At 40.0% G+C, this 137,658-nt stretch overlaps 3 protein-coding genes across 6 annotated transcripts; 2 read left to right on the top strand and 1 right to left on the bottom strand.

Moving 5' to 3' along the window:
• The first annotated feature begins 26,984 nt into the window (after window positions 1–26,984).
• On the top strand, window positions 26,985–68,479 carry npas2 (neuronal PAS domain protein 2). The gene is made up of 22 exons (XM_047379290.1): window positions 26,985–27,535; window positions 36,335–36,533; window positions 38,462–38,518; window positions 39,397–39,551; window positions 39,654–39,745; window positions 39,932–40,021; window positions 41,835–41,955; window positions 43,901–44,014; window positions 44,112–44,230; window positions 45,974–46,056; window positions 46,146–46,252; window positions 46,389–46,536; window positions 46,647–46,731; window positions 48,263–48,389; window positions 57,754–57,851; window positions 57,999–58,085; window positions 58,731–58,922; window positions 61,139–61,372; window positions 63,971–64,155; window positions 64,258–64,350; window positions 64,429–64,633; window positions 66,924–68,479. Exons 2-22 carry the CDS (start codon window positions 36,478–36,480, stop codon window positions 67,140–67,142), a joined length of 2,667 nt encoding a protein of 888 aa, XP_047235246.1. The 5' UTR covers window positions 26,985–27,535; window positions 36,335–36,477; the 3' UTR covers window positions 67,143–68,479.
• A 4,999-nt stretch (window positions 68,480–73,478) lies between these two features.
• radx (RPA1 related single stranded DNA binding protein) lies at window positions 73,479–81,140 on the bottom strand. 4 transcript variants are annotated; one of them, XM_047378392.1, is made up of 15 exons: window positions 79,510–81,136; window positions 77,125–77,267; window positions 76,794–76,986; window positions 76,440–76,548; window positions 76,242–76,342; window positions 76,004–76,123; window positions 75,805–75,900; window positions 75,548–75,715; window positions 75,313–75,458; window positions 75,088–75,227; window positions 74,960–75,007; window positions 74,777–74,874; window positions 74,466–74,705; window positions 73,865–74,047; window positions 73,479–73,752 (listed from the first exon to the last, which is right to left on the bottom strand). In XM_047378392.1, the coding sequence occupies exons 1-15, from the start codon at window positions 80,108–80,110 to the stop codon at window positions 73,619–73,621; spliced, it is 2,520 nt and encodes an 839-aa protein (XP_047234348.1). In that variant the 5' UTR covers window positions 80,111–81,136; the 3' UTR covers window positions 73,479–73,618. The 4 variants fall into 4 exon arrangements, with proteins under 4 accessions (XP_047234348.1, XP_047234346.1, XP_047234349.1 ...); XM_047378390.1 differs by having other exon boundaries at window positions 74,777–74,877; window positions 79,510–81,129; XM_047378394.1 differs by having other exon boundaries at window positions 73,612–73,752; window positions 73,865–73,905; window positions 74,777–74,877; window positions 79,510–81,138.
• Window positions 81,141–90,569: 9,429 nt separating this feature from the next.
• Window positions 90,570–117,477, top strand: tbc1d8b (TBC1 domain family member 8B). The gene is made up of 21 exons (XM_047379313.1): window positions 90,570–90,832; window positions 96,466–96,576; window positions 96,783–96,901; window positions 98,448–98,673; window positions 102,349–102,589; window positions 102,701–102,908; window positions 102,995–103,162; window positions 103,260–103,421; window positions 104,948–105,098; window positions 105,186–105,400; window positions 106,258–106,375; window positions 106,456–106,741; window positions 106,836–106,965; window positions 107,046–107,144; window positions 107,223–107,291; window positions 107,375–107,615; window positions 107,699–107,764; window positions 112,398–112,490; window positions 112,618–112,665; window positions 114,005–114,102; window positions 114,182–117,477. Exons 1-21 carry the CDS (start codon window positions 90,706–90,708, stop codon window positions 114,611–114,613), a joined length of 3,408 nt encoding a protein of 1,135 aa, XP_047235269.1. The 5' UTR covers window positions 90,570–90,705; the 3' UTR covers window positions 114,614–117,477.
• Window positions 117,478–137,658: the final 20,181 nt, after the last annotated feature.

Raw genomic sequence — 137,658 nt, 5'->3', positions numbered from 1 at the left:
AGCTCAGGATAAGCTTCCTCTTCAAAAACATGAACCACCCTGAGGTTCATCTGAACCTTTGTTATATAATACTGATAGTTTAGTACAATTAGTTAATGTCTTATGTTTTAAAATGTTTCTAAATAGTCAAACTAATTGTTTCAAGATTTTAATAAAAATAAGTCAAACTTTATATTTGTTCAGAGACTTTTAAACATAGTATACATAATAAAAAAACTCTCGTTATAAAAGAACAACCAGTTGTCTGGTGACTAAATAGCTGCCTTAACACACATCAAAACATTTCAGAACACGTGGTTCACCACTAAAATCTGTTTGCTAAATTTTAGTATATAGAAAGTGCTATTTAGTCACTATTTTTAACTTTACATCATGTTTGTGTGGCATATCAACAATCAGAGCCTCTGTTCTTACCAGAAAAATACCAATCAAAATAAAAGGAGAAATGTTTTTCTCTCTTATGGTCCAAGTTGTTAAAGCTTTGTCTTGTTCAAACTCTTCAATAAAAAAACTCATATTTCCCCCTCAACACAACAGAATGCATGCATTGTGGTTAGTCAGATATTTTCTGAACTGATATACAGTACAGACCAAAAGTTTGGACACACCTTCTCATTCAAAGAGTTGTCTTTATTTTCATGACTATGAATATTGTAGCTTCGCACTGAAGGCATCAAAACTATGAATTAACACATGTGGAATTATATACTGAACAAGAAAGTGTGAAATAACTGAAAATATGTTCTTCAAAGTAGCCACATTTTGCTTTGATTACTGCTCCGCACTCTCTAGGCATTCTGTTGATGAGCTTCAAGAGGTAGTCACCTGAAATGGTTTTCACTTCACAGGTGTCCCCTGTCAGGTTTAATAAGTGGGATTTCAAGCCTTATAAATGGGGTTGGGACCATCAGTTGTGTTGTGCAGGAGGTGGATACAGTACACAGCTGAGACTGTTAGAATTTGTATTATGGCAAGAAAAAAGCAGCTAAGTAAAGAAAAACAAGTGGCCATCATTACTTTAAGAAATGAAGGTCAGTCAGTCCGAACAATTGGGAAAACTTTGAAAGTGTCCCCAAGTGCAGTTGCAAAAACCATCAAGCGCTACAAAGAAACTGGCTCACATGAGGACCGCCCCAGGAAAGGAAGACCAAAAGTCACCTCTGCTGCGGACGATAAGTTTATCTGAGTCACCAGCCTCAGAAATTGCAGGTTAACAGCAGCTCAGATTAGAGAACAGGTCAATGCCACACAGAGTTCTAGCAGCAGACTAATCTCTACAACAACTGTTAAGAGGAGACTGTGTGAATCAAGCCTTCATGGTAAAATAGCTGCTAGGAAACCACTGCTGAGGACAGGCAACAAGCAGAAGAGACTTGTTTGGGCTAAAGAACACAAGGAATGGACATTAGACCAGTGGAAATCTGTGCTTTGGTCTGATGAGTCCAACTTTGAGATCTTTGGTTCCAACCACCGTGTCTTTGTGTGGCACAGAAGAGGTGAACGGATGGACTCCACATGCCTGGTTCCCACCGTGAAGCATGGAGGAGGAAGTGTGATGGTGTGGGGGTGCTTTGATGGTGACACAGTTGGGGATTTATTCAAAATTGAAGACATACTGAACCAGCATGGCTACCACAGCATCTTGCAGCGGCATGCTATTCCATCCGGTTTGCGTTTAGTTGGACCATCATTTATTTTTCAACAGGACAATGACCCCAAACACACCTCCAGGCTGTGTAAGGGCTATTTGACCAAGAAGGAGAGTGATGGGGTGCTGCGACAGATGACCTGGCCTCCACAGTCACCGGACCTGAACCCAATCGAGATGGTTTGGGGTGAGCTGGACCGCAGAGTGAAGGCAAAAGGGCCAACAAGTGCTAAGCATCTCTGGGAACTCCTTCAAGACTGTTGGAAAACCATTTCAGGTGACTACCTCCTGAAGCTCATCAACAGAATGCCAAGAGTGTGCGGAGCAGTAATCAGAGCAAAAGGTGACTACTTTGAAGAACCTAGAATATAAGATATATTTTCAGTTGTTTCACACTTTTTTGTTCAGTATATAATTCCACATGTGTTAATTCATAGTTTTGATGCCTTCAGTGTGAAGCTACAATATTCATAGTCATGAAAATAAAGAAAACTCTTTGAATGAGAAGGTGTGTCCAAACTTTTGGTCTGTACTGTATTTAAGCACCATAATTAATATGGTGCTACAAACTGTCATGGAGTCTTGCAAGTTCTGGAAGGGATTTCTGTTGACACAGTTCTTCAAATCTTTTCATAGTTTTTCAATTAGATAAAGGTCTTCTGATTGACTGGGACATTCCAGCAGTTTTCCCTCCTCTGAAACCAATTAAGAGTTTCCTTGACTTTGTGTTTTGGTCTATTGTCTTGGAAATCTACAGTGATTGTCATGATTCACCTGTATTAGGTGTTTGAGTTTAAATTCCTGCTTGTTTGTTTCTCTGTACTTCCCACTTCATGTTCTCTAGTTGCTGTTATATCTGTTCATTCATGGTAGATTAGGGTCATGATTCATCCTTTTGTTTAGATATTTCTGTTAGCTTCCTTGGACTTCTCTGTGTTTCCACTCATCTGTGTTAATTAGCCTCCCTCCTCAGTTGCCCTGCATTCTCCATGCCACCAGCTGCTCCCCGTATCGCCTGATTAGCCCTTCTAGTTCACTGGTAGTTTTCAGCATATCTGTATTTATACTCTCTAGTTTTCATTGCTCCATCTTGATCCTGCCGTTGGTTACCTTCTCCAACTCTTTTGTCTCAGTGACACTGTTGACTACCTGCTCCATGTCACTGTTTGCCTGCCTGCTCCATGACTGTAACTCTGCCCATGTGTAAATCTACCAGTTCAGTTTTTGTGTCATTAAGCATTTCTACTAACCATGCTGCTCCAATGCCACTGCTTGCATATTGGCCCCATTATATGACACTCATTTCATCTTTAGATTTTCAACAAGAATGTTCCAGCATATTTCTTCATTTATCCTTTGTATCTTTCAAATATATGAAATTCAGAACCATATGCCGTAAGACAGCTAAAATCATAGTGTTCCCACCTGCAAACGTCTCTTTTGGGATTGTGTTTTGGTGTGATATGCAGAACCATTCTTCCTCCAAACATGGTGTGTGTGTTCAATGACATCTAATGACTTAATCTTTGGCCTCATTTGACCAGATTATATTATCCCAGTATTTCACTGGGTTGTCCAAATCTTCTTCAGCAAACTTCAAACAATCCTCAACATGCTTTATCTTCAGCAATGGAGTCTTGTGCAGTGTGTTTGCACCGATGCCATTGTGGTGGAGGACGTTACTTATTGTTTTCATAGGCAACCTATACAGGCTATTTCCAGGACAACATTTTTGATTATTCTTTTGACCCGTCTGTTATAAATCTTAATGGGCCCACCTGGAAATGGCTGGTTTATGGTAAAATAATGTTTCATTCCACTTCCACTTGGCCCCAACAGAGCTCACTTGTACATTCAGAAGTTTAGAAATGCAGTTCTAACCACTGCCATAAGCATGTTTTACAAGACTTTTTGTGAAGGCCTCTTTGGTTTAACACAAGGGTCTGCAACTGGCGGCTTCTGAAACACAAGTGGCTCTTAAGGCCTTTCACATTGGATAAAAATGTTGAAGACCTGAGAAATGTTTTTTTTTTTTTTTACATTAAAGTAAAAATAAGAAAATTTGCTTTTTCTGTTTTTTCATAGTATATTTGCATACATTTTACACAACAGAATGACAAATTCTTTTTGTTCAGTTCTTTTGGGTTGTTTGGCTGCAACCTACATGTTTTTTTATTCATATTCTATACATTTTGAATGTTTCATTCAAGAAAATTGTTTTCTTGTCTGTTTGACATTTTTCTTTGCTCAAAAACCTCAAATTAGATCTAATTTGTTTGTTTAGTTTAAATTTAAATCTAAAACATAAACAGTTTATACAGTAGGTGTCTTCATATTTTTTAAATATACTTATCTTTTAATGAATTTTTAATATACAATGCTGTATTTGCCCCATACAGATTTCTTTTTTTTTTGGTCACATGTTAACGTTTAAGATTATAAACAATTTAGATATCTGATCAACATAACTTGAATCTTGAATCTTGAAATATAGTTGTCAAATGATGATTTAATCAACTAAAGGGGAAATAACACTATCAACTGATTTTTGTTTTTGTTTTTGAGATCTTATGACCTACTTCATGTTGTCAGATATGTTCTATTTAAGTGACTTGTTGATTTTACAGGTCTGGCAGTAATCTGACTTGGGTGTAGCAAGTAAAACTGAACTCAGCTTTCCCAAAACGAGGTTAATCACAGTTAATTCATGATTTACACACCGACCTGGGTGGTTTGGATAGCTTTATTTTTTCTGTATGTAATCTTTCAATGTTACCAGGAAAATATTTATTGGAACTATATATGAAATAAACAGATTACTTGCTGCTCGTTACAAAAACCTTGACAGTAACTCGTCTGATGTAAGGTGCTGGGATTGTTTGTCATTTGTATATTTCATCATCAGCATACAACGACTGTTGACCAGTGGAAATGTACTTTAATTTCCAATGTAGTAAAAAGCAATGAATTACTTTTGGCTTAACGGTGAAAAAAAACGGAACCTTATTAAAAAAAAAAAAAATCAACTTGCCAAATATAACTGGTTTCAAATTTGACGTTTTTCTTTTAATATAAAATTTTACATGGTACTCTATGAATACAGTTAATTGAGTAAATGTAAAACATAATGTTAAAAATCCATTTCATGAAAAGTATTACTATTGTTATTATGCAATTCATTTTATTTCTTCCATATATATTTTTTCAGCAGTTTAATGAAGTTTGTATGAAGTTTAATTTCAGCATTGCCCTTAGGGTGGCGCTGCAGCGTATTTTGGTCTAATAAACTGAGTGAACACAAAATCTGACCCGCTCAAGTTCAGATCAACATAATGAATAGTAATGGTCCTGACTCATATGGAAAATGCATCATAATAAATTAGTAAATGGTTGATTTGCTGTATTGAGAAGCTACAGCCGGCCTTAGGATGACCTGAATTTTTTCAGATCATGTGTCTACATCATGTTTGTAGATATATTGTTTATTTACTGCTGCTCTAAGGTAGAACTTATTGGAAAAGTGTTATCCTCATATACTCCCCCTTCATTCACTGACTCAGTAACTTTATTTAGTATGTAGTCCAGTGGGCGGGACTGTGAGTGTGAACGCACACTGGCAGCTGCTCATTCAGCCCCTCTCTCTGTCTCTGCCAGGCTGACTCTGGACAGAACCCCGGTGTTGGTCAGGCTCTTCAACCAGGTCATGTGTGCGGATCGGGTCGCAGAGGGCTCTGTCTCAGATATAAGAAGAATACCCCATGTTTGGCCGAACAACCCGGCTCTGCAGGTTTATCTCTGAAGCAAGTTTTTTTTGGATTGTAGGAAGTCGGTTTCTTGTTTCGACGGTCGAGGCAGACTTTTCTCTGTCTTCTGGATTCATTCGTCGCGCAGAATAAGGTAGGTGTCTTCCATCCTTATGTCACGGAGTGGACCTGTTGGTTACTCGTAACGCTGCGTTGTTACAGTTTAACTAACGTCTGGAAAAGTACAAACTCATTCAAGGCATCGGGAATGTTTTTCTTCGCATGAGTTAGCAGTGGTGGAAAATGACTGACGTCGTGGATAAATACATTTTACAGATTTATTGAATGGAGTAAAATTGCGCTGCCCGCCGTCGTAGAGGTAAGATTAAATCAGCTACGGTTGCTGGCTACGTAACATTTCGGGCATTTGTTTGGCTATTTTTGCCCCAATTTACGTAAGGCAAACGTTGTTATTGGTTAACTCTTATTTTATTCCGTCGCTGTCGTTATTTACATTTACGAAACGGGGTGTTTTTCAATTATAGTAGTGTTTGAGGCTGACCCCGTTAAAGAAGTGTTGTGGCTGCTTTATAATGAAGCTTAGTAGGCTGTGGGTTGCCACAGCCACCTGGAAACCTGCTGTTACTTTTGGCCACACTTAGGCTTATTACTGCCTCAGGTACTTAAGTCTTTAAAAAAATAAAATTAAAATAAAGCATGACTGTAACATATCCTTAATTTGTACAACGTGAAATTCAGATTGAGCTTAAAATCACTAAATAAATAAATAAAATGAAATAATACCTAAAGCGAAGAGCAATGACTACAGCTAATATTCAGGATAGGCTTAAACTTTACTAATCTAGCCAGTGTGCATAATTTCAGGTCCTTTTGTACATCAATCCAGGAAGCAGTCTAACCAATTAAAGGCCTTCAGGTATATTTTATGGGAATGGGTAATTTTGGTTGATTTCTACTTTAATGCACCCAGATTGCCTCAGCAGACATGAATAGTGATGAGGATGTATGCTGACCGCTGAGTCGGGCAGGATGGCTTGCTCCATGAGTGACTGAATTGAGGTGTTCATGGCACCATATGTTCCTGTTTACATCATACCGCTTAACATTTGGGGCAGCCTCATGACTCATGCAATCTCTTTCACTCCTTAGCAAATTTTTTTTTAGTCCTGTTATTAAATAGGACAATCTGAATTTACATGGGTTGGGTAAAATGGGTGCATTGCTAGTGAGTGGATAGAGTCTACCCATAGGGAAACAGATGTAGTACTGCCTGCCACTGTCTATTCTTTAAGTGTGTTCCTAAATTAAGGAATATCTCATCTGATCAATCCATAATTAGCTTTTTTTTCTTCTCTATTATTATGATGCCCATACCTTCCATGCATTTTGGAAACTTGATCACAGAAACTATAGAAGGTGTGTGTATCAAGCGCAGTGAAAGTCCATCTGGGTGGCTATATTGACAAACGTAGAGTTAATGAATAGGATTGCTGTATTGCACACACTAATATGGGGCTGATGATTTTGATTCAATGTGTTGTGCAGGTCTACACTACTGCAAGGATTTAGTATAAAGTGCTACTAAATTTACAAGTAGTTTTTACACAAACTTGCTTATTTTTCAGAATAATATATATTTTTTACTGTTCTGCTCTTTATAGAGTTAGCTTAATAAAAGTGATGCGTGGATTTGTTTTGTTTTCCATGCCATTGATTGTTCATATTTTTTTTGATTTTGTTTACAAGAAATTTTCCAAACAGCCTGATTTGACTTTACTTTCAAGCAAGGAAAAATTCTTCTGTCAGCCAGGTGACCTGCAGTGTGCAGCAACAAGTATTGAAGAGGATGCACTCCTCTACTGCATGTAACCAGGGAACACTTTAAACTGTGTTTCTGCATGTTTGTAATACCATTGTGTACCTTGATCCTGGTAACCAGCCCATACAAAGTGCAGGGTTATGTTAGCTGCAAACATGCAGTATGTTAGCCTCGTTAATTCTCGTGAGGGGTGGTGTTTAAACCCAAAAACACAGTAGGGGTCCCTGTGGGGTGTAGCTTCTCACCTGATGTACTCACTGAGGCAGGATTCAATGCACACAGTTATGCTCTGTTCTGGTTCTGTGCAAAAATCTGTTATACTGAAAGATTTTCGGTCCAGCTCAAGAAAGTCTGTCCATGTTGTCCTTATTTTTAACAAAGAAATATAACTTACATGACCAGTTGAGCTAAGTTTGTCACACATGTCAGAATTTATAACTCTTTAAACCTCCCTCTTTCCTTATGTTAATAGTTACCGTGTGGTTTTCTCTACAGCTGGACTAAACTGTGAAAGAGTTTTAGAGAGAATTTCTTTCTCAGGGACATTGAAGTGATAAATAATGTCATTTTATTTATGCATCAGCAGTGGTGTCTCTAGATTTTTGCTTATTCTTCACTAAAACTCAGAAGTGGTGAAGGTTAGTTAATTGATGACACACAGCCTCATCTCTGATGTTACCGAGCATGTTGTGAGGAAAGTAGGTTACTGGGCCATGTCCTGCAAGCTTAAACTGAATGCTAGTCTGAATATTGCTAGAGCTGCTTAGTGTGACCAGGCATGCACAAATGGTGCAGGTCTACGCAGCAGCAAATGGGATCATTTCCCTTGCTCTGTCTCTTTAAGAAAACAGAGTGACGCTTCCACATAGAATGAATGTTGAATGTTCAGCCTTACATTGATTGATCTGAACGCCGAAAACAGAGTGAAATCTGACAACAGGTTGAAAAACGGCACAGGTTGCAATTATTCAGAACTGCTAAAACATCAGTGGCCTCAGAGAAACAATGTGGACTTTTTTAAATGTTTAGCTCTTCAAATGTGTGCAGAAAGATATAAATATGCAATAATGTTGAAGACTATCTCTTTTTCAAAGGAATCTTTACTAGTATTCCCACAATTATAATTGTCTTTATATTTTCAAACTGTGCACAGTTTGGTGTTTTTATGTCCTTTTAAAAACACAATCCACGTCCTTTTAAAAACACAATCCACAGATTTACTACTGAAAAGGAGACATTTTACAGCCATGTTTTTCTAACTTATTGTCTGGTTTCAAACACTATTTACCTGGTTGGTGAAGATGAGGCATTTTTAAATCTTTTTATTCATTGAACGCAAACAAGCGGGACTCAGCTAAAATATTACATCTTTTCAGGTCTTTGCAAGGCAGATTAGAGAACAAGAGTTGTATTTAAGTTTTAAAACACTGACCTAGTTGTCTCAACAGGTCTTTATTTTCGGACAAAGAATATATCCCAAAATAAAGCCTACGTGTATAACTTTGTAGAGCAATGAATAGATTTAACTGCAAAAACAAGTTTCTAGCTTGCTCAGTTACATCAGAATAAACAGTTTTATACTCAATCCAAATATTTAAATGAGGTTAAAATGATTATGACCCAATTTATCTTTCCTAATCTGTAATTAGTCTGGTCCTGAAATGACTAGCTTAAATCAAGTCGTATATAGGCTGAATTCCATCTCACCACTTCCCAGTCATTCTCAGTCCTTACTCTGGCTCTTGTGTTTTCATGCCTGGGAGTGTGGGATCCCAACTGTTGCTTTGATGAAGAAGCAGGGTGGAAGGACTCAACTTTCTAGCCCTTAAAAATAGTTTTCTGCAACACGCTTGGAAATGAAGGTCGCTTAAAAATACACAAATGAAGGAGAATCACCATTGAAATGCTTTTTACTTACAGACAAATCACAGTAATGTTATCTTTGAGGTGTTGTGATGCGTTATGTTTGGTATTGCTGTTAGCTTGACAAAAAATACTGAAATTTCGCAGTCAGGATTTTTAAAAACCATCATAATGTCCAGTCTGATGTGCACAGATGAATTTTGTTGGTAACATTGTTGTGTCTTATCAGCAGGCTTAGAAAGCAGGGAAATGCATTGAAATAGTCTGATAGATTAGGTTTGGTAGTATACCATAGAAATAAAAATAATGTGATCCATTGTCAACTGCAGCCTAGATAGCTGTCTACATGACCTTTATGGCTGTATTGATCTGCTTACATTATGGGTATCTGTGATACATGATAATATATCGACACCTTGAGGAAGTATCTGATTTCAAAGTGGAACATTGCAACTGTTACTTCAATTAAATGATAAGGGTTTCTGGAAATGCTTACAGAAGTGTAGGTATATGAGTAACGTAGGGAAATCAGATGCAAAGGCTAATCCAGCGTTGAAAACGCCTGAATTGTGCGTTGACATCACAAGAGGTTAAAAAAGCATCGGCGTACATTATCAAGCACTATGGTAAATGGACTGAACTCATATAGCGTCTTTCCAGTCATACTGACTACTCAAAGCATTTTAAACTAGAGCCACATTCACCCAGACTCACTCACTGACACGTGACACGCACACATTCATACACCGATACGCAGATCGGTAGGCAATTTGTGGTTAAGTGCCTTGCCCAGGGGCACATCAACATGTGGAAGCTGGAAATGAACCCACAACTCTCGGATCTTGTGGCAGATTTTGAAATGGATACTGAAGTATTTTAGTTACCAAGGGTGAGCTATTTTGACTCCTGTGAATCTCAAGGGGTAACAATGACAAAAACTGTTTATACTGTTTATATTCTGGTTTAAATGTTTCCATCTGATTGGTTTCTATACATATTGGCTACTCGTAAAATAAGTACATGCTGCTTTTTACTTGCATCACCTTAAATAGTTTGCTAGTAATGTGACACTACATGCAGTCTGAACTCGAACTACTTTAGTGTAGCAGAATACAATTTGTTGCCTTATGTGATGTCACCAGAGGTATGTGTGTGTGGAGGCCTGTTTTTGGTAGGGTAGGGTAGATTTTAGCGGAAAATAAACATCCATTAACAGCAGAATAGCAAAACAAATACAAAAACTAATCATGGCCAAGGTGATAAACTATATCAAGTGAGTTGGACTGATTTTACAGTAGGGTTTGGCTAATAGCTTTAACCTTTGATTATGAGAGCCAGGTTCCCTAACGCAGCACTCCTTGTCTTTGCTTCTTGATGAAATGGCCCTTAAGGTAGGGTGGCGTCACCAACATGCTGCAAAACAGAAGAGGCTCTCATCAAGCAGATGGCGTAGCATGTTGCTGCTGAATGCTGTGGCAGCTATGTCGTCTTTAAGTGTTGCCGTGAATTCTGACATAACGGCTCCTCTTCGGTGCTTCACACCCGGAACCACAAATGCGGATACCATCTGTTCACCCGTTTTGGATTTTTCATAGACGCCCTGGCTTGAAGCAGAAAACAGGAGATTCAGACCTGCTGAACTGAAGTTCCTTGAGTTTAACATGCTATCGCTGTGTTTCTAGATTATAACGGTCTCCAGTTGTAATGGCGTCTTTGATTGATACACCCCGTCACAGTTGTCGATGTTGAAAAAAATGTTTTTTCGCTCCTTCTAAGGGATTCTTCAATGCTGCGTTTGACTGGTTTTGCAACAGAATTTATAGAAACTTACAAAGTTAAGAAATGTTTTATACAGACGGACTCTCGCATCCTTAACAAAGATCAGTATTGACTCTTACTTCCTGCCTAATTAAGACAGCATGATATACAGAAATGTGAATGAGTTCAGATAGTTGTACTGCTTGTAGAGAGCCTGTGTGCGCACTTTGCTTTGTTTATTTTGTATCAACAGTAAAACTAAAGAAAAGCCATTGACTTAGTGGGTTTCCTAACTTATGGCAGATACTGCAGTAAAACCTGTCATAAATCAGTGGAGGGTGCAACCATCTTTCAACTGACAGAAGATAAAATTAGACGCTGCTGGTATTAAATTTTCTTTTGACATTTTGATATTTTTATTGAATGACTTGAAAGTTAATAAGATTTATTTTCAAGCAATGTCTATTCTGGCCTGTGCAAAAGTCTTTGAGAAACCCCCATTTCTCTACAGTTCGCTCGAGTCCTAAAGTCATTTGAAATGGCCATTTCCAGACCCATAGATGTCAGTAACTGTGAAGCTAGTTTGAGTAGCTTTTATTCGCTAATAAAGAAATAGTCATTGAAAACATCATTCTGTATTTACTCATGTCATCTTTGTCTCACATCTAAAAATAGTTTGAGGATTGAAAATATGAATTCTCCTTGATGACAGTGCTTTTTTAGGAGCATTAAATTCCAAAGGGAAGGAGACAGATGCTGATTTTTAGCTTCAAATAAGGACATTTCCTCGTGCTCCACACCGCTCTGTGCTGATCCTCCTTTGTGGAACACTCTGTTTCTTTTGGCCAGTGGAACTATGTTGCACATGACTCCAGAGACTATGGCAGGCATTCATATCACTCTCTTTAACCTTGCAGCTGTGACAGACGAAATGTTTAGCCCTGGTTATATAACCACCTCTGCAGACGTCATCATCCTCTGCTGCTGCCGCTGATCTCTTGCTCCGGAGCACACAGTTATTGTCGTCAGCAGCTCCTGGCACAGATGCACTGCAGGATGATTTGGATAATATATATATATATTTTTTAAATGTAATTATTTAAAAAGAGCCAATTCATTCCTGGGTTTAGACCAATCCTATTTGATCAGTTGCTTTCTATTTTTTGCTAATTTGAAGCTTGAAATGAGAGGTTAATAAGAAATACTTTCAAATGACATTGAGGTAATAGACCATAATGGCAATATTAAGCAGTTAAGATAATGAGGAGAAAAAAAAAAACTTTTAATTGCACGCAGAGTTATTCCAATCATGCGTATTTGAACGTTTATTTTATTTTATTTATTTGTGGGCTGTTACAACAGGAAGTTTCTCTTTGGAATGGGGAGTGGCTTATGTGTGTATTAAAATACCTCAACAATATTCTTGGGCCTGGCCCTGTGTGTGTCATGACTGGCCCTGTGTGTGTGTGACCTAGATCTGATTTAGGTCTTCAGTTGAGGGTGTTGGCTGCATGTGTGCATTACAATGCTGTTTGTTTTTGAGGAGTGAGATACACAAAATGACCATTCCAGACTGTATGAAAGGAGCACTCCCACGCAGTTAAGTCATCTGCAATCTGTCATATCAACAGACAAAGGCCTAATGATGGAAAGTAATCCTTTACAGGAGTCACTCATGACTATGAATGTTGTTACACTCATTAAACGTCAGTGGAGAGAGCTGTAATACATTTTGCTGCTAAACGTACCCTCAGAAACTTAGGTTTCACTTCTCAAGGGTGATTTCTGAGATTCAAAATGGCCATCTATATTTCAGTGTCAAATGCCAGAACACGACAGAGTTTACTAATTTATATTTTAAAAGGTTGAGAAGTTCATAATACTGTGCTGAGCTTAAAGCAATTACAGCTGAGTGGATCAATCATCAGTGAAGAATGATTTCTACATTTTCTTTAACCTAAAGCCATTAACCAGCTATGCTCATTTGCTGGGTCAAGCAGGTATTAGCAACATTGATGTGAAAACTGCTGCACTTTGTAGTTATTGTTACCTCTTGTAAATATGTGTGCAGAAGTCTTAAAATATCTTGTTGTTATGGAAACATAGGTCCTCATCAGCTCCTCCAAGTGTCTTGCCGTGGTTCTCAGCCAGAAAAAGGTTGAGCGATCCCTCCTCATGGTGGGAGTCAGTCTCTGCCTCAAGTGGCATCTTGTTCCTGAGTGATGGCAGGATTGAACCGTATAGTCAGATCACAGGGTTCTCTCTTGAGCTCAGAATTTATTAGCCACCGACGCTAACTGTCAGCAAATTAAATTAGACAAATACAAAGTTGATTAGCCACAACCTGATTACAGCCTTGGTTCAAAAATAATCTGTCATAGTTTAAACTGAACTGAAATGCAATTTATCACAAGCTTAGACAAAGAACTTTGAGGATAAATTCTGCAGACTAAAGCAAGCAGTAGTATAGCAGTAGTAGCGTATATACAGACTAAGAAGGTTTTTTAACTATAAATGCAAAATGTATACTTTTTTGTACAATTGTGGTCTAATTACTGCTCTTAGTGGACTGTTCTTTCAGCAAATTGCATGTTTTAGAGTTTGGATACTACACTTAAACATAATTCCGTTACTAAATTAGTTGAAGATTATTTTAATAATCAATCAATCACGATTAATCTGATTGATTGTTTCAGCCCTATACTGGCCCAATCTTTGTCAATTTAAATACAAGTACATGTATCTGATGGTTTAAAGTTTGTATATTTTCTAAAAACCTAGTCACTAAAAAAGTGCAGAAATGAATAAAACATAATTTTCTTTAAACCATGGTTCTGACAACAAACATAAATCAGCATGATGTAGAAGTTGCATTCACATTCTAGAAAACATAGAAACCAAACCTACCACAATGTTTCTATTAGTGTCAGTATTTCCACTTGTAGCATTTTAAATCAGAGCTCCCTGTTTTTGGAGCCAGTACTTTTTATTTCCACACTAAGGACCAGTTGGTTTGTTCTGTAATTGTTAAAGTTGCACCGATTAGGTTTTTTTCATGGTCAGTACCAATTTTCTTTTTTTTTTTATACTTTATTTTTCATTATATTTTTATAGTCTTACAACAGTAATAGAAAAAAAAAATTGTAACAAGCAATAAACAGCACACAGAACAAATAGGTCACCAAGGGAGGGAAACAGTAATGCATTATTGAAAGGAAAAAACTAACCAGAGTTTTGGAAAACAACAAGTTACACTGCTCCATGTTACAGTTGTACTTCAAATTCCAAGAGGTTTGAAATGGAAGGGGCAATGGCCCCGGCGCACCTGTCACAAGCACGAGGACCTCCGGCAAGACCCCCCAGTAGAGATTGAGAATCGGGGAGGAATCCCACCAAGTCATCACCCCAAAATGAATTAATGAATTCATCAAGAAGCAGACAGGTGAGAACTCCCCACCCGGTTCATTACCAGTCCCACCACTCCACCCAACACTAAACCACATCCACCACCTCAAATACAGAATCAATATAGAATCAACCTGCTTTGGAATTCCTATATATAAACCATTTTAACCAGTATTTTTGGACCTTGTTACTCTTGAGTCTTAGGGAGAAGGTAAGGGTTTCCATTTCACATATCTCTTCTACAATGGCTAACCAGTCTCCCTCCATTGGTGGGCTCCCACTAAGCCATTTCCTTGTTTTTGATTTTTTTGCTGCTATCAATAAGATTTTCAAAAGGTTCTTATCCTGAGAGTTGAGTTCATCTGGTAAATTACCTAAGTATACAGTTTGAAAGTTGTGTTCAATCTCAAAACCAAGAATTACTCTTATTTCTTTGACTGCCATTTGCCAATAAGAGTGAATTACTGGACAATCCCAAAAAATATGAAAGTGGTCAGCGTTGTTACACTGTCTCCAACAAAGCCCAGACTCAGCTCCACCCATCTGAGTGTATGTTTTTTTCAGGGTTATAAAGAACCTAACAATGTTCTTCCATGAGAATTCCCTCCAGTACCCTGAGCTCGTGGTGGTAGAGCTGATTCGGCATATGTTCCACCACTCATCCTCTGCCAATGTTATTTTCGCCTCCTTCTCCCACGTATTTTTAATATATAATGTTGATGTTTTTTTGTAGGCTTCTAAACACACATATTCTGGAAAGTGTCTTCTTATTGGATTTACCTTTATAGGCATCAATAAAGATATTAATAAAGTCCAGATTGTTTTTTCCCAAAATGTTTACATTTTTGTTAAAATAATGCCTGAGTTGTAAATATCTGAAAAAGTCTCGTTTGTTAAGGTCAAATTTTTCCAGTAATTGTTGGAAGCTCTCCATGTCAGTTCCAGATTAGATCACACAGTATGAAGTAATGCCTCTTCTGGTCAGTTCTCTAAATCTTAAATCAAGTCGTGCTGGGATAAAATCCCTATCGTGCTCAATCCATCTTAGTAATCGTGTTTTCCTCTCTAAAAGAGGGATACGGAACTCTCTGAACCAGATGTCGAGAGGGACCTTTGCAAAGTCACACAACCAGTACCAATTTTTGTTTTTCTTTGAGGTCTGACCCACTGGTTCCCCGATTTTACAGACTCGAATTATTGAAATCTAAGGACCAAGGGCTGCAGGATATTTGTTAGAGGTAGTTTTTTTTTTAACTCAACTAAAAAGCAAAGGAATTACAAGATTATAACCATTTATGCATCAAAGCATAAGTCCCTAACATTTATCTGATTTTTAATGGCAAAGGTACATGCTATTTGTTGATGCATTTATAGACCAAAAAGTGGCAGGAGTTTTAGAGTTTTGATGCATTTATGAAGAGGAAGAAAATACTTTTAATACTTATTATTTCAGTGTTTCAGTGTTGATGCTATTCACGGTCAATCAGTGGGCATCTGGTTGATCCTGGTCTCTGGGCGATTGATTGTTTTATCTATAGTTATTATTTCTGCAAAATATAGAAGATACATTAATGTGTAGCTGTAAACTTAGAATTTAAAATATATACACCTGTCCTACTCCTTTGCTTTATGTAGATGAAGAAAAATGAAAGGAATGGCTTTGTGGCTGAAAAAAAAATTCAACACTTCTGATTTGTTTACCTTCTTACAATAGAATAAATTATTTTATTTCAAGCTGTTATTCCCGAAGCTTACAGGAGAGAGTTTTTGTGTATTTGGTAGGAAAGGCTTTGGAAAAACAAACGCCGGTGTTTCACAAGGAAAATGAAACAGCAATAGATAGGAATGGAGACATAAGGTCATTTTTTCCATGGTCTCCTTGCTGGAACGCTGTTTGGAGTTTACTGGAGAATCTGAGAACAACCGAGTGACTTGTTATGGTTTCACAAACACTCACAGATGATTCCATAACTTTGACGTTATTCTGGCTGTTAGCTCAAGCTGTTTCTTTTTATTGGAAAAGATGTGCGGTACTCTTCCACAGGCAGGAATTTAATCAAAGATATAATCTGTGATGTTCTTCTTAAGGCAGCAGTGAAAAGAGAAAGAAATGCTGCATTACCCTTTCCACTCATGCCCTAGAATGGTGACCTACATATTTGTTCAAACAGTGCCTTCATTTAACAAGGAAAATGAAAACTCCTGTTATTTTAAATCATTTTACTAACAGCTACACAAGCCCACAGTGCACATTTTCAAAATGACATTAAACACTAAAAGTATCTGAACCAAAAGCTCAAATGATCCATAACAACATTCACTAGAGGTCAGATGGTGCCATGATGGTCAATCATAACAATAACAACCAGCGATATCTGCCTGCAGTGTAGTCATAAAATTTGCTTGAATTTGTTCAATGAGACTGGCCTTTTAAGAATAAGGAGCCAGGTAATTGCTTTTTCCTCCCCACGAAGCAGCAGCAGCGGGCTGGAATATTTTGGGTGATTCATGTAGAATTGTTGAAAGAATATAATTTTGAGAAAATTTAAGAGTACCCTCCACCTGGTGAAAGGATATTTGTTTTATGGGTCTGCTTGAAAGGATGTGGCCACCCGCAGAGTCTCTGTGTGCTGTGTGGTAAATGTGTAATTAAATAGCTTTTCGGGGTAGAGCATCACCAGAAAGTAAACATGAAATCTGCCAAACAAATCTGCACAACTAGATGGACCAAATGCGTTGTGCATGCAGTGCAATCTAACACTGAACAATATAGAAGAATCCAACCTTTGATTTAAGTACTTTTATTCAGTGAGGAAACAAAATCCCATGTTAGGAATTAAAATTTTTAAATAAATCACCTGTGACACAAGATATCCTTCACTGTGACAGCTCCTTTTTGCCATTTCAAAGAGTTCACGATGCCATGTCCTCTTACAAAGTTCTCTAGGCCTATGGCAGAAACACAGGCCCACAGCATCACATATCCTCTATCTTGCATGACAGTGGTCATGGGGTAGTTTTTTACATGTTCTTTTATTTCACCTGGTGTGTGATTTCAAACCACTTTCAAAAAACACTTCAAGCTGGTATTAAGATATCTTTTCTGATCTTCCTGTATATTTTGTGAATGGACCGAGGTGGCAAGGCGGATTGAAGTCCACCGGCTCGCTGACCCTGACTCACTAATCAAGGTGGTCACAGCCCTGTATCGGCTGACTTGTAAGATGTTTGATGTAGCGATTAAAGATGGTCTGTGAGACCAGCTGGCCACACTTAAAGCAAAAACACAGAGATGTATTTATGTAGACTATTTCACACGCATTATTTCTCTTCATTAACATCCATTGGAACAGCCGTGCTGAATGGCATAGATGCAGAATAGATCACTGGACTTCAGACAAGTATACATTTTCAATAGATGTTTTGCTTGAAACTAGAAGAAAACTAAGAAGGCTTCACACAACACCTATGTATTTAACCTTTGAGAAGCTTTTTGACAGTATTTCATGTGTCACTTTCTACATTCACCCTGCTGACTTCTATTTCACACCTCTTTTGATTCTGCAATGCTGGCATTATGTTTGAAAGCTCCCATGTGTGGTATATCGCTGGCTTGATTTGTGATTAATGAAAGTCTGAACATGAGACATCTACAGGTTGACGTTTTAGCCCCTTGCAACACTCCTACACAATGCCGTTGTTGCACTCCAAGACTTGTTAGTCTCTAACAATGAACATCCTAAAAGCTGCTATCAAAAAGTGAATTATACATTTTTAATAAGGTTCAGATAATTTCATTTTAAAGGGATTGTTTGGAGTAATATAGGGTGCCAAAAGTGATTTTGATAAAAGTTTTTTTTCCCCTAAAATGAATAAATGCTCAAATTAGAAGTTGTACATTTTCAGTGTCAGATAGTGCTAGTGCAGTAGAAGGTCCATTTATTTTAAGGCTTTTACATCATTTCCCAGGAAGCCAACAAATATTTGCAATGTGTGTCTTGTACACGCTTAGAAACATCCAACATACAGTGAGTCAGTGTTGGTTTTACTTGACAGTTCCCTCAAATCATAAATTGTTTATTCTGTACTTACACAAAAAGCGTGCCATGGAAATCAGATTTTTCATTTCTTGTTACCAGCAGGTTCTGATCACAACTCCATTCTGTTGTGAATGGAGCACAGATCGTGTATTAGTTCAGCTGTTATCAGTAGAGGATTACGGTGAAGCTGCTACTTATTTAAGACTCGCAATACTTGAGGGATTTCACTCCTGATAATTAGTTGCATTACTGATCAGTGCTTTGTGTTTAGAGGAGAACTCGATGGAAAAAAAAAACACCGGATGGCAGGAGGATGTCCTAAATAATTGTCCTTGTACTACAGCTGAATAAAGTCTCAGCTTCCGTTTATTGGTGCTTCATCTATCCCGAATAAGACAGGTCAGATTGTTTTTGAGTTGTCGTGTAGCTTGAACTGGAAAAAGGAATATTAACATAAAGGCGAGGGTCCCTTTCTCTTGTTTTTAAGTGGATTGCTCTTTGGTTGATACAAGGAGAGCATCAGCTTCTGATGTAATGTTCTTGTTCTCCTGGGAGAAGGTAAAGCTCGGCGGTTTCAAGCATGAAGTGTTTTCAGTTTTTCCATAGTGAGGAAAGTAAAACATCAACATCAGAGTTCGCAAGCTGTTAAAGAGAAAAAACGTCCAGGTTTCAGCTCAATGTGATTAGTTGTTTGTTTCTTCTTTGACTTATTATCATTAAAAAAAAAAAACCTTGTGAAACCTAACCATATATGTGCTTAGAGTAATCCCAGTGAGGTATAAGAACCAGAGCACAGAGCCAGAAAGCTTTTTCTGCCACCTAATAAATGTTCAGCAGAAAGGTAAATGGGTTTCTGAGTTATGGATGAAAAATCTCAACCTGAAGAAAATGAAAACCAGCAGCTTGATGGACATAGCTCGCTTCTGTTAGGAGAAAGTAGACACCTTGTTACCATGGGAACACAGAATGAACAGCCGTGCCAGTCTAATTAATGACAGTCAGTGCTTCAGCTCAGGGGCCGCTGTGACATCATCAATACCAGCGCCGCAGTTGTCGCTTGCGGCATTATGGCTTAATATCCCAGTAATTAAACAAGTAACCCCCCTTTTCATCGCTGTAAATGCAAACAGTCTGGACGAAGGTGCAGGATTGTAAAAGGCACCCACACAATGAACAACAATGAACAATGAACATTTACCATCCAGCGATGCCTACTTATGAGCAGGAAATGTCATCTCATTATCCAATAGCATGACCTACATAAAAGAGCAGAACTAATCTCCATGTAGGCGGATGGTGAATAATGCAGTGAAATATGGGAGATCTTTATGAATCTTGGATGTCTCACACTTGTTGCCTGCTGGCACAGCAGCAACTTTAATTAGGAATAAATCTATATCAACACTCTGCCACTGTTTACTTCCATAATGTTGTTTAGAATCATTCGTGTACTTGCAGAAAGTAGTGACAAAGTACTGTATAAAAAGAATAAAGTGCTTAAAAATCTTCTCGTTGTCTTGCAGATGGTGACCACCACTGTAGTTTATCATGTTAGGAGGTATCTGCATTTAAAGAGTTTAGGAAATTGGACACAGATGGTATAGCTGTGGTGATGCAGTCAGAAAGGGTGGGAGCTTTTTAGGACTGACAACCCTTTACAGAGTCTGTATATAAGTATATTGGTCTAGAAAAGTTCAGAGTTGTGAAACACATTGTGAAATACTATGAACGTCGTTTTCACTTTTGATTGATTATTTAATTATGATTCCTGCCTTTAATGATGCCAATCCAGGTCATCGAAAACGAAGTGTTTGTCGATACTGTTTCCCAATCTGATACTCTGTCAATGCGGTGAAATAAACCAGTATTGATTTTGCTCTTTAAGTAGTTTATTAAAAATATATGACCAAGCCAGGGTTACCCATTGTATTCGGCTAAAAAATTTGAATTTTACATGACTAACATTAGTTTGTTAGGAGTTTCTTGGGTTTAGTGGTGCGTTCCCTTTGTACTTGGAAGACAGATTTGCTAAGTTCACAGTTGAAAAATAAACAAGAACACTCCCTAATGTCAGAACTCTGACTGGGAGAGTTGGACCTTGCCAAGCCGTAACAGCATCTTAACAATAATTTTACATTACAGATTGTCCAGTTAAACAGGTTTGTTTCTTGAAAGTCAAAAAGATAATAATAAATATTTTTCTTTTCTGTTGTTTCTTTTCAAACAGATATTTAGAGATTTTCTACTAAAGAGGATGTATCACAGAACAAAATGCATGAAGGGCATTGGGGAAGTGCTTGCTGCAATGAATGAGGCCAAAAAAATCAACCGTGAAAATCACCGCTGTTCCTTTTTTTAGCAGGTTGACAGAGGTGGATAAAGCTCCTTGGAGACTGCCTTTGTGCTGATATCAAAACCATCTGGATTTGAATACATGTAAACATATTGCTCAGTAGTTGCTATAAATGCATCACAAACTCCTGCCACTCCTTTCTTTTCAGTAAATACTCAAAAAGACCTGATCCTACATTGGCACACTGTATCATGGTCCACAGAATAATTCAATTCAGTTTATTTATATAGCACCAATTCACAACACATGTTGTCTCAAGGCACTTCACAAAAGTCAGGTAGGTACATTTCAATTAATCCTAACTATTGAACAGTGCAGTCAGATTCAGTTATTTATTCAAATTGGATACGTTTTTCTACCAAAGCAAACCCAGCAGATTGCATTGAGTCAGAGATTTGTAGCAGTCACTCCTCCTGGATGAGTATGTAGAGACAGTGGACCGTCACTGGCGTTGACTTTGCAGCAATCCCTCATACTGAGCATGCATGTAGCGACAGTGGAGAGGAAAAACTCCATTTTAACAGGAAGAAACCTCCAGCAGAACCAGGCTCAGTGTGAGCGGCCATCTGCCACGACCGCCTGGGGGTTTGAGAGAACAGAGCAGAGACACAGAAAGAATACAGAAGCACTGATCCAGGAGTACTTTCTATGGGAAGGAAAAGTAAATGGATGCAGCTCCTTTAGTCGTTTCATCTAGAAAGAAAGAACAGATAAACTTTGAGCCAGTTTTCAAGGATAGAGTCTGAAAGAGAACACATATAATTAGTTACAGTAAAAGCTCAGTCAATTGCTATATCTAGGAGAGTGAAAGGGTTAAACACTGAAAGACAGGGCCAAGTGGATCATCTGTAGAGGGTGAGCATTAAGTTGTTGCCAGCAGAAGCTTGGACGATGCCCCTCTCCAGAAAGGTGTCACAGGTAGACACAGAGTTAGGCCAGGTGTAGCTTCTAGGAAGAGAAAATAGAGAGAACATAAAGTTAAAAACTGAAATAACAGCAAATAATGCAAAATTGGAGAGTAGTGTGAGAATGTAGCGAAGAGGGTGAACGTGGTCATTATGTACTCCTGCAGCCTAAGGCTATAGCAGCATAACTACAGAGATAGTTTCAGTTCAGTTTATTTATTTATATAGCACTTATTTACAACAATGTCGTCTCAAGGTACCCCACAAAGGGTCCGGAACGGAGCGGGGCCGCCGGGGAGGCCTGACCAAACCACCGAGTGCCAGAGGCCGGCCACCCCAGAATGGGCCACCTGTAGGGGCACTAAGTAAAATAATAAACTGACATCTAGAGCCCACTGATAGCCATTGTTATACTAAAAACCACAATGATCGGGATGCCTCTCTCTGTCTGACTTATTATAACCATTGGAAAAGAGAAGGGGTCATACAGGTAGCAGAAATGGAGGGTGTTTGCACCTCAACCATAACTGAGCCGGTTTAGGCTAAACCTGACTCCCCCTTACTCCATCCAACAGGGAGGGAGGAAGACGGAGGTAAAAAATAAGCAAGATAGCCTAAGCCACTCTAACTATAAGCTTTATCAAAAAGGAAAGTTTTAAGCCTAGCCTTAAAAGTAGACAGGATGTCTGCCTCACGGACCAAAACCGGGAGCTGGTTCCACAGGAGAGGAGCCTGATAACTAAAGGATCTGTCTCCCATTCTACTTCTAGAGACTCTAGGAACCACCAGTAAACCTGCAGTCTGAGAACGAAGTGCTCTGTTAGGAACATATGGAACAATCAGATCTCTGATGTATGATGGAGCTAGATCATTAAGGGCTTTATATGTGAGGAGGAGAATTTTAAATTCTATTCTGGATTTAACAGGGAGCCAATGAAGGGAAGCTAAAATAGGAGAAATATGATCTCTCTTTTTAATTTTCATCAGAACTCTTGCTGCAGCATTTTCAATCAGCTGAAGGCTTTTAACTGCATTTTGTGGACATCCTGATAGTAAAGAATTACAATAGTCCAGCCTTGAAGTAGCAAATGCATGGACTAGTTTTCAGCGTCACTCCTAGATAGGATATTTCTAATTTTGGCAATGTTCTGGAGGTGAAAGAAGGAAATCCTAGAAACCTGTTTAATATGGGATTTAAATGACATGTCCTGGTAAAAAAAAACACCAAAGTTTTTTACTTTATTACCGGAGGTCAATTTAATGCCATCCAGGTTAAGTGATTGACTAAGCAGTTTCTTTTTTAAAGACTCCGGTCCAAAGACAACAACTTCTGTGTTGTCTGAATTTAGAAGCAAAAAATGTAAAGTCATCCAAGTTTTTATGTCTTCAAGACATGCTTGTAGTCTATCTAACTGGTTGGGCTCATCAGGATTTATGGATAAGTAAAGCTGAGTATCATCAGCGTAACAGTGAAAATTTATCCTATGCTGCCTGATAATTTGACATATTAGAACCATATATATATAGTAAAGAGAATTGGCCCAAGTACTGAACCCTGTAGTACTCCACAATTAACCCTGGAGTTTAAAGATGATTTATCATTTACATGAACAAACTGGAATCTGTCAGACAAAGAAGATTTATAGAATACACTAAGAGGTTTGGTGGCAAAGTTTGGAAGAAATCCAAAGAAAATGCCTCTGATATTTCTGCTCCCACGTAGCCCCCTTCTTTGGAACACTAGAACATTTCAGGACTGTAGTGCATCTATAAAAATGTTTTTAATTTACATTTTACTCTGGTAGAAATAAGTTGAGTCTTCACTGTCCTTTAACAGATGCTGTTTGATACTCTTTAATTTTCTTTGTCTACACGTCCTTCTCAAAATATTAGCATATTGTGATAAAGTTCATTATTTTCCATAATGTAATGATGAAAATTTAACATTCATATATTTTAGATTCATTGCACACTAACTGAAATATTTCAGGTCTTTTATTGTCTTAATACGGATGATTTTGGCATACAGCTCATGAAAACCCAAAATTCCTATCTCACAAAATTAGCATATCATTAAAAGGGTCTCTAAACGAGCTATGAACCTAATCATCTGAATCAACGAGTTAACTCTAAACACCTGCAAAAGATTGCTGAGGCCTTTAAAACTCCCAGCCTGGTTCAGCACTCAAAACCCCAATCATGGGTAAGACTGCCGACCTGACTGCTGTCCAGAAGGCCACTATTGACACCCTCAAGCAAGAGGGTAAGACACAGAAAGAAATTTCTGAACGAATAGGCTGTTCCCAGAGTGCTGTATCAAGGCACCTCAGTGGGAAGTCTGTGGGAAGGAAAAAGTGTGGCAGAAAACGCTGCACAACGAGAAGAGGTGACCGGACCTTGAGGAAGATTGTGGAGAAGGGCCGATTCCAGACCTTGGGGGACCTGCGGAAGCAGTGGACTGAGTCTGGAGTAGAAACATCCAGAGCCACCGTGCACAGGCGTGTGCAGGAAATGGGCTACAGGTGCCGCATTCCCCAGGTCAAGCCACTTTTGAACCAGAAACAGCGGCAGAAGCGCCTGACCTGGGCTACAGAGAAGCAGCACTGGACTGTTGCTCAGTGGTCCAAAGTACTTTTTTCGGATGAAAGCAAATTCTGCATGTCATTCGGAAATCAAGGTGCCAGAGCCTGGAGGAAGACTGGGGAGAAGGAAATGCCGAAATGCCAGAAGTCCAGTGCCAAGTACCCACAGTCAGTGATGGTCTGGGGTGCTGTGTCAGCTGCTGGTGTTGGTCCACTGTGTTTTATCAAGGGCAGGGTCAATGCAGCTAGCTATCAGGAGATTTTGGAGCACTTCATGCTTCTATCTGCTGAAAAGCTTTATGGAGATGAAGATTTCATTTTTCAGCATGACCTGGCACCTGCTCATAGTGCCAAAACCACTGGTAAATGGTTTACTGACCATGGTATCACTGTGCTCAATTGGCCTGCCAACTCTCCTGACCTGAACCCCATAGAGAATCTGTGGGATATTGTGAAGAGAACGTTGAGAGACTCAAGACCCAACACTCTGGATGAGCTAAAGGCCGCTATCGAAGCATCCTGGGCCTCCATAAGACCTCAGCAGTGCCACAGGCTGATTGCCTCCATGCCACGCCGCATTGAAGCAATCATTTTTGCAAAAGGATTCCCGACCAAGTATTGAGTGCATAACTGTACATGATTATTTGAAGGTTGACGTTTTTTGTATTAAAAACACTTTTCTTTTATTGGTCGGATGAAATATGCTAATTTTGTGAGATAAGAATTTTGGGTTTTCATGAGCTGTATGCCAAAATCATCTGTATTAAGACAATAAAAGACCTGAAATATTTCAGTTAGTGTGCAATGAATCTAAAATATATGAATGTTAAATTTTCATCATGACATTATGGAAAATAATGAACTTTATCACAATATGCTAATATTTTGAGAAGGACCTGTATGTGCAAAGGTTTTCCAATACTGTCTTCTTTTGGGAGGGTGCAAAGTAGAATTGTATATTTTACTATTGTGTTTTGTTTGGAAATTGATTGATAACCTACTGACAAAATATTTGAGTACTCGCTTATTATCTGCCAGATTTTCAGGTCTCTCAGATGTGTGAGAAACTAGAACAACTGGCTTGATTATGCCTTTGTTTGTTGGCATTTTATTGAGACTGATGGTAATACCATGTTTATATGTTTATCATTTATCAAGAAAAAAAGTGTTTCTGTGCACCTTTCGTGTTATCATCCTTAAACGTCTCTCATCATCCAATTGTATTTTGTAATTTGAAGTCCAGAACAGTCAATAAATAGATTTAGGAAAATTAGACTGATTACAAATTGATTTTATTAAAAAAAAAAATACATGAATGATGTCCTTAGTGTGAATAATCTGAAGCACAACAAATGTGGGTTTAAAATCTTTCATTTTTACCATTTTAGTCAGCACTAGCTGACTAAAACTAGGTGGAGGTGGCATAATTAGCTAATTGCAACGTACTTTTACCCCAGCATAAGCCCAGCCTGTCATTTGACTAATAAGACATCTGCCGTCTGAATCAGCGAAAGGGAAAATGTGACTTATTGGATGAAGACGGCTATTGAAAGTGAGGGCATGCATATTTAGCCAAAGCCTCAGCTGTGCGTGATGAAATTCTACAACATCTGGAGAGAAACTTTAATCATGAAACATTGAATAATGAGGCCTGGCAGAGCTAGAAACAGCCACTAAAATCACATGTCTGCTATTGTCTATTTCTATAGAAACACATTTTCTGTCTACTTTAGCAATCTTTACAAGAAAGTCAGCTCTACTGGCAGCAGTTTTTAAACAAAATCAGGAGCTACCTGTTTAGTTGAAACACAAGATGATGAGCTTTATGTCCTCTTTGTGTTACTGATTGTACTGGGAGACATTTTTGTTAGTATCTGGATACTAGCATCTGCTAGTATTGATGTTTCAAAGAAGCCTAAATGTTGCTATTTCCTTCATTGCAGACATATTTTTCATAGTATTCTGAAAAGTGGTGAACTAACCAAACAAAGCGCATCGGTTTATTTACAATGCCTTGCAAAAAGTATTCATACTCTTTGAACTTTTCCAATTTTTGTTACGTAGCATACAAATAACCATTTCGTCCCTGATTACATGAAGAAAAGTGAATATTAAAAGTTATTTAATAATATCATGTTAATTGTGCTTAGAGGGAATAAACCATTCCCTTAATGAAGACAAATGCATCCCACACTTTTCAGATTTTTATTTAAAATCATGTTTCATTGTGCCGTTACTTCACAAATTTTGGAAAGCTACAAAAGAAACCATCTGTTTTAACTGCAATAATTTAGCTAGAAATAGTACTTTACAATACTCTATACTAATGAGATTATTATTCCACCATTACAATCATTGTAACAATCAGAGACTTAAAGAGTCTATGTAAGTTTTACCTCATTCGTAAAGTAAATAGATTTTCTACAAGGTGTGCCTTTTAGTCTTTCTGAGAGGCACTCGACCTTTGATTGCTCACTTGTGTAATCATTTCAGAGGCAAAATATTTGAATCCAACAAGTCATGCAGGCTGCTGACCCACATTTTGGATTTCATCAGAGGAAAAAGGCAACCAGGAAGTTGTTAAAGCACACACACTGACACACAGAGGAAGTGCACAGGGAAAACAATAAAAGTCTTTAGCTTCTTGTTTTGCTAAATGGACATATTTTAGTAAATTAATCTTATATAAGTTAAAAATCTTTGATACACTAATAGTCTATTTAAGAAGTCGCTTTGACTGCTTCTAATACACATGTATTAATTTCTTTTTTTTTCTAAATGAAACATGCTCTCTCTCTCATACGCAGTGGGGCTCCCCTTAAGACTGTACCATTCAGGTTCTGAGTACAAACGCGTTTCTCACTCACAGAACATCCATACAGACGCCTTAATGGCATTAGGAATGGTATTATCTATCATGAAGATTGCAATCTGCCCTTCTGATGCCTCCCGCCGCTAGTTTCTTTCTGTCTTTGGTCTGCCTCTGCTTATATACCACTGTCGTCGTTAGCCGAGTATTGAGCTACCAGCTGACCTACTTTCTGCGCTCTCAGCCGCCCGGTCCTGTTTACAAGCCACAGCCAAGCCGAGGATGAGGAGTACTGTACCTGGGAAACAGACGGGTAAAACCCGCTGCTAAGCTTGAGAAAGCACAAAAAGAAGGACTACATTAAAATTAGCCGAGAGTTTTTGGATTATTGAGGAGTGTGACAGCAGCGCAGGAAGGGACACCGGCGCTTAATAACGCGTTAATAACTTGTTATGCAATTGAAGGCTTTGGGTGAATGAGCCGCTGCTAGTTGAGCTCGGCTGCTATGTTGGACTTTGAAGAGGAAAAATGACGGCGCCGGTTAAAGTGACGAATGGCTTTTCATTTCTGCCGGACACTCTTTCTTCAGGTATGTACGCTTTATACCTTCAGTTTGACCCAACTCTGTCATACTTGAGGCTGTCATTTTCTCTGTTTACATTATCACGAGTGGCCTCTTCCTAAATTAGAGGTGGGCGACCGCATGATTAGTCCTTGTTAATCATTTCTCAGGACGCTAAACTGCACCCGACGAGGGCTGTAAAATAGTGTTTAAGGAGGTTCGTTTTTCCTGGCAATTACAGGGCGCTCCTGAACGCTCCTTACGTGTTGTCAGCTCTCCAAGTGCCCTGATTTCAGGGTTGATATAACCATTTTTTTCACGTTGTAACCCGTCTGACATCCTTGGCAAACACTAATGGAGCTCAAGAAAAACGCGAGAAAACTAAATAATTTCTCAAGGGGCTTTGGTGTCATGTTACCCAACCTTACAGCTATAGATCTGCAGGAGTTCACAGTTTATTTTCGTGTTCGTTCACAGCGAGATATTTCTCCACCGTTTGATGGGTCGGTAAAGGGTTTGCACCGCTCTACAATCCTTTGATTTCTTTTGGCTTTTTCTGTTGAATTAATTTAGATATGCCTAACTCTATTTAAGACATCACAACCTACAATCTTGTGATGGACACGAAGTGGCACATAGTTGTGGAGTGGAGGAAGGAGAATACATGATTTTCAAAATTAGAGAGACATTTTTGTCAGTTCATTTTTGGAAAAAAAATTGATTGGATGCAGGCCATCTTTGAACAGTGGTTCACAAGTCTTGCTGTAGATTCTCAAATGTATTTCGGTCTGGACTTTGACTGAGCCATTCCAACATATGAATAGACTTTGATCTAAACCATTCCCTTGTAGCTCTGGCTGTAGTCTGCCTGATTTTAATGTTGCCCGCAACCTGCCACAGGTTATCTTTTGGGATTGCCTTGTATTCAGCTTCATCCATCTTCTCATCAACTCTGACCAGCTTCCCTGTCTGATGGAAAGAATCCCCAGAGCATGATGCTGTCACCACCATGTTGTGCACTGAGTGATTTGCAGTGTTAGTGTTCACACAAAAATCTTCATTTACTGTCTCATGTGACCAGAGCACGTTCTTCCACATTCCCTGTGTCGTCTACATGGTTTATAGAAAACTGGATTTATATCACTTTCTTTCAACTATGGCTTTGTTCTTACCACTCTTCCATAAAGGTCAGATTTGTGGAGTGTGCGACTAATAACTGTCCGGTTGACAGATGCTCTCACCTGAGCTATGGATTTCTGCCGCTCTTATAGAGTTACTATAGGCTTCTTTACTTGCTTCTGTTAGAAAGGCTCTTCTTGGCCATCCAGTCAGTAAACCTTTTGAGGCCTTTGCAGAACAGCTGTATTTATTCTGAGATTAAATGTACATAATTTCGGTGACTTCTGGAGGTAATTGGTTGCACAGAATTTTCTTTTGTGGCACCAGTATAGGGAGCTGAATACAAATGTTCACTACTTTGGATTTTTATTCCTAAAACATTTTGGAAACAATTTTCAATTTGCAGCTTTTATTATTCCCTTTTCTTCGACTAATAAAATATTAAAATGGAAAATCTGCATGATGTTGGCATTGTTATAATGCTGCAATATATTTGTTGTAGTCTGACTTTCCACATTGTGAAACAGATTTCTGATCTGTTTATTGCAATAGCTGTTTTTTTGCATATGCGTGAACTTATGTGACATTAGTGCCTTTCATTGCTTTATTATTAACTTATGCGCTATTGATTGGGGCAAAATTGACTACCTTCCACTCTGCTGCTGTGTTGTTTTAAGGGAATTGTGTATTTTTTATTGCTATTCTCTGGATCGGTCATTTGGGTCATGCACTGTAAACCCACACACACACACACACACAAAAACTATACAAAACATTAACAACAAATGTATTAATTTTCATTATACTGGATGCTAACTCATAAATCGTTAGACAAGTGACATTTTGGCATGTCCAGACTTATAGGAGAACAGCATAGTGTTCTATGGTGGTTATTATTACTTTTAGGTGAATATGAAAATGAAACAATGACTGGAAGGTGATTGTGTTGTTGCCAGCAATTTAAAGGCAATCTTTAACTTTACCATCCATCCGAAAATGTCTGATATACTTTCAGCTATTAACCCTTGGATTTAAAGTAATTTGCAGCATGCATTTTCAGATTTTAATAAAGCACAAAACTGTGGCTTTATTAATCCCCAGAGGGTAAAGATTCAACTAGCACTAAAATTCTTTCTTAAATATCTTCAATTGCCATTGGTAAGAGATGTAACAAAGTCTTTATTTTAATTATAAGAATAAAAGCCTCCCTTGTTCTCAGCTAATCTGATACAACTGAACAAAGTGGATTTTTTTTCCTGTCTTTGGGCTTACAGACTAAAGATAAACTGTACAGTGCTGAATTACTGTGTAAACACCATCTGTGCTGAAGCTTTTCCAGCCAACGAGGTTAGAAAACTTGACATTTCTTCCCCCGTACTGCCTTATTTTCAAACCTCGTTACTTGCGGCTTTGTGCTGAGTTCGACGATGTTGTAGAACAGCTGAAATTTATAGGTCTGAAAATGTAGGAGAAGCGTTGATTAAATCTGAACCTGATCACATGTGGCAGAAAATCCTTGAAGCTCCCATTCTTATTGGCTGGCAGAGATGGACTTACTGGCCATAGCCCAAACATTGATGTTAGACAGTTGTTTTGCCTTTGGCAGCCACAGGAAATATCTATTCTCAACACCTCTCATCTGTGGCTTAATTATGCCAACTACTGAGTAATGTTAAGTTTACAAATGATATCCATTACAGCCTGTTAGTATTACAGCTATGATCTATCATGTTAGAACATAAAAACACTCCAGCAGTTCAGATCTTTAATGTTTGCTTTGAAAAGATGCCAGACGACCAACTGGCAATCTTTTCAAACAGCAGAAGAGGTTTTTTTGCCGATTTATACGTTTCTTTTGTACACACACGTTGAAACTTCACTCCTTTCTCCTTCTATTTCTCTTACTATTGCATATCAGTTTATTTCTTTTGGTGGTTAAGTATTTTCCTGCGTTATCATGTGCTAAAAATGCTTATGTCTGATGTATAATTGAATTTAATTTAATTGTATAATAATTTTTTTCGAAAACTTTGTTTTACCATTTATTTCCACTTATTTTGGTTCTAATCCCACATTAGGTTAGTTGACTGTTAGTAAATATTACAGATTTTAACCCCATATCAAACCAGTGTAATTTTGACAGACATCCTGCTGGTAAATGTAATTTTTTGGAGTCATATAAGCATATTTATTTACCGGAGACTATCATATTATGGAAAATTACTTTAAATCATTAGTTGTCAATGCAGGAACGAAACATCACATGTCAGATGGTTTTACTAAATAGCTACAAAAAAATCAGGTATGAAATGGTGAAAAGGCAAAGCGACCAGCACCTGCAGAAACATCCAGTTGAAGCTTAAAATCCAAAAGGTTTTGAATTGAAACAGCAACCTCTGAACTAGAAAAAATAAGGGCTTCCAAAAACAGAACACGATTATATCTGTTTGCAGTATTTTATACGTAACTGAACATTTCACTTTTTAGGGTTAACACGACATCCTGATTTATGAGAATGAGGAGAGACATTTTATTTGTGGGAAAAATAAGGTTTTACAAATCGCAAACTCTGATTTAAAGAACCTGAAACGAATGCAGGAAATTTCAGGTTTATGGTTGAATAGACCATATTTTGTAGTTTGTATTCTTATGTAATTCTAATATTGCCCTATAACCCCCTAAAATTAAAAACAACTATACTGAAATCCTGCTTTTTTGTGTTTTAACAAATATATATCTTAAAATATACAGATATATGCAAAGGATTTATTTTCAGTGCAGAAGTATCAAGCTCACACTTGATTTGTCAAAGTATTTTACATTTTTATTAACGCTGTCCAGACTAAAATAAACGGTAAGTAAACAGGTTAACTCAAGTATTACTTCCTCTCCTACTTCAAAATAAGAGCCTCAAACATATATACAGGATGTAAAAATGAAAGCAGACACCTTAAGATCTGGAGCCCAAAGTAATAGCTTCACCGGAGAAAGTTGCACTTACAACAACTGGATATTGCTTCTCTTTGATGAGAAACATCATGTCTAATATTGTGTTGGATGACCCAAAAACAGGACAGCACCGGCTTGTAAAATCCAAACACTCAGGTTTATTTTCGGAGCCGGGGTCAAAACCAGGTGTACAGTCTGCATGGCAGGCTGCACAGACAGAGTTTGGTAACAAATTAAGGGTCAGATATTTAAGAGCAATCATCAGTTTTCTGGACAGCAGAAGATGGGAAAAAAAGCAAAAACAAGCTGAGGTACAACCCACCGCAATTATTTAAATGCAAAGGAAAACTGGAAAGAGTCAGGGTGAACATAGAGAAAGCAGATGAATAATGACTGACAGCCAACAGGTGTAAAACACAGCGGTGGACTGACTATTTGAACTGAACAGATGTTAAGAGAAGACAAAGTTTAAAAGTACCAAAAAAAAAACATCTGTAAAATTTTAGGGTTTTATTTTGAAAATGTATTTTAAATTCAAGAGTACAAGTTAGCTGGAAAGTGGCATAATCCCATTTTGTTTGAATTTGGATTGTAACATTTCCCATCAATAATGTTGCAGCAATAAAGTTGAGATTTTGATGTGTTGAGAGAAACAGTGTTTGACTACAAACATCATGGTTTATCATGGTTTCAGATCTGTGTCGAAGTGTAATGGAGGCGTGAATGGTTGCGTATTACATTCCATAACCATCTTGACGGAGAGCTGCCGCGCTCAGCTATGACGATGTAGACTTTTTTCCCAGAAGGAGCTCTAGTTGTTCTAGGAAACCATCATTTCTTGCACTGAGTTTCCTTTTGGGAATGCCATATGCAAACTATAAGTAACGATCCATTCCCATTCCCTGGTACAGTGTGTTAACAAACTGTGTTGATAATAAATTTAAACCTTAGCGGCTTGTGTTATGAGGTGAAGTTCATAGAAATAAGTAAATGTGGAACTTAATCATTTTGAGCTGTTCACCCTGCAAGTTATTGTTTAGCCATCATACAGTAAAAAGAATGTGGTTTCACTTTACACACAGCTTTACAGTGAGAAGTAACATGGATTCAAGCTGCCAACATTAAAAGAAAGCAATACATTCACAAAACATCTGTACTAACAGATTTACATTGTTTTTTTTTAGAAAATGACACTTTTTCTCATTGGAAAATAAATAATTAAAAGTAAGGAATTCTGGAATATATTGTTTTTTTTTTTTTTTTGGATTTACACGGTGAAATGCTTTGACAGTACGATCTCTGCAGTATCTATATGTGTTTTTAAGAGAAAAGATGCAGTTTTTCTCCATTGATTAAGACTTACTCAATTTTCTGCAATGTTTCTGAGCTAAAACCACATCTGTCGAGAGATTTCAGATAACTGCATGATCCAGAATGTTTGCAGAAATCTGGGCAATTGTTATTAATCTAAATGGTTTTACTACAAAGATTTAAAACAAAAATGCTCAATGTACCCACAAATGCTGCTAATATAACATGAATTATTTAATCAACAAAAATGTCTAAACTTTTTTATTGTTATTTAAAACATAATAAAAAAGGCTCTTTGAAGAATCCTGTATAATATGAAACCTGTATAAAGGAACATTTAAATTCCCATTTTGGATTAATAAAATATTTTTGAATTTAATTGAACTGAATTGAATTATATCTAATTTAGAATTTTAGAACTATGGGTGTTTTGAAAAATGAATTACTAAACTACTTCAGCCACAAATAAGGAGAATAAGTTTAGTGTAATTTTATTTAAGTCAATGTCAGCTAAAACAGAGATAATTTTTAACAGATGCGTACAGGGATAAAAAACCTGAAATAAAATACAAAATAAACGCCTGCTGAGTTTGGTAACAGTTTTCATATAGATGCAGTTATAGAGCAGCATCTTATCCCTTTTTGCCTTATTGCTCTTTATAGTAACACTGGAATGACACACTTATATTAGCTGATTTTAGGCTACCTTCTCTGGTAGCAAGCCCGGAGCCTGCTGCTTCACACAAAGTCCACTCTTGACTTCTCTACTGTATTTCAAAAAAAGTGTAACCTTAATGACAGTGATGGGCAGTGCAGCTTTTGCTTTAAAGCGATGACTGTCTCCTGTGTAAGCATAGGAAATATGAGGGAGTGGAGGACAATTTGCAGAATCAGGTGAAGGAGGGGGGTGGAGCATGGAGCAACTTTGATCCATGCAGCTGATTCATGCAGCCGAAGAAAATAAAACTGCTTTTAAAACCTCTGTATACCTTGACACTGGAAACCGCCTCAGGAATTAGTAACTGTTGGTGGTAAACAGAGTTTATGTCTTAGAAAACTGTTTCCTTTTCAACCTCCATACCATTTTAATTAGCTGGTTAACATTAGAGCCTTCATGTTCAAATTAAAGGGCTAATCTAATGTTTTACATGTTATTTAGACGTTTTTTTTTACCTTTACAGATTGAATTGGGGACATTTTGGAATATAGCACTTACTCAAAACTGATAAAACACAATCAGAAGAAGCAAAATACATGGGCAAAGAATTACTGAAAAACATGTCTTGAGTTTCTAAAATTGAGAACATTAGTGCATTGGTTTTAGACTATTTAGTTATCACTTTTGATCTATGGAAAGCATTATTCAGTCTCCTTAAATACTACTGGTTCCTAACATAATCATATACTAAATGACGCCAAGAATGTTAGTAATGTGCGATTTCAAATATGTCTTTATGTTTTTATCATGCACAATTTTAGGAACACCTCCAATTGCAATATTATTGTGAAGATTTTGGTTGCGATTAACCAACATTTTTCCAAGAGCTCCTCTCTCTTTTCCCTAATCATGACATTCCCACTACACTCTGTGATCTTTAGGGTCACTATATTCTGCATCATTATTCTACTGAATAAGTCAGATCCATATAATGGAGATTATTAGGATTTAAACTAAACCTGGATCTGATAAACTTGACTCTTACTCTTGTTGCACAAAAATTGACTATGGCTCAGTTCATTTTGGCTCAAGTTGTCCTCCAAGACCAGTTACGTATAATATTATCCACACGCATGCTGTGGGAGTGTTAAAAAGGTCTAAGATAACATAGAAAGTACTTCGGTAAGAAAAAATGACTGCTGTTTTTAGATATCCTTATCTCTTTGTCAGAATTTATTGCTCTTTCATTGAGAAAAGACATAAAACTTTATCAGCCATTGTAAAGAGGAACACAGTCTTTTTATTAGTTTTTTCATCTTGTGTTTCTGTTAAGTATGTTATTTCTGTGATAGTGGACTTTATTGTATTGTAATGACTCAACTAGCAATTTATGCCACAATCTTGCCTGAGGCAACATCTTATTTACATAGAATAAAACAAGCACTGATGACTGCCTGCATTAAAATAACTCACCACATTTTAATCAAAGTGAAGGCAAGTATGTGTAGTTAGACAATTCAAATTGGTAGCTTACAGTGTTGCCTATTGACCAGTATGAGGAACAAAATGTTCTGAAATTTTGCTCAGTTGTTTTTACCCGGGACCACAATCTTTAAATCAGTTGTTATGTTTCTATTAGAGGTTTATGCTGCTTTTTGTTCAAGCCTACCATAAAGAAAATGTGTGCAGAAGGTTGCTGCACTCTGATTTCTGCTGAGTTATTAAAAGATATGCCTGCCTCCGGCTGATTTCTTGGTCAGGAGAGCTCCTCCTGGTGTAAAACCCTCATTTAGTTGGAAAGTACGTTTCCCAAGTGGACATACTTTATTTACCTTACATTGCATTTTAAATGATTCTACAGGAACACTTTAAATTTAACTCGCAATAATTAGCACATCTTCTATAAAACCACAGTTCAGTGTTTTACAAGACCAGTTTTAATACTTTATTTTCTGAACACCACTACCTCAACCACACCGAAAGTGTGTGGAGTACAGTGGGTTTGGAAATGACTCTTTTTGATGTAGTACTTCAATTTCCAAATGCTTACAAGTAATTCCAAAATTCATGGATGAGCAGCTTCCTGGCCAGGTGTGGCTCAGTTTGAGAGAGCGCTGCGAAGTTAACAACTTGATGCAATCGACGGTCCAGTGTTGTTACATGTTCGTTCAGGAGGATGGTTCCTGCAGACTCAGTGATTGACGCAATCTGCTAAAAAACTGATCTTGTCTGCATCGTTTGATAACTAGAATTAGATTGGAATAGGGCTGCAACTAACGATTATAATCGGTTAATCTGTGGCCTATTTTGTCGATAGTAGGGTTCAATTGAAGGCAGGAAGCAGGCAACTTCCCAAGCAAAACTGGAGTCTGGAGAGTGGAAAGAAGGGTTTGGGAACATATGGCTTCCACATCATCTGCTGATCAGGGTGAAGGAAGAGTTATGGCATGGACATGTAGTGATGCCACTGGAACTGGGTCAGTGTTGGTTTCTGACTAGACAGCTGCCGACCGGATCTATAGAGTGAACTATGAAGTGTAAAGAAGCTTTGCATTCATTCAGTTTCACTTAAAATTAACAAAAACAGTATACATGGACAAGTTTGAACTGTTTTTGGCTTAGCTGGACAGACTTATTTACTTAAGGCAGAGAAACCTAAAACTAAGTGACCACAATAAAGCCCAGGTTGAGGTTCTTTTGTGTGTTTTATGTATTTTTTCTTTATGTATGCCTATGCTAATCTGTCTACAACATGTTTACAATGTTATAATTGTTTTCTCTTTTCACAGGATTCTACAGGACTTCAGGGGAATCAAGGAGGTGGTGGGTAACTGGTCCCCTGTAGGTTTTTCCAATAGAGCGTTCCGACAAGGTCAGAACTGATGGGACTTCCAAGACTTCAGAAAGGGCCTGTTTGGCAGAGGGAGTGAATATGGACAACCTTTCAGACTTCGGCGGCCCGTGTCCGTCCACCCTTAGGAAATGGGAGTGAGTATCAAACCACACTAACATTGGTGTTTAGTCATAAATAGATTTATGCCCCACTTATACAACTGCATGCCTACGGATTAGAGTGTATTGTTTAAATTATTTAGCAATACTTTATTAAGCAAAGTTTACATATATCTCCTTAATGAAAGTTTTATCTGTATAAGGTATTTTTTAAAGACTTAAAAGAAGCTCAACATATTCCATGTTTTTTAAAACGTGGGGTTAATACACACTCCTCTACAGGTTTTGTTATAGGATTTAAGTCTGAGGACTGAAATGTTTGTGATGCAATATTAATTTAATGATTTTATGTCCACTGAACAATTTTGATATGGTTTTGGCCATAGCTTTTGGATCAGTATCTTAATGAAAGAGCCAATGGCAACACATTTTCAGTTTTTAGGCAAAAATCAAAAATTTGTTACTGAAAAATCTCCTGGTATTTTAAAGAGTTCAAGATCCCATGCACTCTGACAAGGTCCACAGATGCCGGTGGTGGAAAAACAGGCCCACAGCATCATAGAACCTCCATCATACTTAACTTAGTACTGTTTGTTGCCAAAAATCTAAATCTTAATCACGTTGCTCTTTCGCATTATACAACTTGATCCCCCGAGATCACAGGCCTCAAGCACTTTCAGATCATGCAGGGGTTGCAGAACCAAAAGGGTGTGTTCTCCAACTGGCCGCTTTCATCTGGATTTTCTCTTCTGGAAAACCCTACACTCTGTGTCTAAACTGTGCACAAGCCTGCTGTCTAAAATACATTCAGTTCTTTAAATATGAGCAAAGCCGTTGTGCATCATCCTCAGCATGTTATTATTTGCATTAGATACTGCTGATCAACATGTTTCTCATGTCCTATGGAGACTGGAGGATGGGATGATGTCTCCGTTCTTTGGTCACCAGCAGACTGTGCTGCTGCACCTGATATCTTTGCTTTGTAGTGCACCACACTGGTTCCAGAGTCCTGTATTACCACTTACATCTTGTATTGGTACACTGCATATTGGTTTTTACCTACTGGAGCAGGGGCATAATAGAGATGGGTCAACTGTAACCCACATATAGTGTCGGGACCTTTCAGTTGATTGTGATGGATAATAAAGATGGAACCACGGAATGAAAGAAATGATCTTAGGAGTCCCACTAGACTAGAAAGCTCCACATGTTTACGTTTGTTAAGGTAGGACCCCTGGTTGCGCGCCTACTGATTTTAGTTTTTGTGTCCTAATTGGTTCCTTTAAAAGAAGAGAAAGACATGAATTACCTCAATTTTAAATAGGAACTATTATGGATGCCAATAAATGTGGCACTGCTGATTTTGTTAAAAATAATTATTTCCTAGCATGAGATTTATCTCCACTGAATAAAAGTATAAAGTAAGTGGATGGATTTTGCTACATTTTTCATTGTGGCATTTTACCACTGCAATGAAAGATGCATTTATTGTAAATCTTTTTATGCAAAAATCTGTAGGGTTGCTGTAGATTTTTTTCATCTACAACAGTTACCTGATTAAAGTTGAGAGTTTCCAGGACCTTGAACTGGGTTACCAGGTTATGCTCACAGAGTAACGGCAGAAACTGTGGAGATTTCACCATTTGTCTCCGACCCTGGTTGGAATTTGTCTGGATGAGCTTTTCCTCTACATGTTCAACTTATTAAGAGACAAGTTAATTATCACCAAGCCTATTGACACATATTTATACATGTCCCTTGGGTGAATGGTAGTATCTAGGTCATTTTATGCTTCTGCTTCATTATCAGCTGGCACACTGTCACACCTTACCTATTGAAAAAGCTGAGTCACTGTTGATGTTCGGCAAAAATGTTACTTGCTGTTGTAGTGTGTTAAAAAGTCAAACATGTCGTGGCGTTAGCCGGAAACAATATATTTGATTTGTCTGTCCTTGTGCTTGCAGTACGAACAGCTGTGTGGAGGACTTAATGGATGAAGATGAGAAGGACAGGGCAAAAAGGTAACTTATCCTGCCTACATGTTTACTGTTTTATGTGTTAGTTTGGGTACATGAACGCTCGGTCATTATCGCCATTTTTATAGTCCAACCCAGATTGTGTTAACCATTTTATGACTATGAATTCCTGTTTAGAGTGAATATGTGTTCTGAGGGGGTCACCGCGTGACCTTAGGGGTTATTTGCTCTTTAGTTTCTTAAGTTACAATGCTCAGGAAAACAGGGATTTTTCTGTTAAGGAAAAGTTAAAAAATTTTTTGAACACCTGAAAAAGCCAACCTGTCGAGGTGTGTCGACCAGATAATCCAAACGCTTTGAAGCAAATTATCGACACAGCTGTACAAATACACGGAAAAGAGAAGTTAAACATTACCTACAAAAGAAAACAGTAAAGCTGAAGCTACAAGAAGTTGGTAAAATTAACTCTCAAAACCTACTGCCAGTTTTATTTTAGAGAGAGTAACTAATGCAATATACGTAAATATACACACCTAAAATTCTCACAGAATATAAAAATATATATTCTTTGAAAGTTTTAGATTGATTTTGTTGACTTCTACATTATATATTATATAAATAGAGAAGGGAGCAGAAATTTGTTTTACAACTTGATCAAAGATTAAATGTCAAATTTTCAGCGGGTCCTTTCTCCTAAAACAAATCTGGTGACAAGCGTACTATAAAATATGTGTTTTTTTTAAAGTCAGTAGAACTTACTATAATATCAGCATGTTCTGCAAAAAGGCACTGGAATAAATAGAGATATAAAAAAGCCAGGTATTGCAATAGGATTGCAGAATTTGGTGGTTTTACACATCTGTTATGTTGCTCTTATGCTGTCTTTTGTTATTTTTTTTTTTTACATCTGCTTTGTTCTGCAGAGCATCGCGTAACAAATCCGAAAAGAAAAGAAGAGACCAATTCAATGTGCTTATCAAGGAGCTATGCACCATGCTGCAGGGTCAAGGCCATCCGCGCAAGATGGACAAATCAACCATACTGCAGAGGACTATTGACTTTTTACAGAAACAGAAAGGTCTCTGCCCAACTGGTGTTGCTAATCTAAACATCTGTGGATCATTTCAGCCACTTTGTAATCTCGATCACTGACTTTGAGTCATCCTTCTATTGCTTTCAGACATCACTGCGCAGAATGAAATTTGTGACGTGAAGCAGGACTGGAAGCCGTCATTCCTCAGTAACGAAGAGTTCACTCAGCTCATGTTAGAGGTAAAGCTCCACAAGATGTGTCTAGAAGCAGATGATTTAGTTTGAATTCTGACTAATATAAAATGTTATGCAAATTGTCTTTAAAATGGTAAATGAATAACAAGAATTACTTAAAGAAAATACCGAAGGAATGTGAAACTTTCATTAGTGACCATCTTTTAAATCTTATGCATTCACTCCTTACAGGCCCTGGATGGCTTCCTTGTTGCATTGACAACAGATGGCAGCATCATATATGTGTCTGACAGTGTGTCTTCACTTATTGGCCATTTACCGGTAAGCTGCTGGAGATCCATTTGTACAAACAAGAGTCTGGCTTTTTAACAGTATTAATAGATCTCACTAATAATCACTCATTGGTGTGTTGTCACTTGTGAGAGTTTGCAGTACAGTAATGTAGCTGTTGAAACCTTTTTATAAGGACACTGTCTGTCGTGCCAACAAAACCAATGAGCCTGCCTCTTTTACTTAAAGCCATTACTCCATATGATTTACCATCCTGGTACAAAACATTTTTCAAAAGAAGAGGCTTTTTTTTTTTTTGGTCCTTAAAGAGAAATTTGTTCTCACCACTCTCAGGTATCTCACCCACTTCTCCTGCAATGAAGTATCTTTAGAGAAAAGTCAGAGTGGTAACTCTTAACCTTTCTGTGTTGCCAGTAAGCTGCCGTACATCCATTACATATGTTTCCATGTTAGACAGGCCTTTTTTCTGCCAAGAGAACAATCCGTTTTCTGTTTATAACAATAAGCAGTTGTGCGTTGTACGCATGTTTTTGTTGACTTATAGATTATCATGCAACCTGAGTAGCTTTCAAATGATAATTTAATTTAAAGGTGTCACGGTGTGGTTTGGGGTTGGACCAAAGTGCAGACAAGAGCCTGGAAGCAGTATTTCAAAGCAGTCTTCAGCTTTATTCAAAATATCAAAAAAACATAACAAAAACACTGCAGGTATAAACCAGAGACAGATCCAAACTTACATAAGTACTGCAGATACTCAAGGCAAGGATGCGGGTAGTGCACAGGGTAGTGAACGCGAGGAACCAACAAAGCATAATGAAACAAAACCAACTAATATACAGAGAGAGACAAAGGCAAGTAATCAAATGAACTAAGAACAGGTGAGACAAGGAGGCAGGAAGGCAGAGGGAAAAGGTGAACCTAATAAAACTGAGACATGAGGAAAAGGACTAATTAACAAAACAGTGAAACAGACCTGAACGCAAACTACAGACCAAGATAAATAAAACATAGAATCAAGAATAAACATGATCTAAAAAGAAACTGAGAAGCTAGAGGTAACCACTACCTAAGACCTAAGGACTAAACAAAGAAACCATAAAGAAACCCAGACTACAAAAGTAAACAAACCTAACCCAACACTGATAGAACAAACTGAGAATAAAGCAGATGAAACGAGGACAAAGATGTAAAGAATAACTAAAGTTGACCTAACTAGAACTAAACCTAAGGGACTAAACTAGGAGAGGGAACAAAATGTCTAACATAAATAAACACAGAGAATCCAAGGGAGATACAGAACTATAATAATGACGGACATAAAAAAACTATTCTAAGTGAAACAACTAAGCAAAGATTAAACAACAAAGTCACAAACAAAGTCCAAAAAATGTCACACTGACAAAAGGAAAAAACTAAGCAGACCCCCATGGCCCTATGTAAAACAGTGATTTCCCCTTACACCTAATTGCTGGTTTTGCCCCCCGTGACAGCTACAAACCAAATGGTCTGTTTCAGGTTTGAATTAAAGCAACTCAGTTGCTTTGGAAAACAATGAGGAGACAAATTGTGATTTATTAAGGTCATTTGCTCTTGAGATGTTTTGATTATGTGGCTCTAAAAATTGTTTCAAAACTGCGACTGTTTGGTGTCTCCCATCACATAAACGTTTGTTTCCATTTCCTCAACAAATTTATGTAGAAACTATAAATCTGGATTTTTATTTTCTTTACAACAAGCTGTCCATTATAAATAATTTGCTCTGATAAAACATCCAAAGGAATATGACCACACAAGTCTTGCCAACATGTAATGACTGACACACATCTGTCTCTTTTTCTACCAGTCAGATATGGTGGACCAAAATATCTTGAATTTCCTCCCAGAGCGGGAACACGGAGAGGTGTACAAGCTGCTATCATCCCACATGCTGATGACTGACCCCATCGCTGCTGATTTCCTTGACAGTGAGTATCCTGCTCAGAGGTCTCGCTGCACAATCCATGTCTGGGTCATCATGTTGAAGCACAGTGGAAGAACAAAAGTTAAAGCCTGTAGATGGTGTAACACAGCCGAGGGACACTTCACTTCCTGCTGATGCTGTTGCTCTTTATTTTGGTCTCACTTATTGGGTCCTTCTTTAAAATACAGAACTGACACCTGACTCTTGATATCCAAACGTTTTTTTTCTCCCATCAGCAGAGAACCTGAGGTCTTTATTTAACTCTTTATATATAGAGGAAATTACTGCTTTAGGGTCTGTGGTTCATTGGAGTTCTGATTAGTGTGTCTATTATAAGACTTTTAGCTAATTATAGGAGCCAGCTTAGTATCATAGTTAAGTCTTTAAATCATGGTTATGTTAACACAGTAATCCAAAGCAGTTTTGGCATGGGAGGCCAAAGACACTGACCTTAATCCTGTGTTTCTGATGGGCTTTTTCTGAGGAAGAGAGAGGCTGAGTCGTCAGTGTCTCCGGCTAACATTCGAGGCTTTAATGGCTGTCCCAAAGCCATGTCTGGAGCAATCACCAACTCTGCTGGAGATCCATCTGTATAAACAAGAGTCTGGCTTTTTAACAGTATTAAAGCCCTGATTTTATTCAGTTATTGTTGGGTTGGATCAACAATAACTGAGTTGTCAGAGAACCCAAACTGTTAGTGTAGAAAATTATCTGAAGATTCAAGTGAGCTTTCTGTGTAAACCATGGCTCTCTCTGTGGATGTAAAATAAGTAGACTATTAAAATATAAACGAAGCATTTGACTGATAAAATGTGTAATTAATAGCAAATATTGCCCAATGTTCTAGTTTTGAATTGTGATGAGTGTAACCTTGGAAAAAAAGCTAGTTATCAACATTACAGTACAAGTGTAACAAAAAGGCTTACCAGAAGTTCTCACACCTACTGAACTTGGTCACATTACGTGATGTTACAACGACAAACTTTAATGTGTTTACAAAAGGGTTTTGTGTGAAAGCCCAACACAAAGTAGTAGAGAATTATGAGGTGGAATGCTTTATCAAATAAAAATCTGAAAAGTGTGGCCTGCATTTGTATTCAGTCTCCCCTTGCGTCAACAGTTTGAAGAAACACATTTCACTGCAAGGCTTTTTGGGCTCTGCGGATCTAGAGAGTGATTTTTTTGTCAACATCTGTGAATAGCTATTCTCAAGTTTTGCTGTAAATTCTTAATTGGATTTAGTTCTTTACTGGATAATTTTAACAGAGATGAAGCTCTAGATCTGCAGTAGTTCAATGATTATTATAGTTTTAGTTGCATGTTTAGGGTCAGGGTCTTGCTAGAAGGTCAACCTCCATCCCAGTTTCAATTTCTAACAGGTTTTCCTCCCTCATTGCCCTGTATTTTGCTCCATCCACTCTGACCAGCATCTCAGCCGAAAGAAAAGCATCACCACAGCATATTTCTGCCACACCTTGTTTAATGGTTGTGATTATGTTTTCAGGTGATGTTGTTTGAAATGTCCACTGAAAATAGCATCTGACCAGAGCACCTTCTTCCACACATTTCCTGCATTTCCTACATACCCCACCTCTTGCCCAATGACCACTGAGATAAGCAGCAGCCCCTGCAAGGATAAGCGGGTATAGACAATGGATAGATGGACGAAAAGTGTTCTCGTATCTGAGTAAAGGAGGCTGAATACAAATGCATGTCACACTTTTCAGATTTTTATTTGAAACAACAAATTAAGAAAACCAAGTATATTTTTTCTGCCACTTCAGAATTAAATACTACTTTTTGCTGCTCTGCCACATAATCAATTGAGAAAATGTGAAAAAGTTCAAAAAGGGCATGAATAGTTTCGCAAAGCTCTTTTATGGAGTTAAAATTCATGTACATTCTAATATGTTGATGGTATAAACAGGAAAATATCTCAATTTTTGCAGGTGAGGGACATATTGAATTTTGTTGTCATCTAGCCAGAGGAAACATGGACCCAAAGGAGCCGCCCGTTTACGAGTATGTCAAGTTTGTCGGAGATTTCAAATTTCATAACAATGGTAAGAACCTTTCCTTTACAAAGATCTTAAATAATTATAATCATCTTATTTTAACAAACGTAGACAAATAAAAATTCACACGCTCCTTGACACACAGTGCCTACGTCTTCTTGTAACGGCCACGAACTGACGTTACCGAGAGGTCTGCAGTCGTCGCTGGAGGAGCAGGTCTGCCTCATCGCCACAGTACGATTAGTCACTCCACAGTTTCTGAAGGTAAGAGGTCTTTGGGGCTTAACATTTGTAGCTTGGTATTACAGATTATGTTCCATCTATCTGTTGTTAAAACTTCCAGAGAAATAAAACAATAGCCAGCAGTCTGTGTGTTAATAATGAGACAGGTCCAAGGACATGAAGCATTTTGGTCCTTAGTGATGCAATCATGTCTGCATATTTCTTCTGCTACTTAGGTTGAGAATGGCACATTGATCGCATCCAATTACATCATCCAAGGATGCCTTAGCAGGAAAAAGCTGACCTCTTATGCCAAAGTTAAGCACAAAATCATAAATTCAGATTAAACAATATCTTTTGAAACATACCTTTAAAGCCTTAAAGTTCACACATTATTTTATTTCCACTCACAGCTCAGCCCAGATTGAGTTTAGTCTCCATTAAGAAACCTACATAAGCCTCATTATTTATTGAAGCCTCCAGACTTCATTAAAATCGCGTTTAAAACAATAAGAAGGCAAATCATCAACAAGTTGTATCAAAACAAAGAGAATGCGGAAAAATGTCAGCGTAGCGCTTCCGCAAACTCCTTCCTCTCCACAGAAGAGATGCGAGTTTAATAAAGACTTTGTAGTTGTATGTGCCAGGTCAGATATACCTTAAGAGAAACAAAGTGTTAGACCATTAAATGATTTTAACTCAATTTCTGATGAGTTTATATTTTACAAAAGGGGCTTTTCTTTTCTTTCATGTTGAAACACCTTCAAATGTTTTATTTTGATTATTCAAAAAATATTTGCAAATAAAGTTTTTTAAGAGATTTACAAAAACAGAATATTTTTAAGTTATTTATTTAAAATTTGGTTATTTTTCTGCTCAGCTGTTGAAATTTTATGAATGTTTACGTTGTGAAACAAGGGATTCAGAAAAGTTTACATGGGAAATGGAATGCCCTCACTGTTCTGTTCTCTTGTCCTGAAACATCTGTTTTATTTCTCTTCTTTTCCTTTAGATCTACAATTTTACAAGAGTACCCTATTGTTTTAAATGGTTTAATGAATTAAAATACAGCTTTTCTGTTTGCCTAATAGTCAAACAGTGTACGGCAATTCTTTTACCTGAAGTCTTTGGGCTAAATGCCGTATTTATGATTAGCGATTTTCAGATAAGGTCATTATTATCATTTAACTGTAAAAACGTCACGCTATGTTTCAGGCATATTGCCAATCCCTAAGTGAAAGCTCTATTTTTTTTATTGTGCAGTCTTATAAACCGACTCACTAACTATTGCATGCTGCTCCCCAGATGTAACAGCTCCAACAATAACTGCTTGACCATACGGCTTCATCTTTTTCCCCTTGAAATTCTTTGACTTATGTCAAATCTTTTGCAAATCCTTGGTTTAAATTTCCAATATTAAACTCGCCGCAGTTCTTCACGCAGACTATCTAAGTTCGAGGCCACAGCTGCTTGGAAGTATTCAGAACATTCAATCTGCTTGATGATGACGCACAAATATGGTTGCGCAGTGATTTAGTGAGAACAAAACTGGGAGGCAGAGTTGCCATATATGTGTTGCTGGAGCAGCTCACACTGTCCTTTCTGGTGATAACCTTCATGCAGTATCTAAAAACCTGCAGTAAAAAGGTTTTGTGAAAATTGTATCTCCAGGATTACAATTACAATTAAGCCCGTAAAACCCATCAAGTTCTTGTTGCTAAGTTCTAGCTCTGCTGTGATGTCTTGAGGAAAAATTCCCCACTATTTTACCGTATTCTGGTTCAGGATTTGTGTAACGTGGAGGATCCTTGTGATGAATTCACATCCAGGCACAGCCTTGAGTGGAAGTTCCTGTTTTTAGATCACAGGTGAGAAACGGACATCCTCATAAACATTAGTGTTCATTTTTATCAAAAGAAAGTCATCTTACCTGTTCATAATACCTTTTATGTTTCAGAGCATCACCAATCATAGGCTATTTACCCTTTGAGGTGCTTGGAACGTCGGGCTATGATTACTATCATGTGGATGACTTGGAGCTAATAGCCCAGTGTCACAAGCAATGTAAGAAAACTAGTGTTGCCTCTTTATTACATGTCATCACCACTTCAGATATGCGCAGATGCAGGTTGACTGATAAAATCAGGAACTTGTGATCACAGCATTCATTCCTGCTTGTCTTTTTTCTCCATCTCCTCAGTAATGCAGTTTGGAAAGGGTAAATCCTGCTATTATCGCTTCCTGACCAAGGGACAGCAGTGGATTTGGCTTCAGACTCATTACTACATCACTTACCACCAGTGGAACTCCAAACCCGAGTTCATTGTCTGTACTCACACCGTTGTCAGGTAATCCTGGTGCTTTTCTTTTCTCTAGTATCATGAGAGATTTGTTCATTGGCAGATAATGTATGGATAGGAGTGGAAAATAAAACTTGAAACTTATGTGTGTTGTTTAGTTACGCTGAAGTGCGGGCTGAACGGAGGAGAGATTTTGGTCTGGAGGAGCTTTCTCCACCCGAGATAGCGCCATCCTCTGTGAAGGTAAGAGCTCTTCTGCGTAGTGGAGTACCTCATACATGTTGACACGTTACAGCAACAGGCTTGAGTGTATTTTATTGGGATTTTATTTTAAAGTCCAGCACAATGTAGAAAACTATATTAAAGTGGAAGGGTAAAACTGTGGATAAATGTATAGCAGGGTTAAAGCAGAGCTAGGTTATAAAACACTGAACATCTCACAGAGCACTGTTCAGTTCATCATACCACAATGGGACAACTGCAAACCCACATGGCTGTCCACCTAAACCAGCAAGCCAGACAAGTAGAGCCAAGAAATCCATGGTAATTCTGGAGGAGCTGCCTACATCCATAGCTCAGGTGGTAGAATTTGTTGACAGGACAACTACTTAGCCTGAGTTATGCCTGCCATGCCAAATGGCATCTCATGACAGGCTGGCACACTCCCTTTGAGGATGGAGATGTGTTGTCATGTGGCCAGTCAAGCACATCCTCGTTTGTGCAACTCCCAGTGTGCGGTGCGAGTGGCACTCGCCAAACAGGAAGAGCAGCCTGGAAGAGTTTGAAAACACATCAGTTTTTATGAACACATGCACCGAGGAAATATTTGTTGCAAAATATTACATACATTTCAAAAAGGTTCTAGAAGTAACACTTAAAAAGTCAAATTGAGCAGTTTTAGGGGTATATTAACACATCCAGCTTCTTTCATTCTACTATTCACTACTTTATACAGCTTTATTTCACCTGAATGTTGTACTGCGTTTGCTATTGCCTGCGCCTCCGCTAAGAGGGTGTGGTGTCAGCCTCTTTTCAATTTCAATTAGGAATGCCCACAACACAAATCCCCACTATGAAACAAGGTGGAGGCAGTATCATGCTGTAGGGACTTTCTTTCCAGCAAGGAATGGGAAGCAGGTCAAAGTTTGAAGGGGAAATGGATGGAGCTAAATACTGGGCAGTCCTGGAAGAAAACCTGTTAGCAGCTGAAGAAGACTTGAAACTGGGATGGAGGTTCCCCTTCCTGCAGGACCATGAGTGTAGACATACAGCCAGAGCAACAACAACATGGTTTGGAACATATGTTAGAATGTCAGAGACAAAATCTAAGTCAAACTGTGAATCTGTAGAAAGACTTGTTCACTAATTCATTCCATCTAATATGACTGAGCTTGGACTATTTTGCAAAGGTGAAGGGTCAAACAGTTCAGTCTCTAGATGTCCAAAGAGACGTATGTCAAAAGACTTGCAGCTGTGTATGTAGGTAAAGGTGCTTCTACCAAGTATTTTGTTAACTCGGGTAAGCTGAACACAAATGCAAAACATGCTTTTCACATTTTCATTGGTAAAAAACTTTTGAAAGTCACTTAACAATTATGCTATACTTACTTTTTGTTGATTTATCACATAAAAACCCAATGAAACGCATTGAAGTTTTGGTTGAAAGGTGACAAGATGTAACAAAAGTTTTGCAAGGAGCTGTATGATATGATGTTTTGCAATTTGGCCTTCATAGCCGACCCTCTGTGCTTAACATAACTCTTTATTTTCCCAGGCACAGGAGCTGTACTTGGACATCTGCTCCACTCTGGACACGACAAAGGACAGAAACAGCGGTGCACATTCAGTGTCCTCCCACAGCTCTCGGAAATCTTCCCACACTGCTCTGTCAGACTCTTTGTGTGAGTCATCCTCTTCTCTCTAAACTGCTTAGTCACTCGGCAGGTTTTTATGTAAAAACATTATTCTCGTGTTTGCATTATTGAAATTTAGCCTAAAAAACGTTACTTGTCAGACTGAGCAAAGCAGGAGCAAACCTTTGTTTTATCATTATGGAAATTATAGCTCATTTTTTAATTTGTTTTCTTGAAAATCCCCCAGTTGATCTTTTGATATGGAATCTTTGAAGACTCTGTAATCAGCAGTAAAACCCCTGGAAGGAAGCAGACATGGCATCATTACAACAACCCCCTACATGTGTGGGTGACGATGCATCTATGATGAAACGTTTCCAAACCCCATGCATTCTGTCTGCCTGATTGCCATCCCACCAGCCATATAAAACACTAAATACTTCCATTTGCATATTTATGAAGACAGCACAGGAGCTGCAGCATTTCCATAACAGTATCGGTTTATAAAAAGCAAACCATGGTTCAGTTTTCCTGAAAAAAACACTCACACTGGTACCCTAACATGGCTTACATGGCTCATTTAGAAAAGTGCCTCTGTCAGAATTATGAGTTGCAGGTGATTTACTTGCTCAGCCTCGGTTTGTGTTCAATTCAATTCAATTCAGTTTATTTATTTAGTGCCAATTCACAACACATGTTGTCTCAAGGCACTTCACAACAGTCAGGTAGATACATTCCAAATAATCGTAACCATTGAACAGTGCAGTCATTTATTCAAATTGGATAAAAGGTTTTTCTGTCTAAGGAAACCCAGCAGATTGCATCCAGTCAGTGACTTGCAGCATTCCCTCCTCCCGGATGAGCATGTAGAGACAGTGAACAGTCACTGGCGTTGACTTTGCAGCAATCCCTCATACTGAACATGCATGTAGCGACAGTGGAGAGGAAAAACTCCCTTTTAACAGGAAGAAACCTCCAGCAGAACCAGGCTCAGTGTGAGCGGCTATCTGCCACGACCGACTGGGGCTTTGAGAGAACAGAGCAGAGACACAAAGAGAACAAAGAAGCACTGATCCAGGAGTACTTTCTATGGGAAGGAAAAGTAAATGTAAATGGATGTAGCTCCTTTAGTTGTTTCACCTAGAAAGAAAGAACAGATAAACTCTGAGCCAGTTTTCAAGGTTAGAGTCTGAAAGAGCACATATAATTAGTTACAGTAAAAGCTCAGTCAATTTCCATGTCTAGGAGAGAGAAAGGGTTAAACACTGAAAGACAGGGCCAAGTGGATCATCTGTAGAGGGTGAGCGTTAAGTGTTAGTCAAAGAAAACAACTTGTTTATCCTTTCGTAACTTTATTCCGCCATGAGCATTCCTCCAGAACAACTCAGACACGGCTACCTCCAGTAGCTCCACTTTCACACCCTTCCCACAACCCCCCAGTGCCCCTAGCGGATGAACATGTAATACGAACCAAACAAAGGATTAACAATCTCCCACCTTTTCTAAAAAAAGAAAAAAACAAACAAAACAAAAACAAAGATAAATTTTTAAGACTCATGAGAAAACACAGCCGTTAAAGATCTTTGTTAGAACAGTTTCAACCTGATAGAATGTGAAACATCTTGTGAATGAATTTATTGAATTTTCCAAAGGCCTTCATAAAGAGCCTTAAGAAGTGAGGTTGTGGATGCTCCCTTCTTTGTTAAGCAGTCTGCAAGTTGGTCTTTTGTTTGAGACCACAACACTTGATGAACTCTCTTAGTTTGAATCAGCTCTTTAATTGAACTGATTTCCAGCCGTAACCTTTTCTCTGCAACAGACTTAGTTGACTTAAGTGCATCAACAAGAGAGAAATCATCAGTCACACAGATTATAGGTGGAGGACATGCAGTACTACCAGTACTGAGTTCAGAAAAGAGTGTGGAAAGAAAAATGGCATTATCAATCTCCTCAGACATAGCAAGTGTTTCACCTGCCAGAGTGCTTCTGACAATTCTCTTAATTCTCTTTGACTGCCATGAAATGGGAGAGAACTGCCCATTGTCACCCATCAAAACAATGAAGTGCCCGCCTTGAGTGCCCCCATCTGAAAGATTTCCAAAAGATGCATCAGTAAATGTAACCATCTTTAAGTTACTGTCTTCCCCAATATGTTGAAAATTCAATTCAACTGACTTGGCCTTGAGCTTACACACAACTCTGTTTGCTTCATTAATGGTCTGTACTGTAGCATGTTTGAGACGAGATGCTAAATTACTAGCATCAAACATGACATCAGGCCTGCTCTGTCTTGCCACCCACAGAAGTTGGCCTATCTTAGATCTGAGCTCTGTCTCCTTTTCGGTGAGAGGTGAAGCTGACTGCTGCTCGTGAGGGTGAGAGGTGTATGGACTCCAAGTGCTGAATGTATGTTTCTTGGTGTATTTGTACCTTCTTACCTTCAGTGACAAGATCTACCCCCACATAGGAAAAGCTATTATGTGCTTCACGACCGACATTAAACTTTGACCTCAGGTGAGGTATGACTGACTCTGAAAACGTGTGATCCACCCCATATAAAATCATCAACATGACAAGCAAGTACACTAGTTACATTTTTTAGCTCATCCAGCCAATAGAAAACTGCAGGGTCAACCTTAGACATAATGCCTCCTGCTTCAATCATGATGCTTTTTACCCTGTTATACCAATACAGTGAAGCATCAGCTAAACCATACACACATTTCTTTAGTTTCCAAAGCACACCTGTGCTCTTGGCCTCTGGAGGTTTGATAAAAATGTCTCTGGACAGTTGCATTCCTTGTAAAAAGGCAGATTTAATGTCCATAGAGTGAAGTTCCCAATGTTTTTGACATATAACTGCCACTAGGAGTCTCCGTGACTCTGAGGCACAGGTTGGAGAGTCCTTTTGTATGTCAGAAACTTGTAGCTCCTCAAATCCTCGTGCAACAAGTCTTGCTTTAGGTATTATACCATTTTCAGTTTCTTTCAGAGTGCACACCCAACGAGTGGAGACACACTTTTGTCCTTTGTCCTCAATTTCTTCAAACACTTGGTTTTGTTTCCAGCTTATTATTTCATTGTTCTTTGCTTCATCAAACGACATGTCGTTACTCACAAAAACATCCTCGTGTGTATCCATATCCTCAGCATCTGCCTGGACTTGAAAATCCTCCAACTGTGACATATCAGCTGATTCACTGTTGCCAGCCACTTCTGCCAGCTCAAGCAGCTCCAAGTTAAACCAGTTCTTGTATTTCCCAGTTGCTTTGCCGGCACGCCCCAACACTTTAGCTTTTGGTGAGACACCCTCTGCATTTCTGAATGTCACAATTTGACCTGTCTTTATGATGGTGTTCCCAGTGTGCTGTCTCTCTGCCTCTGCATTTACAGGAGCAGGCAAAGGATGATTCTCAGGATTTACTGCAATAGTCTCTTCTCCTACATTCTCTTGAATGATGTCCACTGTATGTTGTCCTTGAATGTTCTCCTCATTGCAGGTAATCTGAGGTTCTTCATTCTCGTGAGTAACTTTTCTCAATCTGAGTTGATGCACTCTGACACAGGTGCCTCCGTGTCTTACAAAAACGACTGCACCATCTTGACCAATCACCACTCCTGGTCCTTTCCATTCTGGACAATCCACTCTTTTGTAAAAGACTTTGTCTCCAGTTTCATATTGCTTGTCTATGGGTCGCAGCTGCTTCTTTAGTGCTCTGCGTATCCTTTCTGAACATTCCGCTTCTGTAAAAGCCTTTCTTGCAGCATGCAGGGCTGAAATATGCTTGGCAATCCATTCGCTCTTGGTGGTGCCCTCTAGAGCTGGAGCTTTGTCTATTAATACAGAGGGTAGGTTGGGATTCTGCCCGAACACCAGCTGATGTGGGCTGTATCCATGGACACTCTGCATAGAGTTCTTTGCCATAAGGGCCCAGTCCATGGCAATGCTCCAGTCACATCCAGTACTTGCTTTGACTTTCAGTAGGATCTCCGTCAGAGTTTGATTATGGCGCTCTAACAGTCCATTGCTCCACGGACTGTAAGCAGGTGTTGTCTTAACTTCAATATTAAATTTCTCGGCCATGTCTCTCACTTCCTCGTTATTAAATTCACCACCATTGTCACTGAACAACTTTTGTGGTGGGCCATGTACACTGATCCAATCATGGATAAAACATTTGACTATTTCTGAAGACTTCTTTGTGGTTAAGACACTACCAGCACTGAAACGGGTGAACTGGTCAATAATGTGTAGGTACCAAACCCCAGGTTCAAGTTCGTGCAGATCTACAGCAACTGTTTCATTGTATGTAGATGCCAATGGTAAGCCGACAGCAGGTTTTGGTTTGGTCTTACAATATCTTTGACACACATCACACTGGTTCACAACCTTTTTCAGTAGGCTGTTTTATTCTGTGTCCTTGTTACCAGAACCAGTCAAAAGTCTCTGTATTTTATCAGCAGAGGCGTGGTTATGAAGTTTCTCCAGAACTTTCATCTTTTTATTTGTGTTCATCTTGTCTGTTATAGTCAGTATTTCTTCCTCAGTAGCTTCTAATAGCTTATCAGAGTGAATAACATTTCTATTTTCACTGTCCACAATGTTCACGCAGTAATGACCTGAGCTAGTAAAGTCCAGTTTGACAGGCTGGTTGAACGTCACTGCACTGTCCCTTTCCATGTCCAAAATGGTCCCTGCCCTTTTTAATGAGGTTTTACTCAGAAGCAGCGGGATGTCAGCAGGTACTACTTCAGTTTCTATATTACACTTTGTGTTGCCAATTTTAGCAGGTATCTTTACCTTTTTTATGGAGTAGACGATTTTTCTATCTCCAAACTTGAAGGGCCTGTGACTCTGTATTTCTGTCTCTTTCATACTCTTCACACTTTTCTTTTGTAATACAGTAGTGTTTTTGTCCTGCCACTCTTGTCCACAAACTGTCCTAGTGCAAGCAGTGTCAATTATTGCCGAGCCAAAACATTCTGTCATGAATATTTCGGCATCTGTTGGTGATTCTTTGGTCTACAGTTAAATTGCACTCTTCCACGTCTTTTGTACCATCAGCAATTTTAACACTATCAGCTTTGTGCGGACAGTTTTTAACCCAGTGAAAAGTACTTTGGCACACTGCACATTTCGACCGTCGTCCGTACTTATCCAGCGGGTTTGTACCGGGCTGCGGTGTGTTGGGCTGTGGAGTTTTCTGATGGGGACTTTGCCGCCAGTACTTGCCTTTTTGCCGCCATTGCTCCGTTGCAAACACGGACTCCTGTCTAATGCCTTCTGCTGCCGCTCTCTGCTCTTTTTTCGCCAAATATTCTTTTCAAAGCGGACTTCATAGAAGCAAATGTTACATCTGAGCATGCCGTTAAAGCCAGCTGTCTGTCCATCATATCCAAACATGCAGTGTCCAAAAGCTTAAAAGCCAAAACTCCGTCAGGTAGCTCCATGTTGTATTTTTTCATGCGCGAGTAACGCTGCTCGAAATCAATAATATAGTCCGCCATCGACATGTTAACTTCTTTTATGATTCGATCAAAATCCGAGTACGCCTCATAGATCCTGTCCTTTTCCTCTTTCAGGAACAAGTCATCTAGTTTGGCGAACAATATAATCATTCCAGTATCTTTATTTAGGTCGTCTACCGGAATTTCCATCGCCGTGTCCCGCGCTCTTCCAGACAGTTACCAGGGCGACTGCAAGCGCTTGTTTCTTTTTTTCCAAATCCGTAACTCTCGTCCAAATGTTGACTTCATTCTTCCAGCTTTCGTAAGGCTTTCCTTCTTCAAACGTTGGAGGAACTCTGTAGTTACTAACCATCCTCTGCTACCAATGTTAGTGAAAGAAAACAACTTGTTTATCCTTTCGTAACTTTATTCCGCCATGAGCATTCCTCCAGAACAACTCCGACTCCGCTACCTCCAGTAGCTCCATCTTCACACCCTTCCCACAACCACCCACAGTGCCCCTAGCGGATGAACATGTAATACGAACCAAACAAAGGATTAACATTAAGTTGTTGCCAGCAGAAGCTTGGACGATGCCCCTCTCCAGAAAGGTGTCACAGGTAGACACAGAGCCAGGCCAGGTGTAGCTTCTAGGAAGAGAAAAGAAAGAGAACAAAGTTAAAAACTGAAATAACAGCAAATAATGCAAAATTGGAGAGTAGTGTGAGAATGTAGCAAAGAGGGTGAAAGTGGTCATTATGTCCTCCAGTAGCCTAAGGCTATAGCAGCATAACTACAGAGATAGTTCAGGATAACCTAAGCCACTCGAGCTATAAGCTTTATCAAAAAGAAGGTTTTAAGCCTAGCCTTAAAAGTAGACAGTAGACAGATTGACCATAACCATTGGTCATACAGGTAGCAGAAAGACGGAGGTAAAAAATAAGGAAGATAGCTCAGTATAACCTAAGCCACTCTAACTATAAGCTTTATCGAAATGGAAAGTTTTAAGCCTAGCCTTAAAAGTAGACAGGGTGTCTGCCTCACGGACCAAAACCGGGAGCTGGTTCCACAGGAGAGGAGCCTGATAACTAAAGGATCTGTCTCCCATTCTACTTCTAGAGACTCTAGGAACCAACAGTAAACCTGCAGTCTGAGAACAAAGTGCTCTGTTAGGAACATATGAACCAATCAGATCTCTGATGTATGATGGAGCTAGATCATTAAGGGCTTTATATGTGAGGAGGAGAATTTTAAATTCTATTCTGGATTTAACAGGGAGCCAATGAAGGGAAGCTAAAGTAGGAGAAATATGATCTCTCTTTTTAATTTTCATCAGAACTCTTGCTGCAGCATTTTCAATCAGCTGAAGGCTTTTAACTGCATTTTGTGGACATCCTGATAGTAACAAATTACAATAGTCCAGCCTTGAAGTAACAAATGCATGGACTAGTTTTTCAGCATCACTCCTGGATAGGATATTTCTAATTTTGGCAATGTTCCAGAGATGAAAGAAGGAAATTCTAGAAACCTGTTTAATATGGGATTTAAATTACATGTCCTGGTCAAAAGTAACACCAAGGTTTTTTACTTTATTATCAGAGGTCAATTTAATGCCATCCAGGTTAAGTGATTGACTAAGCAGTTTCTTTTTTAAAGACTCCGGTCCAAAGACAACAACTTCTGTGTTGTCTGAATTTAGAAGCAGAAAATTTAAAGTCATCCAAGTTTTTATATCTTCAAGACATGCTTGTAGTCTATCTAACTGGTTGGGCTCATCAGGATTTATGGATAAGTAAAGCTGAGTATCATCAGCGTAACAGTGAAAATTTATCCCATGCTGCCTAATAATTTGACCTATTGGAAGCATATATATAGTAATGAGAATTGGCCCAAGTACTGAACCCTGTGGTACTCCACAATTAATCCTGGAGTTTAAAGATGATTTATCATTTACATGAACAAACTGGAATCTGTCAGACAGATCAGATTTAAACCAGCCTAGTGCTGTTCCCCTGATCCCTACAGCATATTCCAGCCTTTTTAAGAGAATATTGTGGTCGACTGTATCAAATGCAGCACTGAAATCTAACAGAACCAGAACAGACACGAGTCCATTATCTGAGGCCATAAGAATATCATTAGTGACTTTCAGCAGAGCAGTTTCAGTGCTATGATGAGCTCTGAAGCCTGACTGAAACTCTTCAAACAGGTCATTGCTGTGTAAATGCTCCCACATTTGATTAGCAACTATTTTCTCAAGAATTTTAGATAAGAATGGAAGATTGGATATAGGTCTGTAATTTTTCAAGTCATCTCGATCAAGCGAAGGTTTCTTAAGTAAAGGTTTAATTACAGCTACCTTAAAAGCCTGTGTTACATATCCATTTACTAAAGATAGATTAATCATATCTAAAATGGGGCTGGTAATCAGAGGGAACACTTCCTTAAATAATTTGGTTGGGATTGGATCTAACATACAAGTTGAAGGTTTAGATGAAGCTAATATTTCTGTTAACTCAGGAAGCTTCACAGGATCAAAACAGTCCAAACAAATCAGGTTCTGCAGTTACTTCCAATGTTGTCTCACTTGCTGAGGATGAAGTAATCATCTTCGGGAGTATGTCAAAGATTTTCTTTTTAATAGAATCAATTTTATTTAAGAAGAATCCCATAAAGTCATAGCTGCTAAGAGCTAAGGGAATGGATGGCTCAACAGAGCTATGACTGTGTGTAAGTTTAGCAACTGTACTAAAGAGAAACCTAGGATTATTCTTGTTTTCTTCTATTAATGATGAGAAATAAGCTGTTCTAGCTTGGTGAAGTGTCTTTTTATACAACAGTACGCTATTTTTCCAGATTAAGTAGGAATCCTCTAGGCGTGTAGAGCGCCATTTTCTCTCCAGTTTTCTAACATTGTGCTTTAAAGTACGTAGCTCTGAATTAAACCAGGGAGCTAGCCTCCTATGAATAATTATCTTCTTTTTCAAGGGGGCTGCATTGTCTAATGCATCACGCAATGATGAAGTAACACTATGAATAAGAGGATCAATTTGTGAAGGGGAAGAAACAAAATTATTGCCCTCCACTGTGTTTTTCTGTATTGGCTCAAATAGAAAACAGTGAGTGAATGCATCACATTTTGTGGATTTAAGTCAGAGGCAGAATAAAGTGGCCTCTGAATAACAAGCTGTTATGCAACCAAGGATGAAATGTGTTACTTCTTTTAGCTTCAGGAAAGCTAGTTACTCTGCTGATAAAAAAGGCACCCTTTAAAAAGAGGAGATAATTTTTTTTTTAAATTAGTTTGTCATTTTTATTAGTTTTAAGTCTCTTAGCAAATTGTAGAGGAACCACATGTTTTTTGTGGCCATCTACAAGGTTGATTTTCATGGGCACAGCCCACATCCTCAACTCCAAGAATTGATTTTCCCTAAAAATGCGGCACCATTTAAAGGGAAATTAAACAATCTTTCCATTGCTGTAAGATTTACTGCCAAAAAGCTTTGTTACCACAGAAAAATAATCACACAAACATAAATTTCCCTACGTTTTATGCCTATCTTGTGTAATTTTGATCAAGTTTTAATTAAAGAAAAAAAATCAATAATAGTGGTGTACTTAATTCTTGTTTTTTTAGAAATACCTCATTTGTACCAATGAAAGCCCAAAATGAATAAGTTCAAATGGCCATGGTGGGTGGCTGTAAACTTTAAAAACAGACTGGAATTTTATATTAGGTCAACATGTCTAAAAAAACTACAAAATGAAGGTTTCTCTTCAGTTTCTCTTCACTAATTGGCAACATATAATTAATGGAGAATGATTATACATTGTCATAAAACCGTTCTGCTTGAAGTCAGTAATATATTCACCTTTACTGTACGGTTCGGTTGACACAGAAACATTCATTTAACTGAGTATATGCTCAGACTGAGCGTCTAAAAGTGAGTGGTCTCCTTTGCAGCAGCGAACTCCTACACAGAGGCCTGCACACCATCATGGCCGTCAGCTTCCATTGGACCAGAGAAGACACCTGCCAGAATCCAGCCCAGGGGATCAAAGGTCAGTTTATAGTAAACATCTTCCTGTGCCAAGCCTTTCTACTTACAGCCATGAAAACCATGGATAGCATCAGTGCGAGGACAACACAGCGTCGTGTCACAAAGTGGTGCTTAATCATAAATGTGTCCTTTTGTCTCCCCGCTGTAGAGTTTGGCTCAAAGACAAAATTCCTTTGACCTCGTTCCCCAAATGAGCCTCTCCCTTTCTCCAACCTGTAGCAAGCACTCCACAATGGTCAGTGTTTAGACTTCCTCTCCTGCCTGTTACTCTGCTCTTCTTTGCTTGTGTACAGTATCTTGCTGTTATGACTGTTGCTACCATATGGGTTTATTTCATGTGCTGCTTGTGTACACTGACTCTTGGCCTGGTTATAAGATTGTGATTCAAAACAGGACGTAAGGAGAAGATTAAGAAAAAGAGCTCTGTGTCCTCGTTTTATGGTTGGACGGCAGATTGGTTGTGTATTTCTAAAGGATTTCAGTCTTCTGTAAAATGTCTGGATGGCTTTTACTCATAATGACCTGTGGGCACGTTTAGGTATGGTTTTTGAAAATTAATAGTTTGAACTGAGAGCGCAGGGTGCCATGGAGATTACTGCAGCAGAAAGGCCTTAATGTGCTCAGCTTGCATGTTTTCCCCTGGTCTGTGTTGTATTCATCCACTAATTTCCTCCGGGTGCTAGGGCAGAATATTTGTCTTGGGTTCATTAGCGATTGCAAGTTAAGTGTGTGCATCTCTGTGTTATAAATTGTACCCTGTCTCTTACCCAGTGATATTCTTCATAGGATAAAGTGGTTACAGAAAATATATTAGGTATGAATCAAGTACCTTATCAAGTAAATTTTCTCCTGTGTATTCCCATGTTTCTTTCCACTACAGCAGCAACAGTCGCAGCAGCAGCAGCAGCAGCAGCAATCCTCTGTGTATCAGCTGCAGCAGCCTCAGCTCGGCGTAATGAACCAGCTGAAAGAACAACTGGAGGAGAGGACGCGCATTCTGCAGGCCGACATTAAGACGCAGCAGCAGGAGCTGCACGACATTAAGGAGAAGCTCCATCTTGCCAATTTACAGGTAACAAACACTCTTAAAAGAAAGATTACACATTTGTTTCTTTAGAAACCAAGTATGACAACACTTTTTATTGGATAACCAATGATCTGCAGGATAAAAGCACAGACTTTCAGTGAAACAAGGAGAGACATATATATTTATACATCTAGATGCTTAAATGAAGTTAAACATTTGAATATCAGCTTTAGATGCTTGGTAAGAAAACAAATCAGCATGTTACCAAATCCTCAACAGTGAAGGTAGCTTGACTCCCCCTAGAGGACAGTGCTAGCTATAACATAACCCAATGAACTGATTTGGGAAGGTTTCTGTTCGATCGAAGGCCAGAAGTGCCACATGGGCAAAACATAATTGTAAAATGTTTATAAATTAAATCAATAAAATTAAGTTGGAGATATTTACATAAATGCATCTGTTTTCTATTCAGGTGCTCCAGCACATAATGAATCAGATTTTAGGGTCCATTTAACAAGCCCTACTGACTGCTTAAATTTTGTTAGGATGGTTCCTGTTGTACAGGAAAAATTAAATGTTAAGTAAATAATGAAAAAATTCATATCACCTGCGCTTTGAGTGTCTCGTTACTGAAAATCGCAATATAAATCCTTACCTTACCTTACCTGTTAACACATGACTTTTATTTTTAATGACTTCCACATTTAATCACTTAATGGTGTATTTAGTAAATTTTTCACACAATCTTTATTATTATTATATTTCATTTAATGCATTAATTGAAATACCATTTAAATAATCACATATATAGGCCTACATAGTTGTTTTATTGACTGGATTATGGCATCTTTGGCACTCGTGCCCTTTCTGTGATCTAAATGTGGCAAGAGAGGAACAACATTGATAAAACGGACTTATTTTGTATATAACTCTACAACCCACACAAGTGGCTCAGGTAGAGCAGCTCATCCAGGATAGCACATCAATGTGAGCTGTGGCAAGAAGGTTTGCTGTGTCTGTCAGCGTAGTGTCCAGAGCCTGGAGGCGCTACCAGGAGACAGGCCAGTACACCAGGAGACGTGGAGGAGGGCAACAACCCAGCACCAGGACTGCTACCTCCGCCTTTATGCAAGGAGGAACAGGGAGAGCACTGCCAGAGCCCTGCAAAATGACCTCCAGCAGGCCACAAATGTGCATGTGTCTGCACAAACGGTTAGAAACCGACTCCATGAGGATGGTATGAGGGCCCGACGTCCACAAATGGGGGTTGTGCTCACAGCCCAACACTGTGCAGGACGCTTGGTATTTGCCAAAGAACACCAGGATTGGCAAATTCACACTGGCACCCTGTGGTCTTCACAGATGAAAGCAGGTTCACACTGAGCACATGTGACAGACGTGACAGAGTCTGGAGACACCGTGGAGAGTGATCTGCTGCCTCCAACATCCTTCAGCATGACCGGTTTGGCAGTGGGTCAGTAATGGTGTGGGGTGGCATTTCTTTGGAGGGTCGCATGCCCCTCCATGTGCTCGCCAGAGGTAGCCTGACTGCCATTAGGTACCGAGATGAGATCCTCAGACCCCTTGTGAGACCATATTCTGGTGCGGTTGGCCCTGGGTTCTTCCTAATGCAGGACAATGCTAGACCTCATGTGGCTGGAGTGTGTCAGCAGTTCCTGCAAGATGAAGACATTGAAGCTATGGACTGGCCCGTCCGTTCCCCAGACCTGAATCCAATTGAGCACATCTGGGACATCATGTCTCGCTCCACCCACCAACGTCACGTTGCACCACAGACTGTCCAGGAGTTGGCGGATGCTTTAGTCCAGATCTGGGAGGAGATCCCTCAGGAGACCATCCACCGTCTCATCAGGAGCATGTCCAGGTGTTGTAGGGAGGTCATACAGACACATGGAGGTCACACACAATACTGAGCCTCATTTTGACTTGTTGTAAGGACATTACATCAAAATTGGATCAGCCTGTAGTCTGTTTTTCCACTTTAATTTTGTGTGTGACTTCAAATCCAGGCCTCCATTGGTTAATAAATTTGATTTCCATTGATGATTTTTGTGTGATTTTGGTGTCAGCACATTCAACTTTGTACAGAACAAAGTATCCAATGAGAATATTTCATTCATTCAGATCTAGGATGTTTTATTTGAGTGTTCCCTTAATTTTTTTGAGCAGTGTATAAAAGACAACTCTTTTCAATAATCCAGACATATTTTTAATAGATACATTTTTTGTTTGTTTTTTAGATATTGTTACAGCAGCCTATCCACAATGAATTCAGTCAGGCCCAACAGCAACAACAACAACAGCTGCAACCACCCCAGCAGCAGCAGCAGGGACCTGGAAGGCCAGCACAGCAGGACCAGAACCAATCCGGTGTCATTAGGGAGCTCTCAGGCCAACCCAAACCATCAGCCTGCGGGACTCACGGTTCATCACCACACTCTTCCCTGAGAGAAAACACCTCACCGTCCGCACAGGTTAAATAAAACAAATTGCACATTTGAATTAGGATATTTTTCAGCATGTACAAGCTAATGATATCAATTTGTTCTGATTTATAGAATATTTTTAGGTATTTCATCCTTAGTCACCCATGTCCTACGGCACAGTATGCCTGTCAAGAAATTTGACATTTTGTAATCTTCCCAGATTTCTGCAGTTAAAGTTGACATATGGAGAGCGATGCAAAAATCAGAGATGCCCAATCTCTGATCACTGATTTTGTAAAGCTTCAGCTTTCTGGATAAAATCTTTTCTTTTTGTTTTTACAATAAATAACTTGTAGTTCAAGTTAAAGACCATTTGTGCAATGTTCAAATACAGTTAAATGAGTTTTGTTTGACATTCTGCTTCAATCAATCAATCAATCAATCAATCAATCAGTTTATTCACACGATTTAACAATTTCAACATTAATTCACAAACACATTCTGTTACAACACTTAGTATACACAAGTGAAAAGGGAGCAGGAAGAAGAAAACAATCTTGTAAAAACCTCCCCCTTTCTCAATAATTCCAAAATAATTTGTTTGTTGATAGTTCATCGCTAAGTTTATCGATATTTGTAATAAAACCACTCATTAAGTTAAGACATCTCATAAGTCATATTTTCTATGATGTTTTTTAAATCATTCCCAGAACAAAACAAATTTGTGTCATCTGCAAACAGGATGAATTGTGGCATTTTAGACACCTCACAAATGTTATTAATATACAAAGTAAAAAGTTTTGGTCCTAGCACTGAACATTGGGGGACTCCACATTTAATTTTTTGAAGATCTGATTTTTTGTTTCCTAGCTATACAAATCGTTTCCAGTCAGTCAAATAATTACTCAGCCAGTTATAAACTGTCCCTCTTATCCCATAATCCTGTAATTTGGAAAGTAATAATGTGTGGATGAAGGTATCAATGCTTTTCTTAAATCGATAAACATCCCCACTGTATATTGTTTCCTTTCTATTGCTGCTGTAATTTTTTCATTCAATTCTAGTAATGCAAGGAATGTTGATTTATCTGATCTGAACCCATACTGACTCTCATTCAGCAAGTTATTCTTTTCAATTATATAAATTCTACTTAATATTTAATTGGAAACATGGAGTGATTAGTTGTCATGTGGTATATTGTTAAATCATTTGTTCATTTATTGTAACCAAAGAGGAGCACTAAGAAGTATTTCTGTCGTATCGATCAATATTAGTTAGGGTCGCACAACTCTGTAGATAAAAAGGAATTCAATAATATTTTGATACAACTACAGAGGTGGCATTTTTTATAAGTGATTAGCATTGTTAGCTTGATTAGCATTACTAACAGCATTCTTTTGGTATTTTCCCTGTAGAGTTAGTACACTTACCCTCAGTGTGAAATGTGACTGCCAGCAGACTGAAAAATACATGACCAACAGATTGAAAAAATACTGTTGCCTTTCTAAAAGCTTCTCAGACCTTTTGTGCTTTCTCTAATTTCATCTTTAAACACCATAATGATCCTGAAAATGATCAAACAGAGACTGCCAACTAAAGTTTGGGACTCTGACTCAAAGCCGCACTTAAGTCGCAAAAATAAAAGACTTCAAACTCGATTTAGGCTTGTGGAATAAAGACTTGTGACTTGACTTGGGCACCTGGTCTGAGAATCAAGTCTTTTTAGAAGTTCAACATTTCCAGGTTTTAATCTCTGTCTATTATTTTTCTTAAGCTGGGGTCACACTACATGGCTTTTTGACTGATTGTGTCCCTGATTTCCAGTTCAGGAAAGTCTGCGTCAGTCTGCGCTAGTTGCAGACATTCGGCAGGGAGAGTAGACCCAGAGATCTGTTAGTGTGAGGGGAGGCGAAGACTGGAGTCTGCAACGGTTTTAAGGTCATCTCACCTAATCTCGGTTGCAGTCAATGAAACATATTTGAATTCTTGAGGCGTATCTGGATTCAGTCAGGCAGTGTGAACTGATCACCGACCTAACTGCAAATAAGTGTAGCCGACAGCCAATAAAAAATAGAGGGCTTGAAGCAACAACAGCTGCAGGTCGATTTTCTTTTCAAGCTATATTTGTAGCTACACAACATTATGAACATGAACGGCACTGGCCATAATACAAATGATCAGTTAATTCATTACAATCATGTAATTATAAAAAATGAATAAAGAAATTCAGATACTCTGATATTCAAGAGTAAAACACTGTAAATAATGAAGGGCCTCATTGAATTTAATAAACTTAACAATTCACTTATTGCATGTAAATGTAATGTGACTTAATTTAATATATTGACATGTATTGACATTTCTATTGACGTTTATTTGTTGGATCCAGCCCAAACATGATATTATTAAAATAATTTTTAGAATAAAGTCAACATTGACAAATACCACAAACAAACTCAAGTAAATGTTCCAAACTCTCACCAGGAGTATAACAAAGACAGTCAACACTACCCTACTCACATTCACTTGTGGGTTAAACATAACATATTTTAAATTGCATCTCTTTCATTTTATGGGGGAGCGAACAGAAATATAGCCTGTCCATCTTTTAGGAGCTCATTGTACATTACCTTCACTGTGCCGTAGCTTCAGCAGAGGATCGCTCGGAGCAGACAGACCCAGTCAGTGAGTTTACCAATGCAGACAAACACGAGCCTGACCACACCCTTCTACAGCAACCCTATGATGTTCTCCCAGACCAACACGAGGCCTCAGCAAGACACAAACCAAAGACAGACAGATAACCAGTTCAGCCCCGACGGACAGTTACGGTGAGAGGAGGCCTGACTAATGCGCGGCACAAAAAGAGACACAATAGTCCAATGTTGTATGCAGCAGACATGGCGTTACTTTCTAAACTGTTTCTCCTGCAGAATGCTTCTCAACGAGCCGATGCAGACTCTGGTTCCTACGAGCAGCGTCACTTCACAGCCCTCCCAGTGCAACATGGGCATCTCCCAAACCCTGTAAGCACCCAGACACAGCATATGGTTTGTTAAAGTTGTGTCATGCTGCAGCTGAGCTCTTTGCTGTTCTCCTTGCAGATACAGCCTGGAGCAGCCAATCACCTCGTTTACCATGCAACAGGTCAACTGCAACGCTGTGCTCGTGCCATCCCCTGTTTTCAGTTCCCCCATAATGATCCCACACAACACCTTCATCACACACCAGGCCCAGTCAGCCTACCACAGCCAGCCTCAGGCCTCTCAGCACTCCGTCCAGCTCCAGCAGCCGCAGCAGTTCTTTCAGGTACAGAACATCATGCTCTACAAATCTGGCCCTCTAATTCTAAACTGACAGCTCCAATTAGTTAAAAACAAGATATATAATGTTTCAACGTGTGAACGTCTGGTACATCATGGTGTACCATCATGGCTTTCAACTGAAAAAGGGTTTTGCTTCTTCAGCGTCTGGCTAAAGTGTTTGCCTCAAAAGGAAGAGTTTAATCTATCTTGGTGTCTTGTTCATGAGTGATGGCAGGATGCAGTGTAAGGTGGATAGCAGATTTGGGCCCGGTCTGCAGTAATTTGGGGACCGTTCAGGTCTGTTGTAGTAGAGAGAGAGCTGAGATAAAAAGCGAAGCTCTCGATTTACTGGTTCGTCTACATTCCGACCCTCACCGATGGTCATGAGACACGGATCATGAATGAAAGAACGAGATCACAGATACAAACATCTGTATTGAGTTTCCACCGTAAGATAAGGAGCCGTCAGATAAGGAGCTCTGTCATCTGATGGGACCTTGGCTGTAGTCTCGCTGCTCCTCTTTATCAAAAGCAGTCAGCTGAGGTTGTGAATTTGTTTAGGATGACTGATAGGCACCTCTCTCTGGAGGTTTTTCAGGCATGTCCTACTGGGAGGAGACCCCAGTGCATACCTAGCATGGGCTTGACGGCCTTTCCCTTCTGGTCTGGGAACACCCTGGGATCCCCCAAAATGAACTAGAGAATGTAACTGGCTTGCCTCCTGGACCTATTATCCCGCCTCCCAGTTTCAGATAAGCCGAACAGAACTGATTTGAAAAACAAACTGTTTGGGCTATTTAGGTTCAAGATAAGCATTGCACCAGCATTTTTTAGTAATCCAAAGAGTTGTGAAAGTACATTGATTACTTGGACATAAACAGTGGCATAAACTCTATGGCAGCATTGCCGAAAGCAGAATAAAAGTAGCACAAATTAGTCACAATATTAAAGCAAAGTTGTTTTGTTTTTAGATCAATTTAAAAAAAAAATCATCTTCCATCAGTTTACCCCAGTGCTGATGAAGGTCCCATTAAGCTCTTAGTTGTCCAGCAACAGAGACCATATAGATACAAGCTGCTCTCAGTAACTACAAGGCCAACAGCAGCATACCACGCCAAAACAATTTGATGGCTGACTTGAGTAAACTTTTTACATCTGAAAAAGAAATCTTTCGTCCAACCAAAACTGAAGCTTATCAGCTGAGGTTGTAAAAGTAGAAGAGTTGAGTAGCCTTACAAAAGCCGTTGTTTCCGTTCCCAGTTCTGTACTGGTGAATCTGATCAGGTTGACTGAACTATTAGTGACATTTTCCAACTTTCCATTATAGTTTAATATTAAGAATGGCTGTAAGCTGGTCTGCTACAACAGCCTCCTTGCCGTAGCTTGCGTCGCTGAACGCGGCAGGTAAGGGGTTCGTGGCTCCCCCAGTCAGATTTGCTAACTTCACGGTGAAAACCATAGTTCCCAACAGCTTGTTTTAAATGTAAAGATTACAAAACAAAGATACTTAACGGAATGATATGGTTGGTCGATTTTACTAATGATGACAGATCTTTCATAGTTAGTATTTCAAGGCCTGCGATGACATTTCAGAGGCCATACCAATTACAGAGCTGATACAATCCCTTTGTCTGCGTAGCAACCGAGCAGATTCAATTCTGATTGGACTTGGCTGCTTTCAAATAACACTGGAAATTAGAAGGATGGATTTATTGTTCTTCACAAAATATTTAAATAATAAATATAATTCAAAGATAAATACTAGATTTTATTTTTAATTATTTTAGGCCAATTATTTGTTTTTATTTTATTTTAGGTCCTCTAAGCCTAGAGAGCTCTGATGTGTATACAAACTGTATATTCAACTAAATTCAATTCAGTTTATTTACATAGCACCAATTTACAACACAAGGCACTTTACAAAGACAATTCAAAGTATACAACAAAGTAAAAACCTTCCAAAAGTGAGCCAGATTTTGTTCAGGTGAAACAGAGTAAAGCGGGGCTGAATACAAATGCATGACACACTTTTCAGATTTTTATATGTAAAAATGTTGAAATGCATGTTTCATTTTCCTCCCACCTCCCAGTTCTATGCACTGCTTCTATCCCAATTAATCCCAATTAAAAACACGCTGAGGGTTGTGTGGTAATGTTGCAAAATGCGAGAAAGTCAGAGAGTTGGTTGAACCTTTGCAAGGCACTGTGTATAGTTGGTGAGTTATCTCCATTTTAGGTTAGATTTCCTTACAAAACCAAAAAGAGACAGTTTTTGCTCATTTCTATTTCCACAGATGACTCAAGGACTTGTACATGGTGGATCTGCTCCAGCTTTCCTACACACCACTAATGTCCCACAGCAAAGCACCATGGGATACATTCAGCAGCAGCCACAAACACAGCAACTGCCACTGGCACAGCAGCAACAACCACAGCAGCAGCAAAGGCAGTACCAACATTCCCAAAACCAGGCAGGCAGTGTTTCAGACTTCAGGAACATGTTGGCTCGGTAGCACTGAGGACTTCATTGGAGCGCTGAGGATCTGCCTCCCTGACGCCGCCTGGCAGGTGGCAGCACGTCGTGAAGCCTCCTAATTCAGGAGAAGCCGGCCTGCACGTCGTCACAGTGACACCACAAGCAGAAGATGCACTGACCCAGCAAGACCTCCAGGATCCGAGGACATTCAGGTGTCGGGTCGTCATCAGGAGGCCACAATGTACTCAGTAAAACTGATGCAACAAGTGGATTATCATAGTTTATTTGAAAAAAAAAAAAAAACTAAAACTGTTTTACATCAACATGTGGAGGTTTTCTTCTAGCAAAGTTCTCATATACTGTAGGTGTTTGCACTTTGGTACCACCATCTACCTAGAAGTAGAATATTTATTTATTTTTACCTAAGATCAAACATTCTGCTCTGTTCATGATCTCAAGGTCAACTCCGCCCCTGCGACATGACGTTAAACTGCTTATATTAAGACTTTATTTCCGATAAAAATGGAGAGCCTAATGTGAGTCCTGTTATCTCCCCTAGAAACATGATTTCTGCACATCCAGTCACTACAGCAGAGCTTTACAGGACAGGACAATGGTGTGATGACCACTTTATCAAAAGGGAGGTAGGATGTAACATACTACAGTTGGAAGCTGGAGGTCCATCTAGATTTTTAAAGCCTCAATCTGGGACAGACGGAGTGAGTGGTTATGTAGCTGTCCCATCACTGGTCTCACAGAAGCACCACAGATCTCAGAAACTGAAGCACCAGGTCTCAGCGAGCTGAGAGGCAGGGGGGAGGAATTGTGCCTTCAAACGTAATAACGTTCATGTTGTTGTTTGATGGGTTGCGTCTGATTATGGCTTTAAAAATCCAGCTCAGGTCCATTTGGAATATAAAAGGTATATTTTCATAAGAGCATAATTTGTTATTAAAACATAAGACATCCAGATTTATATATATAGTGATGTTTGGGACTTTCGTGTTTGCAGTAAGTACTTTCTTTCTGAGCAGTGTTTGTGAGTCAATCAGTATATCTGTGACCTACACAACTGAAACTACCTTTTGGAGATACAAGCTAGTTTTATACACCAATGTACTGACAGATATTGCTCCTCTGTACTCAGAGGTACATGCTTGTCCTTGCCCCATTATTGTTTCATAAAAACCTCACGCACACAAGAAAAGTGTAAATTCTCGTTCCTGACAGTCCAACCAACTGCATGAATGGAAACTTGAACCCTACCCTGGTAAACATGTATAAAAAGCCTTCAAATGAATTCACCATTTATGTTAGTAACATGATGTTGAATAAACCTAGCCTTTAATTTGATTATATTTATGAAGTGGGGAACGGGGGAGGGGTTGGGGGGGGGGCTTCGCACACAATGAGGATGATGGGTAAAAGAGGGTAAAAAATCTGATAGGCTCTCTGTTAGAGACCTGGAGCAAAGAGTGACATCCTGAGGTCACCAAGTCTCCATGACAACCTCTAGATGCCAAGCGCTTGTGATGCCAGGAAATAGTCTGTCTATACCAGAAGCATAAACATGTGGAGTTTGCAAAAAGCCCCTGGGGCAAACTGGAGCATTTGCGGTTGTCAGATCCAACTACACTTTAAACACTGGTAGTCCATGGACAAGTTTTTATAAATCTTTAAGGCTACACAGCCCTTGTCTGTATGTAGCTTAAAAAATGTTTTACTTTTTTTAGCGTCTGGGTTCCATCCCACTCGTTGAAACTCAGTCTGGATAAACCCCTTTAATGCCCTCTTAATATCCAACCATTTCTAGAAATCTCTACCAGACTCTTTCACAGGGATAATGATCCAAAACACATCACTGGATAAACAAAACTGGTTCACCAGACATAAAATCCACCTTCTCCCATGATCTCATGTATGTTCCAACTGTGGTGAAATGTTGTTGGAAGGAAGGTTAACAGGGATGTCAGTAGTTCTGGTACTAGTGATTCAGCATAAAATATTTCCAAACATGATTTTTTTTTCTCCACTAAAAAAAGCTTTAAAATTAATGGTAAGATTTTCTAAATGTTTAGTGTGAGATAATACCGATGCAGTAAAAGGGGGCTTATTTTAAGGCTTTTTACACATCTTTTAACGGGGAAGAGAAAAGTTAATTCAGGAGAGGGTTTATATGCTGCTTAAACAGTCCTATTGTGTGACGGCTTATTTGAACATTTCAGAAGACTATAAAACTCTAACTACAATTAGGTGAGCTAATTTTCAGATTACTGCCTGCGACACTTTAATTCACACTGAAAAGACAGAAGCCTGTGTTTGTTCGACCATTCCCACCGAGAATCTGTAGAGCCGCTCCCATCTGAAAGACACAACTTCACATTTGTGTGCCGAAGGAACACATTCTGCGTTCTGTGTAGCTACTTATCGCTTTTGCAGCTGCTCTCTTTGTCTCATTCAGCTTGGATTACATTGTGTGAACGAACAAACATATGTAGGAGCTTTTGTTTGCTGAAACTGTTTTGTTGAGCTGTGATAATACAGAGATGACAGTTAACAGAAAGAGGATCAGGGTGTTTTGTTGGTCCAAGAAAAAAAAGCCCATCAGACATTACTATTACATTACATCACCTTACAAAGACAATCAGCAGACTATACTGTACAAAAGCTGCCTGTACCACAGTGTGACTTCATAATTGAAAACTTTAAATCCTAAAACGTACTCCCCCGCCCCCCCCCCGGATTTTAAATGCACACATTGTTGCGACACTTTATAGAAAGACCGTGTTTGGTGTCGGCACACGTTGAGTTTTAGTGATGGCTATGAAACAGCCCCGTCCAGCACCGGAGCTGCGCATGTTGCACGACGAGACGTTGCTCACTCAGCATGAACATTCAGTGCCGTTTTTACACTTTTCTATGTGCAATATTGATAAAAAAAAAAAGAAGAATGTTAATTTATAGTGTTGGAAATGTTTCCAATCAGATGTATATAGAGGTGTATTATAAGCAGTTGTTACCATGCAATTTATATGGAAGTATTTTTTTAAACGGAAATGTCCTAACATTCCTTTAGCAGTATTTTTATTTTTGTTTTCTATAGTTTGAGACACATCCTCTGAAGAGTAGGATTACACAGGACTTATCTGCATGGGAAAGCGGTGCACAGGGTCAGATGCTCCCAAAGAGACTGAAGGTTCAGAAAGTCATGATGAAAAGAGATTAAATGAAGAATATGAATTCTTCTCATCCAGCGGATTGCAGCTGCAGTTCTTTAGTAATTCAACAAATGCTTAGAGATACAAGAAAAAAAAAGTGCAATTGTGTAAACATCATGAAGTTAGTTTTTGTTTTGTGGTTGAAACATTTTCATTCTTCTCCGTTCTTCCCCTGGTTTTCAACATGTTCATAGAAGTCCAGCTGTGCCAGCAGCTCAACGGGTGCCAAAGATATCTGTGTTTGTGTTTTCTGTATTAGGTGACATTTTTATGAAAATGTCACCTAATACAGGTGTTTCAGTCTGTTCATTAGAATATCATTGAAAAGTCGCTCTACTTCAGCAATTTGATTCAAAAAGTTACATGGTTTCATTACTCAAAGAAATACATTTCTGGTAATTGTGATGATTTTGGCTTACCGTTAATGAAAACCCAAAACTACATTATGTGAGGGCAACATACAGAAATGTTATATTATAGCCTAAAAATCACTGGGAAGGCTGCTTACTTGACAGTAGTCCAGCAGGCAGTCACTGACATGGTGGGTGAGCCACTAAAGGTCATTGTTAAAGAAGCTGATTGCTCACCAGGTGCTATATACAGGCATTTTAATGGAATGTTTAGTGGAAGAAAAAAATGTGGTGGAAAAATGCAGTCTTAAGGATGATTGTAAAGACGTAGACTGGCTGGAGTCAATGCTTCTAAAGCCACCACACACACAGGCACATAATTTGTCTCATGTGATATTGTAATTGTCTGAGAAGCCATAATCATACAAATTGGCAGAAATAAATGCTTGAACTATAACAGTCTCTAGATGTATAAAGTATATATGAGTTTAACTTTTTTAATTAAATTACTGAATAAATTTACTTTTTGAAGATATTCTAATAATTTTAATTTGTACCTGTATATTTTAAAACAGTTGTGACAAAGTAAATATGCTGAATATCAGCCTTTTTGGCAGTAAACATTGTTGTTTTTCATTCAAACACATCATTCAGAAAGAGTAGACGAAGTATCCCTTATCATTCTGATTTCAAATGAGAGCAAGTCGGTTCATTCATCTCAGCCATACTGAAACAAAATCATTCGGTTTCGGATGCGAGATCTGATCTCATGAGCTTGAAGGTGTAAATAATCTGGTGGCTAGGTTTTTTGTAGATAAAACACTCTCCATGACGATGATTGCTGCACCCCTTCTCGTTGTTTGGCTTTCTTTCATTACCTTTTGTTGAATGGTGTTCTTCATAGGGGTTTTCTTTAATGTATGTGAGTTTGATCACATTTAACTTGTACTTTTTTCTGATTTGTAACATATTGACTGGCACCTCAGATTTGAGTGTGGAAAGTCAGATCAGATCCTTTCTGTGTAAGAGTTGCCAGGTCATGAACAAAAGAAATCCTGGCGTAGTCATTTCTGCAGTTTCAATGCAGAAACAAATTAGATATACATATAAATATCTATATGTCTATATGTATATACAGATATATATATATCTATATATATAGATGTATATATATATCTATAGATCTGTAGATATATACGCAGATATATATCTATAGATATATATATATATGCAGATATACATATATTGCATTATATAATGTGGAAAAAAACTAGGCTACATAGTTGTTCATTTTATATGTCTAATAGATTACATATATGTATGTTATGACTTTAAAATTAAAGTACTTTTATAACACATTATGAGGTGTCTCATTAGGTGTGAGTTTTGTTCTTGCTTTGAATTTGCCATTGCAGTCACAGTTTTAAATCTAGTTTTTCTGCATTTACCATAACAAGCTTTCAAAATCGAAACAGGACTGAATAAAATAAAAATATATTTAGTCATTTATAATCAGCCTTGAAATTGTGAAACATTTAAAAAATATATATTCCTACACAGGTATCTCTTAGATTTAATGACTACATTTTAATTCATGGAGAGTAGGATAACCTTCGATGACGTCGGATGTTCAGACAACAGACGGCTTGTGTGGGACACACGACATGGCTTAGGCCTGACCTGCTGGAAACAACTGCAGCACTGCTTTTCCACAAAAAATGTTTTGTAACCTTTACAAAAGTGAGAGACTGTTGTGTTTTTGCCTGGCTCCATGGTAACGTCTCTGAATCAAACTGGGCCTGCTAGCAATGCTGACAGCAGGGAAGCCTCTTTAACGTTTTGCAAGCAGTGTCTATAATATCCCCAGGAGGCACTCCACAATCAAAAGCCATAACAGAATCCCAGATGCCTTACTTAGGTATATTTCTAAAGGTCTGATTACTGCCAGATTTGAAGTTTCCTCAAATGACCTAAATACAACTTGTCTGACAACAGGAAGTATGCCCACAGAAAGTATTAGCAACACATCATGCCCTGATCTAAAGAAATTCAACAACAGATCAGAAATAAAGTAATTAAAATCTAATAGTCTGAAAAGGGTCACAAAACCTTCTAAGATTTGAGACTCCAGCGAACCACAATGAGAACCATTATTGTAAGATCCAGGTGGTCACAAGAGAATCCAGAACAACATCCAAAGGATCGCAGGCCTCACTTTCCTCAGCTAAATCAGAATCAGCTTCATTGCCAAGTTCGTACAAACAAGGAATTTGACTCCGGTACACTTTGCTCTGGTTTTTGTTCTTGCAACACAGAATATACATATATACAATATACAAATATACACATATATAAATAAAAAGGTGCATTTGCAACATCTGTATGCTGTTGTTTATGTCAGTGTTTATGATTCAACTAAAGGACAGAGACAAAATGGCATCTACAGGATTCCAAGGCCAAAACCACTGCTGATGATCCCCAAGAATAAGGCATGCATCCTGTCACATCTAGGTAAAGCTAACAGCATTTCAGAAAAAGTCAAACCCAGTCAAACATGATGGTGGTGGTGGGATGGTCTGGGCCTGCTTTGTTGCTTCAGGACCTCACCGACTTAATAAAACTGATGGTACCATGAAGTCTGCTCTCTAGCAGGATATTCTGAAGAATGTGCAGCCATCAGTTTGTAACCTTAAGCTCTAGACACTCTTGGGCTACGCAGCAGGACAATAATCCAAAGCACAAGTTGAAGGAAGTCACAGAAATAGCATTCATCCAGCTGATTTCTACTTGAAATAAAAGACAGCATTGTCTATGTATTTCAGTATTTTAATCATAAAAAATACAATTACATTACATAAATTATTCTGACTTTTTGTATGAAAAATTAATGTACATAATTGCCATTGATTGTAAGACAAATGTCTGTTATCTAGTCGAGCATTCACTCACATAGTATTAACATCTGTCACTCTGTACACCTTGTTGATGAGGACCTCCACTTTATCTTCACCCAGCTGACACAGATCCAGAACACACACCACATGTGTGTCCTCCAGCTCCTGGGCAGTTGCCAAGATCTCTGCAAGAAGGCAAACAAAAGTTGAAACCAAAGCGGTTGGAGATGATTTAGTAAATGCTCAGTTGGGTTGGTGACCCCCATCTGAGGAGGGATTCAATTCTCCTGTAACTACCTGACTCACGGAGAGTCAATTGTCTGTCTGTGGCTGTGCTGCTGAGGGAACAGAGAAAACCTGATGAAAGGCAGGAAAGCATCGAGTTGTCATGGGGATCTTGTGAAAGACCAACAGCCCGGGGGTCGTCGGAGCGCACAACAGGGAGAAACGCTGCGTCGACAGCTATCTGCTTGTTAATACCTGACAGAAATTTTTAAAAAGCATGATCAGAACCCTGATTATAAGCTGGAAATATGTAGAAAGCCATAGATGACAATGCTGAAAATATAACAGGAAGTAAAGCAGACATTAAAAGGAGCAAATCCACCTTAACAATAGTTATGTGAATTCTGTCAATGTTCAAGGTCACACAGACGTCTGACGGTGTAAATTGGTTTTTGCTGACAGCAGTATGACTCACTCATGACGTAAATGTAACACAATACAAGCATAAAGGTCTATTAGTGTATTAATTTAGGACTGAGTAAAAATAAAGACATTTTTGTCCACAAAAGAGTTAAAGTAAGAGGTGTAGCTTAAGTTTTCAGAGTGAGTCATACAGTTGGTGAAATGATGGAAACAAGCTGATCTGTATCACAGGTCAGTTATTCTGTTTTACCGAGTATCGTCAGCTGGTAGTGTCCCGGGTAGGGCACACGTGGGAGTGCGTCTCTGGCAGCTATCTGTGACGTCCACCGTGTTGGCTGAAGGTTACTCCACTGCAGGAGAGCGCTCTTCTCATCAAAGGTGAACCTATGAGAGAGGCTGTCCGGATGCAGGCCGCCTTGATGCAAATGCTCTGAGATTTGTTCTCGCTGCTTTGACCAGCTGCTGCTCTTCCAGGACAGAGCCAGGGAGTCTGGTGGAGGACACACGTGTTACAGTGGCGCACACACACCCAGCAGCGAGGCTGAGGCACCAGTCACTCACCCTGACATTCCTGCTGCTCATACCGAACCTCCTCATATGCAGAGTCTGACTCCTCGTCCTCCTGCTCTTCATTTTCTTTTGAGTTTTTGTAGTCCAGCCTTCTGGTAGCACATAGAGAAATAAGCTAGGAATGGTTGAAACATCTAACTAATTAATGAGCGCTTGTAGTTATAGTTTAATTACCTTTTAGCTGGGGTGCTGGCACGATTTAAGGAGGAAGGTGTGGCTTTACTAGAAAACATTATGTTAAATTTACAATTATTGATTAATTACTCAGCTCAAAAACCAAAAATTCTGGAATAAAATCAAACCTGAACAGAGGTCTTCTTTTCCTTGTGTTAGCTTGGCTCTCACCAGAAGAGGGCGATATTGGACAGTCTTCTGTAGCTGGCTGAGCCGCTGAGGGATCATTGTGTGTGTCTGATGCACCACGTTCAGGCTCATTAGATACCTGATTAAAAAAAAAAAATAATCAGCAAACGTATTTCAGATTTTTTTTTTTTATCACCATTGTTGAAAAAACGAAAGTCGGTTACCTCTCTCCCTTCTTCTGTTGTCTTTGGGTTTTTCGTGAAGCGCACTGCTGTGATCTGTCCCTGAATGGCTAGTTTTTTATGCTCCCTATATTGAAGGCTCTCTAGCTCCCTCTTCAGGTCAGATGCAGCCACCAAAGGAACTTGACCTTAAATGTTAAGGGATAAGGTATAAAGTAAAAATCTACCGTGACAATATCTGTTAAAGCCTTTAAAATCACACAAAGAAACAATTTACCTGACGCATCTGTCGCTGACTGTGCAAATATCTGTGGGGGAGGAGGGTAGCAATAATGGCCACCAATGGCTGTTTTTTGGAGGACAGTGTTGTCCTTCAGAGTCTTGGTCCACTGAATGAAGCTCTTCACTCTGGGGTCATTCACATATGGCTGGCCCTTGTGGTACCCTGTTGTATACCCACACAACCCCACACTTGAGTCCCGTTATGCTTCTCTGATCACAGTGTGAAATTACCAATGTAGCAGCTACAAGAACCTGTGATGAAGATCTCAGTTTCACAGCTGCTTGTGAGGTATGGCAAGGAACCTTCCACCTGACAAACCCTCATCTGAGTGCTAACAAGGTAGGTCACTATTGAACACATGAACCCAAAATACACATTGAAGTTTGGGGTTGTGATATGACATTTGATATACAATACTTAAGCAAGGCACAGCATGAGGTGACAACTTGCTTGGACAGATCTGATTGAAGATTTCAGGTTGCGACGAGGAAAAAAGCTCCAGTATAAAAGGGTGGTCAGACGTTCCATCCACTGCGTGGACCCAGCGATATGTCCAGTATTTTTCTGGAGCTGAAAAGGTGAGGGATGGCAATCACTAAATGAAAAGTGAAATTCTCATGCTTTTGCCCTGCAAGTAACCCCCCCCCCAAAAAAAACAGGTTTTAAATAAAATACGAGCTCCTCTTACCTTTGTTCACTTTACTCTTGACTCTTTCGATACGGCCAACAAATGTTACCAAACCAATGACGTCACAAGCTGAACCATTGGAAAATGTCTCCAGCTCCGACCTGTAAGGATCATAAAAACCAAGGAGCAGTTTTTAAAGCAAAACTGAAAGATGATGAAACATGACATTTTATTAAAACAGTGTCTAGCGTTGATCACCTGGTGGTGAACTGGTAGGACACCTCTGGCAGCCCCCACTGTGGAAGGACACTCTTCTGTGAAACCACAGTGATGACTGCAGCTGGGTTACGAGGGTTCAGACAGATTTCTTGGAGGGAAAACGTTTACAAAATAAAAGTCCAATCTAAGATATCAAATCATATGCTAAATAGAAATGAATAGAAAAGGTGACAGAATTATTGCTAGAAAACGGATCAGGGCCCACTCTAGTCATCAAAAACAACCTTTGACTCCTATATTTAAACCCTTCTGATCAAATTTAAAAATATTTCTAGTTTGCTCTAACTAAACATAAGTAATGTTTAGCTAAATGTAACACTGCTGAGTCCATACCTACAGAGGTGAAGCTTTTCATTCGGTGGTGGTCCATTTGTGGACGGGATCTGTTTGAATAACTCTGCTTCAAAGTGTAGTTTTGCAGGTACAACACAGCGCCAACATTCATCCTCTGGTAATACTCAGGACAGAGCTCGTTCCAAAGCACAAGTGACATTGTGCCGCTCTGGTCGGCGACTTCAAAGTAAGCCTGGAATATCACAAAGGACCAGGTTGAAAACTTTAAATTACAGTATGAGGCAGGATGTAATATCACTGTACAATATCTGTCAGATATATAAAAAACAGAACATTTACTAATATGTGAGTGAAACAAAGGTAAACTCACCTGGTAGGGGTAATCAATCCTGAGCCCGAATTTCCCATAATACCTTAACCTGGATTTGTGGATTATCTTCACCAGGAGAGGGAGAGGTTTCCAAGAGACTCTAAAGGATGACTCCAGAGTACTAAGAAGAGTAACCTTGGACACTGAAATAAAACAAAAGCAAATTTTCAGCGTTTCGCCTCTTCTTCCTGACAAAGCCGATTAAATTCTCTAATTCAAAGACCCATGTAAGGAGTTGGGGTAGGGATAAAGCACATTTATCGTTACTTTCATACATTTATTTAAGCAAAAATTTTGAGAAAAAAAACATGCAAGTTTTGTAGTGTTGAGGTGCTTATTGTATGTTTATAGACTAAAACAATTATAACAAGCGAGGGAAAATATTTCAAGGCACCCATTTTATCTTTCTTGTAAAGGAAAAGTGTAGTGGCCTTTCATCAGCTGATTGGCAGTTTGTAGCAACAAGTAGGGGAGGGGCAGCCCTGTGTTGATCCATCCATCCATCCATCCATCCATCCATTGGGCGAGAGGAGGCACACAATCATGCCAAAGGGCAAAATAGACACATCAATTAACCTTTCTTGATGTAAGCCTAAAGTGCTAACTACACCACCACACTGCCTCTCATGAGGTAAACAAACGGTATCTTAACTTAAAGATGAGATCATATGGTACTGCAGTATCGTGAAACACTTCTTAAAAGTTAGATTCTTTAACCCAGACTTTTTTTATTGATCATACAGGAATGTTAGACTGATTGACCCTGTTTGTTGTCAGCTGTGTGGCATAACGTTCTGTCATTAAACCTGATTATAACCATTAATCATAGCCAGGTTAAGTCATTTATCAGGTATCATTAAAACATGTTTAAAATAACACAGATATACAGATATGTGCGAAGGCAACAGTCCCTTCCCCCACTGGTCCGCTGGCTGAAAAAAAGGCGACTATACTTTCACCTCACTTCCTAGAAAGAGTGAATAGACTGTTTATTTCTGGCTCTGGATAACAGCCCGTCATACTGTAAAACTGTTGTCTATGAATAAAAATAGAAATCACAATAAATGTTAGAGAAAACGTGTTTAATCTATTTATTATATCATTTCAGCAGCAGTAAGCTGAGGTGTTGCATCCATGTGTTAAATAAAAGTAGATAAATTGTATTACACATTTTTTATTTTTTTTATTTTGTATCATTAAACTGTGGCATTTTTACTCACATTTAACATTTCATAAGAATTTCATACAGCCTCTTATAGCCATTACCCTGTAAGTACTTTTGCTTGCTTGTTTACTGCATGAGTAATATACTGATCTTGATGACTTCCTTTACGTGAATAATGTTTACACCACAGTTCTAGCACAGGGCCCAGAAACCCTTTCAACCCAAAGAGTCATTTTTGCCCTCGTTCGAAATAAATACAAACTGTTAACACGTTCATGACAGTTTGAAGAAAACTTATCAAGTTCATTAAATGTATTTTTTAAATGTATGTTTGTTTTTCTGCCTAAATATAAGAATACAATTTTTATTTCTATTTTGTGCAATGAGCAGTAATGAACAGGCTGCTAAACTGCTTCAAGGTGATGACTTTATTTCATGTTTTTTCATCTACTAACATTTTTTACACTAATCTTCAGAAGGTCCGAGAGTAGCAGTGTCTCATTTTGTTGTATACTACTTGCTAAACAAGGAAGTGACAATAAATTGATTTAAATGAATCTGATCTTATGGAATTGCAGCAGAAACTGGCCGTTCAAATAATCTTGCAATTTCTCAATGCTCTGTTTGATTTAAATGTCTTTTCACTATCAAAACAACAACGCATTTTTGTATGTTTTGTCTATTTTGAAAGTTGTTTATTTAAAAAGTTATTTACTTAAAAAAAAGACATTGGAATTGTTTAAAATTGGAATATGCGATGAAAAGCAAAAATCCTGAGAGCCTGATTGGTGGATCTCTACATAAAATTCTGAACCGCTGTTATAAGTATACATTTTGCAATATTGCAAATACATGTTATTTAACCTAATTTGGGATTTTATCTGTAGAATTTTTCACATTGATCCTTGAACAACATTCTCATTTTGTTGGTAAACAATGAAAAAAAAAAACAATAAACTAATGTGATGTGAATTATTACACTTTAATAGATGTAATACTCAATGTTTATGGAAAATTCAGTTACAGCACACGGTTTGCATTTCAATAAAACTCATAGTAGTCCTTTAAAAAACAACGAATCGTTATATTAAAAACCCTGCTTAGTTCTTTATCGTTTTACCAGAGTGTTTTGGAGCTACTGAGGGCCTATAGAGTTATGGGCCAATCTGAGCGACTGTAAAAATATCATAACGTGTTATGAGAGAACAACAGAATCTCACCGTCCAGGACTGGATCTGGTGAAGCATACCCTGTGGTCCACATGTCTCCCTCCGGGTCGTCGTTGTTCCACAGAGACAGGTAGTGTTTCCGGCTCACCTGAAGGGGAACATCACTCTGGAGCACCACGTTTCTCTCCATGCCATGTTTTACCAATATAGGCAGTGAGGTGATGTTGTTAATGCGGGGCAGGACAGAGGACGTCTCTGCGCTGCATCCGAGCTTCTCGATGCAAATATAACCATGTCCCAGTCTCCTCTCGTTGTAAATAAAAGAGCACTGCCTGACGCTGATGTCAGTCCCAGTCCTCAGGGTGTTTCTGTGCACCAGCTGGTTCAGGCTGGGGTGAAGGACGCATTTGGCTCGCCAAAGTCCGTCTGTGATCGTCACATCGTAGCTGTAGCTGTCGAGCTGCTGCTCGTGGTGTTGACCATCTGTCGGCTCGGACAGGTACCTCTGAAGGGCAACAACAGCGACAGGAACCGCCTCCTCAGCTGTGAGTTCCAGGCTTTGAGTGGAAGATAATCGCTCCAACGTCCTCTGAAGGAAAGACTCCTGAGGAAAATCAGCTACCATCGAAGAACAAGACGAGCTGCTCTCCATCACTAACAGTTAGCTCAGCAGCCCCGTCCGTTAGCTCATGCTAGCTTGTTTACCTCGATAGCTTTCCCACAACTAAAATGATTCACACCAGTCAATGAAGTACAGCAATTGTACGTTAGAATTAGTACTTTACCACAAAATACAAATATTTAACTGTTGTAGGTCAGGGACGATTCGGCTCAGTAACTGGTAACCGCTGGCTAACATTACAGTTTGGTGCCTTTTAATGGCGTCATCATTTGTTCCCCAAAAAAGGAAACAATGAACGGAAAAAAAAGTTATTTGTTTGTATATTCGGATTAAAATATTTAACGTAGCTCCACAACAAGTTGGACAGTGTAAACAGGAGATTGCTCTTTTAAAAATCCGCGCTAAACTGCGCAAGAACCCGTTGAAGTGACGCCATCAAGGCTACGTCTGGCCTCGGTATGGCAAGTAGATGTAACATATAATGAAGCATCACCTGTTTAGAATCTATTAATAAAAATTACATTATTACTTGTAAAAAAAGAAGAAAGATTACTAGGAAAACAATATAACTATTAAAACTTAATTTCCACTGTGTCCTTAAAGAGATTTTTAAAACATTTTAAATTTTTAGATACCTTGCTTCAACCAGGAAGTCCAATGAAGTTACTCTTCAAGAAAAGTGGTGATGTTCTACACTACGTTTTTTGATAGTCTTGAAATTATTAATGCTAGTGCGTGTTTTAACTTAAATAATTTTTTGTAAATCATTCTATGACCATCCAGCATGGTGAGAAAACACTATTTTCCCAAAATCTGTCAAAGCCCTGGGAACAAACACTTGAAAGTAGGTTACTGAGGCATGCTAGGGGTTTAATAAGAAGCTTTATAAATAAAAACATACCATTGTTGTCTGTGGATGGTTAATCATGTCCAGCCAATTAAATCATAAAGAATGAAGTAGTGAATGTGAGATTTTACATTTTAAATAAAAAGACTTATGATGCACTAAATCAAAGCACCTTAAAGGGGGGGAGGCTATACTCCTTGGAAGGAAAGTGGAAAAACTTCCACTGCAACTGTTTATATGTGTATGATCATTATAATGTTTATTATAATATATTAATATGTTCGTTGTGTTGCAATTATAAAATCCTAAATTAAAGCATAGCATAACATTTGTGTGCTGTATTTTCATGTTGGAGGTTAGAACCCTCTGTGTTTCAGAATTTGTCCTGCAGGGTGCCTTGACCTCAGTCTCATCTAGTATATTTAAAACAGACTAAGTATCACTAATGCGAAGTGATGTAATTTAGCATTAATCTAAATCTTTCATGATATGTTGTAACCCATCTCTTCCAACAGAATATTACAAGAACATGCATGTTTTACTTGCATGCGCTAATCTTCAACCATGATAGTTATAATGATCAAGTCATTGGAGCAGCATAGATCTTGTTTTTTAAGCAATTTTATTCTAGCTGTTGTTTTACTTTGCATTCAGATCTTTGCAGCAATTTATGCCAGACTAATGTGAAATAATCAAACTCACTTTAGATATAGTTTGTGACCTATAAAACAACATGACATAGTCAGTTTTTCTATATGCTTTATCATTTGGTTGTAAATCACTATTTAATGAAGAAAACAAGCAGAATGTGGGACTTACCTATTATGTAAGTGCACTGCAGTCAATCAGATGGAAAACCATGGAATGTAAAAAGATTTGTGCCAGTTACATTTCTGAAGACATTCATGGTCTTCCTCACTATTTTCTTCACTGTCCACATAAGTATCCACTATGGCTGCAACTCAAATACATCAGAATCTATGCAGAAATCAAAAGTAGCACATCTGCGATAATATTTACTAATCCCAGTAGAGCAGCTCAGTTATTGTGCCTCTTGTTAAACCATCAATTAAATACACACATAAAACAGAGTAAGATGTTTTTTTCTTTCATGTGCGTTTTAAATATTTCACTGGAAATCTATTCCTCATCATCCAGATGGTTTTTATCGTTAGTGTATATTTGTTAGTGAAAAAACACATCTGGAATGTATCCTAATTAGGTTGCTGAGAATAAAACTATGTTTGTTGTCAGAAATCAGTCTTATTTTATGAATGCCCTGCCGCTTAAACCTATAGAACAATTTATTGTTTAATGTGTTGTACTGTATAGTACTTTATAGTGCTAAACACTCGTACTCGTACTCGTCGTCTTCCGCTTATCCGGGACCGGGTTGCGGGGGCAGCAGACTCAACAGAGACGCCAGTCTCCAGACACCTCCTCCAGTTCCTCCAGGGGGAGCCCGAGGCGTTTCCAGGCCAGCCGAGAGACATAGTCCCTCCAGCGTGTCCTGGGCCGTCCCCTGGGCCTCCTCCCGGTGGGACGTGCCTGGAACACCTCCCGAGGAAGGCGTCCAGGAGGCATCCGGTATACATGCCCGAGCCACCTCAACTGGCTCCTCTCGATGTGGAGGAGCAGCGGCTCTACTCCGAGCCCCTCCCGGATGGCCGAGCTCCTCACCCTATCTCTAAGGGAGTGCCCGGCCACCCTACGGAGGAAACTCATTTCAGCCGCTTGTATCCAGGATCTCGTTCTTTCGGTCATGACCCAAAGTTCATGGCCATAGGTGAGGGTAGGAACGTAGACCGACCAGTAAATTGAGAGCTTTGCTTTTCGGCTCAGCTCTCTCTTCACCACAACGGACCGGCACAGCGCCCCCATTACTGTGGCAGCCGCACCGATCCGTCTGTCGATCTCCCGCTCCATTCTTCCCTCACTTGTGAACAAGACCCCGAGATACTTAAACTCCTCCACTTGAGGCAGGAACTCCCCTCCAACCTGAAAAGGACAAGCCACCCTTTTCCGGTCGAGTACCATGGCCTCGGACTTGGAGGAGCTGATCCTCATCCCAGCCGCTTCACACTCGGCTGCGAACCGCCACAGCGCATGCTGTAGGTCTTGGCTAGAGGGGGCCAGCAGGACCACGTCATCTGCAAAAAGAAGAGACAAAATCCACTGGTCCCAAAACCTGACCCCCTCCGGCCCTTGGCTGCGTCTAGAAATCCTGTCCATAAAAGTTATGAACAGGACCGGTGACAAAGGGCAGCCCTGCCGGAGTCCAACATGCACTGGGAACAGGTCCGACTTAGTGCCGGCAATGCGGACCAAACTCCTGCTCCGCTCGTACAGGGACCGGATGGCCCCTAGTAAAGGGCCCCGATTAGATACTCCTGGAGCACCCCCCACAGGGCATTACGAGGGACACAGTTGAATGCCTTCTCCAGGTCCACAAGACACATGTGAACCGGTTGGGCAAACTCCCATGAACCCTCGAGCACCCTGTAGAGGGTATAGAGCTGCTCCAGTGTTCCACGGCCGGGACAAAAACCACACTGCTCCTCCTGAAGCCGAGGTTCGACTATCGGTCGGACTCTCCTCTCCAATACCCTGGCGTAGGCCTTACCAGGGAGGCTGAGGAGTGTGATCCCCCTGTAGTTGGAACACACCCTCCGGTCCCCCTTCTTATGAAGGGGGACCACCACCCCAGTCTGCCAGTCCAGAGGCACTGTCCCCGACCGCCACGCAATGTTGAAGAGACGTGTCAACCATGACAGCCCTACAACATCCAGAGACTTGAGGTACTCAGGGCGGATCTCATCCACCCCCGAAGCCCTGCCACCGCGGAGCTTTTTAACCACCTCGGTGACTTCAGCCTGGGTGATGAAAGAGTTCAACCCCGAGTCCCCAGCCTCTGTTTCCACCACGGAATGCGTGATGGCAGGATTGAGGAGATCCTCGAAGTACTCCTTCCACCGCCCGATAATGTCCTCAGTTGAGGTCAGCAGTCTCCCACCCCCACTATAAACAGTGTTGGCGAAGCACTGCTTCCCCCTCCTGAGGCGACGGACGGTTTGCCAGAATCGCTTCGAGGCCAACCGGTAGTCCTTCTCCATGGCGTCACCGAACTCCTCCCAGGTCCAAGTTTTTGCCTCTGCCACAGCCCGGGCCGCAGCACGCTTGGCCTCACGGTACCCGTCAGCCGCCTCAGGAGTCCCACAAGCCAACCACAGCCGATAGGACTCCTTCTTCAGCTTAACAGCATCCCTTACTGCCGGTGTCCACCACCGGGTTCTGGGATTGCCGCCGCGACAGGCACCGCAGACCTTACGGCCACAGCTACGGGCAGCAGCATCAACAATAGATGCGGAGAACATGGTCCACTCGGACTCTATGTCTCCAACATCCCCCGGGATCTGGTCGAAGCTCTCCCGGAGGTGGGAGTTGAATACATCCCTGGCCGAGGGCTCTGCCGGGCGTTCCCAGCAGACCCTCACTATGCGCTTGGGCCTGCCAAGTCTGTCCGACTTTCTCCTCCTCCAGCGGATCCAACTCACCACCAGGTGATGATCAGTGGACAGCTCAGCCCCTCTCTTCACCCGAGTGTCCAAAACATGCGGCCGAAGATCTGATGATACGACAACAAAGTCGATCATCGACCTCCTGCCTAGGGTGTCCTGGTGCCAAGTCCACTGATGGACACCCTTATGTTTGAACATGGTGTTCGTTATGGACAATCCGTGACTAGCACAGAAGTCCAATAACAAAACACCACTCAGATTCAGATCGGGGAGGCCATTCCTCCCGATCACGCCTCTCCAGGTGTCACTGTCATTCCCCATGTGGGCGTTGAAGTCCCCCAGCAGAATAATGGAGTCCCCGGGAGGGGCACTATCCAGCACCCCCGACAGGGACGCCAAGAAGGCCGGGTACTCTGCACTGCCACTCGGCCCGTAGGCTGAAATGATAGTCAGAGACCTCTCCCCAACCCGAAGGCGCAGGGATACGACCCTCTCATCCACTGGGGTAAACCCCAACACGAGACGGCTGAGCTGGGGGGCAACAAGCAAACCCACACCAGCCCGCCGCCTCTCCCCGTGGGCCACTCCAGAGTAGAACAGAGTCCAACCCCTCTCAAGGAGATGGGTTCCAGAGCCCACGCTGTGCGTGGAGGCGAGCCCGACTATTTCTTGTCGATATCTCTCGACCTCCCGCACAAGCTCAGGCTCCTTTCCCCCCAGCGAGGTGACATTCCACGTCCCTAGAGCCAGCCTAAGCATCCGGGGATCGGGCCGCTGAGGTCTCCACCTTCGTCCGCCACCCAATCCTCTTTGCACCGATCCCTCACGGTTCCCCCTGCAGGTGGTGGGCCCACTGGGGGATGGCCTCGCGTCTCTCGTTCGGGCTTGGCCCGGCCGGGTCCCGCGAGGAGCAACCCGGCCACCAGGCGCTCTCCAACGAGTCCCGACCCCAGGCCTGGCTCCAGGGTGGGACCCCGGCTCCGCCGTACCGGGCGACGTCACGTGCCTCGATATTTTATTCTTCATGAGGGATTCTTGAACCACTCTTTGTCTGACCCATCACCTAGAGCCTGTTTGCCATGGGACACCCTACCAGGGGCATTTAGGCCCCAGACAACATAGCCTCTAGGATCATTTGAGCACTCAAACCCCTCCACCACGTTAAGGTGGTGGTTCAAGGAGGGGTAGTGCTAAACATTACTTTAAAAACCTAATAAGGGCTTAAAAAAATATTTGTTGAAATGTTTCTGCAGTTAATCCAATTATTCCTTTAAAGTAATGCTCTTTAAACAATGTGTAGTGATACAAAAATATTTAACTTTTGCATCATTTACCACTTTTATGTAACAGGGAATAATTAGTAGCCAATTGCTTTATGTGTTTATTTAGTGAATTATTTAACTCCGTCTTTTATTTTTAGAAATAATTATCTTTTTCCTATTGAAAGGGATTAGAATTGTAAAGCTGTTTGGGTAGCCTATATTCAATTCAATTCAATTCAATTCAAAAATACTTTATTAATCCCAAAGGGAAATTAAATGTTGTTATAGCTCATATTATGTAGGTTTCTTCAAAGAGCCGTTGTAGATGCTGATGGCTGTGGGCAGGAAGGATCTCCTGTAGCGCTCCGTCTTACAGCAGATCTGAAGAAGCCTCTGACTGAAGACACTCTGTTGTTGTAGGACAGTCTCATGAAGAGGATGCTCAGAGTTCTCCATAATGTTCTTCATTTTATGAAGAATCCGTCTTTCCACAATGATCTCCAGAGGTTCCAGAGGAGTCCCCAGAACAGAGCCAGCCTTTTTTATCTGCTTGTTGAGCTTTTTTAAGTCCCTGGTTCTGATGCTGCTTCCCCAGCAGATGATGGTAGAAGAGATCACACTCTCCACAACAGACTTATAGAAGATATGCAGCATCTTGCTGCAACACCAAAGGACCTAAGCTTCCTCAAGAAGTACAGTCTGCTCTGTCCCTTCTTGTAGATGGCTTCACAGTTGCATCTCCACTCTAGTCTGTTGTCCAGGTGAACACCGAGGTATTTATACTCCTCCACCACCTCCACTTCTTCTCCCATGATAGAAATAGTTTTTGACTTATTCCTGTTTCTCTTAAAATCTACAATCATCTCCTTTGTTTTAGTCACGTTCAAAATGAGATGATTGTTTCCACACCATGCCACAAAGCGGTCCACCACCTTCCTGTACTCAGCTTCTTGTCCATCTCTGATCCACCCCACAACTGCAGAATCATCCGAGTATTTCTGCAGATGACAGGAGTCTGTCTTGTACTGAAAGTCTGAGGTGTACAGAGTGAAAAGGAATGGTGAGAGTACAGTCCCCTGTGGTGCTCCTGTGCTGCTGACTACCTGGTTAGACTCACAACCCTTCAGTCTCACAAACTGTGGTCTGTTTGTCAGGTAGTCTTTAATCCAGGAGATTGTTGAGGCCTCCACCTGAATCTTCTGGAGTTTCTGACAAAGCAAATCAGGTTGGATTGTATTAAATGCACTGGAGAAATCAAAGAACATAATCCTCACAGTGCTGCTGGCTTTGTCCAGATGACAGTGGGTTTGTTGAAGCAGGTGTATGATGGCATCTTCAACTCCAACTCCACAGCGATAAGCAAACTGAAGGGGGTCCTGATGGTTTACTGTTTGCTTACTCAGGTGGGCCAACAGGAGTCTATCTAGGACCTTCATGATGTGGGATGTCAGGGCAACCGGTCTATAGTCATTGAGGACTGATGGGTGAGTTTTCTTTGGTACCGGAACAAGACAGGAGGTCTTCCACAACACCGGAACCTTCTTCTGGGCCAGGCTAAAGTTGAAGAGGTGCTGCAGAATCCCACAGAGCTGCTCTGCACAGGCCTTCAGGACTCTAGGGCTGACATGATCTGGACCTGCAGCCTTATTCCTATTCAGTCTCTCCAGTTGTCTCTTCACCTGACTTCTTGAGACACACAGGTGGAAGGGGGAAGCAAAGGAAGCATCAGCATCTTCTGATATGGTTGATGGCAAACATGTAGAAGGGTCTAGGGCTGAGGTGGAAGATAAAAAATGTGAGGTGTTACTGGACAGCTGTGGGTCCTGTGGGTGAAAGGAGGGTGGGATGTCTGTTTGGCTGTGAGCAGGAGAGGAGGATGCGAAGCTGGTTTCTGAACTGAACCTATTGAAGAATGTGTTCAGTTCATTGGCTCTGTCCAGACCTCCATCGGTCTGATCTTCTTTCTGCTTGAAGCCTGTGATCTTCTTCATCCCTGTCCACACATCTCTGATATTGTTTTGCTGGAGCTTGCTCTCCAGCTTCTTCTTGTACACCTCCTTGCTGTCTCTTATCTTGACTTTAAGTTGCTTCTGTAAACTCCTCAATAATTCTCTGTCTCCCTCTCTGAAGGCTCTTTTTTTCTTGTTAAGCAGGTCCTTCAGGTCACTGGTGATCCAAGGTTTGTTATTGGGGAAGCATCTCACGGTTCTGGTGGGGATGATGTTATCCACACAGAAGTTTATATAGTTTATATAGATACATCCAGAGTCTGCCCAAGGCATAGTGCTAACTAAGTAGATGCTTAGGGCCCCAAAACTAACAGAGGACCTTCAAGAGTAATAAGATGCCGACACGTCAGGTTTACATGTTACTTTTTGCTTCCAATGATGGACCAGCTGTAATTGCCCAAAACAAAATTTTCTTGATATTTAAAGTGTTTCTGTTTTAGACTTTTAAAGACTGTTGCTAAATATGTTGATAGTCTTACTGTTTTTATTTTCCACCTTTTTCCACAAAGGAGATACAGGTCCTTCTCAAAATATTAGCATATTGTGATAAAGTTCATTATTTTCTATAATGTAATGATGAAAATGTAACATTCATATATTTTAGATTCATTGCACACTAACTGAAATATTTCAGGTATTTTATTGTCTTAATACAGATGATTTTGGCATACAGCTCATGAAAACCCAAAATTCCTATCTCACAAAATTAGCATATCATTAAAAGGGTCTCTAAACGAGCTATGAACCTAATCATCTGAATCAACAAGTTAACTCTAAATACCTGCAAAAGATTCCTGAGGCCTTTAAAACTCCCAGCCTGGTTCATCACTCAAAACCCCAATCATGGGTAAGACTGCCGACCTGACTGCTGTCCAGAAGGCCACTATTGACACCCTCAAGCAAGAGGGTAAGACACAGAAAGAAATTTCTGAACGAATAGGCTGTTCCCAGAGTGCTGTATCAAGGCACCTCAGTGGGAAGTCTGTGGGAAGGAAAAAGTGTGGCAGAAAACGCTGCACAACGAGAAGAGGTGACCGGACCCTGAGGAAGATTGTGGAGAAGGGCCGATTCCAGACCTTGAGGGACCTGCGGAAGCAGTGGACTGAGTCTGGAGTAGAAACATCCAGAGCCACCGTGCACAGGCGTGTGCAGGAAATGGGCTACAGGTGCCGCATTCCTCAGGTCAAGCCACTTTTGAACCAGAAACAGCAGCAGAAGCGCCTGACCTGGGCTACCGAGAAGCAGCACTGGACTGTTGCTCAGTGGTCCAAAGTACTTTTTTCGGATGAAAGCAAATTCTGCATGTCATTCGGAAATCAAGGTGCCAGAGTCTGGAGGAAGACTGCGGAGAAGGAAATTCCGAAATGCCAGAAGTCCAGTGTCAAGTACCCACAGTCAGTGATGGTCTGGGGTGTCGTGTCAGCTGCTGGTGTTGGTCCACTGTGTTTTATCAAGGGCAGGATCAATGCAGCTAGCTATCAGGAGATTTTGGAGCACTTCATGCTTCCATCTGCTGAAAAGCTTTATGGAGATGAAGATTTCATTTTTCAGCATGACCTGGCACCTGCTCACAGTGCCAAAACCACTGGTAAATGGTTTACTGACCATGGTATCAGTGTGCTCAATTGGCCTGCCAACTCTCCTGACCTGAACCCCATAGAGAATCTGTGGGATATTGTGAAGAGAACGTTGAGAGACTCAAGACCCAACACTCTGGATGAGCTAAAGGCCGGTATTTTTTGTATTAAAAACACTTTTCTTTTATTGGTCGGATGAAATATGCTAATTTTGTGAGATAGGAATTTTGGGTTTTCATGAGCTGTATGCCAAAATCATCCGTATTAAGACAATAAAAGACCTGAAATATTTCAGTTAGTGTGCAATGAATCTAAAATATATGAATGTTACATTTTCATCATTACATTATAGAAAATAATAAACTTTATCACAATATGCTAATATTTTGAGAAGGACCTGTATTTGTTGAGCTGTGGAGATATGATGATAGCTTCAAGGGCCTCAAATCAAATTCAGGTTTAGGGCGCCAAACAGGCTTGGTTCATCTATGGATATACCTTAGTTCACTTGTGAAGACTATGTTTCTGCCCTGTGATGTACTTTCGACCTGTCCAGGGTGTAACCCACCTCTCGCCCAATGACCGCTGGAGATAGGCACCAGCTACCCCACGACCCTACACGGAAAAGCTGGTATGGACTGGTGGTTCCCAAAGTAGGGGTCGAGACCCCCTGGGGGGTTGCGGGACACCAAGTGGGGGGCTGCAAGAAGATTTTCTGAATCATCATGATGTAAACTCTGGGCTGAAAAGGGACTAAATTAAACAAATAAATATATCATGAAATAAATAAATGTGAATGTTCCATGAAATAAATAATTGTACCATGAAATAAATAAATGTACCATTAAATGTACTATAAAATAATAAAATGTAACAATTATTTATTTGATACATTAATTAAATATATGATTCAATTATGCAATGCACAATTAAATAATTGTGTTTATTAAATAATTAAATATACCCTTTGAATGATTAAATTAAATAATTAAATGTCATTAAAAAAAAAACAAATTCATTTCAAAATAAATATTTTTTGCTGTAGATCTTTTTTCTCAAATAAATAAATAAATATTTATCTATTTAATAAATAAATATAGAGTGAAATAGAATAAAATAAATTGTATGTATTTTTAGGGGGTTGCCAGTCTCTGGCACTGTTGTTTTGTTTTGGGGGTCAGAGGCTGAAATGTTTGGGAACGCCCTGGTATAGACGTTGAACGGATGGACTACGTTTACTTCATAAACTACAATCCCATGATGCCACGCGCGCTTAGCAGCAATTCTTGTCGACGTGGGAAGGGAGGGTTTCGGACACAAACAAATGCCTCCGGTTACCCTGCTTGGTGCCTTTTACGGGAGACTGTGACATGTCAGGTGGATTTACATGAGACGTCCGTCACGCTGGAAACATGTGGCTCAAACCTGAAGAAATTCTGCTGAAAAACGCCTTCAAACTGTGGGTCACCGAGAAGGATAATGAGTATTTCGTACTGCAAAGGAGACGGGGGTACGGAGAAGGAGGTGGCGGGCTGACAGGTAACGTTAGCGGCTTTAGATTTTATCTACTCGCATGTTGGTGCAGCTGCATTTGCCGCGTAGCTACTCATATTTAAACACTAGTTGATTACGGTTGAACTCACCTTGACTGCTGCTTAGCTATTGTGGCCATTCATGGGGTGGGAACTAGTACTTCGCAGGAAATCAGGCTCATTTCAACAGGTACTAGGACTGAAGTGTCCATAATGTGAGGCACCGAACAGCTGGAATTCACGTAGTCCAGAGAAACTGTCTTTCTAGTTTGCTTTGTGTTTGTTACTCAAAGTAATCGACAACAAGGGCCTATTTTACTTATAATTCCCTCACTATTTATCTTTCTTTTGTAGTTTTCTGACGTTCAAGTAAATCGATAAAAGCTCTAGTCATGTTTTAAAGTGTTTTTTTTTCTTTTCTTCCCACGAACAAATGTACACTGACAATAAAAAATAAAATAAAATAATCAGCTGGCTATTACAGGGTGGATTTCCACTGCAGGATTTCACAAATACGCTTTTAAAAGTGCAGCCACATGAAATGGCATATTCTCTATTGTTAGTATTTGGGTCAGTGACATCACAAGAGGCACAGGAATCGAGTTGGTGTGTAGTGTTTGAAATGCAATATTTGTCAGCTAATATATTCAAAGTGAAAGGGATTTATTCTTTGCATGCCAATAACAGAGTCAGCTTGTTGAATGGAGTCTCCCTGTTTTTATATTGAATTAATAGATTTTATGATTGGACTCTCTAAAGTTACACTTGCATAAATGTACTGTAAATTTTATAAGTGTCCTTAAGGCTGATATTTTGTGTTTTTGTAATCTTTTAAAGTGTTTTTTCCTCTAAACACCTTTTGTACTCACCACTCAGACTGCAAATGAAAAATATCTGAAAAATGCTACAACTTGGTGTTGTTAATGTCTGAGTTTTTTTCTCTACAGGCCCCCAATCAAATAGACAAATAAGGATTAAGAAAAACCTAACACATGGTAGTGCCCAAGATGTTAACAATCACAAGTAGTGTTTAAAGCTTTTTAATTACTGAAGAGAAATGGAGGGTTAAATAAAATGTGGATTTATTGCAGTGAATATTGTTATTGCAACATTCAATAACATTGCAAGCAGATGTTTTTTCTAAAATCCAAGTATTTCAGCTTTAACTGTCGGAGCCACAGTTTCACTCTGACGACCCCCAAGCCACGGTAGATACTAGGGCTGCACAAAATATATCGCAAATTTATTGTTATTGGGATATCACTGTATGCAATATGCATGTCACAAAGAACTGCCTAGACTGCAATAAATGTTAGCTCATTATTTAAGTGCCATGCATTCAGACTTTCTATGCCAGTTACATATTTGGTGACCTATGTTCATGAACTCTGGGTCATGACTGAAAGAACGAGATCCTGGATACAGGTGGCTAAAATGAGCTTCCTCCACAGGTTGGCTGTGCACTCCTTAAAGGTGCGATCACACCGAACGCGAATTCTGTGATAAGAGCGACCGATTTACATGTTATCCCCATGTAGAGGCGCGTTCAGGAGTGGAGCGGCGCGAGGCAATGCGAAGGACGCGGCGCGAAAGGCGTGATTAGCGAGAACCGAGCGAAGCGAAACCTGCAATGGACGCCTTGCAGGAGTTGAAAAATCTGAACTTCTCTCTAAATTTGCATTGCGTCAACCAATCAGGGACTGGATGTGGCTGTGACGTAGGGTGGAGGACCGCAGCAGAGAAGAAGCGGTTTTCAGTGTACGGCAAGCCTGAGTTGTATGACTCAACTAACTAGCTGAGATTTATTTACTCACTGAAGACAGATGGACAGGTGTTCAGCAGCGGGGATATAGCGCCGGTAGATGGCGTCCAGGAGGCCAATTCGTCTCCCAACGCAGGACAGCAAATCTTCGAACTGGGTCCTGGATAGACTGAAGTACCGCTGAAATCGACCGTCATCCAGACGCAGCTCCTGGAGTAGGTGGCGGTAATCTCCGAACTGTTCCCGTCCCTGAAGAATCTGGTAAACCCAGGGATGTCGACGTCGGCGGCTTTTTTCGGCTCTCCACAGGTAAAATTGATGATCCGTGAAATCCATGTCCGCCATGTTCAGTTGAAACCAGCAAGCTGCAGATAGAAGCTCCTCCTATTTGATGACGTGGTGAAGCGTTGCCATTTGTTGACATTTGGCCACGCGGATTGCATGCGAAATGTCAAGCGAGCAACGGCACACAAATGACACGAAAAATTTGCAGAATCTGCGTTCAGTGTGAACGCACCATTAGAGATGGGGTGAGGTGGTCGGCCATCCAGCAGGAGCTCTGAGTAGAGCTGCTGCTCTTCTACATCGAGGGGAGTTGGCTGAGGTGACTCGAGCATTTGTTTCGAATGCCCTCTGGACTTCTTCCTCAGAGTGTTTCCCGGTTGGCCTGGAAACGCCTTGGGCTCCCCCAGGAAGAGCTGAAGGAGGTGTCTGGGGAGAGGGAAGTGTGGGTGTCTCTGCTGAGACTGCTGCCCCCACGACCCTGTCCCGGATGTGTGGAAGGCGACAAGTGCAAGTATTTGTTGACACTTGTCGTCTAATGCAGCATGAAAAGTTTTTGAAGGTAAAGAGGTGTTGATTCATTGCCAAACCAGCAGATGTTGGACAGAAGTAACTGTGCTTTTTTCCAGTGGCTGGATAGACTATTCATTGCCTGAAGTCAATGTTTGCTGTAGGCCCAAAAAAGAAAAACATCATGCATCCCTAATAGATACTGGTGTGGGTTGGAAACCTGAAGCAAACAATGACAATGAGTGTCCTCAGAACTTCACCAAATGTACAAATCTGTTTATCATTCTGTTTGAACTTTTCCGTTCTGTGCTGTATTTTCCAATGCACGTTTACCACTTGTAAAAGAAGTAAATGCTGTATTCTGCTTGGATCACCTTACATAATTGTGTCTTTAGCCAGTTCAGTGGCACTGCTCGCAGTCTGAACTACTCCAGCGCTTCCCAAAACCCTTTTTCCTTTCTGATATCGGAATGTTGGAATTCTTTCTCTGGTGTTTATTGGAATGACGGTGATGGTATAAGCTGGTGCATGCATGGTGGGCTAACTAGTTGGATTGAATTGGTCTCATTATCTGCAGTCTGTCTGGCTGTCAATCATTTTCTGTGATAATTTCGTTAGTTCTGCAGTGAAGCTCGTTAGGACTTGAAAATCATCTTAAAGGAGCATTTTGACCTTTACATTTTGTTTTTTATAACAATTTAACTCAAAATAGTGGCCTTTTGCGACATCAGCAGAGGTGCATGCCTCCGTTTTCTGTGACTTACAAAAAATAATAAACACAAGGAATGTTTATTTGCACAGCACCAACCTCACAATGTCATTTTAAATGCATTACAGAAACATAGTAACTGGAGTCAAGAAATGCAATAAAAGAATAACTTTTAACCATGTAAAATAAAACAAACAATAACATATAAATGGCTAATGCATGATAAAAATGAAATGATTGAAATAAACTTTGGCTTGTATGTAAAATCAGCATAAAAATGGTTTTAGTTTTTATTTAAAGGAGCTAGCAGTTTCTGCACATCTCAGCTTTTCAGGAAGTTGAATCCAGCCAGTCTCTTTTGTCCAGTTTTGACAGGATCCCCTTTATGTTGTCATGTTTTTAAGGTGGTTTTTAAGGTGATTGTGTATTTTTAGCCATGTCGTGTTCAGCTGAGGGCTGATCTGTAACCTTGGAACATTTTCTGCATTAAACTGGAGGCTATTCTGACCCATTCACTCTTAAATTGTATGGACACACTGACTCAGCGGCTGTAAGGGTGTATGATCCTGTGCTGATGAAGATATAACCTGTTTATTTACACTGGTTTTCAAAACTGTGCACACCCATGTTAAGATGGAATATGATTTTTTTTTTATTTTCATATATTTATTTTTTTTCAAGGTGGATGAAATGATGAACGGCTCCAAATACCGGTTAGTTCTGACCTAAAACCTTAGGGTGTCTGCTAGAAAGCGGTAGATGAGGAGTCCAAGCAGACATCCGAATACACATAGGAATGTCTTCACAGGTGGAAAAAAGGTTTTGGAGTGGCCTAACCAAAGTCCAAGACTGAATCTGATAGGTCTCCTGAAGAGAGATTTGGACAGAGATGTTCTCATAATCTTATAGGTCTGAATAACTTTGGTAAGGCAGAATGCCATAAAAAAATAGTGAAGATGGGGGATCCTCATGAGTTCTACCAAAAAGAGTTTTTCCCCTTCTCACATATTTGTTTAGGTTTCAATTCAATTGAACAGGATAGATCTCACATTATTTGTGGCAAAAGCTCTGAAATTAAGTATCATGGTCTTCTATTTTACATTTGAACAGGGGTGTAGACACCATGGAAAGCCACTGTAGATGCAAACCTACTGTGAGTTAGCAGGATAAGGAACTGTGCTACAACTGCATATTCCTTGTTTTTATTTTTTTCTTGTTAGATTTATATCTAGTTTTGCTTATTAGGATATTGGAGGTTTAAGACTAAACCATGCATTTGTGATGTATATAATATTATCTATCTTTCTTTCAATATATCTAGATCTAGATATATCTAGATATAGATGTATCTAGAAATATCTATATATAGATATATCAAACTCTCCATAGACCATTGTGATAGGAGATCACAGTGTGTTACATTTCAGTAACGTTTCCTTTCGAGAGGGCAACTTAAACATGTACCTTTGAAGCTGAAATATATATAAATAGATTGAGAAATAAAGGCTTTAAAGGATTACAACTTTGCTCATCCAAATCCTTCCCATGTTTTTTTGTTTTCTGAGATAATAAATCTGGGTTGTGTTTGGTGTATATTTATTTAAAGCCTGCATGTGAACGCCATTGTCACAATAATCATGCCTGCAGGGCAAATCCAGGCATTGTCAGGTACACTTTCTAACCACTGGCCAGAGTGCGACAGTTGTATGGTATTTGGTAGATAATCAATAAAAAATTATTGATTTCCAGGATTCGATCTAAAACTATTGTCCTATGTAGCTTATATGAAGACAGCAGAGGTGATATGTTTAATGGCATTAATGAGGAGGCTAGTTTTTATATCAGAAGCATCTTTTTCAGTCTTGTTTTGCAGAAATAAGTACATGGTGTCACTTGAGTTGGATTTGCCAAATGCTTTACTACTTGGCGGCTCATTTTTAGCCCATTTGGACAGCAGGCAGCAGGCAGGCCGGCTGGTCTCATACTGATGCAGACCATTAGATAGCGGTTTCAGCGCAGGCTTGTTAATAATTCATTGAGGGCTCGACAGAGAGAGGGTGTAAAGGTAACAGATTTAGCTAAATTTAGTGCTGGCACGGATCGGGGGCATTATTCATTTCCGCTGCCAGGCAATATTTTTAAAGCCATACTGTGATCAAAGAATGAAAAAAATAATAAAATTAATCAGTAATAGACCGACTGATGGAAATGGGTGCTGTGCTGTTTAAATTACTCATCATTAATCATCGTGTATAATTACTCAAGTCGAATTTATTAAATTCTTGTCATAGTTATCAGTCTGATATTTGTCAGTGTTTTAGAGTCTCAGTTGGCTGCAGGTGGGACATTCTGGTTGTATATCTGCTGTATTTTGCAGGCCTGCTTGTGGGAACTCTGGATACTGTGTTGGACTCAACATCCAAAGTCGCTCCTTACCGCATATTACACCACACACCAGATTCGCAAGTCTACTGGTCCATAGCATGTGGTATGTGACTGGGTTTTTAACCTGATTCTGGCATTTTCAGGATCTTTACTACCAATTATTATATACAATTATAGTTTAAAACTGAGGTGGTACCCTGCAAAATTATCTAAATATTACAGAAAACAAATACTATTAGTTTGTCAGCTAAGTTCAAATATATCTTTTTTTTTTTCTTTTATTACTTTCTTTTTCTGTCGCTGGGCCAGGGGTGACCAAAGAAGAGATCAATCAGCACTGGGATTGGCTGCAGCAGAACATCATGAGGACACTCTCTGTTTTTGACTCCACTGAAGACATCACCAGCTTCGTACAGGGGAAGATTAGAGTAAGGAGCTGTTAAAAACCAGAACCTACATGTTGTCATTAACATTCATTCCTCCTAGGCAGGGAAGTCATCCTATAAAATCAGCTACATAAAAGTGTCATCAAGTGTTCTACAATAATAAATAAGTATTCATACTATGTAATTGTTGTTGTTTTTTTAACTTTTTTTTTTTTCCATCTTGTCACTTTACAGTAACAAACTTTAATGTATTTTATCGGGATTTTATGTGATAAACATATACAGTAGTGCATTATTGTGAAGTGGAAGAAAAATCATACATGGTTTTTGAAATATTTCAAATATCTTTTGGTATAAAAATCTGTAAAGTGTGGTTTGCATTTATATTGAGGCCCAGAGGAGTCAGTACATCATAGAGCCATATATTTACTGCAGTTACAACTGCAAGTCTGTCGAGGTACGTCATGCGTATATACCCGCGTCGCACATTTAGCAAGACAACGTTTTGCCCATTCTTCTTCTCAGAATGCTCAGTCAGATCAAGATAATCTGTTTACAGTGATTTTTAAGGCTCGCCACAAACTTTCAGATGGATTTAGGTCTAACTTTGGTTTCAGATGGGTTTAGATTTAACTTTGACTGGGCCATTCTTACAGATGAATATGCTTTGATCTGAACCATATCATTGCTCGTCTGGCTGAATGGCAAGGATTGTTGTCCTGCTGGAAGTTAAACCTCTGCCCCAGTCTCAGGTCTTCTGCAGCCTTTTTTTGTCAGGACTGCCCAGTAGTTGTAGTTCTGTTTTCTCCCTAACTGACCAGTTTGTGTTCCTGCCCAAGAACATGATGCTGCCACCATAATGTCTCACTGTGGGGTTAGTGTGTTTAGATAGTGTTAGTTTTCTGCCAAACACTTGTTTTGAATGTAGTCCAAAAAATTCATCTTTGGTCTCCTATGATCAGAGCACCTTCTTTCGCGTGTTTGCCGAGTCCCCATATGTGGCTTATGACAACATGTGAATCAGACCTATGTTTATTTTTTTCTCTTGCCAGTCTCCTATAAAGGTCAGATTTGTACATCAGCAACAGTTGCCCTCTCACCAGATTCTCCCCCCTGAGCTGTACTCCTCCAGAGTTTACTCCTCCATCGGCCTCTTGGCTGCTTCTGATTAATGCTTTCCCTAGGTGGTGTGTGAATTTGGATTAATGGCCATGTGTTGGTACTTTTGCCATATTATTTCCATTTTCAGATGATAGAGCGAACATTGCTCTGTGAGATGTTCAACTTTTGGATGTTGTTGAATATTCTAACTGTGATTTAAACTTCTTCGCAACTTGATCCCTGACTTGTTTGGTGCGTTCCTTGGTCTCCATCAAGCTTCATCAGATTTTTATTTGCAAAAGATCTTGAAAATCATAAACCATTTTCCTTTTACTTAATAATGTTCTGTTTGTCTGCCTATCACCTGAAATCCCCAAAAATAAATGAAATTTTGTGGATGTTATGTCACAAAATCTAAAGAATCTCTTGATATTGATGCTTGTGCAATGCATTGTTCGAGTTGCTATTTTTTATTTTTGTTTTTTAGGGGCTTATTGCTGAAGAAGGGAAGGCATCTCTGGTGCTGGAGGACTATCCAGAGAAATTCAGAGAAGCCCATTTAAGGTTTGAGAAGTGGTTCGAGCTGCCCCCCCAGGAAAAGCTGGTCACGTATTACTCATGCAGCTACTGGAAAGGCAAAGTACCCTGCCAGGGCTGGCTGTACCTCAGCACAAACTTCCTGTGCTTCTACTCCTACCTTCTAGGAGCTGAGGGTAAGCAATGGCTGTGCTGTTACGTGTGCTACATTTTGCCAATAAAATTTTGTTTTAATGTTACAAAGGGTACTATAACTACCGACAGCCACTGACTGGGGCTTTTATAGTTTTAAAGGAAAATGGCTGTTGGTGGTGGCTGCTTCCAGAATTGTTAACTCCCAGTGTAGACTTGAAAAGGTGTGTGGAGAATGGGTAATAGTGAATTGTGGGTCACAGAGGAAGGTCTTAAAACATTTTGTTTAAAAGAAGCAATGAGCAGTTTCAGGTTTCTTAAAGAGAATATATGATCATAGTTTAGGGAAAGAGTGAAACAAATAATTAGTCTTTGAGTTTACTTTCTCAAGCGTATAAGTAATTTTGCGACATTTATTAAACAAATTAAGCATTTTGAGTTAAACACACTAAAACAGGAAGTTACTACCATATATGGATTGGGATGTGTTGTATGGAACGACACCAGCTTTAATCTCTCAGTAATTATCATACAGACAATTTTGTTGACAAAAAAACCTTTCTAACTTAAATATGTAGAATGTATGTGGCTGCTTATTGGTGCCACAGTAACAAGAAATAGTGAGCACCATAGCTACAAAGATCTTCTATGCAGGAAGCTTGGGTAAGCTCAGCAAAATTAAAGACAGATGGAGAGGATGGATTTCTCTTGGCCTACTAAAGACAGTTTCTCTGTTGAAAACAATGTTTTGCCCCAGGATTATAAAAATGTTTGAATCCTGGATTTAAGGGTAGCAACAAACTAAACCTCAGTAATGAGGAAAATATAGTTCATGGCAGGTCTTGGTCAGATAGCTCGAGCAGGAAGTAAACAGCCAGACCAAGAGGCATCAAGGTGTTTATCAGGTACAAAATGCTTTCTTTTACTGATACAATTCAATTCAAAGATACTTTATTGATCCCCGAGGGGAAATTAGAATTCCTGTACAACCCATCCAAGACATAAGACAAGGGGGGACGGGTCACCGAGGCTTTGCTGCCCACTCACAGGCGCTGCCCTTGCTAGATGAGAAAAGAGGCCACATTAGGTAAGTAGAGGGAAAAAAATCATAATTCACACTTTATCCTTAGCAGGATACAGTTTGAGATTGCAAAAAACCTCAGCACAAAGAAGCAACAAGTTTACAAAACAACATCATGCCGGGAACGGTGAAGGTGGTGTGAGGTGGTTCATATGTTTATCTTGAGCATGTGTGTGTGTGCAACTAAATCCATGAAGCACTGTCACAGAGGCCATTGTCCTTGATGGTTCGTTGGAATGTTCATCAACCGGCCACAAAGTTCTGAGCAGGTCCACAGATGTCCTCAGGAAAGGGAGGGGGCAGAGGGAGCAGAGCGTCATGTTTACTTGACTTCCAGGAGAGGTTGAAGATAGCCAGCCATCAAGGCTGTGCAGAGGAGCCAGATTCAGAAAAACAATAATTATTTGGGTTAGGCTGACTCTTAATTTTCCGTCAGCCTTGAGATTCTCGCTGGTGCTTCTCTTTTCTTTTTCCTGCTCTCGGTGGAGATGGATGCTTTTTCTCTGTCTCCCGCACCCCTCCCATATCTGCCCTGCTTCAGCTCTGTGTCTTGTCTTTTTTTTGGAGCCTCTTTTTGCACATCTTCCAAATTCTTCCAAAATATGGATTTGGTCAGCTGGTCTCTCAATGCAATTGATCAAATTTTCTCGACAAGAAGATAGGGGTCGGGAGAGCCCACTTGCCCGGACGGGACATTTTTCTCCGGATACACGATGGACTCCTGGCAGAAGTGGAGGATTGTGTGTCTGTCGATAATGTCAGTCGAGGATGTGGAAGATGTGTATATAATTGGATGTTTGATATCAGGATTTCTGCTTTTTGGAGTCAGTGGTTACCTGGCATATCGAGAAATTCGGAGAATGTCAGCAGCTGTTCTGGCCATTGTAAGGCTGCCTGGCATGTGTGATGGGATCTTCAGAGCGATCAACACTCAGACTGAGATGTTACGCAAGCTGAATCGCAGACTGGATGTGATCCTTACACAGGATCGCAGGCAGGTTGCGGTTCCTGGACTCTGGGGTGTAATGGGATAAATCTTGGAGAAAGTTGTTCGCTCGGATCTGGCAGAAAGACCAGGAATTTGGCTGTTTGGATTTGCCTTTGGGAAGCACCAGTGAGACTCTCAAGGCTGACGGAAAATTAAGAGTCAGCCTAACCCAAATAATTATTGTTTTTCTGAATCTGGCTCCCCTGCACGGCCTTGATGGCTGGCTATCTTCAACTTCTCCTGGAAGTTATGTAAACATGACGCTCTGCTCCCTCTGCCCCCTCCCTTCCCTGAGGACATCTGTGGACCTGCTCAGAACTTTGTGGCCGGTTGATGTACATTCCAACGAACCATCAAGGACAATGGCCTCTGTGACAGTGCTTCATGGACTTACTTGCACACACTCACTTGCACACACACACACATGCTCAAGATAAACATTTGCACTCCTCACACCACCTTCACCGTTCCCGGCATGATGTTGTTTTGTAAATTTGTTGCTTCTTTGTGCTGAGATTTTTTACAATCTCAAACTGTATCCTGCTAAGGATAAAGTGTGAAATATGATTTTTTCCCCTCTACTTACCTAATGTGGCCTCTTTTCTCATCTAGCAAGGGCAGCGCCTGTGAGTGGGCAGCAAAGCCTCGGTGACCCGTCCCCCCCTTGTCTTGTGTCATGATGTATGTTTGGATGGGTTGTACTGGAATTCTAATTTCCCCTCGGGGATCAATAAAGTATCTTTGAATTGAATTGAATTGAAAGGCGAATCCAAACAGCCAAATTCCTGGTCTTTCGCCAGATCCGAGCGAACAACTTTCTCCAAGATTTATCCCATTTCACCCCTGAGTCCAGGAACCGCAACCTGCCTGCGATCCTGTGTAAGGATCACATCCAGTCTGCGATTCAGCTCACGTAACATCTCAGTCGGAGTGCTGATCGCCCTGAAGATCCCATCATGCATGCCAGGCAGCCTCATTATCGACAAACACACAATACTCCACTTCTAGTCCATTGTGTATCCAGAGAAAACGTCCCGTCCGGACAAGTGGGCTCTCCTTCACCCTGTCTTCTCGTCGAGGAAATTTTATCAATTGCATTGAGAGACCAGCTGACAAAATCCATAACTAAGAATTTGGAAGATATGCAAAAAGAGGCTCCAAAAAGAAGACAAGACACAGAGCTGAAGCAGGGCAGATATGGGAGGGGGTGCGGGAGACAGAGAAAAAGCGTCTTCTTCCACCGAGATCAGAAAGAAAAGGAATAATTAGCTTTAACACTTTTTTTTTTATCTGTGTCAGAGCCAAATGAAGGAAACTACATTTGACTGCAGATGTTAGAAAATTTTGATCTCCCTTCCATTCACAATAAGCGCAACATTACCTGGATGTGAATTTTTAGGGTCGAAGGACGAAACAAAACTGTTCATGGAGATTGAGCCATTACTGTAGGGCAGGTAAACTCTCATGAGTAAAACACAGGATGGTCATGTAGAGAAGAGTGAAAAAACAAGTTCGCTACCTGGCTCCCTAATATAAATTATTATTGTGATAGGCTTTACGCTACAAGGCTGAAAAGGTAAGGCTGTATTATGATACATTCCCTTCTAAAATAATTGCTTTTTAAATAGGTTTGTTATGCTGACTCTGCAGTGAAACTGATCATCTCCTGGGATGAGATCTGGAGGCTGGAGAAAACATCTAATGTTATCCTGACTGAGAGCATCCATGTTATGGCTCATGGGGAGGATCATTACTTCTCCATGCTGCTGCATCTCAATGAGACGTTTGTCATCATGGAACAGCTCGCCAACTACTCCATCAAGCGTCTTTTCGATAAAGAGGCATTCCAGGGAGAGCCAGCTCTCTCTGACCCTCTACAAATTACCAAGAGGTACTGCTTGTGAATACCTGCTCTGGAAAATGAAACTTGGGAAACGTATAGCCTAAAGTAGTGTGTTATGTTTTTCTTACGGTGTAACTTCTGTTACTCGTTTTCCCACAGAGGCCTTGAAGCTCACGCAAAAAGTGAGCAATTTCGGTCGTTTTTCAGGCTTCCCAAAGAGCAAAACTTGTTAGAAGTGCATGAAAGCTTCCTGTGGGTGCCATTCAGTCATTTTAAAACTCTTGGCAAGATCTGCCTGTCTGAGAACTACCTTTGTTTTGCCAGTCAGGATGGCAGCCAATGCCACATCATCATTCCAATGCGAGAGGTAAAGAGGCATCTCAGAATCAGCTGTAACACAGCACGAAAACCTGTACGCTGACTGTTCTGTCGGCCAATATTGCCTTCCTGCAGGTCATTAATGTTGAGAAGCCTGATTCCAGTAGTCGGGCTTTGACCGTATGTGTGCGTGGCAAGAGAGCATTGCGTTTCTCCGAGGTACGGGACTACCAGCGGCTTGCAAACACAATCCGTAGCAGGTGCGGGATCAGTGCTAGTCCACAGCACTCTGCTTCATCAGAGGTAATATGATTGCATGTTTTACTCGGGCCATTTTCATCTTGTGGTTTGCAGCGGTTTCTGACAGTGAACTGATGTACGGCATGTCTTTAACACCAAGGTCATACGCGGCGAATGTCAGTCGCTCATAAATCACTTCGAGGACAACCCGGAGGATGTGACTCTCATGGTAGGACAGAAAGACACCAGCAAGGCTGTAAACACTGAGGCCCTCATGACTGTTTTTCACCCTCAAGATGTTGAAAACCTTGATCCCAAAATGGTAAGCAGAAAAACATGAGTGTATAAAACCCAAAAATATGTTATATTGAATGAGATAGCAGTTAAAGCAGGGGCGTTCAAAGTGTGGTCCAGGGGCCATTTCCAGCCCTTGGAATGATTTTGTGTGGCCCCCAAAGACTATGCTAGAATAGTGTGAAATTGTCCCACCAGCATAGGCACTTAAAGCAGATGAACACTTTTTAAGAAATGTTGAGATTTACTTTGACAAATATGAACCATTTTGTATTAATGACATTTGTTTTGTTTATTTTAACTTTAATGTGTTAGTAAATGCAACCACAAACATCCAGTCGCTTTTCACACAAGCAGACCCGGGTGCTTTCATTCATTAAACCTGGCTCAATATCGCAGCATTTTTACAGAAAGAGTGACCCAGATCCCGTTCTAGACCTTCAAAATAGAGTTAATTGACCTTATAATTGTAATTGTCTGCCTGTGTTACAAAGAAGGAAACATGAGGTACTCAGTATATGTTTTGGATCTACAAAATTTTAACTTGCTGATTTTATCCTTGTGACCAAACGTCTGGACACCACTTCCTTAAAGTAACTGCTGTCTACCAAAGCCCTTCTGTAAGAAACAGTTCTGGTCAGAAGTTTACATACACTCATCATTAGCATGAACTTCTAAGTATTTTATTGTTTTGATAATATATTGAACATGTTCTTTTATTGGTTCTGACTAATATTTTGGCAAATTACTTTTACAACTACATGCAGGCTCAAATATATGCCTAATCCCTCATTGATATTTTCATAAATGTCCTTTACCAAGTTCCAGAAAAGCTACAAGTTTTTTTGTACCTTCTGGCATATTTCTGGATGGATATTTGACTCTTTTAATCGGAACCAGTAGAACATATTCAACTTTGTTGTTTTCCTGGCATGGATATGGTTTCTAGGTATAGCCCACAATTTTCCAATTTTCCATCCCAAAATCAGTTTTGATATGTTCGAGATTACTGTCCTGTAGAAACACTCGATTGAGTTCCAAGTTTCAAATATCTTTCTGTTGATTTGTGGCATAGTCCTCACCTTGACTCGTCCAAATATGGCTGCACCATATGATTCCTTGCAGTAAAATAAACTAATCTAACATGGACTATAGATTACTATAGTTACTGGAAAAGAAATGTAGTTAATTATTTCCGATTCAACAACACGTTTTATTGGAAAAGTTGCATCCAGATGCATTTGCTGTTATAGCAACAAAACAGCTTAGCCTAATTTCAAGGTATTTGTATAATTGGCTAATATTTATTGCAGTTCCAGCTGCTCTTTGAGATATTGATATTATGCATAGTGAGACAAAATCACAGTTAATTCAGAGTTGTGCATCCCTAACCCTAACCCCCTGTCAGTTTTGAAACTAATTGAAGTGTACTGCATAAACTTATAAGCTAAAAGCATAAGAACAGTTGAAATGCTTCATTAAAAGCTCTCACACACACACACACACAGTCTAAATTGTGTAGATGAGATTTTTTCTTGTATCTGTGTTTAATAGCTAAAAGAAAAGATGAAGGAGCAGTCTTGGAACATCCATTTCTCTGAATACGGACGTGGGACTAGTATGTTTTTCACCAGGAAGACACGAGACTTGATTGTTCGAGGTGTTCCCGAATCCCTGAGGGGAGAGCTCTGGATGCTGTTTTCAGGTATATATGTATACATCAAATATTACTCCTGTATTATGTAGTAAGTGGCATACACTTTGGGTCAATGACGTGGGTTCGACTCTGCAGGAGCTGTAAACGACATGGCCGCTCACCCCGGCTATTACACTGAGCTGGTTGAACAGTCGCTGGGCAATAGCACTTTGGCTACAGATGAGATCGAAAGAGACCTGCACCGCTCTCTCCCCGAGCACCCGGCGTTTCAGAGCGACACGGGAATCTCAGCTCTGCGCAGAGTCCTTACTGCCTATGCCTACAGGAACCCAAAAATTGGATACTGCCAGGTACTCAGTTCTTCAAACACAAGGTTTATTGCCCTCAAATAGACTAGTTGTTCTCTTAATTAGTGGTGAAAATGGCAAATATCCTGTTCCTTTAACGTCCATCTTCACTTTGTAAAAAGTGAGTGTAACCAGAAGGTGTCTTTCTTTTGGTTAAAAACCAAACAATGATAATAAACCCAAAGCTAGTTTGTAAAGTGAGGAGTTTTACTGCAGTTTTTAAACAATAATGGCTGGGCAAATTTTTTGTTTTAAATGCTTTCCGTACATTCAGGTTAATGACATCACAACAGGAAGTCAGGATTCTTCCTGTCGGTCCTATTTACCAGCCCCTGCAGATGTACTGATCACTATTCAGCGGCCAATTTCTGAACCGTTTCTTTTTTTTAAAGCTTCAACCTGCAGATACAGATTTTAATAAGTAGTAGAAGTATAACAGAAGGAATATAGTATTTGAAATATTTTCCACTTCATGCAGGAGTTTGCTTGAGGTTAAATAAAGATTTAAAACTAAATAGTAAAACAAATACAAAAAGTGAATGTTTATAGATTTTTATAGAAAAATCTGTATATTAACTTTACGATATCTCTGAAAATAACTATACTATACTACACTATACTATAAACATGAGGGTTAAGTTATAGAAATGCTGCGTATGTTGCACAATCACAGTACTACAAACATCTGGTTGTCATGGGAACCTTACACACATGCAGTTTATGCTTTGGAAAATAGAAATCAGTTTCCTGGGTCGCTGCCAAGTCTAATTCTGCTGGTGCTGCAGCTCAGAGTGCGTCGTATAGTACTCTAAAAATGTTTTCTGAAACCACTGAATCTGTGTGCCCTTTGCCCCGTGTAGGCCATGAACATTCTCACCTCAGTCCTGCTGCTGTATGCGAAGGAAGAGGAGGCTTTCTGGCTGCTGGTTGCTGTCTGTGAGAGGATGCTGCCGGACTATTTTAACCGCCGAATTATTGGTGAAGCTAGAAGCAGATTGTGACCCTTTATTTGCTTACTCTTACTGGTACACTGATGTGTTGCAATGTTTCTGTTTAAGGTGCTCTGGTTGACCAGGCTGTGTTCGAGGACCTGATCAGAGAAAACCTCCCGCAGCTGGTGGAGCACATGACCGATCTGAGTTTCTTCTCGTCTGTGTCCTTGTCGTGGTTCCTCACTCTTTTCATCAGCGTCCTACCCATCGAGAGCGCCGTCAACGTGGTGGACTGTTTCTTCTACGACGGCATAAAGGCCATTCTGCAGCTCGGCCTTGCTGTGCTGGACTTCAACCTGGAGGCTCTCATCACCTGTAATGATGATGCAGAAGCGGTCACCATCCTCAACAGGTCTGTATACGTACAAAAGAAGCAGGATTACCACATTTTAAGTGTCATTGCTCGATATATTTTGATCCATCTGTTTCTGGTGGTGTTCCTCCAGGTTCTTTGATAGTGTGACCAACAAAGACAGCCCGTTGCCTCCAACAGTGCAGCAGGCTTCAGTGGGCAACAACGAGCAAGCATCTCACGTCAGCGTGGATATCAGCGAACTGATCCAAGAAGCCTACGAGGTATTATACGTTTTTCCTGTTTCAGTTTTATTCAGCAATGTCTGACTTTTGTTTGATAAGTCCAACTTGTTCTTTGGTAGAAATATGGACATTTCCGATCAGAGGATGTTGAGAGTTCTCGGAAGAGAAACAAGCTACATGTGATCCAGACACTAGAGGATACAACCAAACAAAATGTGGTGAGTGAGATCACAGTAATGAATATCATTGCGTTGTTATCGGGGTATTATTAATCTGTTTAACATTTGTTTTTTAAGATCCGAGTGGTGTCCCAAGAAGTCCAGTTTACCACCTCACAGCTTGATGAGCTTTATAACTTGTTCAAAGTTGGTGGATAACATTGCTCAGCACCATCTTTCCTTTTAAAACAATCTACATAAAATAATTGTCTGATCACGCTTCTTTTCAGAGGCAGCATTTCCTTTGCTGCTACTGGACCATGAAAAGTCCAGCTCTGCTCCATCACGACCCCAGCCTGGCGTATTTGGAGCAGTACCAGTTGGGTTTCCAGCAGTTCAGCGAGCTTTTTTTCCTGCTTGAGCCCTGGGCCTTTTGTGCCTCCAAGAGCACCCTTTCCCTTTGGGTCTTCCGGCTCATCGATGAGAACCAGGACGGTCTTATCAACTTTAGGGAATTCTGCTGTGCTCTGGGTAAGTTTGTTGGATTTCTCCTACGATCCAGTGCTTAATTTCCGCTCTCTGCTGTTTGTGCTATAATGGCTTTATTTCCACAGATACCTTGTATGGTGGATCTTTCACAAATAAGCTGAAATTTCTCTTCAAGCTCCACCTGCCGCCAGGTTAGTGATGAACGACTGGAGAAAGAACGGCAGTGGCCGATATTTTTACCCTTTAAAGCCATTTGGTGGCGTTGTAAACAACACAATGCAGTGCTTGCAAAAGTATTCACACCCCATGAACAGTTACACATTTTTTGCATTCCAACCACTAACTTCCATATATACTAATAGGATTTTATGTGATAGACTAGCACAAAGTAGCACATAGCTGTGAAGTGTAAAAAAAGTAATGCATGATTTTCAAATATATTTACTGATAGAGCTCTGCAAAAGGTGGCTTGCGGTTGTGTTCAACCCCCTTTACTTGAATATCCCTATATGACATCCAGGGAAACTTATTCCTTCATAAGTTGTCTAAATGGAAAATAGAGTCCACTGGTGTTTAATGTATTATCGTTATAAATCCAGCTTTTCTGTGAAGGCCTCAGAGGTTTGTTATAGAACAAACAGCATCGTGAAGACCAAGAAACACAGTAGGGGAGGCTCTGAACATCTCATGGAAGACTGATTTACCCATAACGTTGAGAACTTAAGAGAAGCGGTCCAACTCTGGAGGACCTGCAGTGATTCACAGCTTGGACAGGAGAATCTTTTGACAGAACCACTATTATTGATTGATTGTACTATTGTGGACGTAATGAAAAGTGGCATGATGGAAACAATTGTTAGATGAAAGTTTTGAGAAGTCTGTACGGTTTCCCGAACCCATTTCAGGAACATAGCAAACACTGGAAGGAATCTGCTTTGGATAGATAAAACCGTTATGTGACTTTTTGACTGATGACATAACATACAAAACATTGTGTGTGGGGGAAAACAAAGACTGCGCATCATCCTTAACTCACCACCCCCACTGTGAAACATGGTGGAGGCAGCATCATAGTGTGGGTTGCTTTTGTTCTGCATGGACAAGTAAAGAGTTCAGATTTGATGGGAAGGTAGCTGGAGTTAAATGAAGGGCAATCATAAAAGTAAACCTGTTAGAGGCTGCAAAAGATGTGAGACTGGGGGGAAGGTTTGGCTTTCTTTAGGACAACGACCCTAAACATGCAACCAGAGCTACAATACAGAGTTGAAAACCGCTTTTCGTTCAGTCTTCATTCAGTCTGACTGAGCGTGAACTGATTTTGCAATGAAGAATGGGCCAGAATGTCAGTCCTGTAAATGTGTGAAGCTGGTAGACACCTATCTACAGAACACAGTTCTACAAAGTATTGTCTCAGGATTTCAAACGTTTGCTATACTGTAAAGACTTTTATTTGTAAGAATTTTGAAAATAATCCACCCTTACACTTTTGCTTAACAGTGATTGTTTCGGCCTGTCACAATAAACTAAAATAGAATCCACTAAAGTATGAGGTTTCAAGCAAAGTGGTTCTTACTGTTTCTTTAACATTTACACATTTTTTAGAGTCTAAAGTCTGTAAAGTTAGATTCCTGAAGTTTGGTTTTCTAAATGAACACGTTTCCTGACACATTTACTTACAGCATTTATGCAACCAGTCTAGGACTCACCCTCATGAAACATTTAAAAGCCAAAGTCAGACAGTCCTAAAGCAGCTGTGATTTTTGCAGGGCTTGAAAACATATGAGTTGTCATTTTAAAAATCCCACCCATACATCAGGATTTGTAGAGTGAGCACTTAGCCTGGGGCAAGAAGCTCTCCTCGAATGTGTGGCTCTTATCTCCATGATGTGTCACCGCCTGCTCGGAGGCTGGGGGTAAGAATAGCCCATGCTGAATGAAGGAACTTGCCATGGCAACGTTGGGTGTCAGGAGCTGCAAGGAGCTGTTTTGCCGTGGGATGGTTCCTCTAAAAACCCGCACAGTGAAAGAGCTGCTTAGATTACAACTGACAGCTTAGCAGCAGACAAGCCCTGAGTCACCGTTTGTGCTGTGCCAGGCCAATGAGCGTCAAGCTGCAGAGGGCGCAGCGCTTCCCAACAAGGACAGGTCACATCAGGGTGCTACAAGCCACTTTATTTTATTGGGATTCGGTCTAAACCAGGCACTGAGCACTGTTCATCTGCCTTCTCCTCGCAAGCAAAAGGTGCTGCTCCAGACACTTAATTGATCCAGGAAATCAGATCATGTGCTCTTTGGGCAGAGGATCTTTCAGTCCTAACAAAAGGTGCAGCAGCTGGGTGCACTTCTCAGTCACAAAGGGCAGCAAATGCTCATCTATGTTTTGTTTGCAAAGGGAAGTAAACATTTCATTCCTTCAAACCTCAAAGCACAGCATAAGTTATTGTTGCCCTGCATACCCATCCCATAGTGTCAGACTAAAATAAAAATACAAATGCAGATTGATTCTGGTGCTTGGAGCCTATTAGATTACACAGTTAAATTTGTGTAAATTGAAATTAGATTGACACAGGGGAAGGGTTGTGTGTCAAATTAAAGTGTGGACCTCAGGCTGTGCTGCTAATGCTGCACCAAGCCATCAAGCAGAAGAAATGGCATTGCTTGACTTGTCGGGATAATTGTTTAATCGACACATGAGAGCAACACACATGGTTGCACCCACATGTGGTCATGAGTGGGGGTTGGAGCACAGATGCATTGCTATACATATTTTGTTTAAAATTAAAACAATCTTCACCCTTTTTCTCCAAATGTCAGGGTTATGTTTTTAATGATACAATGGAGAGAAAAGGTGTTTGCTGCCTTCATGGTTTCAGAATTAGCTTTACAAACAAACAAGGAATTTGGCTTCAGTTCCACCTGCTCTCAAAGAGGACATTTTATTTTCAGAAATATAAAAGGGAAATGAAATATTTTTGTAAATATGTATATACACTGTCTTTTACTGAAGAAAAATATTTTTTTATTATATGTTTGTCACCCATAAATGTTTTAGATCAACAAACAAATTTAATTATTAGACACAAATAACGCAAGTTACGCAGAATGCAATGTTTAAAGAATGTGTTTATGACAAAGGGGGAAAAAATCCAAACCTACAGGTCCTTCTCAAAATATTAGCATATTGTGATAAAGTTCATTATTTTCCATAATGTAATGATGAAAATTTAACATTCATATATTTTAGATTCATTGCACACTAACTGAAATATTTCAGGTCTTTTATTGTCTTAATACGGATGATTTTGGCATATAGCTCATGAAAACCCAAAATTCCTATCTCACAAAATTAGCATATTTCATCCGACCAATAAAAGAAAAGTGTTTTTAATACAAAAAACGTCAACCTTCAAATAATCATGTACAGTTATGCACTCAATACTTGGTCGGGAATCCTTTGGCAGAAATGACTGCTTCAATGCGGCGTGGCATGGAGGCAATCAGCCTGTGGCACTGCTGAGGTCTTATGGAGGCCCAGGATGCTTCGATAGCGGCCTTTAGCTCATCCAGAGTGTTGGGTCTTGAGTCTCTCAACGTTCTCTTCACAATATCCCACAGATTCTCTATGGGGTTCAGGTCAGGAGAGTTGGCAGGCCAATTGAGCACAGTGATACCATGGTCAGTAAACCATTTACCAGTGGTTTTGGCACTGTGAGCAGGTGCCAGGTCGTGCTGAAAAATGAAATCTTCATCTCCATAAAGCTTTTCAGCAGATGGAAGCATGAAGTGCTCCAAAATCTCCTGATAGCTAGCTGCATTGACCCTGCCCTTGATAAAACACAGTGGACCAACACCAGCAGCTGACACGGCACCCCAGACCATCACTGACTGTGGGTACTTGACACTGGACTTATTGGGGTTTTGAATAATGAACCAGGCTGGGAGTTTTAAAGGCCTCAGGAATCTTTTGCAGGTGTTTAGAGTTAACTCGTTGATTCAGATGATTAGGTTCATAGCTCGTTTAGAGACCCTTTTAATGATATGCTAATTTTGTGAGATAGGAATTGTGGGTTTTCATGAGCTGTATGCCAAAATCATCCATATTAAGACAATAAAAGACCTGAAATATTTCAGTTAGTGTGCAATGAATCTAAAATATATGAATGTTAAATTTTCATCATGACATTATGGAAAATAATGAACTTTATCACAATATGCTAATATTTTGAGAAGGACCTGTACATGGTTCTGTGTGGGAAAAGTCATTTTTTATTTCAAAAAACATTGGAGTACCTGGTATCCTTTTCCTCCCCCTTCACCTATACACTACTTTGTGTTGGTCTGTCAGATAAAAACCTGGCCAAATACACTGAATTGTGATTGAAAGGTAACAAAAGAAGTCAAAGGTGTATGAATGCTTCTGCAAGGCATGTTATTATAGTTTTGCACATTGTATTAAGCTACCAATCAGAATGCCAACAAGCCTTCTGTGCTTTTCCACGTGGACATTAGTGTAACCTAGTCAAAGTAGATGACATCAATGGATAGAAGGAGTACATTGAGGTCTGTTGGGAAACATTTCACAGGCTGTTGAACTTCATGGGCTTGCACAACACTTAGTGCTCCACCAGGGCAGGTATCTGTTCTTGTGGTATACTCAGAATCCACTTTGAATTGGTGCAAGACATTAAAGAGGAGAGTGATAACAAAACTGGGATATTAGGTGCTGTCCACTTGTGTTTTCTGTCCTTAAATTCAAAGCTTTCTCTTTTCTTGCTGCATGGACACTTCTTTCCTTTCAGTCCCCTTACAGATAGTCTCTTTTAGCTTTCACAGGGAGTCCTTTGCACTTAAAGGAAGAAAGAGTCCAACATTTTCTCCCAGTGACTGAAGACTCCTCTCACTTGACTAGACTGACTGGTTAGCCTTTACTCTTTTTCTTCTCCCTAAAAACTCAGATTTCCCCCTTTTTGTCACCATTCAATCCTAAGGCTTGTCTGAAAGAGTGCCTCAGGACAGTTTAACATGGATCCTTTTTATTTTTCAGCCTTTGATCTTCCAGAAGACGGCGTCATAAGGAAAAGTCCTGAAAGAGGTCGGATTGCCTCTAATTTTCCTTAGGGTTCTTGTGCCATCTGGAAAAGTCTGTATTTTGATTTCAGATTTTTCTAGCTTTCAATAAGTATGGAAATAAGTATTGGCAAAGATATGTGTACTTCCAAACTATGTTCCCTATTTCATTGTCTAAGGTTGTGTCCTTCCTTCCATCCTTTCTTCTCTGTGTCCTTATTTTCTGTCTTGTGCCCAGCCTCGGGTTAATCGTCATTCTTTCCTTTTTTCCTTGTTCCCTTCCTTCAGCCCTTATATACTTCCTTTTTTATTCATCTCCTTCTGTCTTTGGACTTCCTTTGTCCTTCCACCTATCATGCCTTCCTTTGTAACTTGTATTCTTACTCCCTTCCTTCTTTGTGTCCTTTCTTTTCTTTCTTGTGTATGTCCTGCTATAACGGACTGTATGTTGTTTTGGTGTATTTTTAAATTTCCATGTAAATGTATTTAAAACTCACTTTTCCTTCATGTCCTTCCTTCCATCATTTCTTTTAAAACTGTGTCCTTCCTCATGTCTCCCTTCCTTCCTCTCTGCTTTAGGCACTCTTTCTTTTCTTCCTTGTGTGCTTCCTTCCTTTTTTTCTCATGTCCTTCCTTCCTCGCTGTCAGTCTCCTCTCTTTCTTCCTTTATTGTATCCATCCTCTTTTACTATTTTTCTTTCTTCTGTCCTTCCATGTGCCCTTTATTATTTCCTCATGTCATTCCTTCTTTCTATCCTTCCAAATTTTTGTCCTTCCTTGTGCCTTTCTTCTTTCCTTTCCTCTTTTCTTCCTTTACTTTCTAGTGTTTCCCTTGTATTCCCATTTTTTCCTTATCCTTTCTTCTGCGTGTCTTCATTTTTTGCTTCAATCCTATCCTTCCTTCCTTCTTTTCTCATGCCCTACCTTCTTTTCTTGTGTCCCCTGTTCCTTCCATCTGTTGTTCATTTTTCCTTGTCTTTTCCTATTCTCGTGTCCCATCTTCATGCCCTCCTGCCCCTTTATGTCCATCTTTCCATGTTGTCCTTGCTAGTCTCTTTCCTTCCTCACTAATGTCTTTCCTTTCATGCAATTCTTTCCTTTGTCTTTGTTCCATGTGCCCTTCCTTCATTGTCTTCCTTTCCTTATAGACTCTCCTTTTTTCCTATTGTACTCACTCTCTTACTGACTAGATATACCTGCCATAAATTTATGGTGAACTGTTGTGTTTTAAAATGGCTTTGTAGGGATGAGTACTCTAAATTTAGGTCTGAAAAAGTAGGAAATGTGTACGAACCGCGATACCCTGACGATAGTTGCTGTATTTTTTTAAAATCTGAATATATATTTTCCTGTCAAACCCACAGGCAGGGGAAAGGTTGATCTGCAGGCATATCTGAAACAATGGCAAAATGAAATACTTAAGAAGGAAGAAACAATCAAGGACCTACCGAGAATTAATCAAGTAATTCATCGAAACATCTGTTTATTTTTTACATTAAAAATGACCCTTTTTGATCTATGTCTTTGAATGTCCGTCTCAGGCTCAGTTCATCCAGTTCTCCAAGACCCTCTACAACATCTTTCACGGGGATCCCGAGGAGGAGTCGCTGTACCGGGCTGTCGCCCATGTGACCAGCCTCCTCCTGAGGATGGAGGAGGTTGGTCGGAGGCTGCAGGAGTCAAGCAGCCCGCCCCATGAGGCCACAAAGCCTGCCAGTACTACTACTCCTGCGGAGGCGTCCTCAACCAAAGAGGCCTCGAGCAAACCAGAGACCTCAGATGCCTCCAGTTCTCACAACAGCCAGGAGGGAGCCGAGCAGTCGAGTACAGATTGGTCGTTTTCCTTTGAGCAGGTCTTGGCTTCGCTGCTCAACGAGCCTGCCATAGTCGGCTTCTTCGAACGCCACGTCTATATTCACACCAAACTAGGACAAGCCCGGGTCGCCCAGCTCAAGCTGAAGGCCAATAAGTAAAAAGACGCTTAAGGAAATCGTTACTGTTTTTCTGACTCATTTAACTTCCTTTCTCCAATTAGATTTGGTGATGTGATCAAAGTGGATTTTGATGCTAAGGTGGGTCTAAAATTCTGCATTCGTTTTGCTAATGATCCAAAGTAATTGAATCTTAAAGACACCACAGTAGGTTTGCCGACAACACATTCAGTGTGTTTTTTAGTTTTAACTCTCGATACAGACTACAGAAGGCTGAGGGTTGTTTCTTAAATCTCATTATGCATTTTCAGCCTTGTTCTCTCATATAGATGCACTTTCACTAAATTTCAAGTTAGATTTAAGAAATTGTATCATATGAGGTAAACAGCTGACAGGAGTCTATAAAATCAATAGACAGGCTGACTGACAACCTGCTTCTGAATGTTTTAATGTATATTGTCGTTCAGATTAGTCTTCATTACTTACAATTAAACTACTGCGTATGATAGTTTGTCCTTTGACTTGTTAGTTGTGCTCAAAACGTCAGCTTAATGTAAGAAGCACCAGCTTTGTCATTAGATGAATAGAGTAGTGGTACAGTGGATAGAGGACAATGTATTAATGTTCCTGGAAGCCATAAACTGATCAGAGTTTATATGACTGAAAATGATACATTTTGGGAGCCCAAAAAAAATGGATCGAACATTAGTGAAAGCATTTGCAATAACCGTGGCAGGATTTAGTAGTACGTGGGCCCCTGGGCTAAAGCCAGTAGTAGTGCCCTACTCATCCAAGTTTTTCTTTGCACATGCAAATTACAATAAATAGCTGGGTACACACGAACTTCAGTTTTTTCAACGCAATCTTTGTATCTGTCTTTTGTAAAACGTTCCTAATAAACGCATCCCTAAAAATGTCTTTATCCACACAGAAAATAGGCTGAAATGTTAACGTGACTATGCCAGGCCTATATGTGGAGATTCAAATTACACAAAAACGACAAAAACGCGTGTTAGGCTTGTGCTTGTGACATCATCAAATAGTTGTGTACTGGTGTTCTGAACGGAAATCAACACACCAAGGGAGTCTAGGCTTGTATGTTTGGGCTTTTCTGTAATTTTTTAGACACTTATACAGTTGGGTCTCAATAAATTGGAAAATTATTTCAAAATTACTTTTCAGTTCAAGTGAAACTCCTATATAGATTAATTACACATTTTGATGCTTGCTAAAGTCTGTCCCCCCTGCAAAAACATGCAGCAGAGGGCGCTATTGTGCCACAAAACGCTCACCTTTTTTTGCTTATCCAGCAGCAATTGAGGTTGAAAGACATAACCCAGGCTCATGTTTGACTGGCTTTACCAATGAATTTGGATTGTCACATTTTTTCTTTAGCGGGTCAAATGTGCCTGAAACCCAGGATCTGTACGGATAAATCTGCTGCACCCTCCTGTGTGCTGTTCGTGGACTCCACCGTTCAGCTTGATGACGTTTGGGCTTTACACGTCATTGTAACTTTATCTCCATCTGTGTTGGTTTTGTGTGTCTGTGAGGCTTCTATCGACCCAATGAGCTCCAGGACTGTTGACTCCTTTGAAGGATATTTTGCTTCATCAAATCTCAGGGTGACATTTGTGTAAACATAAAAGGAGTTAAAGGGATATTTTTCAACCTGAGACATAAACAATATATCAACAGAATTATATATCACTTGCATCATCTGCAACATTTACATATAGAGCATGTGTAGTATAGTTACAAGATTTACAAGGCCTCTGCAAACTGCTTTTACTGATGCCACAGAACAGACAGCCAGATTATTCAGTATTTCTGCCTGTTTGATTTTGGGTTTTTTTGCTGGGTTTTTGTCTTCATATTGCTTCTGTCTCAGTGAGCAATTTGCACAGTTGTTAAAAATTTAAAAGCTGTAGATTTGCCTGCATTTCAGCTGGATCTCAGAGGCATGGGACTGCTTCATCCGCAGCTTGTTGTCTCTTGGAGGCCAAATTAACAGATTTATATAAAGCTCTCTGCTTATCTTTTTTGGTGCCTCCTGAATGAAGCTTTAATTTTGTGCTTTTTGTTTTTAATCATTTTGCCACCTGCTGAGTCGTTGTTTGGGGTTATTGACTGACCAGGACTGAAGACCAGCCTCTTTGTGTTGTATTAATTTTACCTTTACTGTTGAAGTAAATTTATAAATTATTTTTAAAATCACAATTTCCACACTAATATGCCACTGTTTATATGTGCAATTGATAGGAAAATAGTAAAAGACATAATTGATGTTTGATATATTATCACTCCCTAATTTTAAAGTTTAATAATAACAAATAAGGAACTACTCAGTGGTTAATATTATCAAACAGTCCTGAGTATCAGCAGGAGAGTTTGTCTATTTGATTGCTTTGACAGTCTGGTGGGAAAAAGGGAACGCTATATTTGGGCATGGTTTTACTGTACTGGTAACCGTTTGCCTGCAGTCATGCTGGGTTGACATTTTTGAATGTCATAGAATTATTCTGAAATGCAAACAATGATTTATTTTGTGTTATTATTAAACAGGATGTGCATGGATTATGAGTTTGTGCATGCTTTGATCTGTCGATTTCTCTTTATTTGATAGCATATTTAATTTTTTTTAAAATATAAGTACTTTGATTTCAAGAATCTATATGTCTTTGACAACTCTAAAGTATTCAGATGAAACATTTCTTTATGCAAAAAAAATGTTTTTTTATCACCCAAAAACATTGCCGTGGTCTTTACAGAGAAGGTAAAAGTCAATGCACGACTTGATTGAATTCCTGTTCTGCTATATGTGATGCTTGGATGTTTGTTTGATTTATTTGGATTAGTTTTAATGTTGTCTAAATGTACAAGAATAAAGAGCAGTGATTTAATAAGTTGTGTCCTTTAAGTTCTTCTGCATAACCAGATCTTATTAACACAAAAAACCTAAACTATTGGCTCATTGAGGGTTGATCTTATATTTGCACAGCTGCAAAAGGTGAAGCTGAATGTTTTGAGTAACTTGAGGTGTCATCATATACAGATTTCCCACACACTTTTTATGCAACAAATGCAACAGATTTTCTTTTCCAGACTCAAATTTCCAAAGTTCTATCCTTTGTGGCCAATTTAAACTAAGAAATACAAAAGTTTTATAGATCTTTATGGCATTTCTACAATGAGCAGACATAAAATATGGAATCTCCAAAAAACCTGAGACTGCAAGGAAGGATGGAAAAAAGACAGGATGCAAAAAAGGAACGAGGGAAGGACTAAAAGAGGGAAATGAGGGAGAAACGAGGAATGCTTGGGTGAAGGGCACAATGAAGAAAGGAACGAAGAAAAGCACAAAAGAAAGCTTGGGATGAAGGAAAGAACAGAGGACATGAGTGAAAAAAGGATGGAAGGAGGGGTTGAAAGAAGGAAAGGAGATAAAACCATTCAAAATGAAAAGAGCACGACACAACGGCCATAATAACATACTAAACTAACAGCCCGGGCAAGAAGAGCATTACTCAAAGGTAGCCAAGAGGCTGGAGGATTGTAGAACTCAAAAGTGTAATATGTGGCAGAAGATTAAAGCTACATATTACTCTGAACACATGAAACATGATGGTGGCGGCATCATGCTGTGGGAATGCTTTTTCTCACCAGGGACAGGGAAGATGGATGAGCCAAACACTGGGCAATCTTGGGAAAAATACTGTTAAAAACTGAAAGACCTGAGACTAGTTTGCCTTTCAGCTGAAAAACAACCCTAAACCTACAGCCAGTTAATGTGATAACTAAGATCAAAACCATTCACGTAGCAGAATGTCCCAGCCAAAATTCAGAACTAAATCCAACTGAGAATGGCATAACTTGAAAGTTGCCCTTTCCCATACATCCCATCTGAGTGAAGATGAGCTATTTTGCAAACAATGGGCAAATAATATTCAACCTCTAGATGTACAAAGCTAGTAGGGACACACACTTAAAGCTGGAATCGCAGTGAAAGGTGGTTCCACAAAGTATTGATTCTGGGTGAAAACATGCACAGACTTTTCATACTGTTATTTGTCAAACATTTTTAAAATCATGCTTGTCTTCCACTTTGCAATATATTTAAATATTTTTTATAGACACTTATACATACACTTCTCAAAAAAATAAAGGGAACACTTAAACAACACAATATAACTCCAAATAAATCAAACTTCTGTGAAATCAAACTGTCCACTTAGGAAGCAACACTGATTGACAATCAATTTCACAGCTGACCCACACAAGTGGCTCAGGTAGTGCAGCTCATCCAGGATGGCACATCAATGTGAGCTGTGGCAAGAAGGTTTGCTGTGTCTGTCAGCGTAGTGTCCAGAGCCTGGAGGCGCTACCAGGAGACAGACCAGTACACCAGGAGACGTGGAGGAGGCCTTAGGAGGGCAACAACCCAGCAGCAGGACTGCTACCTCCGCCTTTGTGCAAGGAGGAACAGGAGGAGCACTGCCAGAGCCCTGCAAAATGACCTCCAGCAGACCACAAATGTGCATGTGTCTGAACAAATGGTTAGAAACCGACTCCATGAGGATGGTATGAGGGCCCGATGTCCACAAATGGGGGTTGTGGTCACAGCCCAACACCTTGCAGGACGCTTGGCATTTGCCAGAGAACACCAGGATTGGCAAATTCGCCACTGGCGCCCTGTGCTCTTCACAGATGAAAGCAGGTTCATACTGAGCACATGTGACAGACGTGACAGAGTCTGGAGACACCGTGGAGAGCGATCTGCTGCCTGCAACATCCTTCAGCATAACCGGTTTGGCAGTGGGTCAGTAATGGTGTGGGGTGGCATTTCTTTGGAGGGCTGCATGGCCCTCCATGTGCTCACCAGAGGTAGCTTGACTGCCATTAGGTACCGAGATCCTCAGACCCCTTGTGAGACCATATGCTGGTACGGTTGGCCCTGGGTTCCTCCTAATGCAGGACAATGCTAGACCTCATGTGGCTGGAGTGTATCAGCAGTTCCTGCAAGATGAAGACATTGAAGCTATGGACCAGCCCGCCCGTTCTCCAGACCTGAATCCAATTGAGCTCATCTGGGACATCATGTCTCGCTCCATCCACCAACGTTACGTTGCACCACAGACTGTCCAGGAGTTGGTGGATGCTTTAGTCCAGGTCTGGGAGGAGATCCCTCAGGAGACCATCCACTGTCTCATCAGGAGCATGACCAGGCGTTGTAGGGAGGTCATACAGACACATGGAGGCCACACACAATACTGAGCCTCATTTTGACTTGTTTTAAGGACATTACATCAAAATTGGATCAGCCTGTAGTGTGTTTTTCCACTTTCATTTTGTGTGTGACTCCAAATCCAGCCCTCCATTGGTTAATAAATTTGATTTCCATTGATGATTTTTGTGTGTTTTTGTTGTCAGCACATTCAACTTTGTACAGAACAAAGTATTCATGAGAATATTTCATTCATTCAGATCTAGGATGTTTTATTTGAGTGTTCCTTTTATTTTTTTGAGCAGTGTCTATAACTCCCAGTAAAAAGTTTTAGAACACCCCAATGTTTCCAGCTTTTTGTGTTGAAAATGATTTGGTTTAATGTCTCAATGCACTCTGAAGTGAAAGCATAGTACAAATAAGCAATTGCACTTAGGAAATAAAAGATGAAACCCATTTATAGACCAGAATGTATTCTAAACGTTTAACTGAAAGTAGCCACCTTTGGCAAATACAACAGCTGAACACACTTGTGCCCGTCTTTCTACAATCAAACGTTCTTCAGAACGTTCTTCCCAAATCTGTTGAAGTTTCCACAAATGTGTGTCACTTGTAGGTTTCTTTGTTTTCACTCTGCTGTCCAGTTAATCCCAAACCAGTTTGATGGGGTTTAGGTCTAGAGACTGGCCACTCCATGTCTTCAAGCTCACCACCTCGTTCTTTTTTCCTGAGACAGTTCTGGCATAGCTTGGACTTGTGTGTTGGGTCATTATATTGCTGTGGGATGAACCCTTGACCAACTAGGCACACACCAAAAAGTATTGAACAGCTCGTCCTGTCAGACCTGCTGCTCGAAGTCTTCTCTTCACAGTTGAAGAGAAGTTTATAAGAGTTTATACTGTTTATACTGTTTAATTTGTACTGTATTGCACCGACTATGCCAAAACAAATTCCTTGTATGTCCAAAAACGTACTTGGCAATAAAGCTTTTCTGATTCTGATTCTGATTCTGAAACTGAAACTTGCTGACTGCAACAGCTATTAAGCTGTGCTTGAAGCTGTTGTTCTGTGAGCTGCCTATCAGACCCTTGACCTCTTTCACATTTTGTGACATTACAACCACAAACACTATTTTATCAAGACTTTATATGATTGACCAACACAGGCAAAATTGTTTGAATGAAAAATACAATTATATATTATATATATGTTTGTAAATAAAGAATCAGAAAAGTGTGGCTAGAAGTCTTTTGGGATTATGTCTCTTATCGGTTTTGTACATATATGAAGAATAAGCATGTTTAGAGCCCAGCACAAAGGCAGGGAATGGTAAACTTTACTCACCTGTTACACCTCTATTCTAAGATTATTAAGAATTATTTTCAATTGAAAGTTTCCCTGTCAAGTGGATCAAATCAATATAAGTACTCGCTTTATAAACCTCCAACACATTGACTGTTTCTGCTTTAGAACCATTGAGAAACAGAAAAGACTGAAGTATCATTTGTATATCAGTAGGTAAACATGATTTTACGGTGCTTGGCAACCGGATGTATACCCTGTGAATTTTTTTCACTTGTCTTTTTACAACTACAATTTACAATTCAGTTAATTGGGATTTTATGTGAATGCCCAAAAACAAAGCAGTGCATAACTGTTAAACAGAAGCAAAATTATACATGTTTCATTTTTTTAACAAATAAAAATCTGAAAAGTGTGACATGCATGTGTATACAACCCCCTTTACTCTGATGCCCCAAAGTAAAAGGAAACCTATTTCCTTCAAAAGTTACGTACTTATTAAAAGAAGTCTAACACTGTGCAATAGAATCTCAGCATAAGCAGAATAATGAAGACCAAGAAACACAGCAGGCAGGTCAGGGATTGGGTTGTGTAGAAGTTTAAAGTAGGGTTACAAACAACATTCCAGAAAGAGCATGGATGTACCCATACAGGAAGCACCTGACCAACAAATTATTAATTACTGATTATCAATAAGTGTGCAAATTTGTAAAAGTAGCAGTTTTTGAAGGTTGCTTGTCAGGACTATAAGAGAAGGATTAGTTATAAGTGGAAAACATTTAAGAATGTTTCTAATCTTCCCAGGAGTTGACGTCTAAGTAAATAAATCCCAAGGCCAGACTGCAGTGTTCAGAGAAACTACAAAAAGAAAGCAAAAAAGAACAGTTCCATCTCAGACTTTACTGGCCTCTGCATGTAAAGGACATGCATCTTTAATTGTCAAGTGAATGACAGTACAATTAATTAAAGAAAGAGAAACCAGCTGCATATCAATGAACCACAAAATGTCTGGACCCATCTTCTTAGGACAAATAAAACCAAAGTTGAGATTTTTAGCATCGTTACATGTTTTAAGAACACCAAACAGGATGGGAGGAGTTCGGTGAGGCCATGGAGAAGGACTACCGGTTGGCCTCGAAGCGATTCTAGCAAACCGTCTGGCGCCTCAGGAGGGGGAAGCAGTGCTTCGCCAACACTGTTTACAGCGGGGGTGGGAGGCTGCTGACCTCGACTGGGGACATTATCGGGCGGTGGAAGGAGTACTGCGAGGATTTCCTAAATCCTGCCATCACGTATTCCCTGGTGAAAACAGAGGCAGGGGACTCGGGGTTGGACTCTTTCATCTCCCAGGCTGAAGTCACCGAGGTGGTTAAAAAGCTCCGCAGTGGCAAGGCTTTGGGGTTGGATGAGGTCCGCCATGTGTACTTCAAGTCTCTGGATGTTGTGGGGCTGTCATGGTTGACACGCCTCTTCAACGGTCAGGGACAGTGCCTCTGGACTGGCAGACTGGGGGTGGTGGTCCCCCTTCATAAGAAGGGTGACCGAAGAGTGTGTTCCACCTACTGGGGATCACACTCCTCAGCCTCCCTGGTAAGGCCTACGCTAGGGTATCGGAGAGGAGAGTCCGGCCGATAGTCGAACCTTGGCTTCAGGAGGAGCAGTGTGGTTTTTGTACCGGCCTTGGAACACTGGACCAGCTCTATACCCTCTACAGGGTACTCGAGAGTTCATGGGAGTTTGCCCAACCGGTTCACATGTATTTTGTGGACCTGGAGAAAGCATTTGACCAAGAGTATGGAATTTGGGGCCCTTTACTAGGGGCCATCCGGTCTCTGTACAAGCGGAGAAGGAGTTTGGTCCGCATTGCCGGCACGAAGTCGGACCTGTTCCTGTTGCATGTTGGTCTCCGGCAGGGCTGTCCTTTGTCACCGGTCCTGTTCATAACTTTTATGGACAGGATTTCTAGGTGCAGCCAAGAGCGGAGGGGGTCTGGTTTGGGGACCAGCGGATTTTGTCTCTTCTTTTTGCAGATGACGTGGTCCTGCTGGCCCCTTCTAGCCAAGACTTACAGCACACGCTGTGGCAGTTCGCAGCCGAGCGTGAAGCGGCCGGGATAAAGATTAGCTCCTCCAAGTCAGAAGCCATGGTACTCAATAGGAAAAGGGTGGCTTGTCCTCTTCAGGTTGGAGGGGAGTTCCTGCCTCAAGTGGAGGAGTTCAAGTATCTTGGGGTCTTGTTCACGAGTGAGGGAAGAATGGAGCGGGAGATCGACAGACGGATCGGTGCGACTGGTGCAGTAATGGGGGCACTGTGCCGGTCTGTTGTGGTGAAGAGAGAGCTGAGCCGAAAGCGAAGTTCTCGATTTACCGGTCGGTCTACGTTCCTACCCTCAACTATTGCCATGAACTTTGGGTCATGACCGAAAGTACGAGATCCCGGATACAAGCGGCTGAAATGAGTTTCCTCCGTAGGGTGGCCGGCCACTCCCTTAGAGATAGGGTGAGGAGCTCGGCCATCCTGGAGGGGATCGGAGTAGACTCGCTGTTCCCCCACATCAAGAGGAGCCATCTATACCCGATGCCTCCTGGACGCCTTCCTCGGGAGCTGTTCCAGGCATGTCCCACCGGGAGGAGGCCCAGGGGACGGCCCAGGACACGCTGGAGGGACTATGTCTCTCGGCTGGCCTGGGAACGCCTCAGGCTCCCCCTGGAGGAACTGGAGGAGGTGTCTGGGGAGAGGGAGAGGGGGAGAGTATCTCTGTTGAGTCTGCTGCCCCGATCCCGGATAAAGCGGAAGACGACGAGTACGAGTACGAGATTCTCTATACAAAAAACAAATATGCGTAAAAGGTTACTAAGAAGATTATTAAAGAGTGCTTGTCTCTTTGATGGGCTGGTGACCTGTCCAAGGTGTAACCTGCCTCTTGCCCGTAGACCACTGGAGATAAGCACCAGATTCCCTGTGACCCTGTACGGAAGAAGCAGGCATACAAAGTGGATGGATGCAATAAATGAATATTTAAAAAAAACAAAAACTACATCCTTGACCATTTAAAAATAATTTTACTTTTGTATATTTGGTCTGTCAAGTGATAAAACCTGACCAAAAAATCTATTCACTTGTAAACTGGCCATACGAAATGTAAAATAGTTTCGTTGACTTTTTCTCAGTGCTTTCTTTTAAGCAAACACTGAGAAAAAGCGAAGGAAGTAGCCTACAATCTCTCCCTGAGTTATTTAGACATTTGGAAAGCATTCAACAATTTATTCGAAACACTTGATACAAATTTTATGTCTGTAGTTTCTGTATATCACAAACAGGTTCTGCAGGACTGAATGGAAAATATAAAACGTTACTATAAATTTAAATTAAACACACACCAAAGCACTTTACAGTTTGATTAAAAAAAGCTTTTATAGTCATTTAGTCACAATGTAAGGCTCTTTGACTCCAGTGAAAACTTTAACATAAATACAGGAACAGGTATAATGTTTTGGCATGAAAAGACCCAAGTCCAGATACTAGCTGTGGTAAAAATGTTCTTTAATTCTTTACAGAATCCAGCAAGGAGTAATGACAACCGGTGAGTTTATATTCTGAGGGAATTGTGGAGAATGACGTAGAATGCTGGTGTGTGTTATCAGGGATAATGAGATGAAGCCAATCAACACTAATGGAGTAGAACTGAGATACAAAAAACCAACAAACAATCTAACAACAAAAAAATCTAACAAATCTAACAGAAATAATTCTAAATTTTAAATGTTAATAAAAGCTGAACTAAGAGTGAAAAATGCTAAATTGAAGAGTAGTATGAGAATGTTGCAGAGAGAGTGAAAGTTTTTAAGAAACATATACATACAGTTCATCATTAGGGCATATGAGGGAGTGGATGGCTTTTTTGAACGTGGTCACTGTGCCCATTTATAGAGCAAATCCACCAAATTACAACTCAGTCAACAAGGGGAACAAATGGAGGCTTGGTTAATAAAAAAGACGCATCAAAAGACCACGCTACAATCGATAGATGCCAAAATATGGACATTAAAGATCAATTCAAAATGAAAACTGTAATGGTGCGTTCACACCGACTTCGATTCCAGTGAATTGTTCGCCTCATAAGCATGCTGTCACTCGCCAGACATATCACCAGTAATTAGCAAACCCAAAGGGTGACAACGCTCCACTCGCTTCATTGCATCATATTAAGAGCTTCTATCTGCTGCATGGTATATTAGGTATATTAACATCATATGGATACAGTGACCTTTTTCGCTCCACTGATCACAGTCAGCTCCTTCGAAGCCAAAAAGGATAAAGAGTAGAGTCCACACAGTTCCTTTATACTAACATACACTTGGGTGTGGGGCAAAAACTGATAACAGAGGGCTCCAAAACCAAGCACCTCCAGTGCTAGCAGAGATGGCCCAGGCCTATTCGTTGGCAAAAAACAACTCCTTATATGGACACAACACCGGATCCAGTTGGAACAAACATATAGTTTATAATAGCAAAACAACTGCAAGTTAAGAAAAGCTGCAGACTAGTTCCACGAAATGGAAGTGCACTAGACCAATAGGGGGAGTCGACCACCAAGTCCAATGGGACCAGAGCCTTAGTAAACGATGTCCATAGGAAACTTGGATGGAACTTGGACTCCAAAACACCCCAAAGTGGCTCAAAAATATTTAGATCTGGTGACTGTGCAGGCCATGGGAGATGTTCAACTTCACCTTCATGTTCATCAAACCAATCTTTCACCAGTCTTGCTGTGTGTATTGGTGCATTGTCATCCTGATACACGGACCGCCTTCAGGATACAATATTTGAACCATTGGATGCACATGGTCCTCAAGAATGGTTCGGTAGTCCTTGGCAGTGACACGCCCATCTAGCACAAGTATTGGGCCAAGGGAATGCCATGATATGGCAGCCCAAACCATTACTGATCCACCCCCATGCTTCACTGTGGGCATGCAACAGTCTGGGTGGTACGCTTCTTTGGGGCTTCTCCACACCGTAACTCTCCCAGATGGGGGGAAAACAGTAAAGGTGGACTCATCAGAGAACAATACATGTTTCACATTGTCCACAGCCCAAGATTTGCGCTCCTTGCACCATTGAAACCGATGTTTGGCATTGGCATGAGTTACCAAAGGTTTGGCTCTAGCAGCCCGGCTATGTATATTGACCCTGTGGAGCCGGTCTTATGTTTTTTGGATACAATCCGGGTTAGCACCCAAACATCCCTTTCAGACAGCTTCCTCTTGCGTCCACAGTTAATCCTGTTGGATGTGGTTCGTCCTTCTTGGTGGTATGCTGACATTACCCTGGATACCGTGGCTCTTGATACATCACAAAGACTTGCTGTCTTGGTCACAGATGCGCCACCAAGACGTGCACCAACAATTTGTCCTCTTTTGAACTCTGGTATGTCACCCATAATGTTGTGTGCATTTCAATATTTTGAGCAAAACTGTGCTCTTACCCTGCTAATTGAACCTTCACACTCTGCTCTTACTGGTGCAATGTGCAATCAATGAAGACTGGCTACCAGGCTGGTCCAATTTAGCCATAAAACCTCCCGCACTAAAATGACAGGTGTTTCAGTTTCATTGTCCAACCCCGTATAATAGTTCGCATTTCTCTATTATCTGTAATGGTAAGTCACTGTGGCAATCTTCATTGAAACCCGTGTGTTGTGATTAAATTTAACTTTAGTTGTTTTTGCTATGTGCATAATTTGTCTTTTGCATTTGTTTTGTAACTTGTATTTGTTTTTGTATTTGTGTTTGCATCATTTATGTGTTTGCAGCACATTTTGTTTTTGCAGCTCGTTTAACCATTTGCTGCCACCATAGACACTCCAAAATAAAAATAATTGTTGTTATAATGAGTCTACCTGGTGAAGGGAAAGGGATGCTAGTTAGAGCTGATGGTAAGATGGATGGGCATGGGATATAGGGCAAAATCTGATTGAAAGTATGAATAACTCAAGACTAGGGTGGAGCTTTACCTTTCAGCAGGACAGCGATGCTAAACATGGAGTCAGAGCTAAATTGAGAGGTTTAGGTCAAAGGAATGTGTTTGAATGGCCCAAAGTCCATACTTAAATCGAATTGATAATTTGTAGCAGTAGTTAAAAAATGCGGTTCAAAGAAGCTCCTTATCCAATTTGGCTGCATTTGAGCCATTTTGCAAAGAAGACTGAACATCAGCTTCTATATGTGCTAAGCTGGTAGATTCATACCCCAAAAGACTTGCAACTGTAATTGCAGTGAAATATGGTTTTATAAAGTATTGTTTTTGAAGGGCTTAAAACAAATGCACTGCAAACTTTCCATATTTGTATTTGCAAAAATCACTCATAATTTTCCTATCACTTTGCAATTATGCACTACTTTGTGTTGGTAAATTACAATTCCAATGAAATACAGAAAGGTTTGTGGCAGTATATATGAAAACGTCAAGGGTTTTAAATACTTTTGCAAGGCATAATATCATTTTCCACGGGCATAAGTCTCACAATCCCTAACATGAAATAATAATGAACATGTTTCCACCAGTATTGGAAAGAAACTGATGTTCCCTCTGTAGGTTAATAACAAGGGCCATACTTACAAAAGCAATTACACTTTACACATCTCATATGTTGTGCTTTTTTTGTTTTAATAATAATTTACAGTGCCTTGCGAAAGTACTCGGCCCCCTTGAACTGGTCAAACTCTTGCCAAATTTCAGGCTTCAAACATACGGATATAAAATTCAAATTTTTTGTGAAGAATCAACAACAAGTGGGACACAATCGTGAAGTGGAATGAAATTTATTGGATGTGTCAAACTTTTTTAACAAATAAATAACTGGAAAGAGGGGCGTGCAATATTGTTCAGCCCCTTTACTTTCAGTGCAGCAAACTCACTCCAGAAGTTCAGTGAGGATCTCTGAATGATCCAATGTTTTCCCAAATGACTGATGATGATAAATAGAATCCACCTGTGTGTAATCAAGTCTCCGTATAAATGCACCTGCTCTGTGATAGTCTCAGGGTTCTGTTCAAAGCACAGAGAGCATCATGAAGACCAAGGAACACACCAGGCAGGTCCGAGATATTGTTGTGGAGAAGTTTAAAACCGGATTTGGATACAAAAAGATTTCCCAAGCTTTAAACATCTCAAGGAGCACTGTGCAAGCAATCATATTGACATGGAAGGAGTATCAGACCACTGCAAATCTACCAAGACCCGGCCGTCCCTCTAAACTTTCATCTCAAACAAGGAGAAGACTGATCAGAGATGCAGCCAAGAGGCCCATGATCACTCTGGATGAACTGCAGAGATCTACAGCTGAGGTGGGACAGTCTGTCCATAGGACAACAATCAGTCGTACACTGCACAAATCTGGTATTTATGGAAGAGTGGCAAGAAGAAAGCCATTTCTCAAAGATATCCATAAAAAGTCTTGTTTAAAGTTTGCCACAAGCCACCTGGGAGACACACCAAACATGTGGAAGAAGTTGCTCTGGTCAGATGAAACCAAAATCAAACTGTTTGGCCACAATGCAAAACGATATGTTTGGCTTTAAAGCAACACAGCTCATCACCCTGAACACACCATCCCCACTGTCAAACATGGTGGTGGCAGCATCATGGTTTGGGCCTGCTTTTCATCAGCAGGGACAGGGAAGATGGTCAAAATTGATGGGAAGATGGATGGGGCCAAATACAGAACCATTCTGGAAGAAAACCTGTTGGAGTCTGCAAGAGACCTGAGACTGGGATGGAGATTTATCTTCCAACAAGACAATGATCCAAAACATAAAGCCAAATCTACAATGGAATAGTTCACAAATAAACGTATCCAGGTGTTGGAATGGCCTAGTCAAAGTCCAGACCTGAATCCAATCGAGAATCTGTGGAAAGAGCTGAAGACTGCTGTTCACGAACGCTCTCCATCCAACCTCACTGAGCTCCAGCTGTTTTGCAAGGAAGAATTTCAGTCTCTCGATGTGCAAAACTGATAGAGACATACCCCAAGCGACTTGCAGCTGTAATTGCAGCAAAGGGTGGCGCTACAAAGTATTAACACAAGGGGGCCGAATAATATTGCACGCCCCACTTTTAAATTTTTATTTGGTAAAAAAGTTTGACACATGAAATAAATTTCATTCCACTTCGCGATTGTGTCCCACTTGTTGTTGATTCTTCACAAAAAATTTGAATTTTATATCTTTATGTTTGAAGCCTGAAATGTGGCAAGAGGTTGAAAAGTTCAAGGTGGCCGAATACTTTCGCAAGGCACTGTAAACACAAATATAGCAGAAAGGCATATTGTGGTGCAAAAAGGAAGACTCAGTAATTTAAATATTTTCCGTTTACAGATTAGTTGGATCCTGTGCCATTTCCTTCTTGCATTTTATTTGCCATTTCCCCCTTCAGCCTTATTTACTTATGTTTTCTTCTTACATTTTGCTCCCTGTCTACTTTAGACTCATTAACTAGTTTCTGAGAAGCCACTCGCTGCTATATCTAAAAAAGCAGGAATGCAAACAGGAGTGTGACAAAAATTAGGTTATAGAGCAATGAGAGTAATACAAAAGTGTGAAAATGCCCTTCTGTAAATGATACAAATTACACAGATATAATAGAAAAGGGATAAAGATTAGTAAGGAAAAGAGTATTTCATCTAGATTAACCATCCTGAAGTATTTTAGATGAGACTGTAGACCTTACCATAGATGTTTCCATTAATGCTCCATAAATTGATTTAGAAATGATTGCACTTGTTAATTAAAGGTAGAGTGGTAAAGAAACATCTTAAGCTTTTTATGAAATATCTGTAGAAGTGTGAGGCAGGCTCAATACAGTTTTCAGAATGTCACTGTGATCATCTAAGCCAGAAAAAGCTTGATAGCGGGTATTTGTTGCAGTCACTCTGTTACTAAATAATTATAGAAAAGCCTTTCCTGTTATCAATTCCCTCAGAGAAAGCCTTATAGAGATGGAGCCTCTTGAGTCTCTAGCGTAGAAGAACTTGTTTCTTATTCTTCCACCACAGAGGAACACCAAATGTCTCTGTTACTTTCTACCATCTGCCCTCTGATGAATCATGACTTTCACTACTATCTCAGGTGAAAAGTTAAATTTTTTTTAAGGTGTTTTCTCCATTTTTCGGCAGCATTAAAACATAAGATATACAGAAGTGCTTTGCAAAAATGTTCAGAACTTTTTCACATTCTTTCATGTTGCAACTACAAACTTCAATGTATTTTACTGGGATATTATGTGATAGATCCATGGTTCTTAAACTCTGGTACATGTGCCACCCTCATGTTTTCCAACAGACAAGTCTGTTGTTCTTTCTTTTCAAAGAAAAAGGCAAACAAAAACTACATAAATCCAATTTCTGTTGTACTGCTGTTTTAGAATAATGCCATTACTGGGGTATGGTAACCACTTGTCATAAATCCTGTAATAGCATGTCACAAAGTAATACATAGCAGTGCAATGGAAGGCAATATTTTTTTACAAATAGTTACACATAAAACAAAAAACTGTAGCATACATTTATTCAGACCTTTTTGACATCATGCCCACAAATACATTTCTGAGAGACTGCAATAGACTTGAAAGTTGCTGTTCTTCTGCTACTCCGTATAAAAAAAGGAAAATCTTGTATAGCTTAGTATATTTCAAAGCAGAAAAACAGTCCTGATCTTGAGAATTTTACATGAAGTAACTTTTCGTAACTGGTTTCAAGCTACATTAGCATGTCCTTTTCACACAAAGACACCCTCATGTCAAACAGAACAAGTTAATAATCAGAAACATGGTCATTTGTCATTTTCGAATGGCACGTGTGTAATTTATGCAAACTAGCATCATATCAAGCAGAAGACTTTGGTGAGATGTTACAGTTATGTTGTACCCCAAACAGTGAACCACTTTGGTCACAACAAAAACCCAGAAAAAAGCTTAAGTAGGCAGAAAAAAATCATGTTCACATTGATTATGAATACTAACAATAAACATTAACGACCTTTGACCTACACATAACTCCTTAAAGAGCTTAAGCTTACCTGTTTATCATCAGTGTATCTTTGTTTAAGGTTATGTCCTGAAACACCTGCGAATTAGATGAAGTACAAAACCCAGATAAATAAGCGTGGGCGTGGAGACGAAAAGTATTTGCATCACCCAGAAGCAGACATGAGAAACTGGGAAAGTACTTTCGTAACAAGCAAGTTGACAACCGGGTTGCCTAGTGTCACATAAGAAATTGGTCTGCTCGTCACCTCACACTTCTTTAGTGGCTGTTCCCAAGACAAAGATGTGGAAGACAAATAGCACCGTGACCGAGACTTTATCCACAGTGGCAGAATGTTCTTGTGCAGCCGGCAACAGCTGCGACACCACAACAAAGTCTCCGTTTCCCATTGTTACCAGAAATTTGGCCTCGGCTTAATCAGCGAAACCACCACAGAAACCTAGAATGAAAGAGGAAAATGCATTTTAACCTAATTAAATTAATGTTTTAATATTTTCTTATTAATTTATTTCAGGCTTTGAACATCTGTTTAATCTATGCCTTAAAAATGGAAAGAGTGTAGCTCGGCTGCAAAGATACCAATGCATTGCCTTCCACCTAAACTGACAGACCAAGCAAGAACAGCATTAATAACAAGGAACCAAGTAAAAGTACTTCTTTATTAAAGCTAGTTTGCATTTTTCATAATATCGTATAAAAAATGTTTGGTTATGTCATCGTTTTCTTAATCGATTTGGATTTTCATATACTTGATTTACAGACTGAATGTTGAGGTTTCTGCTGAGGTTTCTGGATGCTTGACTGAGGGTCTGTGAAGTAAACAGGTGGAGGGTGAGCAGGATTCACTTAGGACAAAGGATTTAAGCTGTCAGCTGGAACTTGATCCAAGCAGGTTTCTTGGAAGCTTGAGATCTTTGACTGAGCCAGGCTTGGGCTTGAAAGTCACCTAGGAAGTAGCACATGAAGAGGTAAGTAACTATGAACTTTAGTGAGAACACAACACATAGAGCTTGGCCAGATGAAGTTAACACAAAGGCAAAAACTCAGGGACTGAAGTGCTGACAGCTCCACCTTCTTATACTCCTCCATGTGAATGGAAATGGGGAACACCTGCTACCCTCCATACCGGAGGATCTTAGCAGCATCTAGTGGTGAGTACGTGTTAGCAGCAGGCAAAAAACAATACATGAAAAACTCCCAGACTCCGACAGGTTTTATGATTTTGTACACTTATTTTGTCATCTAATATGGTTTTAACCAGAAACTGTTTTATTTAAATTAACATTTTAATCAATTTATAACTATTTTACAATAGTTATCAGGCCGGATGCACAATCAACTGGGTGATAGATACCTGTACTCAGTTCACATAAAAAAAATTAAGTAGAATAGAATAATTGTCCTCTTCAGAAAAGAGGAATTCATTCCCAGGTCATCAAAGCATCTACTTAGTCATATTTTCCTCTAAGTCATTTAAAACTTTAAAATAATTTACATCAGCTCTGCCATTCAGCTCATTTTTCAGCTGATAAGAGGCAGAACAGACCGAATGACATCTGCTGCACATGGGTTGTTTTGGGAATATAGGAGTAAATCTTGGAAATTAAAATCAGATGCTTTGTTTAAGGATGTAGGACTTAAGGTGAGCTGGAGCAGAGCTCTGAACCACGGGCATCTTTAAATGTATAGGACGACACGGTATGACCTTCCCATGCTTGCATGAAGAGATCATCAGAAAGAGCTTTAAAATGGGTAATATTATACTTATTTGGTTTTCTTTGCGTGCATAACATAAACCACTGTATACAGGCTTATATTGATCAGTGTACTTCATAAACATTTTTATCAATAATTATGATCTGTAGCCAAAATGAATTCTATGATGTGTCCAATCTCTTTTTCTTCTAGAATTTACAACAGTAAGAAATGTCTCTGCCGCTCCTAATAAAATACTTTGACACATAGACAGTGAAGTAATTGGTGCACATCGTTGGTGAATTATTGAAGATCGCCAGAGGAAATGAGAAAATAGTTGTTTTTTTGCGTTCTGTCTCGCCAGAAGCTGCTGAAACTCACTGACAGCGCTGAGATGTTTGGGACTATTGAGGACAACGCAAACCATGTGACCGTGTGTTGGCCAGTGCAGCGACCTGAGAGACAGCAAACCTCAGAGGAATAAAACCAGCTGCAACATTTCAAAGAAGGGGCAGGTGAAAACAGGCTGTCACCTTCGTCCAAAAAGCCTAAACCCCTCATCTGCTGTCTCCACCTGCTCTGTCCCTCTCCTTCGATATTTTACAGCCAGTCCCTATTTTATTCCGCTGCAGTTTGCTGGCTCTCGGCTCAGAACAGTATCTCCCTTATTCAAAGTGAGTGATTTCTCCTTGCTTTGAGCTTCAATTACAAAATTAGTAGTACATCCAAGCTGGCAAATACTAACACCATAATCATGTTTCATGAAATAAACGTAATCACAAAATTCCTTTTCATTCAACTGCATCAATAATTTTAGTTATTTTAAATCTGATATCACTTGTGTAATATTGTGAAATATTACGAGTGATAACAGACAACCCAAACCTATATATACAGCTTACCAAGACACATAGACATGTGCATAGACACATTAACATATTTTAGGCACTAATGGATCCCCATATAACCTGCAGATCAAAGTATGTGACAGGTGTCTGTGAAGGTCATAGGACATGTGATGAGCTAACTGTCAGCTGCGGTTTTGAATCAAGCATATGTAGAAACATTTGTGGACACAGATTTGGTTTTTAGTCTGTGACTTTGAACTACAGTTTCAGAACACCATGACTGCATTGCTAATAGGAGGACAAAAGTCCAGATCAAGTTTTATTTTCTGGCCAGGAATATTAGTGGAGACCACAGTCTGTCCCCTCTGGTGATGCTATGAAGTATGTCTCAGTAAGGTCTCAGGACTGTGGTAGTGGACCAAGTTACTGTCTTTGCCAACTGTAACACGTCAGTGTTGTTGCATTGTGAACATGTCCTTTCTAAAAGTCTGTTCTGCTGTCACCTGAAGGAATATTGTTGCTGTGCAGCTCAGGGATATACTGTAACTTCATGTTACCTATGAATCCTTGGTTGTTATGGTTTTAAAGACGTTTTCATTTGTGATCTGTATTACACTACAATGATTGGATAGTTTTACTGAATGATTTAAATTGATCTGCTTTGAATTTGAACTTAATTAGATTCTATACCATTCTATATGAACTGGACATGTTTATCTTGTAATATGCCTTAAGATGGCATTTGTTGGTAACTGGTGCTAAATGAACACAAGGAGCTGAATTGAATTTGAACTGGTGGATGTGTTTCCGAAGCTGAACTGACAAGTTAAAGTTACAACTTTCAGTGACCCCGGGGCAACTTGTCAAACTGATACTATTGGTCTGACCACATACATGCAATGAAATGTGGTCGAGAATTAAATTTATAGGGACAGCACAGAGAACAGACCTCTGCTAGATCAGCTATTAAAAATCCAACCCTTTGCTGTAGGGTGACACCTGGTGTTTGTCAACAGGTAGTGCAGAAAAAAAGCCACGCTTAAAATAATTCCTGTTTGAATGTCAGTCAGTTATTTTCTACTGCTTATTCCATAGTGGGTCACAGGGGAGCTGGTGCATATCTCCAGCAGTCTATGGGTAAGGTACACCCTGGACAGGTTGCCAGTCCATCGCAGGGCAACACACATATAACCAAGCACACACCTAAGGGCAATTTAGAGTGACCAATTAACCTAACCGGCATGTCTTTGGACTGGGAGGAAGTCAAAGTACCCAGTGAGAACCCATGCATGCACGGGGAGAACATGCAAGCTCCATGCAGAAAGACCCCCAGCTGGGAATTGAACCCAGGACCTTCTTGCTGCAAGGCAACAGTGCTACCAACTGCACCACCGTGCAGACCCCTGTTTGAAAGTGCTGTAGGTGAAACATGTACAGAGATGGGTAGTTACATGTACTCAGTTACATTTACTTAAGTAACTTTATGAAAAACAAATGTACTATTAGGAGTAGTTTTACTGCACCATACTTTTAATACTTGAGTAATGTTGTTTTTTAGTAACACTTCTCTTACATGAGTAATATTTCTGGCTACTCTGCTCAAATCTAGTTGCTTCACTGAATGAAGAACAAACACTCTGTACGTCAAAGTGTAAACGTACCAAAAGAACATCCTGAAAAGCAAAAATAAAATATTGCAACAATAAAAATACTGTCAAAGTAAACAACAACCTACTTCAGTAACATAAACATCAAACAATCAAACTTAAAATGATAAGGAAATCATTTTGGTAGTGTACCTCAAACCTAGAATAAAAGCTGAGGGGAGAAATAACATGTCTTTTAAAAAGATTTAAAACTCCCAAGGCTCGGGACAGATCTAATGTGCAAAATATAAAAAAGAAATATGAGGCAGGATTGATGTGAGCATTTTCCACAGTTTACAGTTATTAAAAAGGAACAGTGGTCTTGTAAGTTAGAGTAAGTTCTGATCACAGGTATTGTTTGCTGTTGTATTGTTTCTAATTAAGTATGAAAAAAAAAACACTGGCTTAACAGTAAAGAAATAGTTTCTTAAGCTTCTGCCACAGAGGTATGTCGTTACGTATCCCCTGTCTTTGATCTGCCTTCTAGTGCTTGGTTGTTTGTCTCTTTGTTGCTGTAGTTTTAGCCCAATGCATATAAAGCACAGTGCTTTGCAAATTTCTTCATCATAAAAACATTTCACATTTTGTCACATTATGTCCACCAACTTTGCTAAATGTTATTAAATGGTTTTCAACATAGTAACATTGAGAATTTTTGCTTACTTTTCTTGAAAGTCACACGTTTACATACGCTAAGATTAAACTGTTGCAGAAAGCCCGGATAATGATATCGTGGTTTCTGATTATTTCACAAAATGTTGGTTGTAAAGATTTCTTGAGAAAGAGACGTTTTTTGGTGCCCAAAATACAGAAACCATTGAGAAAAACACACAGGTGAAAACTAGTTAAAGGAAGTTTATTGTCCCACAATAAAAAGAATGTATCTTTCTTGCAGGAACAAAGTATCCTAACAGCGGTGGAGGAATTTGATCAGGACAGACAAAAAAAGGAGATAAAGCAGTTCTGGTAAGTGAATAATTGGTCACATTTCACTTAGTGAGATGAGTTTAAGGTAGGAGAGCACTGAGGATCTGAAGCTGGAGGAGCTGTGATGTGACAAGGGTGACATCTCAAAAAGCCCTGGTTCGGTTACCTGGGTTAACGTAGAAGAGGGACAGGCAAAGGATTACTGGTACAGGTCCTTCTCAAAATATTAGCATATTGTGATAAAGTTCATTATTTTCCATAATGTCATGATGAAAATTTAACATTCATATATTTTAGATTCATTGCACACTAACTGAAATATTTCAGGTCCTTTATTGTCTTAATACGGATGATTGTGGCATACAGCTCATGAAAACCCAAAATTCCTATCTCACAAAATTAGCATATTTCATCCGACCAATAAAAGAAAAGTGTTTTTAATACAAAAAACGTCAACCTTCAAATAATCATGTACAGTTATGCACTCAATACTTGGTCGGGAATCCTTTTGCAGAAATGACTGCTTCAATGCGGCGTGGCATGGAGGCAATCAGCCTGTGGCACTGCTGAGGTCTTATGGGGGCCCAGGATGCTTCGATAGCGGCCTTTAGCTCATCCAGAGTGTTGGGTCTTGAGTCTCTCAACGTTCTCTTCACAATATCCCACAGATTCTCTATGGGGTTCAGGTCAGGAGAGTTGGCAGGCCAATTGAGCACAGTGATACCATGGTCAGTAAACCATTTACCAGTGGTTTTGGCACTGTGAGCAGGTGCCAGGTCGTGCTGAAAAATGAAATCTTCATGTCCATAAAGCTTTTCAGCAGATGGAAGCATGAAGTGCTCCAAAATCTCTTGATAGCTAGCTGCATTGACCCTGCCCTTGATAAAACACAGTGGACCAACACCAGCAGCTGACACGGCACCCCAGACCATCACTGACTGTGGGTACTTGACACTGGACTTCTGGCATTTTGGCATTTCCTTCTCCCCAGTCTTCCTCCAGACTCTGGCACCTTGATTTCCGAATGACATGCAGAATTTGCTTTCATCTGAAAAAAGTACTTTGGACCACTGAGCAACAGTCCAGTGCTGCTTCTCTGTAGCCCAGGTCTGGGGAATGCGGCACCTGTAGCCCATTTCCTGCACACGCCTGTGCACGGTGGCTCTGGATGTTTCTACTCTAGATTCAGTCCACTGCTTCCGCAGGTCCCCCAAGGTCTGGAATCGGTCCTTCTCCACAATCTTCCTCAGGGTCCGGTCACCTCTTCTCGTTGTGCAGCGTTTTCTGCCACACTTTTTCCTTCCCACAGACTTCCCACTGAGGTGCCTTGATACAGCACTCTGGGAACAGCCTATTCGTTCAGAAATTTCTTTCTGTGTCTTACCCTCTTGCTTGAGGGT

This window comes from Girardinichthys multiradiatus, chromosome 11 (genome assembly GCF_021462225.1).
Source record: "Girardinichthys multiradiatus isolate DD_20200921_A chromosome 11, DD_fGirMul_XY1, whole genome shotgun sequence".
NCBI lineage: Eukaryota > Metazoa > Chordata > Actinopteri > Cyprinodontiformes > Goodeidae > Girardinichthys > Girardinichthys multiradiatus.
This window is presented reverse-complemented; position numbering and strand designations above follow the sequence as displayed.

Coding starts and splice junctions, on each gene's coding strand:
- npas2 (XM_047379290.1), top strand. CDS start 36,478: ATGGACAACCTTTCAGACTTCGGCGGCCCGTGTCCGTCCACCCTTAGG. Junction 44,231..45,973: donor TCACTCCACAGTTTCTGAAG/GTAAGAGGTCTT, acceptor ATTCTGGTTCAG/GATTTGTGTAACGTGGAGGA. Junction 61,373..63,970: donor ACACCTCACCGTCCGCACAG/GTTAAATAAAAC, acceptor ACTGTGCCGTAG/CTTCAGCAGAGGATCGCTCG.
- radx (XM_047378390.1), bottom strand. CDS start 80,110: ATGGAGAGCAGCTCGTCTTGTTCTTCGATGGTAGCTGATTTTCCTCAG. Junction 75,716..75,804: donor AACTGAGATCTTCATCACAG/GTTCTTGTAGCT, acceptor GGTATACAACAG/GGTACCACAAGGGCCAGCCA. Junction 73,753..73,864: donor ATTGACTCTCCGTGAGTCAG/GTAGTTACAGGA, acceptor GCCTTCTTGCAG/AGATCTTGGCAACTGCCCAG.
- tbc1d8b (XM_047379313.1), top strand. CDS start 90,706: ATGTGGCTCAAACCTGAAGAAATTCTGCTGAAAAACGCCTTCAAACTG. Junction 102,909..102,994: donor TCATCATTCCAATGCGAGAG/GTAAAGAGGCAT, acceptor GCCTTCCTGCAG/GTCATTAATGTTGAGAAGCC. Junction 106,376..106,455: donor TTTTAACCGCCGAATTATTG/GTGAAGCTAGAA, acceptor TTTCTGTTTAAG/GTGCTCTGGTTGACCAGGCT.